Genomic DNA, 134,149 nt, shown 5'->3' on the forward strand with positions numbered 1-134,149 from the left:
AAATAAAGAAGTACCACTGCCTACCACTGTAGGTTGGCTTTTATTCAACTTTTAGATTTTTCTGTGTCAGGTCAAGGAATGAGTATTTTGAGTGTGATACTACATTGATACCACGTGTACTGTCATCTGTACATAACAGCATGTTTTTCAGGTGCAAGACATATTCAGATCTGTTTCTTCTGCCTGGTTTCAGTAAGGAAGTCTTTTATACTGAGTGCCAAATAGAGGGGTTTTGTGTCTCTTTTGCACAGAGTGTGATATATTTTTTCCCAAAAGGAAGGCCTACAGTATTTTGAGGGATTTAAACTGAAAACTATGGGTATAGGAAATCTGAAAAAAGCTCTATTACAGTACACGATACTAAAACTATTGTTGGTAAATGGCTGCTGGCTGCTTACCTGATACTTTAATGGGAGCTGGACTGGGAGTTTTGAAAAGACGGCATCTTCTTCTCCCTAAGCAGAGAGTAATCAATCTGTCTCCTTGCTCTGAAAAAAAGAGCTCGGTTTAAATGTTCAGAATTAACTAGTGACCTGTTTCTGCCTACACCACCTCAAAATTAATAAGAAGAAATACCTACCTTAATTTCTTTGAAATTCGATTAAAATAGTTCAGAAGCGTCCCCAAAGGTCAACAAGTTATTAAATCAGTGATGCCTTAGCATATATGGTTGAATAATCCTCATATCATAAGTTAAGTGGGTGTCTTTCCAGAAGTAAGTGGAAAATGTACTTGGCATTGAAATTGTTTTTATTATTTCTAATGTCCTACTTGCCATTGAACTTGGGTTACGTTTTTTTCTTTTTATTTCTAATGCATATGGAATTTAGACTTACAGCATAGTTGGGTAGCATGATGGGCTGTAAGGACAGAATTCAAAAGCAGTAATTGAGAGGAAGGTCAGAAAAAACAAATGTCTTAGACCAAAGCCACTGGAGCTGCAAAGAGATTGCTAAAGTCTGGTCTGCCTCTGGGACTCAGGAATCATTTGTGCTTACAGAGTGAAAGAACAGAAATGTGTTTTGGATGCTGTCTTAGGCCACAGTGGCATTTAACTCTCTCATTTCTTTGTGTACAGAAACGGCGGTGGCCGGAGCGGGATGTTCTGCGCCATCGGCATCGTGGTTGAGATGGTGAAAAGGCAGAATGTGGTGGATGTTTTCCACGCCGTGAAGACCTTGCGGAACAGTAAGCCCAACATGGTAGAAACTCCGGTAAGCACCACCCCTGCAGAGTTGCTGCAAACAGCCAGGGAGCCCGAGGCTGCCTCGTTGTGTGAGCTGTGTTTTCAATCCTGTGCCCACAAAAACAGGACGGGGCAAACCTACCATGGGGCAGAAGAAGAAAGGACAGCTATTGAGTGTAAATGCAAGTCATCATCATGTGAGGACAGGCTTAGCATTTTACACTACCTTTCTTGTAGTGGTTGCATGTTTTCCACAGAAAGCATTCTGAGTTAACAGAATGCACTTTAATCTCCCAAAATAACCCTGTCTGTTTGAAAGGAAGTTGCAGCAGGCTGCACTCACACAAGCTGTCTTGAAATTTTACAGAGCAAGGCATTTCTCCTTGGTAGGATTAAACTGTGAAGTACAGATTCCTAGCTGGATCTGTGAATATTTTGCTCCTTAGTAAAAACAGCAACTTTGGAAGTTGTACTGAATACTGACAATTTTTGTTACCCAGATTTGTAGTAGTCAAAATGATACCTCAGACCTTTAAAATCAAACATTTGGATCTAGTATTTTGCAAATGAATATAGAAAGTAATTTAGGTTGGAAGAGACTCTTAAGATCATTGAATCCAACAGTTAAATAATAAAAAATAAAAACAGTAAGCTAATACAAACAACATGAGCCTGAATTAGCAAAACTGCAAGACTAAATATCTGCATGTACATTGCCAGAACTCAAAATGACCTTAAATCTTTTGGTTAATCTTTATGCACGCAGTATGGGTGCCTATCCATTCAAACGTTTGCCTCTCCAGCAAAAACTGAACATAACAGACTGGAAGGTCCTTAAAAAATTCTTCCACATGGATGTTTTTCCTTTTTGTAGGTGAATGAAAGCAGGTTATATAGTCTTTGGGAGTTCCTGCCATTTGAGTCTCACACTGCCAGCTGCCAGTGTCACTTTTCAGCCAGATGGCTGCCTACAGCATAAAAATCAGGGATGCCATTTGAAATTAAAAACATGTCTTAGTTAACGCATAGTGGAAATTGCATAGTGGGAATTGCTTCTGACCCTGTGAACTTGCATATTGTGCAAAATGGCTGTATCTGCCTCTTCCCATATTCCCCTTTTTTCCAGGTGTCAGCGTTTGCTTAATATTAAATAGATTCTGTGTCATGATTCTCCTAATCACAGTGCATCACTTCCATCCCTTGCCACCACATAAATTAAGAAGACGGTTAATATGTTAACAAATAGAACATCCTGTGGCAGCAGCGACACTGGGCTAGGTATTGCTGCTTTTGCTGCAAATGCTTTGCATTCTCCTGTGCCGTAGACATCTAAGTCACAACATATTGAATTGCTGCCTGGGTTTCAGTTCACTGCTGTCAAGAAAACAGGTCAGATCACATGGAAAATTATTTGTGTCTCTGTAAAGGGAGGCCAAGGTAGACTGTGTTTGTTTCTGATAAATGCTCTGCAAACTTATAATGTAAAATAGTCCTGAATTCCACTGTAGCTTTACACTGAAGTTGTTATATTTTTTTAGTTATGGATTTTTATTCAGAACTCTTGAACAGCAGAAGCTGTTGAGTTTTTAGTTAGAAAACAAACCATGAAAGCCACTATATAGCAGTGTCATGTGCCCTACATTCAGCAACAGGATCAGATAACAACGAGCAGTGCAATAAAGCCTTTAAGATATCCCCACAACTTCCTGTTAATGCATCACGCTGTCTTCCCGTGCAAACAAAAATAAATCACAGGGGCAGATTTCATTTTTCAAGTCATAAGGACAATAGACATCAAATTAATTTCCTTGGTTTTATTTCTTCTTTCTTTTCCCCTCACCTCTCTCTGTCTTCCTCCCTGTCTTCCAGTATCAGCTCTCAACAGCAGCATTGTTGAGGATAAATAATAACCACAATGAAGTTTTGAACTTCTTTTTTAAATGTTCATCTGATCTTTTGGATGCCACATCAACGGGACTGTACCAATGGGCTCTGGACACAGAGCTGCTTGGGGTCCTGCACCAGTTACTACTCAATATCAGCTAACTCAAATAGAAGTGGTGTATTAGAGTCAAGGTGCTTTCACTGCAAGAATGCTCTGACTGAGAGGAGAGCTTTTCATGTTTGATAAACCAGTTCAGAAGCTGAAAAAATCAGAGAAGCACATCATTACTTTCCATGGTCAGGGTCATTTTCCCTTTTATTGGTTAGGGGGTGAGTGTTTAAATCAGAGCTGGTAATATACTTGTGTAATAGGGGGAAAAATAGAAAATCCAAGCCTATCTGGTTTACTAGTTAGCAAATAATGTTCTTGATTATAGATATTGCTGCTAAGATTTTAAATTTTAATATAACTTCTGTTTCTGTTCCCCCTTAAAGGAGCAATATCGTTTCTGCTACGATGTTGCACTGGAGTACCTGGAATCCTCTTAGTCGGAAAGGATGTGATGAAGTTCACCAAATATATGAATCTCAATAAGCTGTTTTGACAACAGTTCTTGATCCTGTGAAGAAAGATTTTAGGGGAACAGGGGGGTGGGAGGGATTTTAAATTTTAAATGCAAAGTATTTTTCTTATGAAGTTGTGTATCTTAATAAAAGAACTCAATCTGTTTCTATGCTTGTATACAGTATCAACATTTAGTGCCACATAAATACTATTTAATGAAAACCAGAAGAGATTTGCGCAGATTAGGACCTTCTCGTGTGTGTATATGCAGCCGTCTCTCAGATACAGTAGAGCGACCATCTGTTGCATGTATCAATATTTCCTATATGGTATTATTTTTTTTTTCTTTTTGATACATTGTTAAAGTACAATAACAGTGCAGATTGATAGTAAGGTTCATTCTTTATACGTTTCAAGTGTTGCATATATATATTATATATAGTAAAAGAAAAACTGGCTTATTTTGTTTTAATGTGCAATGATGGCTGGATCACATAAAGATCTTTATAAAGAAACTTAAACATAAGCCAAAGACTCAAGTGTAAATATGTCTATATGGAGAAAGCACATGTATTTATTGTTTACTTGCATTCCTTTTTTGATGGCTGAAAAAAAGAAGAATCATTTTTCTTGAAGAAAGCTTTTTTTGCTGAAATCAAGTGTAAACAATTTTTGTAGTTTATTTTTTGTATGTTTTAGTGTAAGTAGAAGACATACTTTTTATGCATAGACCAAGAAACATTGGTATAGTGGTTTTGTTGTGTACATGCTTGTGGTTCAAATTCATGTAAACAACTTGATTATAGAAGGTCTTTAAGTACAGGACCAAAATATAAACATTTTCCTGAAAATGTATAGTTTTTCACAGTTGCATTAGTTAAGTACTGATAAAAAAAATATGTAAGGAAGTGCACACTTTAAAATGGCCTTGCCTATGACTTGCACAATATTGGAAGAAATTTTTAAGATCCATTAAAAATTGTACAGGAACCAATTGTTTTAGAAATATTGAAGCACAGATCAACAGGAGAACTGTGACACAAATAGATGGGTCTGCATATGCCCTTCAGGGTAAAAAAGTATTTGTTTAGGAAATTGTAAAATTAAGCAATGTTTAATTTGATGTTTACGAACATGTAAGCTTTGCTTTCAAGAAAGCAAAATTTGAATAAACCAATGCCAGATTCTGATTATAGTTGTGGTGTACAAAATATTGCTTTGCTTTTACTTAGCTTGCATCCATTTCTTCACAAAGTTTCCTCTATGTTACCAGCTAAAATAATTTCAGTCTATTCTTGGTCATTTTTAGAACAGACAGTAAAATGCTATGGTGCTTTTAAATATTCTGTAAAGTAAGAGTGAACTAAATTTTTGTTTAAAGATTTTTTTTTCTACTTTGATACCTTCTCATTTACTGTCCTCTTTAAGGAGTCATTCTTGTCTGGAAGACCAATATATATGGATAAGAAAAATCTCAAAAGGAAATTGTATTATTTTTCACCCTAGTGCTTCAGGGAGTATGTCATAAGAATGGAATTATCCATTCAACACTATAAACATCAGAGAAATGCTCAGAGAAACACTACTTAGATTTTTTTTTTTTTCAGTGTCTCCATCTATACCACATAGCTCCACTTCTTTCAAATCTAAACCACTTTTTTTTTTGTTTTGGTTTGTTTTTTTTTGGGGGGGGGGTGTTTGTTTGTTTGGGGTTTTTTGGGGTTTTGTTTTGTTTTGGTTTTGTTTTTTTTTTGTTGTTGTTTTTTGTTGTTTTTTTTTTTTTTTTTTTTTGTGTCACCCACTGTTAATTCCTAGTTATTAACAGCAAGGTAAATAAATAGTTTGAAACATTTACTGGGTCTGGCTTCTTAATACTCAAATTACCCTATTTTTTCATCTGCCATACTGGAAAGTGGAGTATAAGTTACGTACTTCACAACATTCTTAGCTTTCCCTGTGAGGAAATGGCATTCAACTAACTTTGTCAGACAAAGTGCTGGGTCTGTTACCTAGAGCTGACTGTCTGGTCACCACATTTTGTGGAAACAACATGCCTCATGCATCCTGCCCATTAGACATCTGTCTGGCCCTAAATGATTTTGACTGTGGAAAAATCTTCCTCTGTTGTCTGAGAGAATGTTGAGAAGACTAGTCCAGAAGTCTAGATTAATTTTGTGACAGGAGAGATGAGTAGTTCTTAGGGTTGTGGAAGGCAAAAGTCACATTCTGTATTGCCCAGTATGATATTTATGTTTTGGGTGGAATTTTTCTCATGGAGCTGCTGTGTTTGGGACACTGGGGTCCATCCCCATCAGAATTTCATGATCCTGGTTAAGACCTTTGAGTCCAGTTTCCCCTGGACATTAAGCATGACTGGTGCAAGTGCCAGTATTAATCCTGGCATTGCAGTATACTAAGCCTGCAGAAGAGTCTTCCTTGGGAGCATCCCCCTTGGCTAGAAGAGATTATAGCTGCCACTGGTCATTCTGCAGGGGGTAACTCTGCTAGTGTTCAAGTAGTCTGAGAGTCTCATAATTTCTGTAACTGTTGCTGACTGTGGTGATCTAAAGAGTTTTGCAATAGCTCGTGATTGAAAAATTTCTGGGGAATTCTGCCTGGCAAATTCAGGGGAAAAGTATGAAGAGGGAATGTGGTATGTAAGAAGCAGATGACAAATATTCTCAAGTTAATGGTATCTTTTGAGGGTCTCGGGCAAAAGATAATACTAGAATGTGATTTTTAGTATAAAGTCAGAAGAGACACATTGTTTCATTGTGTAGCTGTTTCCCTTGTCTCACCCAGTGTAATCAAATGCCAGCTTTTCTGAGGGTACCAGCTCTGTTACCCCAGATAAATGCTGCTCCACTATCCTTTACTTACACCCATGCAAGACAGAAAAAAGGGGTATGAGGGGATTGAAACCTGACCCAGACAGAAAACAAGTACTTATCACAAAAAGTGTGCTGCGGAAGAATAGAAGTATTTCTGACCTTGGACACTTGAATAGGGAAATGTTTCACTCCCTGAGGTGGTGAAAAGCCACTGGCACCAGTACCACAATGTGCCAGCAGCTCCTAAACTGGAGTGGTCCGTAGGGTTCAAGACTCCTCAAAATCTTTCTGATTTGTATCATCCTTGCTGAAATAGTAGCACAGACTCAGTCAAGTGGCTAAAGCCTGCAGAGTGCATTGTCTCTGCTTTCCTCGGCAGCACGAAGCAAAGGCTGGACTTACACATGTGGTAAATACAGAAGGCAAAGCATCAAGGCAGAGTACAAAGAAAGAAAGCAACAAGGCAGAGTACAAAGAAGCACAAAAGGCTGCATCCATGGAGGTATATGTGAGATTATTCAAATTTTAAGTTAAAGAAGTTGAAACTGGTTTAATACCACATAGTGAAAGTAATCAAAGGAATGCACAAGCTTCCAAAAACAAGGTTGCTATGTGCAAGAGGTTTTTCTGCTCTAAAACTGAGAAGTGGTAACCCCAGTGTCCTGCTGTATGTAGTTGTTAATGGAAGGAATTCTGTGAGTCACTTGGATGACTTTGGTTCATTTTCTATAGGCCAGTAATCAAAGAGGGATTTGTTGAAATTATCTAAATTTTCCCGGAATAACCAGATCTTAGGATCCAACACTGAATAACCATAAAAGGCATCAAACACCTTGGAAGTGATTAAAGCAGTGTCTTTGAGATGGAATAACTACTAAATCTCAGCACCCTGTATAGTGAGAGGCTTTCTTCCTTTTTTTCTTTTAGCCTTCTGAATCTGCCTTCCTTGTTCAGAGTCACCTTACTCCAGCAGAAGGAAGTGTGAGGAAACTCAGATTTTGACCTTTTATCTGAGTTCTGAGAGATCAGACCCAGTTGGTCCATGAGATCCTAGTATTTACATTTTCTGCTTCCTGGATAAATGATGCCATTGGGAAACAACTTGGAAAGAGACTTTACCTTCCTGGAAAACAGTCACTGGCATAGGAGTTTGAAGCCTGAAGCTTAGTATCTTCATTGTATGCAAGCAGTTACTGGGACTTATTTGATTTGGGAAGTTGCTCAGTTAATATATTTACTTAGTTTGTGCTATGTCCTACATACTACATTAAGAAATAGAATATTCCTTCAAGAAACATGAAAGTGAGAGCTACTGATTAACAATTTGCAAAATCAAACTATTTCTAAATCAAAGGTTTAAAAAAGCAGACTGGTGAAGCAATGGTAGGCAAATACTTTGTCATTGAGTCTCGAGTGTGAATTGAAGTAGAAGTACAAGGAAGGGATAGCCTGAGAAAAAATGTTGCAGAATCATTGCATGGCCAGGCCACCTGGACTGACAAATGACTATATAAAGGGCCTCTTTTAAATTTCACTCTGCTGCAGTGTCAGGAGAAACCCTGAGATCTTGAAATAAATGTAAAAGCTGCTTTTATAATGCTCTGCTCTGTACTGAAAAGAAAAGTAACTCATTTTCTGCTGTACTTTCCTGTGTCACGTTGCGGTCTGAATTGAGTAAAGTGATCCTAATCTCACAAAAGAACCTTTGTGGTGATTTATTGCTAGTAGTCTTTGTTAAACAGTCAAAGATCTTGTAACCTCTGCAAATCCAGGATAGTCAAGGGTATCTGTGAATATTCACCTATGTCATTACTTTCTAGGGTTGAATAATCTGCTGGGATCAGATAGTGTGTACTGAGGAAGAGACTTTCAGAATATGCAGAGGTTTAGTCCCATAAATTTTCCTTCAACTTTATGCAGAAAAACCTTTGGTTGTTTTTTAACTGGGGGCTCTTTGAGCAAACATAGAGATACTGAGAATAGAGAAGTGTTTCTGAATTATTTTAAGCTTCCTGGATGATTTTCCTTTAAGTCTGACTAAAAGGATGATGTGAGATTGTGGTGGTGGTTGACAAGCATAAATGTTATTTTGGCCCACGCTTCTCAGAAATTAATTCTTTCCCTGCTGTTGGGTTTAGAGTCATAATTTATGCAGAGATTGACATGTATGATGACAGGCACAATAGGATGCTTACCTAATAATAATGTTTATTAGCTGTGTCTTGGCCAACAAAGAACAGATGTTTTTGTGCCTTGTTGAGATACAACAGCTTGATCTCAATAGTCTTTTGTAACGCCTTCTAGCTTCCATCTGGATCAGAAAATAGTCCCTTACTTCAAAAATTGCATCGAGATAAATTTGAAATCCATGTATGCTCCTCTAAGTAAGAGAAAAAAAAAAAAAGAAGTCTATGTTAAAAAAAAAAAAAAGCAAAAAAAGTCTGTCTACTGGACATGGAAGCAAAACCTGATCTTTCTTGCAAGATTTGGAGTATCCTGGAGCTCTTTCGTAATGAGCACGGAAATGGCATCTGGCAAAACACAGTACCTCCAAACTGTGATAATATCTCTGCATTTTCCTGCCAGGTGCAAACCAGTATGAGCTCTTTCCATTTCTCAGTGCAAAACTTTTGTCTTTCTTTTGTATATTTAATCTTCTAGAATAGTATCTGAAACTACACAGAATTTTGCAGTCCTGAAATGTTGAAGAAAGTGAATGTTTTGTATTCCAACAACAAACACCAAAGATTACAGTATCTTTGGGGTTTCTGTCTCAAGATAACCAGAGTGAGTTGTGTTTTTGTAGTAGCCGTAAAGTCAAACTGTAAGTTTCAGAAAAGTTTTGGAAGACATTTGTTTTGTTTAAGTCCCAGCAGCTGAATTCATTGTTTGTGATCAAGGATATTACAATATTACGGGCTATTACAATAAATAGCCCGTCTGGACCCATGGTCTGAACTATCTTCTGCACAGAACCTGGTCCTGTAGCCTCTTTCCTCACTTTCAGGGTGAAGTTGTTATGAAACTCACTGATAATCCAGATTAACATTGCAAAATTGCCTCTGTGTACTGAAAATGCTTGAAAACCCCTGCTCAAGGGGTGTATGTGTTCATTTTAAACTAGGTGGAAAATCATAGAAAGCTGTGATGCTGCTGCAACCTTTTCTGTTGCACAAAATCTGTCACTGAAGCTTCGGTTGGTGTGGTTTAAACTGTATAAATAGGTTGCTGCTGCTTGGTTTCATCTCCTGAAATGATCAAGGTTTCCAGCTTACCTTGCAGTTAGAAATACAGCAGCAATTCTCATAAGTCAGACTTCTTCAGGGGTGAGGATAAAATAAAATATAAAAGCACTAGGCACGTTATAGGTTCTTCTAATATTACTCCTCCAACCAGATGAGGTGGTTCAGCTAAGTGTGACAGTGAGCTGTAATTACATGTGTGAGAAAATAACTGTGTGGTTTTGTCTGTGGCAAAGGCTTTTAAAAATTTCTTTAAAAAACAGGGAAGAAGTGCAGGCTTTGTTTCTACTTCAATGTGCCTTCCTTTCAGGCACTTTGTTTACTTCAAATAATATCCTTGCTTTACACAGACCCCTTCTTAGATGATAGTCCTTTAAGTAGTCAGAATCACAGCTTGCAGCAGTGTCTGTCCCTAAATACAAGAAAGCTGTTGGTGTGTGGATTAAAGGTAGCAGGGACAGGTATGATGAGTCCTATAGAATATTCATAGGGGAACTACAATGGTCAGAGGCCTTTATCTTTTGCACTGAGGGATTTATAAACTTTGTGCAAGAGATAGAGAATAAAACAGTCAGTGAACTGACTGGGATTAGCACAAAGATAGGAATCTTGTTCACCTGTTATATGGCAACAGCATAGAAAGCACTGGCTTTGGATGTAAGAATAGGCGGGATCGGAAGTATAAAAATCTAGACAAGATTGAAACTTCCCAAAAAACCATGCGGTTATGAAATATATGGAATTTCACTGACTGAAACAGTCAGAAAAAGTTTCAAATATTGAGTAAATGTAATAAATGTGGTCAAGGAAGGTTGAACAATTAATTTAGGCTACTGAGGATAAAAGATGCTGAGTAAGGGACAGTGCCAAGGAGAAAGAAATGGGCAATTTAAGTGAGCAGATCCTTCAATCAAGGACACTTCAGCAGAGGTATTGTGAAATACTAAAAAAATAATAATGCCACTAAACCAGGTTTAGCACAGGCAAGAAACTTGAGGATCTGGTCACTTGCCTCATTGGATGACCTATGAACTCCAGGATGTTTCTGGAGTTGGCCTTGAAGGCCACAAAGTGCAATTTTTGTGATACCATATTGGTTGATGCTGATCAAAAAAAAGGGGAACAATGCTGCAACATTGAACATGGTCATTCATCTTGGTTCTGAGGAAAAGCAACAAATGAGAAGTAAAGCAAATGTGACAGGAAATTATAGCTCAGGTGAGATTTCACAGGGGTGGTCTTAGCCCCCACCTCACTAAGTGACAGCCAAATGCTACACTGTAGGCTTCTTTTTGATGCTTGCTTTTTAGCATAATTATATATCTTTATATATATATATATAAAATTTTCATTTCTTAGAAGATGAAGATTTTTACCGAGACAAGCAATATCAGAGATGGGATTTGAGAGGGGAGAGCATTTTTTGGGAAGTCACTCAGACAGGCAGGTACTTTACTATGTCCTCCAGGGAGCCACAGTAAAGGAAGATTTCAGAGAGTGAGAATAATTTTGAGTGTCCTGAAAACAGAAGCCAACTTGATAAATGAATAGCTTCAGAGTCCTACATGATTTGGCATTTGGGAAAAATTACAAAAATTGGACTGGGGAGGGGCACATGTCCTGCAAGTTGGTCTGAGTTTACAGTCCAGCATGGCAAAATAAAAATTGAATTATCAGATGATCCTGGGAAAAACAGAGACTAGAATGTGACCATTATTTTGTTGATGTACACATATAAGTCTGCATTTTCCTCACCTTCACTTTTAAGACTTTAAGTAACACACGTGCATGGTCATGCAAAGACCCTCACAGTGCCATGATGTCCTGATCTTGCTCATTACTTTGAGTTTGCCACGAGGTGCCTATTCTGAACTTGTCACAGCACACAAATGTTTAAGGAAGACAGATACTCATCTGTTTTGAAGCCCATGTGCTTTTCAGACAAGATTTTATACTGATACCTGATCATTTTTCCTCTTCTTCCAGTGGCCTTTGTAAATTGGCTGGGATCCAGAAAGAGGACATTGTATATGTTACTCAATTTTGTTGTTTTGGTTTGGTTTCTTTTAATTCTTGTCACTGATGCTTTTTCACTCAGCACAGCCTGAAGCAAACCAAGCATGAATGGAACATGGTATTATCTCTGTAACACATTTCAACTTTTCAGCAGAAACAATTTCAACAAGTAGTTCTAAATTTACACTAAATGGCTGAACCAACATCTCGCACCTTCATCTGAGGTCAGCCGGCACCTCTGAAATCAAGCCTCTTGCTGGTTGTCATTCAAAATCTGCTGAGTGTTTTAAGCAGGATGACAGTGACTTAATTCCAAAGTGAAACAACTGCAACTGATCTTTTGTTCCTTCTAGTGCTCCTCTCGGGTGGGGAGGAAGTGAAAAAGCCTGCTCCCTTCCAATTCTTTAAAGGTGTCTCCAAGTCTTTAAAGGTCACTGGGCTTTAAAACAACATGAAACAAAGCAGGAAGAACTTTGGTAAGTGATATATTTAAGTGTGTTTAATTTTAAAAAGATTCACCCAGCAACGTATGGGGGCAGGCTGGTTAATTCTGCAGAAGATCCACGATCTTAAGGGAAAGGAAATAGGAATATCTGGATGAACATACTCCAGCATGTATGTGTAACTTACTTTCTGTCATGGCAGTTCCTGAAATGTGCTACTGTGAAGTGATTTTTAAAGGAAACTTTAAAATTGACTAGTCAAAGGGGTATGGCAAATAAAACTTTCCCACACCCTCCTTCCAATAACAGTACTGTTGCCTGTGTCCACGTGGAAACTGGGACACATGCTCCTGCCTCTTTGCCATGGGCGCTGGGTTAGAATACGCAGTCTCGGGACAGAAAATAACATTTTATGTATTCAAATTTATTTTAGTATTCAGAAATACTAAAGCTCAATGTTCTGGGAAAACTATAACTGCACAAAACGGGTGATGCACCCCAAGTTACAAGCATCTTTGAGCTGATTGCTCTTTTTGCTCCTGTCCAAGCCAGGAGAGAGGACAGCCCCAGGGAATAGCTCATGACAAGTGCCTGCCATCCGGGCAGGCTCGGATGGGCAAGGGACTCTGGTTACCTGCTAGCTTTAGGAAGCATCCTCAGCTGTGTGTTAAAACCAAAATTGGTAAATTTTCTTTAGTGTTATTTTTTTCAAGCTTGGGGCTGGCTTGTTTTGGGCTTTGTTATTGTTTTTTGGTTTGATTTGGTTTGGTTTGGTTTGGTGGACTCTGCTTACTTTGATTTCATGTTATTTTCTCTTCTAGGAAGAGTTTAAGTTTTTGGATTGGATGTTTTTTCCTCTTTTTAAAGTACCTTCTTTCATATGCTATATTAAATCTTGCTTGGCAAGCTCATCTTCAGCCATATTGCATAGATGGATTTTGTAGGTGAGCAGAGAGCAGAATTCAGAAGAAATTAACAAAATACATTATTTGTAAAATGGACTTTAGTTGGATGGCTTTATAGATTTCATCCTCTAGCCTTGGCAAGCCTGAAGTAATTTGTTGACATAATTCTACAAGAACACTTACAGATACTTTGCTGAGAGAGATGTGGAGGGAGATGCTGACTTTAATTTTTCAAAAAGTATCTATCTATTCATGCTGGCTGTGTGTTAAATCTCACTTCAGCACCAAAATGTCCAGGATACTGTAGTGCTCCACAAACTCTCATCATCCCCTGGCTCAGGGGTCTCTAACAGTGTGGAGAAGGGAAGAAAGGAGGATATAAGAAGGGTCCAACTGCTGTTCTGTATGCTTCATCCAGGAGAACATGTGCTAGGAACACATTGAAGGAGATGCCCTGGGGTCAGAAATGCTCTTAGATGTCAAATAAATGTACATGCAACAAACTGAAATCAAGATGAAAGGCTGGCAGAAGGACTTATACTCCAAAATGAGAGCCCCAGGATGTTTCCTCACAGACCATTTGAAATCTTAGATAATTTACATGAAGTCTGTGGAGAAGGGCAAGGTGAAAGGGCCTTGGCTGCATCACAACGTATGTTTCATACTGCAAAGCAAAGCTGCCTACAAGAAATGGATGCAGTGTGTACTGCCCAGTAAGTTATCATTTTACATGAGAAGTAATGAGATTTATTTAGCTTGGTGATCCTTCACATGGAGAACCTTCTGGACTGAGTATTTTAATAGGATAGGGCTAAAATACACACAAAAGTTAAAATAAATGTCACCTATATGCTCTTCAAGAAAAAAAAGGCTTTTTATAAATTGTTTTGAAGAAGAGCCCTTGTACTCTTTCCTCCTCCCTAGGCAGCAAAGACAGGCTTATTGACCAATTTGATAAGGGAAGACATTTGTATTCCAGTTTTCCCAAAGGAGTCTCTCATGAAGGCTTAGCTTCTCACAGTGTGTATGACATGCTCGTCACAGGCTACTGTTGGAACTCTGATGGCTAAAAACTTCAATCTTTCTGAATTTAAGGGTGCCAACCCTCAAGTAAACACCTTGCTTGACCTGAGACCTTGGAAAAGGCTTCGAAAATTGAGTGATAGCACAGAAACCATGTGTGTGTAGTTTAGATAGTATTGTGTGATCTCACAGCGTGAAAAAAATTAGAATTGGGATTTTAGTATATAGTTTTAGTAGTACTCTGCATTGGTGGTATAGTGGTGAGCATAGCTGCCTTCCAAGCAGTTGACCCAGCTTCCTGAAAAAATTCACTTCCATGTCAAACCACGACAGGTGATATATGGGAGCCAATATGGAAATGAGGTAGATGTCTTTTTTGCACCTTTTTCCTTCTTCTTCACTAATCTAGGTAGTTTTTTTTCAATGGGTGAAAGATGTCCACATTGCTGGTTTTGGGTGGTCATAATTGGGTTAGAAGCATAAATAATATAGATGTCAACTGGTTATTAGATAATTGGGACTTAAATATCCTTGAACAGACACCATTTTAGCTCACTTTCTCGACTTGTTAAAAGAGAGCTCACATCTCATGAGTTTGTAATAGATAAGGATAATAAACTTCAGAGTGAGACTTCAAAAACAATGTCTCCTGAGATTTATTCACCCCGACCTTGGAGCAAGAAAGAGCCCGGTATTCCAACAGGCTACCACAAGAATGATGACTCTGTAGGACTGGAAAAGATAGTGGCCACCAGCCGCCCCTTGGGTGAGGTAGAGGATGGAACCTGTGCCACTACTGAGGCCATTAGAGTGGTTTTGGTGACAGCCGTATTTATGTTAATAATACCAGGAAGGGCAGAAAAAGCAGCATTCTGCTCTTGGAGAGGGAGAAACAGGACTGGAAGAGAAAAAGAAGGGGATGCTTATGTTTGTTATGAAATAAATGTACATTGCTTGTGGTGCTCTCAGATATTTTTTATGACCAAATGTACTGGATTCTGCATTAATTTAAAAACTAATCTCTGTTTAATTATACTGATACCCTCCCCTGAAACCAAAAAAATCTTTATGTCCGATAAGTAAACAAAAAACATATGATACAAACATGAATTAAAGAACTTGTATCTGTGCTTGTGATGAAATTAAAACAAACCTCATCTCAGCTGGACCAAATACATCCTTCAGTCCACCATCCCTAGGGATAAGGAGTCATGAGGGCAGACTGAGAACTCCCTGGGCACTCTCTTCTCCCACGGGCTGAAACTCTGGCAGGTGCCGGCCCAAGAGTCTGGCTGCCTCTTCAAATAAAAGGAACCTTTAAACTCTTTATGCCAGATCTTAGTTTTCCTACAGACTTCTTAGACTTTTCCAAATTCCTTCATCTATGTTCAATTAGCCTCTGTATTTAATTTAAAAAAAACCCAACACAATAACAAAAAAAACCAAAAACAAACAAAAAAAAAAAAAAAAAACCAAACCAAAAAAAACCAAACCAAAAAAAACCAAAAAGAAAACCCAAAAAAGCCTCCAAGAAAGAAGTCCACCAATCACTGATACCTTTATACTGCTTCTCCTTAAGAAAGAGCTAGGGGCATCTGGAACAAGAGCATAGGTGCAGAACACTGAGGCAGTAGATACATCTGAGCTTTCATATGGTAAATTATAATGACAAACAAAATGTCTTATTGTAGGGTAATATCAATGACTTGGAAAAGGTAGGAAATTATAACCAATTTCACTGATATGTCAACAAGTGTTTACTGCATTTTATATGAAGTCTTTATTCTTTAATGAACCACATTTTTCCTGCAGAAACAATTTGCTTTTAGATTCAACTTCATACACAGAATGGAAGAAACTACATTTAAATTTGTTCTTCAGCTTTCTAAAGCTGTTTCTAAAACTGGGCAAATAAAATTGCATGCTTGACAGACTATCTTTCTGTGGACCTTTTAGAAAGCCTCCCTCTAATGATGAAAAAAAAGGAAAAAAAAAAACAAAAAGGAGAAAAAGAAAAATGGCGGAAGGAAGTTGCGGAAGGAAGGAAGGAAGTTGCGGAAGGAAGGAAGTTGCGGAAGGAAGGAAGTTGCGGAAGGAAGGAAGGAAGTTGCGGAAGGAAGGAAGTTGCGGAAGGAAGTTGCGGAAGGAAGTTGCGGAAGTTGCGGAAGGAAGGGAGGAAGGGAGGGAGAGAGGGAGGGAGGGAGGAAGGGAGGAAGGGAGGGAGGGGGGGAGGGAGGGAGGGAGGGAGGGAGGATAAGAGCAAGCTTGGGTTTGTCTGCATTTTAAAATGACAACTACTGTTTCAGTTTCAAGAAAAATGAGCAAATGAGCAGTGCCTCCAATTCATCATTAATTTGAAAGTTAGACAAGTCTGTAATTTGACAAATATTAAGGTTGGAAAAACATTGAAGGTAACCATTATTAAATGAATTGTTTTGTTGATTTCTTTTACCAGCTGTTTAGGCTAAACTGTGGTTTTTAATGCTTCCATAAAAAGGAGTTATTATTGCTCTTTCTTCTGGTAGTATAGACATGGAGAAGTAAGGAGTGTGAGATGCCAGTTTTCATTATAGTTCTATTAAAGCTCTTTGCTGTCAGGAAAAGTCAAACTGTTTTGCTTCCCTTCTCTGGAAAATTGACAGCTTATAGGTAAAACTTCAGGAATAATTAATGAAAGTAGCTACGTAAATTCCATTGGGGGAATCAATCTTTCACAAATATATTTAAATTAATACAGTGTCCTTTTCTTTGAACAGTGACAGGGTGCAAAAAGATTATTTTGGATTCCTTTAACAGCATCTAGAAACCTATATTGCCTCTTTAAAAATAAATTGCAGCCCACCCTAGTCAAGAAATCACAAAGGGAGAGAGTGATATTTGAAATTAATTCAAAAATTTCTCCAGCATGTTTCTAGCTGTCAAAAATACATTGAAGATATGCCAAATACATTTCAAAACACTTTCTGTAATTTGAAGAGATCTCAAGTAATTTTTACGGCCAAAATCTTTACTCTGTCTTTTTCCTAAAGCTGTAGGATGTCTTTTTAATTAGGTCTCTCCCATAATTTTTCTTTCCCCACAAAAAAAAAAAAAGAAAAAAAAAAAAAAAAAAAAAACACAAAAAAAAAAAAAAAAAAAACCACAAAAAAACCCCAACAATCTATAGAACCAGACAGATAATGAAACAATGAAATTTGCACAGTTTGGGTGTTGAGTTGAGAGTTTGGGTTTGTCTTTTTTCTTTTCCTTTTTATTTTTTTACAGAAAGTAAAATGCTTTATCTTTTAAAAAGAGTAGAAATTCTTACTGTAGTTAGAGGATTTAGGCTGGGCTTTAGGGATCAAGATCTGCTCTGAGTCCATTCAAGCAACATAGTACCCCCAAACAGTATGGAAGATAGAACCCAAATATATATAATATCTGCTTGGCCATTGGAACACTAAGCCTGCCTGAACATATTTTGTAGTGTGATGCCATGCACAGATTGATAAATATTTCCACTGGAAAAGTGAGTTCATGCTCTGTGCTGTCAAATGAAAAGTGGTAACCCTGGCTGAGGATCATCTGGATGGCTCATTTTGGCAGGTGCTTTTTTGTACTGGGACTCCTACTGTACTAAACATGCATTCTGCTTTATCTTCAAAATGCTTTATAAACACTTCAGTATCAATCATCTCCATACATTTATAAAGATAAGTAGCATTAATACCTGTCAATAGATGGGAGAATTTTTAGCTTGAGACTCTATAGTCACAAGGCTATTTTTAGCTTTGAGTCTATACTAGCACAGAACTTAGAAATCTCAAATAGTGTCTTTTTTCTCTGTGGTTGAACAAAGCATTGGAGAAACTGCCTGCCTTCACAGCACTGGAACCTTTCAGGGGGTTGAGTGTTCAATACACACGTGGTGCTAACACTTCAAATGCATTCATTAAGATCATGATTCTTATCACACTTACCAACAGCTGGGAAGAGATTTACGGAGATATATTTTCTATAATTTACTGGTGTATACAGAGCTATTACTCTTTGTTGAAGAAACTTTGGAAAACTTCATGTCAATATTCTTTGCAGGACTGTAACTTGAAATGCTGTTTGTTATAAGCAAGGTGCTTCTATGTGAAGCCACAACCAGCTGAAAGCCATAACTCTTTCTTATTAAGAATCTACTCCAACTTCTATTAAAATCAATGAAAAGATCTTTCTGACTCTGGCAGGTACAGAATTGCTCAATAAAATGTTGAAAATACCCACAGGTTATTATTGTTCAGTCCATAAAAAGTCAGCCAAAAACTTACTATTTTTCACAATGCAATGTGTGTACATGTGCTTCAATTCTTTTGAAACCACTAGGGGATCCTGGTTCTTCAATAGACTGCTCAGTGGAGTCAAACATGGGCAAAAAACACAGTGGGCTCAAGAGCTTTTATTAACAACCTTTTGTTCATACCTGCTAAGCCACTTAAATTTCATATGAAGAGCATGTCTAAGCTCTCTCTGTTAAACTGTAAGGAAATGTCAAAGAACCAAAATGTAGCTCCTGAAAATGTAAAGGAAAGCTCAAAATAAAATCACAGGGCAGTAAAATGTTCTGAAATTTTAGAGCCAGGAGCCACCACAATTCACAAGGGTGACCACCTGCTTTGTGAAAGTGTTAGGATTTTCATCACAATCATTTTTATACCAAGTGCAAAATCTTGGAGCAGAGCAAGACTGTATTTTTAGAAAGGCAGATTTTATCTCTATCAGTGGACTTCAACTGATGGTAAAGCAGTATACTGATGGTAAAGCAGTATAAAATTCTGTGGGTAATGATCCTTGCTTTTTAATATGGCTCTTAATTTTAATTTCCAGCAAGATCTGCCTCTGTAGAGTTGAAAAGTCCTCTACCTGAATTGACTCATCTTAGGGGGAGTGTGAGCAGCAGCTGTCCATGGAAGAAAGAATGTTAAAAAAAAAAAAAGAAAAGAAACCAAAACAGCTTTTTGGGGTCAGTGAAATATTCTGAGCAATGAAAGCTTTATATTTTTAGGTAAAGTTAGAAGTAATTGTTGAAGGTGCTGGAGGATAAGTAACCTAAATGTTAGGCTAAAAAAGTTAGGTTTCTTTGGATTAAATTATTTCAGTGCTTATGAGCTGATCACCTTTGGCTTTATTGGGCAATAAACCCTATCCTCCTATACATACTCAAGTGGCAGAAAAAGCTTTTACACAAAGACCCACCTATCATATTGTAATTCATGTTACAACAGTTCATATTTCAGCCAATTTAGCTTCTGTCTCTCTGTGAATAATCCATTTGTGCCTTTGTAAGGATTAAATTTTTTTCTCACATTGGAGACAGTTTGTTCAAGCTGAGACCATAATTTTACATCACAAGGACCATTGGAAGGGCACGGTTGTTAGTTCAGTGTTGTGCTCCTTGGGCAGGTTGTATGAAACCTGATTGGTATTACCAGAACAACTGTGGGTTAGCAGAGGAAGACCACAACTCCTGAAAGTCTCTGTAGCTTCTTTTAATGCTCAGTTCACCTCTGGAACAGTTAAATCTAATACTGTTCACCTGACTTAGGTATTGAGACAGTAGATATATAATAAATAAAGGGTGACAATACAGCTAACCACCCATAGGAATAGATGACCACTCTCCCTTTCTTTATCAGAATTGTTCTTGGTGGTGTCATAGGGTCCTTTATTTATTCAAGGCTTAAACATTCCGGAAGTTCACTGTTCCCTTTGGAGATTATTTCACAGCTCAATGCACCTGTGTCAGGCAAGATTCCTTACAGCTTAGTCTGACTCTATTTTTAATAACAGAAGGAGTGTCCACCTTTTTCCTGATTTCAGCCAGGACAGGGTTCATTTTTTTAAAGCAGGCAATAAGGGCCATGGCTAGGACACTGAGGTTATTCTGTGTCACCTCACATCATTTCCAAGGCCGGGGAAAAGGGACCACTGCTTCCAAGGAGAAGCGGTTCCTTCTGGTAAAAAAAATCATGGCAGGGTGGCCATCTGCTATTTTTTATTGTCTCAGGCTCTGTGGTGAGCATTTTTGCATGTTAATCACTCTCTCTTTTGTTTACTTTTACTATTAATTTTGTTGTTGTTACTGTTCATTTTCTTATCTCACTGCTGTTTCCAGTATACTGTTCTTATCTCAGTCTGTGAACTTTGCCTTTTGTGCCTCTAACTGGAGAGCAGGGAGGGGAAGCATCAGGTGTTTTTTTTACTGGGACTACTAAATTGGAGAATATCATTCCTAAACCATGACGACCTTATCCTGGAAAAAAATATGCAAGCGTATTGAACTTCCTGCAGTATCTTGAATTTGATTCAAAAGATAGTGTAACCATTCCATATGAGCCTCACTCACACCTGTCTCCCAGGTCCTGACTGTTCTGAGTTTCCCTAAAACATTTTCTTCTTTGGAATTACTGTTCTTCCAGCTATATTAAATACATTTCCCTTATAAGTTCAATAAATGGTGCATATATTCCTGTAGACACAATGCTTAGTCTCATATTTACGGGATTGTTTTATAGTTTCAACCAGATCAACTAATGGCTGTATTTATCTAACAAATGGGCTGAGCTCAAAAAAAATTGCACACACTGATTAGAACTGATTTTCTTTGGAGACTTGGAACATTTTACTGACTTTTTGAAAAATAATAATTACACCCATCAGCAAGGTAGAAAAATATTCCTGGATATAGTTTTCACACTTCTGTGTTTTGCCGATGTGTCCATCCTTCTGAATTAGCTGACCACTATTTTTCAGTCACATTCCCTTACAGCTGGTCCTTGGCCATCCCCTTGGGGAATAAGCAGGGCTTTTCCATCTGGGGAGACATGGGTCCCTGTTTGTGTGCACCTTCCAGAGCAGCTGGAGCCGCTGACACGGTGGCTGCATGAGGACTCATGGTCACTTTGGCACTTGTGGGTTTGGCTGTGCAACTTGACCTTCACCCCATCACTGGCAATAGAGATGGAGTGGCCAAGCTGACTGTACCTGCAGGTTCCCACAGGGCAGAGGTAACACTGAGATCCTGGCAGGCTCTTGGTGAAGAATGCCGTAACTTAGAACTGAAGATGGAGTAAGGAGAGGCTTGTGATGTTTGTTCTTTCTGTATGGGAAGAACAGGGTCAGATATTGCCTCCTCTTGGTACAGTATAAATACATTTTGTTTCAGCAGCTTGTCCTAATCTTCAATATTGAAACTTGGACAAAACAAAAGGAATTTTTCTTAGTCAAGATCCTCCTAAGAATTTAGTCTGCAATATGAACATCTCCCCAAAGGATCCCTTGTTACCAACAGTCCATGATGACAATCTGATGATCTCTCACTCTGAGATCAAGGATGGTTTGGAGATGGCAAATTATTTTTCTCTGCACTTGGCCTTACACATCAAACTGGAAAATCTCCTGCAGAGCATTTGGAAGAACATGTCAGTGATTCTTATTTACCAGTCTCTGTGTTAGCAGAGGATCTGGGAATTCTTCTGATAACAAATGACCAGTGGGTAGCATTCCTGATTTAAATTGCAATTTCAGACAAGTGCATTTCTAGTTCCTTCCTTGCAGCTAAGATGGTTGATTTTGTTAGGTTATGTGATAAAAGGCTGGCTTCCGCACACACACACAGAAGAGTAACAATGGATAGAGGAACTCCAGAGGTATTTCCAGGGTACTCCCAGGCAAATTAGAGAGGCTCTGGGCCTCCAGAGCTGCTTGCACACCCCAGTGACAGCAGGATCAGAGGCCACTGGGTGGACTGTGCCTAAGTTCAGCTCTGGAGGGATCCCCATTACATAAATATGTATGTGTGTATTCCCCACTAATACCTCTATCAGCCAGAAAGGGGAACAGGATGAGGCCATTGGGGCTTGCTGGTGTTTCTGTATAAGTTGATTTGTGCGTCTGGCAGTGCATTTATGCGTATGGGTGCTGTATATATCTGTCTGTCTGTGCCTATTGGAAACGCGTGCTGCTTGTTGGCCATGGGAGTGCAGAGTTGCAGTTGCCTTCTCCATACTGTTGGGCTGCTGTGCCGCCGTGCCCACCTGAAGCCCCCTGGCTTCACCTGCCCAGCTGTGGTACAGACAGCTGCAGGGGACACTCCCCTGTTTCTCAAGGAGATTCAGGGAGCGGCTTAGGTTGAGCGCTTCGCTGTCAGCCTAGCATGGAGGAGAGGCAACGTCTGAGGAGGCAACAAAGGAGCCGACTCAAGGCTGGGGAAACAAGCTCAGGTTTAACCCAGGCTCCAAGCAGTTCCAAACACCAGAGGATCCAACAGCCGAGAGCAAGCTCTGGGCTCTTACAACAGTTTAAATACAGGGGTGGTAACAGTGGGAAGGGAATGCCCATTAACCAGTGAGGGGATTTGAGGGAGTGGGAGGTGAAGGGATAGACAGGTACAAAAACCAATAAGGGAAGTTTAAGGGAGGGGCCCCGGCCCTCGCCCAATCACTTGACGCCCAGGGTAGAAGATTCTGGAAGAGTGGGATGGGGAGCCGAGTGATGGACAAGGTACCAAGGTGGGGGAACTGGGGGATGACTAGGCATTTTTAGGGAGATTGACATTGAGGCAAAAGGCAGGAAAACTCAGGGTAGAACCATCGGGAGAAAATGGGGGGTAAAGGGACAAACCATTACAGAACAATTACAGGAATGTAAAAACAAAATACAACACTGCTGGATTCAGCAGTGTAAACTAGGTTTTGTTCTGAATTTTTCTTGTGTGAAATCCATGTCTGTTTGTGCATTTGCTTTGTTGGATTCAAGCAATTTCAAAAACACTTACTAATTTGTGTGCGTGTTTCCCATCCATGTTAAATGTTCTTTTGTGGTGTTGTTCCTGGCAGTCCTACCAAAGTGAAGAGCCAAATACAAGTGAATTGAGGAACTATAGAAATGGCCTTAGGGGCTCTTTATCCATTGATCAAAACAATGTGTACAGGTAAAGCCCAGCTGCTGGCATTGGCACAATACCTGACAGCCTTGGGAGCAGGTAGCAAGAAAGTTGGCTTTGAATTGCTAGAGTTACACACAAAATCTTAAAAAATACAAAGATGTCCCACCGAAATAACTGAAAACACTCACACGTTTCACTACTTTGTGTTTGTAAAAGCCAGCTTTTTACCATATGGATCTTTTGATTGCCACTGAATACACGTGATTTCTCCAGCTCTCTCTCAAATTACATTTGTGTAATTTCAAATACGTTTCCTTGGGAGGGGAGAATAAGTAATGTATTGCATTAAAATAGTTGATGATTGCTCAACATGGCTGTGCATGTTCTCTAGTTTGGCTTTTAGTAATAACTGTGACTCCTAGATTCAAAGCCCAGTTACTCCTCTTCCCTGCAGCACCTCTAGCATTAATGACTGGCAATAGTGAGTTCTGCACCTGGACACTCCCCACTTATAAAATATATTTCACATTCTCTGGAGAAATCTTTCTTAAGACCAAGTTAAGTTTCTTAAGACTAAGTTAATAAACTTTTCAGGCTCTATAGGTAGCCCAGCACCTCAAAGGCACTGGCCTTTAAGAATTTGAGACTTTTAATTGTAAAATTTTTAATATGTGAATAATATTGTCTCCTGCAAAATATTGCATGTAGAGGAAATGAAGCTAGCAAGCTTTTTGAAAATAAATGCTTGATTATCTTGCTCACTGTTTTGTCTCAATGACATGTTTCCTACTTTTCCTGACCCCTCAGGTAGACAGGAGAGCAGTGCAAAAAACCATGAAATCACAGTCACTTCAGTTTTCCTCATGATCTGAGTCTGCTGCTTATTTGCTATGGCCTTGTTCTTCAGAAGAGTCCTGCTGAAACAACAGAGCTTGATCAAGCTCAGAATGGCAGAGCTGGAATCAATGCTGGGGGTTGGTCACCAGTGCAGTCTGATTTTCGCCTGGTACTGTCTCTTAAAATTCCTTCCCAGCTGAAGCACCTCAAAATCCAATTCCCACAAATCGTTGGTGGCATAAGAAAATGTTGACTATTTTGCATAACAATATTGTGTTTAAATGTCCTTTTAGAGGATGAAATAATTTGTCTTCTATTTGTACATCTTAAATCCAGATAAAATATTTAAGACAGTAGAATGCTTCATCTCTTTTCTGCAAAGGCTATTTATGGTTTTGAAGTGAACAAACACCAAACTATTTTGCTGTGTTCCAAGAAGGAAAAAAAAAAAAACTCAACAAACCAGCAACACCCCATGCAGACATTGTGGGTTTTATCCCACTCTAGGCAGGGCTGATATTCACTATCTTCTTCTCACAGGGTTAATAACTATCACTAATGAAATGAAGTTTTGTAGCAGATCCCCCTTTCCCCTTTGGAGCCCAGTACTCACAGCTACCTCCCACATCTCCCAGCCTGGCACAGACCCTTGGTAGATGTGGGTGCCAGGAGCAGCTGATGGGGCCTCCAGCTGCCTCACCCACGGAAGGAAGCAGCCGCAGAGGGAAGGAAGCTGAAGTACCTCCCCATGCCACTCCCCCACCCATGCTCTGGAGCTCTCGAGCACAGCATGCACCAGGCTGAAAGTGTTGCTGCCTTCAGAGCTTTTCTCTGGACTTTTCGTGCCAAACCCACATGCTACAGTGCTGCGGACCATGGCCTCTACCCTGCAGAAGTTCATTCATTCTCTGGACCTCAGAGCCCTTCCCAGGGTCCTCCAAATCCAGTCAGGCATCTATTGTCAAGGTGAGCCTCGAATGTTTTCTGTCAGGGCTTTGCAAGCCTGTATTTGACGTCAGGGCCTCCTTCAGACTGAAATGTAGAAAGTGGGGGAGGCATAGGAAGGATGCTTATGGAGTTGTCTCCTAGCAGTTTCCCACCATCTGAAGAATAAGTGTTTTATCCATGGCTTTGGAAATGCCTTTGGTGCAGTATGCATTCACTCTTCTCACTGGCAGAAAAAAAGAAACCAGTTAGTCCCCATCATATCCTGGAAAGAGTACTGGAATAAGACATGAATTTGCTTTGCACTTACACAGATCCATCAATCCAGCAACTGCAAATCACCTCACAGAGGTTAATTTATTTAACTCATCTTGGAGTTCTGGGGCTGCCATGGAAAGTTCTCTTCTGTCTCAGAAATTAAGAACCAGGGAGTCTGGAAAGTGGCCATGAAGGATCATAACATTTTCCTGAAATTTTGTCCTGTATTTGGGGGTACTTCAAGTGTGCAACAATGCAAAGGGGTTGGTATGTGCTGGACAGGAGCAACAACAATATTTTACTGGGTTTTCCTGCTGCAGTCTATTTTTATGATGTTTTTAATGCTCTGCTTGTGCACAAAACACACTCGAAAGGTGGAAAAGAGGCTTGCATTAGAGGGAAAAATGTGCTCTTGGTTTGGGCATGGACTTTGTTCAGTGATAGTGAAGATATCATGTCAAGCCCATGTATTGGTCTAGAAAAAGAAAGTTACTTCCATGCCACTGAGAGGGAAAAACTTGGGTTCAACTAATAAAACAGAGAGGGCTTCATGAAATGAGCTGAAGTCTGCTTCAGCTTCAGCCTGACACCCACTTCAGGATTCACGTCTATCTTTACATCAATCTAAATATTTCCATGCTGCTCCATAGTAGGAGAGAGGAGGTGGCCAGAGTCTGATTGACAGTCAGTGGCTGTGGCCAGAGTGGGCGATTTTTCCCTTCATGACAACAGCCTCTTTGGGCAGAAAGGTGATGGGAAAGAGCATACTGAATCTGTGATGGTAGAGTACTGTCCATGTGCTCCTGATTGCCCATCCTGGCTGCCCTGGAAACTACCTATGAGTAATACTGATATATAGAAGAAATGTTCTGGGAAATAAACCTAGCTAAAATTACCAGATACTTTAAAAAATACTCTAATTTTGAACTTTGCTATGTGGCCTGTTCAAGTTTTGTCTTTTAAACTGGTCCTGCAGCTGTGACAAATAGGTTCTTGATAAGAAAATTACAGCCTAAGTGATGAAGAGTAGAATTAAAACTAAAAAAGGGAAGATCACCTCCTTAACCTGGAGTAGCAACTATATTCATCTCTTTTCACAGAGGTAGGAAGCAGAGGTGATATGAAAACAATTTTTATGCATTTTTACATGTACGTGTGCGTACATATATACGTGTATACATGTGTATACAAAATACTGTGAGATATATATATATATACATACATACAAAATGCTATGATAAAATGAAGGTAGCCCAGCTGTCTGCAGGTTTCTGAGTTCCTACAGTCTGCATTGTACTGCCCATGGATGGTAAAACTTATACCAGTACATTTTTGTAGCCAGAGTATTTCAGTTTGTGATTCTATTTGCTGTCTAAGCCCTTCCATTTTCCTGAGGAGAAAAACACTGGTGGGTTAGTCCACGGACCATTCTGCAGCAATTCCTCACATGTGAAAGAAAAAGGCTATTAGCTGTTGATTAGCCTTGGGAGGGGGTGGTATGTGCTCCAGAGACCTGAGAATATTAGCATTACAAAGTGACAGCCTGACAGACTGCTCCGATGCTTTTTTGGTTTTCAGCAGCACTACCTCTTCCTGTCCTCTGCTCCTGGCGTCTTCTCAGATGTTCTCATACATGTCCCACCAGCGCAGCAGCTGCAGCACTGACAGCCATGCACGAGTCTCTGGTTTATACAACAAGCAAGACTGATATATTCTGCTTGGCTCCTTGCCCTCGCAGCCATCATATCCCAAAAAATACTTGCAAGTACCTAGAAAAACCGATGTCCTGTAGGAGGCTTCTAGGCTTCTGTGGGTTCCTCTTCTTTCTTGCTTCAGAGGAAGAGTGAGATGCTCAAGTCACTCAGTGCCTGATAGGTTTGTAGGATCTAGGGCTACAAAAGGTCTTCTCAGGCCAGGCCCTCACTCCCTTTCTCTCCCTCCTTTCCTGAGCTCTCTGTCTGTGTCAGATCTTTCCTGAATATTTTCCTTCCTTCTGTACCTGGCAGCTGGGGTGAACACATTGTTCTGTGATTGCATTATGATTTATGTTACATTTTCTGTTGAAAGACTAGTGCTTCAAATAGAGTCTGGAGTAACTCCTGTTATATTGATAAACAGGAGAATGGGCCACTTTGAGCACTTCAGGTTTCCATTAGGACAACCACTCTTTAGTCCTTTCTCAGGCAGATCCCTCTGCCCCTGCACCAACCTTTTTGATCTCTCTTACCCCATGCAGTACACCAGCAATCACAGTGTGGCTAATGGCAGGTCTATTGGCAGGGAATATGGGTTTATTGCTCTGGCTGCTGGGACCAAATCTGAGCATTTGTGCACTGATTGTAATAGCTCCCAAATGGCTGCACAGTCAGCCCGGTCAGCTAAGTGGTTTTGTGGAATGGGATTTCATAGGAATCTGTAACTATTCTCAGCACAGCCTGCAGATAGTAAGGGAGAAGATCAGCTGTTAAAGCATTACATGTGATTGTTTGAAACTGATCAATCACCAGGGATACTTAATTTTCCTGCATAAGAATTTTAAATAGGAAGAGTTTTTATATAAGTAAATGTTAATGTATATTTCCCTCTTCACAATTCTCCCCAAAAAGGGCAAGGTTTCTTAACATAGCTTAGGCAGGTACATAGAATGGCTAATGGAGTAAATAATGGTCTATTACATCCATTAGAGCTGTCACCTCAAAGCTGTAGCAGCCAACCAAAGAAGGCTATGGCAAGATACATTATAATAAGACAACACAGTGTAATTGATTCACTGCTCTTCTCTGGTGCTCTGTGTGCTGTGGGGATTAAACTCTCCATTTACTCGATTGGAAGCAGCATTTTCCACACACTGCACTTAGGTCTAATGATTTTATAAATGTAGGCCTTGCAAACTAGCTTTACAGTTCCTGACAGATTTTCAGTACCTCTGGAAGCATAAGGAAAGTCTAACGCTTTGTGAGGATGGATGTTTTCCATGTGGTGAGGTATTTTTATTAGAAGCTGCAAAGTCAAGCCCCAGGGAGGGAGTGGGAATTTACTTGCCTTTGGCAAGGTAACATCCCTGAAAGAATCCATTCTGCTTCTTTATCCATGTTACACCAAATACAATCTAGGTCTCTCCTTTCAGACCCAAGCCTGCCTGCTACTGTTCCCAGTGGAGAGCAAGTAGAAAACATATGCTGTGTGCATTAATTCTACCATTAGTCTCTCTACTGGCCTATAAAAAAATTATATATCTGCTGATACTACTGGAATGTGATGTATTTAACTGTAGTTCCCCAAACTGCATATGGACACGACTTTATAGACCCTGCTTCCACCTGGAATACTTTCAGCTAGAAAAGCTCTGGGCAATTGAACTTTTGCTGTTAGTAGTGAATACCTTAAGCACCTTTCTCAGGAAGTTCTGTTGCTGTTTACTTCTCTGTTTCGGGCATAAAGAAGAGGAAAGCATTTTCCTCAAATGATATCGGTGATTTTCATGCTACACCTGGACTTTGGGGTTTGCCTCAAGGCAGAATAGTCAAGGCTGGGGGTGCCTGTTGACACTCCCATGTTGCTATTCCGCTTCAGCTCTAGCTGTGTGGGGTTGCATAGTCAGAGACCCAACCTGCAGCCATCACATACCTCTGTCCACCACTTTGCAGAGTCAGAAATGTGGGGTGTTAGTAAGAGCCCCGAGTTCTTCCAAAATGCTTTTCATCATCATATTCAAATGTCCATACAGAAGCAGAGAAATTATTGTCATCCCTGGTTTGAAAACAGAAACACAGATGAAAGGAGATGGTACTTCTACAAATGCCAGGGATGTCTCTCAGGGCAGTTGCTTTGGACTCTGCAGTTGTAATGTCCTTGCTACAGAAACTGGACTGTACTGTTGAATATCTGAAGGGAATAGGAACGATGATTATAAAATGAGAGCAAGTCTGCCAGATACAAATAACTTGGTAATCAGCACTGATTAGAAAGGAACTACAGTGCAGACTGAAGTACATGGTAATTTAATAGCTCATTAAAATATGTTATTAAAAAATTAAATTGCTGAAACTCCATTGGGAACTGATTTGATTGATCAAATATCTTTTTTTGAACATTTTAGTAAATATTGATACTTAGTGAGGTAGGTACTGTCTGACCACTGATTTTTACAGATAGCATGCAAGTGTAGGCTTTCATTTTTATGTTGCAAAAATTATGTCGGTTTTAATACTAATATAATTATTTTATGGGTAATTGAATTTAATATTTTGCAGGCTTAATTTAACCAGTGGCAAAACAGTAAAAAGTGCCAACTGTAATTGTGAAAAATGAAGAACCTCTCAAGGCACCTCTTCTGTTGGTGTTTGTTGTCATTAGCCTACCCACAGTCTTCCCATTCTTGCCTCACCTAAACACATGCATCAGTAATGGTATTCCCCCATTTCTTCAGGAGTTGGAGCTTGCCAGAGGTGGGGGGAATTTGTAGCTCTGCTCTGTGGTTCAGTTATTTGAAAACAGCGTGTGTGTTGTGTAAATTGCTGTTCCAGGACATACCCTCTTTTACAACAGGCCTGTGAAACACATCAAGAAACTCTGTGCTCCTTCTCTGAGGAGAAGGGAACTCTAAGCCAGCAGCCTCCACCTCTGCAGGCTGGGTATGCAGTGAAGCAGCGTGCTGTAGCTGTGGTACTCCAGTCTCTGGGGTTCAGGAAAGTGCCAGATCTGTGCAGGGAGAAAATATAGGGAAGAGGCAACTGTGGGGTCACATGTGCATCCTTAGTTAATGTCCTTCCAGACCTAAGGGATCTAAAGATTCTTAGAATTGACAGGTTGGGATTCCTCCTCTGGGCAGATGTTTGGGGCTCTCTGACAGTTGTATGAAAGGCAATGCCAAACAAAACCCTTTGGGTGAATTGAAAACTCATTTTGGTCAACTATAAACAGCATGACTCATGATTCCTCTTGCTGGCTGAGTATCCACATTCGCTCGCTGTCTCTGCAGTTTTGGTTTCACTCTCTCTGCTTCTGAGACTGGAAAATAACATCTTTCCAGCATGCATTTCAGAGAAGTGATGGGGTCTGCTGACAATCAACACAGATCAAAAGGTCTTGTTAACCCTGTTACTGTAGCTAGGCAAACTGAATACAAAAGGAATCCTTATCTATCCAAACTCATCTGCCCCAAGTCCTAATTTAGACAAGAAATATCTCTCAACACTAACAGTTCAAAAATGATCATGTAGGGTAGAACTTCTTGTACTGTTTCTAAGCCAACCTAGAGAGAACAAATCCTTCTCCCTTGTCAAGTATGAAAAGTCAATGAGTTGATGAAGGCTAGGATATGCAGTCTGTAATACATATGAATAAACCAGGCAAACTGCCTCTTCAGGAGTAATAAAACTATTTTTTCTTACAAAAATCAACAAATAATTCAAACAGAGGCTGAGACTAGGACAGCTTTGATGAAGATAATTAGGGCTGTATTTCTTAGAGGTGAAATGTCATTAAAAATTATTATCATTCTCTGCATTTACTGGGTAGATTCTCAGTGGAGTACATGCCAAGGGAGAACTGCACATGAAATTGGTGAAACTTGTGGTACACTGCTTTCACTTACTAATTTGTGTCTTTTTTTTTTTTTTTTTTAAAGATGGAGAAGATTTTTTTAAGATAGATAAACATATCAAAAAGTGGAAGGGTGGTTTCCTTTGATTGCAGTTGTTTCTGTTCCTCTTGATTGAGCTAATAGAAGCAAGAGCCTTAAGTACAGCCAGAACAACAAATAGTTTGGATTCTTTTTTGTGGTCACTAGTTGGAGCATATTGGTAAATTTTCTCTATTAATACAAACCACTGAAACTCTCCTGCCCTTGTTCAAGCTGCTTCAAATGCCTGTTTTATTCTAAACAAGAAAGAAAGTGTTCTTCAGTGGATGTGAGAACAAACTCTGAATTTTTGGGTCAAATATTGCTCATTCTATTCATACTGCTGCCCTCAATGAAATGACTCATCCAGACACAATGAGAAAAATCTGACCCTGGGTAGCTGGCACTCAGGGTGAAGCTGATTTGAGGATCTCCTTTGAGGGGATTTTCTTTCTCTGACATTCAGTTTTGGGCCTCCCTGTGGATGGCACAGAAGATAGGAAGAATACCCAAATTGCCTGGTTTGTCTCAATGCAGGGGTCCACTCCTTGTCTTGGCTTGCTGAAGTTCCCTCAATGTGCTGGTGTCCTGTAGCAGAGAGATCCCCAGCTGTTATTGCGTTTGGGCTCCAGGGATGTGAGGAGGAGGTCTGCAGCAGGAAGGGCCCTGTTTCCCTTCCCATGAACCTCTAAAAAGCCTATAAAAGTACCAAGATAATTTTCACAAACTCAGGCTCTGGAAAGATGAAGGGACAACTATGTTAAATTGCATGGGAGGGAAAATCCTGGGATAAACATCCCATGATACCCAAGCCCATGACCGCACACTGTTTCTGAGCAACAGGGCTTTTGTGACAAAACTTTTTCTTCAAGTACCTGGTGATGTGTTCATGAAGGAACATGGCATTTGTCCAGGTCCACTGTTTCTGGTTAGCTCCCTTGAACACACAGAAATGGCACAAGGGGCATCATGCTCTGATCTCAGTAGGGGAAGATGCTTAAACTTGTTTCCAGTTCTGGACTGCACCTGTGAAGTGCTCAACACTCTGATCTGATTCTGCAACTCAGTTTGAGCAGCCTTCCTAAATCTCATCCAACAAAATGTAGTTTTCTGTTGAACATATTAAATTTAAAGTAATTAATGTTGTAAAGAAAATGAATAAAATAAATAACTAAATAAATAACTAAAACTAAATAAATCATGAACAGCTATAACAGTGACTAATGCTGTTCAAAATCAGGTTTGGGCATTGTCTTCACTGCTGTAATAATTCTGACTCATTTGGGTAAACCCAAATAGAAGGTCAAAGCTGTTTCATTGGGAGCTGTGGTTTTACTTGCTCTTTCCATTGTAGTGGGTGCTGCATGCATAAAGCTCTGCTGCCACATGCAGTGTGTGAGGCTCTGGATAGATAAGAATCAGAAGAATGCATTTAAAAAAAAAAAAGGCCATAAATTTATCAGGAAAGTAATAAATCAGAAATCTCAGAAGTCATTTTTTTAAAGTCCATTATGATTGAAATGGCTTAAAGCACTTGACATTTAAAGTTTGACTTTATATGGCAAAAGATAAATCTTAATGGCTTTTGTTTTTTGATGGTTTCACGCTGGCAAAAATCAGACCCTTCACAGCCTAAGCAGGTATGATCTAGGTAAGATGCATCTTTGCATAGAGTCTTTTGGAAGGTTTGTGTCCCAAACTGATGAAACCTAAAGATTTTTGTTGCTTAGGACATGTTAAAAAGAGAAGATTTTCTTGAAAGCCCAATAATTTGCTCTGTCAGTTGACGAAGGATCTTCCACTCAAATTCACACTGCCTTCATGGCCACTGTATCCTTGGACATTTGGAGCACCATGTGGGCACTGGGGAGCTGGGCTCACCTGCTCTCAGTGGGGGCACCTTCTGGGGTTAGGAAGGGAGGGGTGGGTAAAAGCCATTCAGGAGTTTTATCCTATTTGCAGCCACTCTCACAGCCTGGGGTTAGAAAGAAGCTGGGGCATCCTTCCTTCTTTACCTGTCATTGTGCATGATTTCCAGCCTCTTCTCTACAAGGCATTAGATTATTTGAGTTTAGTGGGGGAAATCCAGCAGACTGCTGAGCATCTTTAGTGCTCAGGAGGTATTTGACTGGAAAAAAAAGCCACCTAATATCTCCCCATCAGAAATTGTTTGCTTTTCCTTCTGCTTAATCAGAGTATAAAATTATTTAAATGATTAAGCAAAACTCTCCTCCTTAAAACTTTAAAATAGATCTCTTTTCTTGCCAAAGAGCATAAACTCTGAACAATTGGCTAGCCCTCAAATAATGCCCATAAAGAATGATACCTTTTTTTATTGACACTAATTATAGATCCATTATGCCCTTCATATTACTTTGAGAGCCTGCAGCAGCCTTAATAAAACTGTGATTTCAGCTGAGCTGTGTTGTAAGGGAGAATGAGCTATTGTAATTCTGGCTGAATGGCTGCACCAGGGCATGGAGCCTTGATGTGAAAGCCCCTGAAACAGAGTCATCTCTGACAGTGAAGACAGCACCCATATGGGCAACTGATGACAACTTAATAGTGGAGAAAGGAGCACTGGGAAAAAGACACTGGGACAAAGTTCTACTCTTTCAGAAGATGTGGGGGGATCTTTCATCTCCCTGCTAAGTAGCCAGGTTCCTGGTTCTTTGGATCTCCTTTCAAAGACTGCTCAGCCTGCCAGCTGCAATGAATTCAGTGAGTGTTACTGAGACATGAAAGAGAAAATATTTTCCTTCAAAGATTCAAATTCATGGGACTAGGCAGTCAATGCCTAGTGTTTGGCCTCCAAAGTAATTTGGTTTTGTTAGGAAAAAAAGCTTGGTCTTTGTTTAAAAAAAAAAGAGAATAAAAAAAAAAAAAAAGGGATACTTGGAAGTGCTTAGCAGCACCCTGTATCAGACAGGCTGTGAGACTGGGAGTCAGCCAGCCTGGGCTTGAGCTTCACCCCTGCTAAATAATCCTCTGTGCTACCTTAGTCAAGTCTTTTGTCTCGTTTGCATCGCTTTCCCTGTCCCTTCATGCTAAATTGCCTGGAGGCATTTGGCAAAAAGGAGTTCCATCCCAGTGATGTATTACTGCTATTTACTGCCGGGCCTGGCTGTGAGCCGTTTCTATCAGCATCAGTGAGGCGTTCACTCCGAGAGCAGTCACCAATGGAGCTCCAAGCTGCTGGGAAGAAAAAGGGATGTATTACTGAGATATTTTATTGTTTCACCTTATATTATAAAATATTTATCTCAGTGGTACTGTCAGATGCCCCAACATTAAGAATTATATCCTCCATCTCAGGCATTCACTGTATTTATATTTTATATTGCTGTTTTTAATACAAAAATGCTCTTCTTGTGCCTATAATGAGAAATAAATCAAATAAAGGGCTTATGTTAGGGAGGATGGTAGAGTGGCTGCTTAACATTTTAGGAAAGATGGAGGGAAAAGATATTGAACCAATTGTGGTGCTCGCTTTGATCTGATCACGGTGGTTGATAACACAGATTGTCAAACTAGAGATGAGCTTATGAAAGGATATAAATGTGTTTTTTATTGAACAAAGTAACATTTCAGAAAAGGTTCTTTCAAAGGCAACAAGCTCTTTAATTACAGCCTTCGGGGGGGGGCATTGTTTGATCACTGTAAATAAGCTGCTTTATTTTGGTTCTGCTTAAATGTAGGTTTGTGTTTTTTTGGTTTTTTTTTTTTTTTTTTTTTTGGGTTTTTTTGCATTATATTGCATACATCTTTCTCAAATCAAAAGCTTCTGTTCTCAAGGTTACTTGATTTACATTTTCAAAGAGTTACATTTTCTTTGTGACTTGAGTGGGAAAAACAAAGTTATTGTTGTGCAACAACAAATAAATGTTAAAAAGTGCATTTTAATTAAAATTTTATTTTTCAATATATTGTGTGAGGCAGTCCACATTACACAGCTGAAGTAAAGTCTCTCAGGGTCACATTGTCACAAAGTGAGAATTTTCAAAATGTTTTAAGATTAATTATCATGGCTTCTAAAGGAAAAAGTACTTGTATTATCCTTTTTGAAAGCTATGCAGTTTCCCTGGCTCCCTTTTACCAGCAAAATATTTGCTGCAAGTGCCTAGGTAACATTTTTCTTTTCTGAATGTAATCTTCATTGTATTATTCCAGGCAAACTGCCAAGCAAGGGCTAAAATCAGGGCCAAAGCAATCTAGTTTCAGACAAATATGTAATTAAAATCAATACTGTATGTGCAATTCACCCCCACAATGTGGCTGCCAGATTTAAATTTTTAACTTTTTTTTCTAAATCCTAGTATTGATAAAAATGAGGCTTCTGCAATCATGGTCTGTTCATTAGAAATCATCCACCCCACCTCTCACCCTCATAATCTTTCAACCTCTTGGCCTATTTCAAATAAATCTGGTAATATATGTTTTACTATTGATAAGCTCTTGAAAGTTGGTCTCTGATGTCTTGGATGGAAAATGTGGTATAAGTAAGGGCTTGGAGCAATTGTGTGAAGGAAAATCTGTCTTCTCAGAGACGATAAAGTAAATGACAAAATTAACCCTGAGAACCTTTTGGGGAAGGGAAGAATGGAAATGAGAAGAAAGGTATTTTAAGTAGCTAAACAATATTAGTAGGATAGCAAATAAATACATTCACCAATGCATTGGGAGTGGAAATGAGAACAATGTTTCTCACCACAAGGGAAATGAAACTTTGAGATGAGATTTCAGAAAGGGCACGTCCACATTGCTTCAGGACAGATCTTGGTTAGTTCTTGGGGGGAAATGCACAGAAGAATGGAAGCTAGTATTAAAGTCAACATTTCTGATGTTCTGTGTTGAATGCCATTCTACCTACAAATGGAACACCATATGTTCACTGCATTGCCTTTACATATAGTTAATTGATCCCATGCACCAAAGCTTCTGTTAATCTCCTGCAGAGACCAGGAGTAATTTTCCTTCTTCTTAACTTGACTTTTGAGTTTTTTTGCTTTATTCTTCTCCCTGTGCATCTGCTTCTGAAACAGTAAAGGTTGACCACAACTAGAATGGTGAAGGGAGGACTGGATTTGGCAGGACAAGATACCATCCCAGGTTTTGCTGAGGAAGTGCTGAAACACTTGGCTGGATTGCTTTATTCCAATTCTCAAAGTTCTGAACATGACAGACAGACAAGGAATTTTTTGCTGCCAGATCTGAATCCATATGCTCATTTCAACATGGGGCATTTCAACATTGTCATTGTTAATTTGCCAGTCTTCCAATTTCTAGTACTTTCTTCAGTACTTATGTTACCACAAGAAGTTCAAATGCTGGTTGCACTTGGTTGTCTCTTGTCCTGTCCCTGGGTACCTTCAACAGTCTGTGGGTTTTTGTGTCCTGCTGTAGTGTGTTGTTTCCTATGGGATATGTTGTGCCCCGTGCTGTGCAGAGGCACCTTTAGTGCCTGAGCTCCACTGCCCGCCAGTTTCAGGAAACAGCTCCTGACAACCCAGGTAATCCTACCTCTACCTATTCTGCTGTTCTACCTCTACCTATTCTGGTCTAATAAATTGGAAATGTAGCTTCTTCAGACCTTGCTCTCCTTGCATGCATTTAACCCCACAGAGCTGATAGGTCACTGAAGTCACAAGGTGGTTTTTCTCATGACCCTGAGGACATAAGAGAAAATTAGGCTAATTATCACAAGATAAGTATGATTTCTTATGGTTTAAGTATTATTTTTGTTTTCACTCAAAGAGGTAAAGACACTTGACAAAGTGAGACAAAGATAAATAATGCTTTCCTTTTGTATTTCTTTTCAGACTCCGTCTATGAGATGTTTGGAAAAGAATTCTCCCTCTCAACAGAAGAAGTCATTAAAGTTATTGGCTTCAAAATTAATAAACTCACAGCAAGTATCTGTGAGAATAATGAAGTCGGCCAGTTTTCAGACAAAGTGGAATTACCGCTAAACTTTCCTGGTATAGTATTTCATGAATACATGTTTTTGAGAAATTATAGCCCTGAGTAATCACCTTTGTTCATTTTATTGATTTGCTGTCTTGATTGGTATTTGAGGTTACAACTCTGCTGTCAAGAATACAGTTTTATCACATGATACAAGACGCAGTCAACTAGTTTTCAATTTCAACTCTTACAGTCCTTTCTCAAATGTGGATAGAAAGGATTAGTATTAAAAAGTTTTGTGGTAATACTTTCTACACTTGGAGTCCCTTGGTGTAAGAATTACAACAAAAATCTTCTTTTTGTTTGCTTATGACTTTGCCAAACCTTGTCTGAGCTGAAATCTTCCTTGTTGTGTTCTCAGACTATAATGTCTTCACCATTACTATGTCTGTATTTTATTATTATCGGTACAAAATATTTTCAATGCTTTGTTTTCAATACTGCTTTTATTTTAATGATTTATTCTAATTATGGTGGCCAGAGTGGCTGCTCCATGCTTAGAAACAGGATTAGAGGGGAATGGATGTGTTTTTCTATTTAAAAAATCTCTATAACTGTTCTATGGAAAAATCCAAATATATTAATATTTTGGAGGATGGACTTGAAATTTGGCACGTGGTACTGATTTGTTACTTGAACCACATCTTCCTCTCTCCATGTGGCCTTGTAAAGGGAAGCTGGCCAAGTATTGAACCCAGTACTAGTTCATCATGTGTCATATTTATTATTTTTTGAATTTTGCTCTCATCTGAGTTCCTCTACTGTTAGGGCCCAGCAGCACTGAACAGGGAAGTGATTAAAGCACAGAGGGAGAAGTGTGTATCCCATGTGAGTATCCCAAGTGTGGGAAGTGGAGGACACAAACTATGTTAAGAAAATGGTAGAAAAAGTTTTGACCTCAGAGCAGGACAGAAGGATGAAGACTTTCCATACAAAGATCAGAGAAAGGTGCAGGTGGTTTCAGCAGCAGAGGAAGACCCCACTCACCCACAACTTTGCAAGTAGGACATTTTCTATGCCGGGAGTCTTGCAGGCAGCAGAGGTAATAAGAGCGCCTTGGTGAGAGGATGTAAGCAAGCTGGAAAACCACATGAGGATGGCAGTGGGAGTGGGAGGGAGTCTGGGAGAGAAGTTGTGGGACACCTGCATAAAGGAAACACTGGTACAGAGCACAGAACATACAGAACACAATAGACTTCAAGAATCTGAGCTCATGCCCAGGTCTCATTTTGGCCATCAGTCTAGCTAATGGACTGAATGAGGCTATAGTTTTGTACAAAAAAAAACCATCCTAAATATTTAATTAGCACAGTATTAGCGCTGAAAGCACATGGGAAATTAAATTGATGCTGCATGGGGAACATAATATGAGTGTTTTCTAGTGTTTGAGTGCTTGACTTAATAACCTCATTGATGCTATTCTAAAGTCTTGCTGAGTATGCCAGAGTGTGCACGTGCATGTATAGGGTTTATGTTATGCCAGTATCCAAGCTGGAACGTGCTTTTTTTGCAGACGGAGACAAGACACACTTATCAAAACAAATAAAATGTAAAAGTCTATGGGAATGAAATGTTTCATTTGAATTCTACAGAAAAATATCTTCTGCTATGCCTTTATTTGCCATCTCTAAAATACAGATTTCTCTCTGAAATAGTTGTGTATATATAACTTCCCCCACCCCCCCAAACAGATCCTCAATTTACATTTTTCTTATCCTGTGAATCAGAATGGTTTCTATGACCACTTATTAAAATACTTTTTTGGAATGCCATTTTCAAGCACTAGTAGGGCCCAGACGTAGAGATCAAAGACCTTTTAATTATCTGTGGCTATCTAGAGATATTGAAATATGACTCTCCTGTGAACTCTCAAGATACTTGGTTTTTTTCTTGTAATCCAAGTTTCTCTGATATTATTAAAATTTCTTCTATCTCTAAAATACATACACCAATAGAAATGTATTCTAAATTTTGACTGGCAGATGATGTTGAACATTTGAATCCTAAAATATCCTACACAGCAGAGTGATAAAAGTAATCCTAAATTTATTAATGTTGAAGGTCCTGATTGTTAGAACAGAAAGACTTGTGATTTCAAATGCTTGAACCTGGTGAATCAGGATTTATTTGCATTCAAGTGATCAGTTTTACAACTTGGCATTTGGATGCTGCTGCCCTGCTGAGCACATTTTCAAATTCGATCTAATCACTACAATTTTCATGCATAGTTATGAACTCTGCCAACCAGTGTTCTAGAAAACTGGGTTATTTCACTTGAAAAACAAATTCAGAGTTCATTTTGCGAAATTTATTATCCTCCACATGATGGGTATTACTGAGCAGCAGCACTGAAGAGGGGCATAATGACTCTTCTTATTAGCCCAACAGGGAGCACCTCTTTCCTGTTTTTCTCTGTATATGTACTCTTATGCATTCAAGAGCTATTTGGTAAGATGTAAATTTGTCATTTCTCTAGTTTAGTTCTTAGCTGATGAATGATTCTACTCTGCAGAGTCAATATTTCCCAGTCTCTTGCTCTTTCTTGACCTTTTTCCTTTTCACTTTTTTACATACACGTGCAAAGATCTAACTGAAGCATTATACATGAAACATGGCTTGCCCTCATCTCCTGAATGAAGCACAGAACTGAATTGCAGATGATCTTTTTCACACTGTCTGTGACTTAATTCAATAAAAATATCCACAGGTCTCCAGGAGGCTGACCCTGTATTTACACTGTATGTACAATGCTGTCTTGCCAGTGTTGATGCAGAGAAGTCTTTTGCTTTGATGCTCTTTTCCATTTTGTTTGCCATGAGCTCTTTTGCATGCCATGGGCTCATGTATCCTTTCACTGCATGCATACTGGCACAAATGAGCAAGGCTCCTATTTAGGTTACTCTGGGGATAGCAGCTCTGAGAGTGAAGAACTGGGCTCATTGGCCTTAAATGAGCCCTACTCTTTGTCTTTCTAAGTGTATTTGCAGTCTTCAGAACTCCTTTTTTTCTTCTCTGGCAAATCAGATCCTTGATAAAGGCCTAATCTGCCCTTTGCATTAGAGAAACCGCTGCAACCGCAAGTTCACTATCTGTGTTATTTCATTTTATCCTCATTCTAATTTGTTCTTTTTCATGCCTCAGAGGACCGGGCTATTCTTTCTGTGCTCATACACTGGGTAAAATAATAGAAGTCTGCTGTTACTCTAGACACTTCAATGACTACGTCTAACCACATTTTGAACTACAATTTTCACTACTAGCAAATTAGGAGACAGGTAATTTGCACAACAGCTGAATTGTTTGCCAGCACAAATGATTACATTTCATTCTGTTGTATTCCTTCTTCTGCAAAAAACGTTGCTTAGACTGCCCTATTCTCATGAGGTCCCTGGCTGTTGCTGCTGCTCATTCTTATTCGGCCTGACAGACACATAGCTGAGCATGGCTGCCCCTTTGAGTACTCATCTGCAAGTTGAAAGACAGGAGACTTGTCAGTGACCATGCAACACATCTGTGGAAGAGCAGGGGTTAGGCATTAAAAGGCTCATCTCAGTATTAGGTGAGGTGGAGCTGGCCTTTGGGACAGGATGAGGGGAGGAGGATGCTGATGCAGAAGAGGTAGAGAGTGGGTGTTGGAGGTGTGGGAAAAGAGGAATAGCAATTAAGTCATCTCCAGAGAAGGTAGAAACTCTGCTCTTCCCAGCCTTACTTGGGGAACAGAAACTGCTAGTCTGGGACAGATTATTTGTTCTGCTCTTCTTTTTTCTTGGAGACTGCTTGCTACTCTACTAGGCAAGCCTAACTGTTGGTTTTCTCAGCTTTCTGTAGGGGAAAGAGAGTAAAATACTCCCTTCCTTCAGGACTCTAATTAAGACTGAAAATAAGAAGTCCATAAAGCTCTAGGGTGGTACATTTTACACTACAGCCAGTAAAACTATTCTGTATACAGATACTATTCTGCATACTATTCTTTACGCATACACTATTCTGTAAAAAGGTGGTGAAAATATCCTTCTATCAAAACATGCTTTCTCATAGCACATTCAGTCTTGTGATCCTCTGGTTATGTTTTCTCTCCCATACCAGTGAAGTAATTTTCTCAGATTCTCACTTTCTGTGTCAACTTCTTGAAAAGATGGGCTGATGATATTTGGGGCTTACTAATCGTTGTATTATGTCTAGGCAGATGCTTCACCTAGTGAAATGTGAGTAGATACAGAGGCTCCATGGAGTGGAATGGTTGCATTTTCCTGTAGTATTATATATATGTAGAGTTCTTCTTCAATGACTGTTTTATTTTTTCTCAAACTATTGGACATCAGTACATCAGTTTGGTTATAGAGCAGATTGCATTTAGAAAGTCTATGTATAGTAGCAATAATGCCAGATCGTGATAAACCAGATGGACTTTATTCCAGATTTATTATTTCCATCTGTCTTTTCCCCTTACAGTCCACCAAGATCTCTTAGGAAAGTCTAAGTGAATTTGATTCAGTTTTATGGTTTATGAAAAAGTACAAAAATTTTTTTGTTTGACCTCAAAATGTCCAAATTTTAGCATCTCAAACTTACCATATGTCTCCTCCTCCTGGAGGTTTCCTTGTTATCTTAGATTTGGAAAACATTTGTTTTTGCAATTTGATTCACAGTGATTTTAATAAGGCTCTGAGTTGTTTCAGATAATATTGTTTGGTGGGTTTTGTGGTTTTATTTTGGTTTTTACATATATACAGTATGAAGAAGAGCATTTATGAGAGGATATCATGGCAGAATATGGCAGTGACTTCTACCCAACATACCAAAATAATATGTATATTTTAATTATATATATATATATATATATATATATATATATATATATATATTTTATATATTTACCTATGTTCTGTGTAGAGAGAGACATATGGAACTTTGCATGTTCATAGCCACTCAGAGGTGGCTGTTAGGTCAGGAGTCTTATCAATACAGAAGCTAAGTATGCAGGGCCACATGGCTCTTCTCTTGCCTAAGCAAGCATTCTGTCACCAAAATTAAGAAAACCACCAGAACATAAGGGAAACATTCTTCTGCTCCCATCCTTGACAAAGCCAGTCTGCCTGGGCCAAGGGGTTAATCAGGTGTCTAGTTTTGCATGAAATCTGATAATTATGCTTCCTTCCATATGACACCTGCTTTCCAGCCTGGGATGTTCATCGGTTTGTTGCTGAAATAGTTGCCTTCCAAATATCTTTGTAGGCCCAGTGAAATTAGTAGCCTGAGACTATTGTCAAACTCATAGAAGAGAATAATGTTCCTAATACCTGTACATTGCCAAATATTTTCAAATGTAAGTTTTTTGCACAGTTTATGGAGGCTTTTCAATGTAATTCGTGGGAATTTTGGGGGGGCATACACTTGCTCCTGTATCACAGATGGGTAAGCATAATTACTGCCTTTGGGACACATCATAAGTATTTGGAATATGCTTTTTAATGAAAAATGTTCCTATTTGTTTTCTCCCAGCACTGCTAGGAGGTGATATCCATCTTGTGCTTGCAAAGCATGACACTAGAACACTGTTTGTCTTTTCCGCAGTTTCAGTTTGTCACTGGTGCCTTGTCACAGTGATATTTTCTAAATGCTGGTGAACCTGTTTGTGTTAATCTGCACTGGTATGCTCTAGTGGTGATTAGGACTGCAGTAGATAACTTCCTTGCTAATAATTGGGTTAAAAATGGCAGTGAGAAACATTGCAAATATCAGTGGGAGAGAAAAGTGTGTTCAAGTTTACTTTGTACATTCATGCATGTGCCTTCCTTGCAGCCCAGGAAAAAGCCTGGAGGTTTTCCTGCAGGTTTTCCTACAGCGAGGACATAAATGTAGAGGATGCACTGACACAAGGGTACTGACTTCACACAGGAAAAGATGGCTGTCGTACAGACAATTGTGAAGGTAGAGCACAGAACTGCAGAAATAAGTGACATTGGCATAATTGGTGACTATTTCTGCAGCAGATCAAAGAGGCTATAACTGCTTAGGCTGCTGACAGGCCCTCAGAGATGTTAGTTCCCAGAGTAACTAGAGGCCACATGGGACACCCAGAACCAAACATGCCCAATCTGGTGATGAATTCAGTTAAAAGCTACTCAACAGACAGAATCTTAATTATGTCTCCTTTAACAAGAGTGATGCTAAAGTTACAAAGTGAAAGTACAGGGTTCTGCTACTGTAAAAAATCACAACAATCCTGTAGCCAGAACCATCACCCCCCAAAAAAAAAGATTTTAAAAAGGATGTTTTGGTAGAAGTAATTATTTGATACATCCTTTTAAAGAAATACAATCTTAGGGACACCCTGAAACCATGCAGGGCCCTCAGCTGTGTTGATTACAATCAGTAATGAAAGTCAGTAAGGGAAAAGGTTTGGAAGAAAATAAGCACATTGCTTATTTTTAAGAGAAGCAATATTCCCTGATCCAATTCATTAAACAATCCCACAACTGGGGAGATCTAGTGAAGGAAGTGAGTGTCTTCCCAAGATCCAACAGCAACTGTGTGTTCTGGCAGCATCCCACCTTACTGAAATCTAGGTATCTGCTGGAGCATCCTGCACTTGGCTGAGGACAGTTGGGTAGGATATTTAAAACCTTGCAGACCTGGCTTAAACTACTCATGGGATTTGAAGCTTCCATAAAAGTGTCTTTAGTGGTACCAACCAGGCTTCTTGATATCCCATCCCATGCCTCCTCTTTAACAGCCAAAATGGGAGTATACCTTTACCACAAAGTGACCTCTCTGTGGTCCAGAGGTGTCAATAGCATGGAGGTGCGAGGCCATATGATTTTTGCTGGTTGGCTTTGGCAGACAAAGGGAGAAAAGGCACAGTATCTCCCAGGGAGCTTGGCTTCTCTGTCACTGTAGCTGTTGCTATTGGTTTATTTGTGGCTAGCAAACTTGGCCTAGAAATAACCTCTATTCTCACTTATATTCACTTGAAAGCAAGTCTTTGTCAAAGTCTGTCTCAGGAAGCTGCACTAAAATTCTATGAGGCAGCATTCACAATGCTGCCACACCTTGTGAGGAAGACAGCTGAATCACACAGTTCAGCTAAGACCTGCTTTTTAGTCCTCTCAACCCTCCAGTTTATCTTCCTTTATGAAAACCCTCACGCAAATAGAGAAATGTACACATCTTTCTTGCAATGGAAACTCCTAATGAGACAGATCCAAAGGGCATGATTAACATGAAGTAATAGTGTCCCTAGGAGATAGGGAAGCTCAGATACAGCTTCTGCCTTGCAGAACTTCAGCATTTTAATTGCCTCATGATGGCTGGAGTGCTATAACACCCAGACTTTGAATTAATCCAGCTGGTGGACTGGGCTGTCAGATACACTAAAATCTATTTGCTCTTTCTTATCTGTAGGTGCTACTCTTTCATTTGGGGTGTATCTTTACACACACTTGGTCTAGGAATTCCCAGTGTGTGTGTGGAAGGTTATGTACTACTGATGTTTAGACAAGAAACTTATCCTGCATGAACTCATCACATTAGTGTTGTGTTTCCTCATACCACATCTGCATTTAGGTCTCAAAGGCTGGTTTTCTGAGAAGACAGATAGGAATTTAGGAAAATTGTTCTTTTTTCTGTGGCAAAGAAAAATTTTACTGTGGACTAAGAATGCTGGATGTCAGATACACAGCAGAAAGGGTTAATTCCAGCTGCCTATACATTGTACCATGCAGCTGATATTACCTCTATAGAGTCGTATTTCTGCAATTGAGCTATCATCTATGAATTATTTGATGTGCTTTGCTCCTCATTTTTATAACATTCACAGTCTAAAATTTGGCATTAGTTTCTTTGTGTATTTCCCTTTTAATAATGCAAGTTTTCTGTTCTTAGGTCTTTATAAGGTTGTGGCAGATAAGACTCCATATATCAGCATTGAAGAAATTGCAAGAAAAGTACCTATTGGGCCAACAAGGTTTGGCCATCCTTCTTTCTACAGCACCAAGGATATAAAATTGGCAAATTTCACTATCAAACATGATGAGCAGATCATCTTCAACTCTGTGGAAGAGGTCCATGGAATGATGGCTGTGAAGTGTGTCGTGGTCAGAAATAACCAGTCTCATTCCTTTACTTTGCCCCTCTCACAAGAAGGAGAATTCTATGAGTGTGAAGATGACCAGATATACACCCTAAAAGAGATTGCAGAATGGAAAATCCCTAGGTGTAGAAACCGGATTGTTAAACTTTCCAATACTTTATACATGTGGGACTCCTCTAATCCACTTCCTGAGAATTTTGATGGCTGTTTGATTCTCATGCCTGTCTATGAAGTGCAGGCAGTAATGAAATGTAAGTAAGAATTAAAATCAGTGTTCTATTAAACTTGGTGTAACAAAGTACAAAAGTACCCTTAAATACACAACATTTTCTTAAAATAGCCATGAAAGATTCAGTTTGTTAAAACTTCCTTATCCATATTTGCCACTAATGTTAGTTTCAAGAGGAAGAAAGGTAATTTTTTTTTTCCTTTAGTATTTCTTTATCATCTGTTAGTTGAGATTATTACCTTGCATTTCTTTCTGTTGCCATTTTGTTGATCACTACAATTAAATCCTCACTGAAAATATATTGCATAGTAAAAAGGTTGAGCTTAGGAATTCTGTTCAGTTCCCAGATTCTCTTTCTTTGTGTCTTAGACTTTGGCCATGGAGAAGCCACGTGATCATTTATGGTTATATCTAGGAGTTGGAAAAAGAAAAGAAAAAAAAACAATTCAACATGTTGCAATACACTTAATTACCATTCAATTTTCAGAATGAGCATGTCAGAGAAAGGAAAATAATATTATTTTATTCTGTTGCAGAAACAAATATCAATGGAATATAAACACAAAAAACTCATGGACAATTTCTGAAATCTGTAGGTTTGAGGAAACAGAAAGATTAGAAAACTAATATCTTTAAAAGCTTGTGCTCTGAGTTTTTATTTTAAAAAATTCCAAAATATTTATGACACTAGTTGTTCTAGTTGTTCCACCAAAACCTTGATGCTGGCCTCTGATTGCAGGATGTAGCTTACCTGTTGGGAAGGTTTTGCTGCTTGTTGCATTTACTACAAGTAAACCAATCAGCTCAGTAGAAATTGAATCCTAACAGAAATATGATGTTCATGGGGATATTAAGCAGGAAATCTTTTCACAATTGAGAATTTCTCTGTTGAATTATGTAAGCAAATATACAAAGAGAAAGAAATAAAAGTGGACAGAGTCTGTTAACACAATATACCATAGTCGTTATATGCTTAATGTAAGATATTCAGCTGTGCTTGCTATGTGATTCAATGTGTGAGTTTTGAAAACATAGCTTCACAAGATAAACTACTCCATTTGCTGTAACTCTAGCTAGATTCAGGGATCTAGCTCATCTCCTGAAGCTCAATTAACTCAGGTTTATTGCTATGTCCACTTAGATATATGTGCAGATTCAATAAGAATTTAATGCCCCTGAAAACCGTCAGAAGATTCAGAAATATTTGGTATTCCCTTGTCTTCCAATCAGTTATTCCAGTAAGGATTGTATTTGTTGTTTTTATTTTAAGTTTCATGATGTTCTCAACATGTAAGAAGCATTCCATATGTCCTAGATAACTATTTAATACAAACTTGAAAAGTAGGCTTCATGGTACATGAATAACTACTTTCTTGTGGACCATGAAGAATGAATTTTCACCATTTTAGGAGAACTATAAATAGATACAAGATAAAGTATGAGAATTACTATCCACTATAAAAAAAAGATTCCTGATAACTGGGATAACTGATTACATTTTCACAGGCTGTGAGCAGGAATCCTCTATACTTCTCATTATTAATAATGAACAAGTTATGTGTGTGGAACTCTCACAAACACTCATAGAAAGTTTCATTTTCACCAGTCATCTTCCTTTGTTTTCTTTCCCTTGTGGTGCTAAGGATGTTTATCACCTCAAAGTGTCAATGTGACAAAAGCAGAGTCAGAACAAACAGACCCTGAATCACTGTCATAGAACTCTGTCATATAAAATAAATCCGATACCAACTTTTCAGTATAAAATATTGATATGTCCTGCTACAAGGAAGTGTGAATCCAGAATATACTATCCCTTTGTGTAGGTCTATGCAGAATAAATCTTATTAAAGAGAGTCATTAAATATTATTTGCTTGTTAAATTTTACTGCCTTGGTCAGCAATCTGTGGTGTCACTGACTTGGAGCCAAATTCTTAAACAAGCCTTAATTACATAGTCGTCTTTATTCTTGGAAGATTTTCATTCAAAATTTTGCAAGTTCAGTTGTGGTAAAAGAGCTGTTGTTCCCTGTCAGGTTGTTAAATTCACTGGCTCAGTTCTGATAGTGAATAAAACCAGGTGATGCAGAAAAAATACAACAGTTCCAGAGAGGAACATAATATTAAAATGTCTTAATTCACAGAAATAACTTACTTTTAATTATACAAAGACTTTGCCATTTTGTTAAGTGATATTATTTCTTAATAATTACAGATGTTTTAATTATTCTTACAAATATCAGACTACCTTATTTCTCCCAGTCTGGCCATAGCAGCAACATGTTAATGGATCCAAATGCTATTTATCTACTAAAAATGTTTCCCCACTCATTTCTTTAGGGAAACCTAAACTGCTATAAAGTAAAAGAATAAAAATACAGCTTGTGCCCAAGAGTTTGAGAAGATAAGCAACTGATGGAAGTGCTGTGGGGAAAATAGTGAACTAGACTTTTCTTTTTCTTAAACTTTGTGCTCACTTGCACACCTTATTCTCTCCCTTAATTTGGGTGGTCTCATGCATATCTGGTAACCATATCTCTCAAATTACAACAATTAGACTTTGGCTGGCACAGTTAGTGGTGCACATTTACACATGGACATGTACACCTCAGGGGAGGTACTTTTAGTGTCTGGCCAATAGGACATGTATTTTATTTCAATGTCAGTTTGAAACAAAACAAAATATATTTCTTTTTCTTTTCAGTTCGAAAAGACATAGTTCATATCCTCTCAGATCTGGATGTGGAGGTCAAGGATGTAACAGACTATTATGATATTAGCTCTTTCCTTCAGCCACTTTCTTTGGAAGATTTATTTGAGAGAACAAGCAAAGAATTTCCTATGGTTGCTGAGATAATGGAAGGGCCTTCAGGAAACCAAAAACCTTATAACTTATTGTCTACAGGGAAAGAGATCATCATCTACAAAAAGTACCAGGCAGCAAGAGTCCTAGCCTCTGAGATGAGAAGTGATTCCTCTAAAAGACATTATTTAATCCCTATGAGCTACAAGGGAAAGTTCAAAAGAAGACCTCGAGAGTTCCCAACTGCCTATGACTTACAGATAGCGAGAAGTCAAAAAGAACATCTTCATGTTGTAGCGACTAAAGCCTTTACTTCCCCTCATAAAGAACTTTTTTCTGTTTCAGTTGGAGATCAATTTCTAGTTCAGCAATGCCAGACTAGTGAAGTTCTGTACGAGGGAAGAAAGAAACTCATAGATGTTTTAGCTTGTGAGCAAATACTAAGTGATTCATATAAAACAGTGCTCCTCCCTATGTACATGGAAGGTGGCTTTGTGGAAGTGATTCATGACAAGAAACAGTACCACCTCTCTGAGATTTGCAAAGAATTCCATTTGCCTTTTAACGTCAAAGTGTCCGTGAGGGACCTTTCCATGGAGAAAGATGTCTTGGCTGCTGCGCCTGGTCTGCAGTTTGAAGAAGAAATCACAGACTCTTACTTGCTGATCAGTAGTGCCAGCAGTCCAGTGGAGAGCTGGGAGATTCCCGTGTGTCGCTTAAACATGTTGGTTCATTTGCTCAGCAAAGATGTCCAGACAGTTGTACCGCCTATGACTAGGACAACAGTGGAAGAGGTCAGCGAAGAGGAATACTATATGTTGCGAAGATATGAAAACCTAACCCTCCATCCACCACCCAGGCCTCCCAAAAAGCCAACATCAGCACCACCACCTACTTTTGCAGTGCCTCAGCAAGGGGTGTCTGATGTACTACAGGCTCCAAAGGTAAGGTATCCCATCTTGTCTTTGAATGTCTTGCAACCACAGGTCATGTTCTATGGGTTTAAAGTCTTCATTTCACAGTTGTATCCTTATGCCATGTACACAGATGGCTCTCAGCTCCCTGTAATGGGCAAATTAGCCATTACAGACAGGAATGGCTAAAATCTCCAGTGCGTGTTAATTGATCCGTGAAAAACAACGGAACCATGCCGACTCACAGCAGAAATCTTGGCTGTATAATTTTGCATGGATAATCCTTTACTGCACCATTGTAAAAGTGAAGGGAGAGATTTGAAGTGCCTGTATTTAAATCTTTATTAAGGGGAAGCATATGTTTTCATGATGTAAAGATAATTTTGCTCAGCTGGAAGTTGCAGAATTAACTTCACAGAGAGACAGGATGTATTGAAATTTTTAAATTCATTATTTTGCACTCACCCAAGTGGGAAATAGGTTTGGAACTTTAAAAAAAAATAAATAAAGCAGTTCTTTTAAAATAGAAGTTGATCTTAAAAAAGAAGTGTCTCTTCCAGGACAATTTTCTTCGTTTAACTTACTAAGACAATGCCTTTGTTCATTAATGTTTGTGTTGGGTCTGGCTGAGGTGGAGTTGGTTTTCTTCACACCAGTCTCTAAAATATTTCTTTTGATTTTTTATTTAATCAGGGTTGACAGCACACCAATCTTTTGGCTATTTTACAGCCATGCACCCACAGTGTCAAAGCCTTCTTGATTTCCCAGGCTTCCCCAAGGAAGTTTGCTGGGGTTGGACAAGAAGTTGGGAGAGGACACAGATGGGGGAGCTGACCCCAGCTGACCAAAGGGGCATTCCATGACACATAATACCATGTTCAACAAAAAAAAATTGAGGGGGTGATTTGCCTAGGAAGGCAGCCATAACTCAAGAGACTGGTCAGGCAACAGTCTGCTTGTGGGAGGTGGTGAGTCACTTCCTTTTGCATCACTGTTTGGGGTTCTTTCCCCCTCTTTCCTTCATTTATTAAGCTGTCTTTATCTGAACCCACGAATTTTCCAGCTTTTGCTCTTACTTTCTCTCTCCTGATGAGAGAGAATCATCTCCATCATCATCCTGATGTCAGGGTGGACTGAGCACCCTGTGTTGTGATTACTATGCTTTAAATACAATGTAACTCATTATATTTTGGGGGATTCAGAGGAAGTTATTTTTTAGTGGTGGTATGAAACTGAATTGTAGCCACTCTGAGAGGGCAGCGTTTGTGAGTTCTGGAGGTGTTCTTTCTCTCATTCCCCAATTCCAAGACCACATGAACGTCCAAAGCTCCACATAGATCCTGGGAGATGGTTACAACAGTCTATAGGAGAATTGAATGGATAAGGTGGCTCCCTAAGATAAGGGTACTACCAAGAAAAGATGTGTCATTTTCTCCTGTCTTTACTACAGAAATGTCTTTTCTTCTAATTTTTACAATGAACATTGAACAGCTTAAATAAGACATCCTGTTGTGCAAGGAAGGATACATGAGAAACTTGTCCATGGAGCTAACAGGCAAACAATCACCCTGGTACTGGCCAGGGGTAAAGAACTGGGGGAAAAATCCCTAAAGCTGTGTTTCTGGTCAATCTGTACCCTTGTCAGGAGGATTCAAACTTCCTGCAGTTACTGGTGGCTGTGTGTGCAGAAAAGCAACTGGGTGCTGACTCCAGATCAGGCTCATGCAGAAGATAATATTTCCCTAAAGTGAGAAGAGAGCAGTAAAGGTAAAGGAGGGATGAGCTGAGGTTCTTTTTCACATTCATGAGTGAGAGCAACCTTAGACTGCAACTGTCCAGACAGAGGAGATAATTTAAGCACTGTTTCAGAAGATCCTTTTTAATTTTTTGGGGGGCAGGTGCCTCTTATAAATAAATAATAAACTGCAGTCAGAATGCTTGGAGTTATGCACATTGTAAATCTCCTCCCCTGGGAAGGTGAAACAAGTAGAGATCCTTCATTCACTAGATTCAACATCCTGAGCTGTAACATATTGTGTTTGAAGTCACACAGAATGCATCATCTTTTCTATACTGAACACGAGTCCTCTGAGAAGACGTGGGTGGTGGCACCTAGGCTCTGCCTTGGCCCCTCTGCAGCACTAGGGGAGATTGTGTTTTCTTTTTAAATGTATCAGGAATGTCTGAAGGTTCAGAAAGTCAGAAACTGTGCCAAACTGATAAATAGCCATCTTTGCATATTTTGTGGCTATGCATAGGCTTATTTGCATAAATAACAGATGAGCGTCCTAATGAGCTGAACTTAAGCCTGACAAGGTGGCAGCCTGGGATAAGCTTTAGTGCTGCTTGAGTTGCCACACCCCTCCTGCAGGCAGCTCCCTGCCTGGTGCTGGGGAGTTCTGGCTGCTTGCTGGAGAGCGGTGAATGGTTTCCTTACACATCAGTTAGGAAGCTCGGCTTGGTTTGGAGCTCCAGGATAAAATGCTGCTGCTGCATGGGTCCACAGAAGAAATTGGCCTGGTTTTTGCCAGTACGTGAGGATTATCTGCAAGCGTGGGTCACCTTTGGCTACAGCTTGTGCTTTGATTGCCCCAGCTTGCAGCAAAGCTGTGAGGGCAGAGAGGCTCCAGCTGTCTCTTCCTGCTGTTCTCTGACCTTGGTAAGGAAACTCTGGGCCCAAGAGCAGGGCTGCATGCTTCACTGCGTGCTTTTGGTTGTGTGAGTCACTGGATTGTATGAGATTTGCATCCAGCATGGACTGGAACCTCAGACAAGTATGAGAACTGCCTCTGCTTGTGTGCAAGGTGCAATGCTGCAGAGATATGGATGTCTGCGCACTTCAGCAAAGTCCAGAGACAGCAGATGGATTCTCAAACGTGATACAACTGCATTAACTAAGCACTCTGCCCAGTCTCTTCACAGGGCTAATTAAGTTGGCTCAGCTGCTGTTGATACAGCTTTCACTTCCAGAACCTGGGATCTCTCCTCTCCTCTCCCCACCACAGAACTGCATAGACTTTCCCTTTCCCTCTCATATTAACGTTTTGTTTGTGTAAGAAACATCCAGACCACATATGTATGCAATTTTGTATAGCTTATTAATTGAATTAAAAAAGACAAACCCCAAGAAAATGCATGTAAACTAAGCAAATGAAAAAAAAATAGCTTGTATTGAATGATGAAAATAATCTTATACTTCATACAGCAGATATCTACCTGATATTACTAGCCTATAGCAGGTATTTATCCAATAATTTATCCAATACCTCCACCCACAAGCACCCCCAGCTGACACAGGAATGACATAAGGAATGACATAACAACTTGTATCCTTTGTCTCATGGTAAAATGTATTATAAAATTCACCAGAAATCTACATTCTCTTTGCTAGAATCATTGGAATGAATTTCAGAGGGGGTTTTAACGGACATGTAGGATTAAATGGTCATTCAGTTCCTGGTTTGTGAGCTTATCTAGAAAGTGAGAATGAGCCAATAAAACCCTAGAAGTTAAAGCTACTGATTTGACAATGGAGCATCTCACCCATTTGCCAAGTGGCTCCTGGAAAGAAGTTCCTGTGGGAGTACTTAGTCAGGACCTTACTTTCTTGAAATGAAAATTCATATAAAGGGAACAACTCAGATGTGTCTGTTTTTTCCACACATTAGAAACATCACTGCAAATATGACAAACCAAGTTTTCACTTAGTAACTTCCTTGAAAATAGTTTCGTAAAATTTCCTTTTTCACCTGCTTGGAAACCTACTTTTTCCTCCCCTTCGAGAGGATTCAAGCAGCAAAAGTGTTCTAGCTTTCTTTTTGCCTATCAGTTCAAGCAGTAAATATCCTACACATCTAAGAAGGTGTTAATCTATGCTCCTCAATGTTTTTTGTATTAAATTGAAACAAAGGGTTCACACCAAATATTGCTAAATGCAATCTTAATGCATGGAAAGCCACAGTTTAGCCTTGTACTCCTAAGACCATAAGGGCACTGCTTAAAAGACAAAAAATACAGTATTTCACTTCTGATAAGGAGTATGAGAGGTTAGCTCCATCCAGTGCTATTATCAATGGTCTGTTTAGTCATGTATGTAACCTGAGCAACAGTAGAATCAGTAAAATATCCACCAGCTGGATTGCTGCAAAATAACTTTATGAACGTGGAACTGGAAAAGTCTGTCACAAGCAGTCATCTGCTCATCTCTGGCAAGAAAGCTGAGAGAATTACAGCCAAGGAAACTGGAATTTAATAAAATAGGAGCATCAGGGCATGATAGTTAATCGTCATTTTGTGCTAAGGTCCATTATCCTTTCAAAAGTCATTACAGTACTAAGATACCGAGAACTTTCTTGCTTTCTTGCTTTTTATTTCAAAGTTAAAATGAAAGAAAAATTATCACTTCCATCTGGCTTTGCAGTTCTACAAACTGAGCTATCAAAATCTGCCATTAACATATTTATCGCATCTGTCTTCCCAGCAAAATGAAGACTTATCTGGAATTAAGTTGATAAGACATAAGCTGCATTTCTCAGCAAATGAGTTTTCCTGTAGTGTCTCCTTTCCTTCCTCATAACTATTTCTTTTCTGCTTCCAGAGCATTTTTCACATTTTTGGCTCCTTTATAGAGTAGATTTAACACAAATATTTCTGCTGTGTAGCAAGAAACTAACCTTCCTAAATAAAAGCATATTAGAAAATACACACTGGACAGCCAGGAAAGAATAGGTATGAACAGACTTCAGGCATTAACAATTTTTTGGCTCTAGAAACAAAGAAGAAAAAAGAGGTTCGTTAGTGGATGTAGAAATGAGCATATGCAAACATAAGGAGGAGGGTTTCTCTCTGACAGGTGCATCATTGTGGTTGCTGATGCTGCACCTGTGCTTCCTCTTCCTCTCTTTTTTCCTGCCCCCACAGAAGGGGATGTTTCTCACTCCCTGGAATCTCACCTTCTACCCTCTCTTTCTTCCTCATCCTATCTATTGTTTCTCCCTGTCATTTTCCAGTAGCTTTGTAAATAACATGTGAAGGCTGGAAGTACAGCTCTACAAATTGAGGACCACCACATACTGTCATTGTGGCCAATTTCCTAAAGTGTCTCAAAATCCTATCCCCACCACAGCCTCACGTGGTGAATCAGGCCCCAGTTCCCTCCAAGTCCTTGTGCTGCAGATTCTCACTTCTCCAAGAACTACGTCCACACTGTGCCATGGATTCCTTTCCCTCCTAAAACCATCCTGTGACAGACATGTCTGATTTCCCACAGACCCATGTGTTTGGGTCCCCCCATGCTACACTTTTCATGTGCCCTTCACCCCACCCCTAACCTATATGATATTGGTTCCCCAGTCACCTGTACTGCTTTCAACAGGCTTGCCTTTTCCTGTTCCTCGCTTCTTCCCAACGTGTCTCCTCTTCTTGCTCTTCTCTCATGCAGTGAGCTGAAGCTGAGGTCACAGGCATAAAGGACTGGGAGCTACAGGGACATCCCAAAGTACACACAGTCTTTTGTTGCCTTCTCCAGCAGCATGAATTCCAAACCTCAGCACAGGATTGCCTCCTGCTAGGATCTTAGGGGAAAGCAGCGTGAAGCTGACAAGTGTCAAGTAGTTTGATTTTCTTGTTGGCTGGACAGTCCAAGCTGAAGGATTTTATATTGATGCTCTGTTGCAAAGATCCTTATAGCTGTGTTTGGATCTGGGGGCCTGTGACCATTTTCTGGAAAGCCACATCCTTATACTATGCTGGGCTGAAGTCTACACATGCGCCATCCCACTTCACATCCTGCGGTTTTCCACAGAAGAAACCAAACAATGCTGGCTGGAGACTGGGACTTCTGGACACCCTATGGACTCCGAATGAACCAGCTGGAAGGGGTTAGAGGAACTGGAAACCCTAAGGCCCAAACTAATGAAGGACTGGAGTTTTCCTGATGTTCTCAGTACTCTCTTTTCATTTTAAAAAATACTAAAAGCTTAAAATTTCCACAGAGAATCGTCAAGTCTGCAGTAGGCACTTACTGTGGTTTGATGTTAGTCTCAAAACCGAAATACAGTGGGGAAGATATCAGTGTGCCTGCCAGAAGGACAGGCAGTACAAAATTGCCTGAAGAAACAGCAGGGCAATCTGAGGTGTAAGACTCATTGCAGAAAGGCATTAGTAATACAGAAAATGCTGATATAGTACATGGAATTAAGGAAGGTACAGATGAACATTTGGATATGCTGACTGATGAAAATGCCAACTGTTTAAAAGCAAATTGCTTAATTTAGAGCTAAAAATGAATTACTTGGAGAACAAAGAGAAAAGAAATATAAAAATAAAGAGGATGCCCGGAAGAAATAAAAAATTGAACCACATGAAAATATGGAACCCTTGATAAGAAGGAAAATCCTGAACAGAGTGTGTGAGCCAAAAGCCATTGATGTCAGTAAGGAAAGAACTGGCTGGCACATTTTTTTCCTGTCTCACAGAAAGCACATAACATAATAAAACACACAGCCTAACAAAATCATACAATTATGTATAATTATGAAGCAGGACAAAAAAAGTAGAAGAATAAATCTAAAATTTAGGAACCAATGCAGCAAAATAACTCTCCAAAAATAGAATTCGGGGAGTAGGGGCACAGAAATGTCTTTTTTTTCAACTGGGGTTCCAAGAAGCCTGACTTCACACAAAGCTGATCTGCAGGCTGCATTTTACTGTTTGCCCTTCTCATAGCAAGAAAATTGGAAAATTAAGTTTGTAGATAGCTAGCTGTTGATGCACTAGCTGTTATGGACTGTGTTTTGGACTTCTGTTTGGAAATCTCTAAAGAGTTTTCCAGTTTAAAATGGCCAGAGATAATCTAAAGCCCAGCAAATTTCCAGCAGGAAGCCCAGCTCCCATACTCCTGCAGTGCCCATCTGCAGCAGTGGCAGTGACCAGCCAGGCAGCTCCCCAGGATGCCACAGAGCCAGCTGCCAGAGCTCTGGGCAGCTCCCAGGCTTTCTGACTCTATCCCTGCTCAAACACCTTCAGGAACTTTTCTGGGCTCTGAAGGCTGGCCTGAGGGGGCTGGTGTCCCTGCTAGTAACCCTCTGGACTCCTTATTTGTGGGAATTGGCCTTGGGGTGCTCTGACTACCAGATGAGGCCTGGGAAGTGTGTGGAAAGAGATAGTTGGCACAGGCTGAAATGAAGTCCAGTGATGTTTTCCAGGCACTGTGTAATCAGCTAGTGTTGATAAAACCACTGCTAAAAAATTATGAGAAAAAATAAAAAGAAGGAGCTTCACTGAAGTCACTTAAGTGTTGTATGTGGTCAGTGTAAGGGACAGAACTGACATTGCTCATTCACATTATGCATTCTTTCATGAAATTCAAAATTTGGCAGTACTGTCAGCTGAGCATTCTGGTAATGAAAGCATCCCAGAAGGTTGGGATTATGCTTTGAAATATATGCCCCATGACAAGAAATAAGAAAGTTGCTGTCAGTGTGACAGCAGGGTCACATCCTAAAACACCTGTAGCCATGGTTCACATTTTCCAGAGAATCCTTGCAGAGAGGAATTGAGTGATTATCAAGACACAGAGAGTGCTGTGGAGAGACTCATCAAATCCATTAAAATTTGTAATGACTGCCCACCCCTGGGCTTTCCTTCTTTACTTTTTGAATGTGTTAGTCCATAGACGCGGCATAAAAAAAGTATGATGAGGGAGTTTGAAGGGCTAAAAATTAATGTATGTATTGTCTCTACCATAAAAATTAATTTCTTTTCTTTATGTGTAGAGGTGCATAATTTACACTGAACTTTTTCAATGTATTTAACAACATTTTGGTCTTGTTTTGCCTCAGAACACAAAACAATTTTACTAGTAAATAGATGTCATGGCAGTGTGTTGTGACATAGTGGTTCAGACTTTCTTTTCTTTTTTCTATTTTTTTAATACAGAATAAGAAGATGAGTAAAAATGCACAGGGTATTCAAGTCTGTTGTGATTCATGTAGTGCCACTGAAAAACCAGAGCAGTGATCCCAGGCTTTCAATGACTGTAGGCAGTGGCTTGTATCAATGGTCCACCTGAACTAGTGTGATGGAGTCTAAGCAGAGGGTCACTTAATAGGAGTCACTGGGGAAAAAAAAAAAAAGAAAAAAAAAGGAAAATTAAGAAGCTCTTTGCTAGTTTGTGGCATGTCATGGACCACCCTGATGAAAAACACTGGTGATGACCTCTGCTTAGACCCTGCTTTAGTTTGGACTCTAAATTACCTAGAGTTGAAATTTGATTAATAAACGAGGATAAAGCTATTCCCAAAGCATCACTTTTAAACTTTAAATTTAAGAGTCTTTGAAAAAGTAAATAATATTTTATGTGTGAAATGAAGAAACCATATCTGGAAGCTACTTTTAGGGATCCATCTGTTTTGCATAAGTGGTAAATGCATGTTCCGCAATATTAATGAGGAAAAAGTGGTTGAGTTTGCTTGTGAATTATTGTCATTTGAAGGGAAATGTGCCAAGCAATTGAACAGTAGCTCTACAAGAAAATTCTGGCTCTGTGAGGAGAGGAGTTCACAGGATGTCAGTAGGTCTGGCTTACATAGCCATTTCTGTAAGTGCTGCTTCAGTGATCACAGGCAAATCACAAAAATACCATTGCCTCCATGTACATAAAGAAACTAGCAGGTGTGAAGAGGGGTTGTGGATTTACAGCTCATTAGTTACTTTATATGGATGCTTAATGCTCAGGTAAATGCAAGATACATTGCCTTACTTTCAGTAAGGGTCAGAGCTACCTTGCATTTACGCTGGAGCAGTAACCACACAGACAGTTGCCATGGAGTATTAAATGAGCTGTAAATCCATGCTCATTTACTAGGTGGCAACTTGTTCATATAGCTGTCTCCTCTGCCTGTGAAATGGGACACAATGCTTCATTTTCACATCTTGGATATTTGTATAGACAAGAATGATTTTTCTATGTATGCAGTATTTTATGCATTGGCTACTGCAATAGCAACAGCAGTATTATAAAAATAATAACAGTGGAATTGCTGGAGATTAGTACATTTTAGCCTTATTTAAAGTTTTTAGCTGGAAGTTAATCTACAAAAGAGGTGAAAAAAACAAGTGACAGCTGTCTAGGACAGATGGATTCTGAAGTGTGTATTTGAAAGAGGAAGAAACAAGAAAGAATAACTTATTTAAGAACTTATACCATAGCAAGGTGTTAACCCTGAGGCTCACTAACACCTTTGAGGGACGTGTCTTTTGTTAACCACTTCATAGTTTATTCTAATGTTAGACACAGGTCTTTGTGCTTGTCTTCTGCATCTGCTGTTGTATATCTGGTGTCTTTGGCCTTGTCTTCACCAGCTGGCTTACAGAAGGTAGCATCTAGTTCCCAGACAAAGAGAGTTATGGATGGAAAGTCAGATGTTTTTTATAATGTCTCCATAAATTTCCCCATCTTGTGGGACTTTGGCAGATGATAACATTAAACTAAGAGTTGCATGTTAAAGGTTAGTTTGTGCAAGTACGAAAGGTGTCAGCAAGGGAAGAAAATGAGGAAAGAGACAGCTACAGTACAGATTACATCTATCTATCTAGCTCTCTATCTCTCTATATATCTGTATCTTATATTGATAAATCATACGTGTATAAAAAGTAGTCAGACATAACTGATGATGTATAAATAAATGCTGGGCTAAAAGGTTATTTTTTGAAGTCAACCTGACACATCATTTATACTACTTGCCATGATGGAGCAGCACCTCCATTTGGGTGGAAGAGCAGATTAAGGAGCTAAGCTTTGAAGGTGAAATTGAGAACTAGTGAAACAGAAAAACAGAATATCCAGTTACATTCTATCAAACTGTGAAATGGGATGGGAAAGCACAATTTATGTAGGGTGGAGGGAATTGCATTTTTGTTACAAGAAGGCTGAGGGTGAGCACTTCTCTTTCTAAAAATATTCTTTTCCCCTTGTGAATATCTTCATTCATAACGATCCTGCCCTCATTGTCTCTCATATAAAAGTGAAAATCAGTGATATATTAAAAAAATCTGCTCTGGTTAAGACAGGTGAATGCATACATACATGATGGTTAACATGCAATATCTGCTCTTTATCTGTTCTTTGCACCTCGCTGAGCACACAGACCAGAGAGGTCTTGGTTTGTCTCCTACTTTTACTCCGTATCATCAACATTTGATGGTGTGAACACCCCTTCTACAGTATTCATATTCCCTCTCTGTTCTCATGGTTCAAGCAATAGGAATATGGATGGAAAAATATGGGAGCTAGAAGGAAAACAGAAAATCCTCGAACAGCAGGCTTAGATTTTGCATAAGGTTTTTCATCAGTTTGCATCTTCAGAAAAAAATAGAGATAAAGTCATCTCATGAAATATTGAAACCACTTCTGCCCATACAAATAGCTGAATGTGAAACATCTCGGTCTACCCTCTGAAACGGAAAATAAACCTTCTTATGAATGCTATGAGTTATTGAATAATAATATGGCAGTAGTCTAATGCTGCTATTGTTGAACCTAAATGAAAACCCTTATTAATCATGGATTTGACAGCTCATTCAGTTATAATAATGTTTCCTGTCAATCCAAGCTCTCATTATAATTGGATCTTACTTAGAAAGGAAGATGCTCTATTGACTGCTCAGATGGAGAAAAATACAGGTTTGAAAATGAAAATATCAGTCTGAATTCTGTTTCCAGGGAGCCTGCTTATGCATTTACAAGTTGGATAGCAGTTTAATCCTTGCTCTGTGTCACATTTAGATGTTGCTATAATAAGATTCTCTCACTGACTAGACACCAGCTCTACACTCATCACAGTGAAAGTGAAAGCGGGAAGAGCAAATGAAACTTCTTCTCAGGGATGCTGGTATATCATCACCATGACCTAGTTGCAAAGAAATAACTGAAATAGATTGCTTTTCTACAGAAAGTAGTGTGTTCAGCTGTGAATTTACAGCTAATTTGGTTTCCTGCATGTCTTCTTTTGTGGTTACTCAGTTTGCAGAAAATATTAGATATTTCATGTGGCATTGAGAGGAGATTAAATTGCCTCAAACCAAGGCAGTATGGTGTGCTGTAGGGGTATTTACAGAAGAGTTAGTGGCAAGGAGCTGTAAATTCATTCCCTAACTTACTGCACAATATCTTTATAAACAGGGCCAGAGACAGAACAAGCAAAAGCATCCGAGGTGGTTATCAAAGCAGAGGACTATTCAGGCTGAGACTGAAAGCACTTGGAAAAGCATTTTGGATAAATGTCATTTGGAAGACACTCTCTGGACTAAATCTGTAAATTGCATATTGGAGGCCCCAATTTTGTGGGTGTAACAGAGGGGAGTGGTGCATTCTGTGCAGGTCACAACTCGTTGAGGACAAAGAAAACACGGGATAAGTAAAACTTGCACTCAGATTTAAAAAAGAAAGGTTTTCTAGAAGTCCCTTTTCTAGGACAGCTGAAACAAGAACTCCCACAAGGTGTTCTTGTTCATTGGTAAACCGGTGTAGTTACAAGAAATGGGAATTTAGAGTAGTTTTCTAATGAGTAGTATAATACCAACCAGCACAGAGACACCAGCCTGTTTTCACTGCCTTCCAGGACACGGAGTAAAAAATTTTGATAACCTCAGGAATTCTTTGCATGAGTGTAAGGGCTCACTGGCTGTGTGCTTGATCCTACAGCAGACATGCACACTGAAAAGCAATTAAGTAATCTTTTCTCCCTCCGTGGCTCAACCACAAGAGGCACAGATGGGGGAATAGGCTGTAATCCACACCAGAATTTAGTAGCTGCATTGGGAAAATATACTTCTTCTATTAGTTGTCTTCAATCAATGCAGCTTAGCACTATCTTATTTGTTGCTTTGTGCCAAGTGAAGATAACTCAGGTCCTCACTGAGATTGCAGTGCTTGAGAGAAATAAGGGCAAGGCTAATAATGAAAGTGTAACAAATGTGAACAGGAATAAAAATCCAAGGGAAAATGGAAACTGCTTGTTTTGATTTTGTTGTCATGCATTCCTATTTTATTCACAATAGCTGACCGATTTCTCATCTCTGAATTAATAAATAGAAGTTAAGATTTGTTTCAGGTGAAGAGTTGATGCCAGAGAGGATTTCTTGTATTGTTACAGTGCAAAGATCACCACGTTATAGACAATCATATACCTCTACAACCACTCATGCAGTGTGAGTTCATGGGGGTTATGCAATGGTTTGTATGCCTGTTAGCATAAAATGCCTACAAAATTTATCGTGGAACTATGTAATTTGAATGGTGGAATAATAATTCAAAGAATACTTTTCAAAATATATAACTTGATCAGCAGCTGTTGAATCCATAAAATAATTATTTATATTCATGGAATAGCTCTGAAAAGGTCAAGTAGGAGACATTTTAATCCATGTTTTCAATTTGTTGCTATATGTTTAGAGTAATAAATCACAGCAGCTTTCAAAAATAACAAAGGCAACAGTAACATATGGCTCTCAAATATTTGTGGACTGTAGATTAAACTAATTTGTTTTTCCTGAGCACCGAAACACAATTTCATTATTTGTTGGTTGTGATCTCTTCTGTAATTAAAAAAAGAGATTTGATACCTAATGGCATAAACCATTATGCTAACAACCTCAAATTAATGGGCTCTTCCAGCTTATTTCAAAAGACACATTGCCAAGTGCTGCATCATATTTTTCATAACTTTATAAAATGTAAATACATTTTCAGATGTACAAATGTAATTTGTATTTGCAATTTTCAAATGCAAATGTAGCTTCTAACCCTGTTTGCAGGTACAGCACAATTGTAAAAACATGACAGTCTGAGACACTAATTTGTTGATTTAAAAATACTTTACAAATGTTTTATGTGCATATACATTATGTGCACTCCTAACCAAAATGTCATGCTTGGTTTTCTCTCAATACATTGTGTCATTCAGATGTAATTGCAAAACCTCCTCTCTGGTGTGAAGACTCCTGACAGAGCATTTGGCTTTTCTAGCTGACTTCAGTCCTTAGGCACTGCTAAGCAGTTTCCTTTCTGAAACCTGTGCAATAGGCACACTTTTGACTGCTCTGCTGTCTGCCCAGCTCTGTGTATACATTTTGATGCCTGTGTCCTGTCTTAAAGTATCTGGACTGGGATAGATGGACTTCATGGGACATGTGTGGGTGTGGTTTAAGGAAATACAGCTCCATTTGCTTTAATGGAATTGAAACTACTTCCAAGAAGTGTGAATTTGGAACATTTGTTTGGGAAGAGCAAAATGGCATGAGTATCTCTTCAAAGTTGGGCCAGCATGCTGCAGCAATGGATGGCCTGGTACAGCAGAGCCACAGAGAGAGGTGCCTTTGCTTAGGTAGCCACGTTACAGATGTGAGCTACACTTCTATGTGTACGTTTCCACTCTGGTCTCTACTCTCAGTGGTGCCTAGAGAGCCAAGTAGACATTTTGTGGTTAGCTAGATGCAGTTTTTAACTGCATTGTGGAGATTTCCCGACTATAATCAGCGCAAGGACATGTGAAACATGCAGATGGATACATGTAGTTATGTACATTTTTGTGCCTTGATCTGGAGCTGAACTCCACCAGTGGCATAGCAATTAACCCAAAGTGAATGATGGACCTGTCTTTCACAATAAGGCTGTGATTAGTGCATTGTGTAGGGAAAGGGTCACCACATTATGGCTGCCAGTACACACAACACCCATCAGCAACTCCAGTGAAACCCTGGGATCATGGATACGTTGGCTTGGACTCTGCAAAGTTGTGCAGGTGCAAGGTCTGAGGGATGAGGTGCAGCCCTGGTTCAAAAGGAAATGCTTAGGCAAGGAAGGCTGAGGCTTAGGTGTCATCCAGAAACCTACAGCCTAGAGGAAAACCAACATTCTCAGACAGCTGTTTTCATGGCTAGCCTACAAGCTGCTCTAGTGTTTGCCTTTTTGGGTTCCCCAGGTATGTAGCATGTTCCAGTCTCTCAGCCTTTTTCAGGAATCTCATGGGGTCTGGAAATTTGGCCATATGCATATCAAGGATGAAGTTCATTCCTTCATAGAAATGGGCATAAACACAGTTTAATTTACAAATCAATCCCCAAGATAAAGGTCTGGAGATCCATGCTTTTCTGTTGTGCACATTTCATTCCTACTGAAGTAGAAATGTGTTCAGGGAAAAATGTATAAATAAACATTTAATGGAATTACTTAGTATGGCTGGGGAAATTTTGTTTTCCTGCAATTTGTTTTTCTCAGTAAAACTAAATATTACCATGCAAATTCTTTCTGGACAAAGAGACAAAGTAAAAATTCATGTGTGAGTTAGTCCTCCTGTTTCCACAGCTCTTGCAATGCCAGTAATTGAAGGGCACACTGGATTCTGGGATCTCTAAGAGGGCCTTTTTTCATCCGCCACTTTGCTTTGTAGAATTGTTTGTAACAGGAACCACAGACACAGGTGAGAAGATCCATAAGTGGTTTCAGAGACATAAGAACCGCTGACCTGTAAAAGGCAACAATCACAGCTTTTTTCTTCAAACCTTTATTTAAAACAGGTTGTGGCTTGGTTAGAGGTCAATTCTTTGTTTGATGTCTTGAAATTGTGGAAGACTAACCTTTGCCCTCTGCAAACATACACACATGCAATAAGTCATGACGACAAAAATGGTTTATTTTGACAGTCTAATCCCAGAGCATGCCCCATGCCTTTCTTACAACAAGATGAAAAATGGGGATTTCTGAAGTCTTCATCTTTACTGCTGATGAAGATGTGAAGTATTGAATTTAAAAAAAAAAAAAAAACCAAAACAATTTCAGTAAGTCTTTTAATACCTTTGTTGAAAAAAAGAAAACTTTAGTTACATTTGCATGTGGAAAATCCATACACATTGGCAGAAAAGCATATGATTTGTACATCTGCCATAAATTTTGATTCCTATATACTGAAACACTGCACACATGAATGTGTCTGTTCAGCTTCCATTTCATGTAAAAGAACAGATACATATGTTGTGGCTTTCCTTTCCTTACTGGGACATAAACTGTAAAAATGTGCTAAAATCCTACCCCACACATACAAGATTGTTTCATCAAATAGATCCTCTCCTTCTTCCTCTCCATCTTCCTCTCCTTCTCCTTTTTCCTCTCCCCCCCGCACTGTATGTAGCATGACAGAAGCACACAATTTTTAACTTTCCTCCTCTTTTTGAATTTTACGAATCCATTTTTTTCACACTTATTAAACACTGTATCTCACTGTATTAAACTTCTGTCCTAGATAATTTTCAATGGCAGATAAATGAAATCATCCACAGAATAATTTTGTACTAAAATTCTTTTTATTTCATCTGTATTTAATAAATGTGTCCCCACTTACTGATCTCACAGGGTCCATATTTTCATTAATAGGTGCAATAAAGTAAATTTATTTCTCTTTAATTTTACTTTTTGATTTTTAGTTCACTAACATTTCTCTTTCATCAGGCAGATATATGTGAATAAATTGAATTTATAGAGAATTATGTTTTAAAATACATCATACCAATATCGGGAGCCCTTTCCCAAAACTTTATAAATGTTTTTCTTCTAATAATTTACCTGATGTAGTCATAGTTTAAAGACAGATAATCTTGGATAAAAAAAATTTGTTTGAAATCTGACTAAACTACTGATACAAACCATTAAGAGCATTTTTATGCATCTATTTTTATTACATTTAAAAGCTTGTTCAGTTGAGGAAAGAAGCCAACCCTACTCTTTCAAAGAAAGAAACCAAACCCATAAAAAGCACAGCTTTTCATATTAGAATTTTGTTTACTATTGTCTAGTCTAATAATAAATGCCATATTCATCTCATTCATCTGTAAAATATTTTTTAACCACTTAGGTTATATCCTACACTTCGTAATAAAAAGGGTGATATAAAATCCCCATTTCATAAATTCAACATTCTGGATGAACATTGCTGTCATTCTACTTGCAGAACATAACTGATGAGTACAATGTTCCTAGTAAAGCATATTCAGTAGAATTTCAGAGGACAAAACACTTGCTTTGCTTCTGTTCAGAGCCTAGCCTCCTACTATCACAAATCTTTTTTCTTCTTAAATAGTTTAATGTGTATTTTTAAAACCACCTTCTTGTTTGTTTTGTTTGTTTTTGGGGGGTCCATTTGGATATAGTCTTTGAGAAGAGAGAATGCATCAGCACTACTTTGAAATAAATGGAATTAAAGATGTGAAAATAGGAGCACAATTGTTGGTTTTCCAACATTCCCAAGGAACATTTCCCAACAGTCTTGATGCACACCAGCAGGTAAAAGTGTCATTACCTAATGTCTCCTGAGAAGAAAAGGAAAAAACCCCTAAGCCTACAAAACAATATTGTATCACCTTTGAAGCACCATCAGCGTACCACAGAAAGATGAATAGACCAGTGGTAGTCCCTCTGTTTGAAGGGATCACAGCCAGTTGCAATGAAGTACAAATGCTTTGGCTCCAAGGCAATGCTGAATGCAGTCATGTGATTCAGTCCAGTGATCTTGCTGTGTCGTGCCTTGGGTTCTTCTCTGAGAGTTCACAGGCACAATTCCTTCTACCTGTAACTTGCACCATTTTAATTTTTTTTTTTGACAAGGATTTAAATCTTCTTATAAAAAAAGTTGCACTTTTGCTACTGTATTGTGACTCATTCTTGCAGAGGATTACATCCCACATGTGGATACCAATGGCACATGCCAGTGGTGTGAGGAACCTGCTCCACTGCTTTCCCCTTCTCTTTAGAAAGATTTAAGCTCTCCACCAAAAAAAATAAAAATTACAAACTAAAAGTTCAGAAATACACTGGCTCTGACAATAATTTATCGTAAAGGATTTTTTTTCTCTAAATGTGAAATACCTATTTTTACAACCCTTTTCCCTGTTGGCAATTGTGTCCTTTAAAGCCAAAATTGCATGAGTTTTGCATAAGCTGCCTAGAAACCTTGGTTATAGATTTCCCTTGTCCTACATGGTTCAAGCCTGTGCTTCATCTTTTTGAGAGCTAAAAGGCTTGTCCTATCAATTAATGAATCTATATATATGCATTCTCTAGATCTACAAATGTTGTAAAATCTATTCACTGGAGATGCCCAGAGGATTAATAATTTAAACAAAAACAATCAGGACTGAGCTAGTGTTTTATAGTCAAAAAATGTCTTTTCCCTATACTATTTCCCCTTCTGGTGCATAAATAATTCCTCTAGCATTAGTGGAGCTATGCTAATTTATACCCACAGAGGACTTGGTCTCAAAAGCCTGATTTAGATTACAACACTGAAGTGCAAAGACTTGCCATTTTTATTTGTATGTAAAGTACCAGCACTCAAGTAGTTGCATGTCATTAAATTATTTCTAGAAAATAAATTGCCATTTGGAAGGTTTGCTCTTGGGTGAAATTATATCTTTTTGTCTGACTTTAGACAGATGCAATGAGTTAATTTCAACAGCTGCTCTTCAGTTCCCTAATTTTGTTCTCTCTTCTATCTCCCATCTCTCCTCTACTAAGCAGGCCTTCTTCACTACAACTGACTGAAATAAATACATCCTTGGATAGTAGCTCCTGTACTTCATTGCAATGTTTCCTCTGTTCTGAAGGGCCTTGGTAAAAAATGAGGTGGTAGGGCATAAAACAGTTCGATGCCAGCTATAGCTCCTGGGACAGCTAAAAGTTGGATGGTTTAAGCCATCAAAGCTCCTTATTCCTCAGCTGTAATTTTTTTTGTTGTTCAGCACAGAATTTCACCCTGGGGTTTTTGACTGAATAGTGATGGATTTCATAACAGTCTCACCTGCACACTGGACATGTAACCATTAATGGGGCACTTAATTTCAGATGAACCGTGAGATTAAGACAGCTCATGTACTCCTACTTTTCAAGCCTCCTGTTAGTACTTTCATAAAGTCGTGTTCTGTATTCAGCAGTCAATTTTCTCTGCATTAAGTGCTGGAATATTTCTCTTAGTGGTACCTGAGGCATGCTTCCATGTAGCTCTTCTCCAGCTCTGATGCCACACATTAGCCTTTCCTTGTGACAAAATTATTTTGAAGTCAGCAGGACAGCCATGAACATACATAAATGTTTCTAAACATGAGAGGGCTGCTTTGTTTGCAAGCAGTGAAGAAGAGAGGAACCTTGCTGAAAGAGCTTGCCATCTGGGGAGGAAAAAAATAGACCTGCAGAAATAGCCTATATCAAGGTTAAGGCTGGTGTTATAGTTGATGTAACTGAAACGGAGCACTTATGAGGCCTGAAAAGACATTATGGGTAGTAAGGCAAGCTATGAACTGATCCTATTGCTTACTAGCATTTGCTTCTTTGCCTGTCATTTAATCTCAATAGTCATCGATGCTTACCTGCCTTATGGCCCTGTGGAATACACTGTACTGCATTCTGCTTCCCATTGTCATGATCTGCTCATGCGAGGTGTCATGATGGTTCGTTAACCAATCCCAAAAGTGCAAAAAGGCAAACAGCAGGGGACCATCAGTTTAATCACAACAAATGCACCTTTATTTAGGTACCAACAGCAAATGTGATAGAGGGGAAAGAAAAAAGGAAATAAAGAATAGAGAGAAAAGAGGGGAAGGGGAATATAGCTAGCACCATTGAGATGAGATCCTCAATGGTCCAGCCACATAGATTCACTGTCGTCCATGGGGGTGCACCAAAGTCTTCCCAAAAGGTTACAGTTTATATAGTCTTTTTCCAAAGCAAGTGGCATCTGGCCAGAAGGTGGGAAAGATTGATGGGTCATTGTGAAGAGCCCCTTGGTCTGTGAAGCAGGTGCAGGCATGCAGGGACAAGCCACCGCTTGTCACAACCTGTTTGAATGCAGCGTTCTGTAGAAGCACAGCGAGTGCACCTGCTAACAGTCGCTTGGCAAGCGTCCGTGTCCACCTCAGCCAGGCCAGAACTCCTGTCAGGGGTCTTCAGGGTCCTTGTGACAGTCGTGAGGCAAATGAAGGAAACTTCAGACCGTCTCTCACACATATTTTGTGCAAGGCAGGTCCCCTTGGTGCCTCAGATAACATTGTGAGTGGCTTGGTAATTATTGTTGTGGTGATCCAAATACAGGGTGAACCTTCACAAAAGGCAGCTCTTTGTTTTGAGGAATCAGGTTTACATTTTTTCAGTGGGTTTAGGATATTAGGGTTCTGATGAGCATATATATGTAAGGTTGCCATTTTTTATGATAAACAAGTTGGTTGTTGGAGATGATTTTCTTTATCAGCTGACTATATGCAAATCAATTGAACTTCACACCCTTAATCATAACTTCGGGGAAGTTTTCTGACCTCAGACCTCTGCTTCATTTAGAATGGTTTCATTATGCTATGTTCAAAATATATTTTAAAAATATATCAATATTTTATATGTGTGCATGTGTATGTTTTGTCAAGACTAAGGCGAGCTTGTTTTTTTTCCACATTTTTCATGTTGCTATTGGCTGTACAAGGGAACTATATAAGGGTGATATGAAAAGAGATGGGAACAAAAGGCTGCTGCTAGCTATAAGAATCCTGGGGAGGCATTTAATACTTGAAGTTCTCCATAGCTTCAGTTTCTAGGCAGCTGGAGAGCTTCTCACACCTGGGGACTTGCCTTAGCTGATCACTGGAAAATAAGAGTAGGATATTTGGATGAGATAAAATTCCACTAAGAAACAGTGTGATGGTAAAAATCCACTTCACAGGTATTTATAGTCATTGCATCACCTACAGGGCCATGTGGAATGAGGGTCTGGAGGTCTCTGAGCCTTGCAGAAACATGCAGTGAGTGGCAAAACCAGCAGATATCCTTGTGTTCTAAATAGGTGGAGAATGCATGTCGGAGGGGATAGACAGCAGATGACTTGCCTGCAGTCACTCAGCAGGTTAGTGCTGAGGCTTCTTGGCTAGCAGACCTATTTTGTCCTGAACTGAATCTCTGGGCAGAACTTTTTCTCTGTAGTTTTTGACAAAAAAAAAAAAAAAAAAAAAAAAAAAAAAAAAAAAAAATAGAATGAGAGCCCAGATACAAAGATTGTCAAACAGTCATCCCACAAAATGAATTCACAGCAACCACAGTATTTTTTAAGGATGTAGCTGTCATGGTTTGTAATGTGTCCCTATATATCTCCATCAAGTCTTAGGAAGAAGTTCTGTGATAAAATAGCCTTGTGAAATAATGTTAGGTATGAGTTTTGCAAAATAACTCTGAAGTAGTTGGAGATCATCACCAGGTCACCCTTTCTTGAATGACACCCACCCACCCAGAATAAATTTGCCACCTTACTCTCCAGAAAGTCCCTTCTCTTCCTCCCTTTATAATTGAAAAATAAAATTTATGCAGGTAAGAAGAAATGCTATGGCATTTGACTGTCGCTATTGAGTCAGAAAGCGGCACGGACTCCAAGAAGGCTGGTTGGCACAACAACCATTTTAATGCGAGAAACTCTTCTCTTTATAGACTGTTCCTACACATTCCACCTGATTGGCTAGTTAACAAAAACACTTTTCTCACAAACAATCCTTGAGAAGAACAGAAAAACAAAGAGTAGAAAAACACCGCCTGCAGGTTGTTTATAATAACAAGCTATCATCTTTTCTCTACGACTCCCTAAAAGTCTCACAAGTCTGCCATGAGAAAACTTATCTTGTTTTCTCACTCTCTGACCAGGCTGTCACATCCACAGTTGACTACTGCAGTTAGCTCTCCTCTGGAACAAAATCCTTGACACTCTTTTGTGCCAAAACATGTTACTGTTTCCCTGGCCCAAAACATTGAATTCTATCATGACCATGAGAGAGCTAAAGTTAGAGGACAGCCTGAAGTGAAGAATTTTGGTCAGATGTGAAATAAATGTTTTTAAAGAAGTAATGTTGAAAGGAAAAAATTTGAGATGGGCAAAAGAAGCTGTTTTAACAAATAATAAAGCCTACTTTTCTGTACTACTGCTTTGAACCTTTGAATTACTTTGCAACCATTGATGAATTGATTTTCATTGATAAAGCCTCTTTCACAGCAGTGAAAAAGCGTGTGGCTCCATTCTTGCCTCTGTGCATTCATTAACTGCTAAAATCTGATCAATTGTTTAAGACTGGGATTTGATTTGGCCTCTTCCTTTTTTGCCTCTGTAAAGCTACCATGTTCAGTAAAGGAACACCTACCTACATTAGAAATCTGTTATGGACCTTTGGTTTAGCTTTTTCTTCCACTTAGGGCTGTGACCTAATAATTACCAAACAAAAGAAAGATATGTCTTGATTTTATTTAATGTCCCTGTGATATATTTCTAGCAAGTAATAAATAACTAAATAAACCTTTTGGTCCATAAGAGGAAAAGCAACATACACCCTGATGTATTTACTTGAACCTGGGCTGACTTCCCTACTTTTATCACAAGCAAGACAAAAGTAACCATTGGGAGTAAGAGATGTGCAAGACTGTAAGAAAACAGAGTATATTAATGAAAAGTACTCAGCAGAGAGCCTATTACAGTATCTGTCCTCTCTCCTGTGCCACTGCAGAGCTAAAAGTGATTGATAATAACCTTGTAGTTACTGTACAATTTTCCTACAATTTTATCCTTGCAGTCATGGCATTGATCTACAGTTAAATGAGATAATTCCTGTGTGCTATCTTGCCAGTCTGCCAGGAGCAATGTACCAATTGTACCTGTAAAGTCACAAAAAAAAAAAGAATACCTGCTTGAATCCAGGGCTTAATATAGAAGTTTTAGATAGCTACATTATGAAATTGCTATAAAGAATTTTTTTAAGTTTGTAAGAGAAATGTGATGAGGACTATTCAAACCTAGAAATTTCTATCAGCAATACTGCTTTTATCAGTAGAATATTTAATAGTGTCTGCTTTTCTCCTTTCACTATATGAATGTTGCAAAACCTTTTTTTTTTTGGTGGGGGGAAGTATGAAACTTGGTAACTGCAGTCTGACTTATATTAAGTTCTAAGATACGAGAAAATGTTTATGCTACAAAACTGCGAAAGTTAGACTATTAAAAAAACCAAAATAAGGTGGTTCAAAATACAAGATCTTTTATTTCTGCTTTATTTCTGATGGATTAAAATTTAAGCTCTTAGAAATTTTACTGGAAAATTCTAATGAAACCCTGATTTGGACTAGAAACCATGCAGTTCAGTGAAAACTTTATGAAGCTTTCAAAGATATGTATGAATCTTTCACCCAGTTTCTTTTCAAATGAAAAAGTTGGGTTCTTTCACCCAACCCCCTAAACTTAAAATGAAATTTTTGGGTCACAAAACTACACAGACCACCTCCTGCAAAGGTTTGCTAAAACCAGAACACAGTAAAATTCACTGACTTCAAAAAGCTCTGCACTGCAAGTGTGGTTTCCTACTCCTCCCTGGGTCTAGCTCTTGCTTGCATTAAAGCTTCTTTTCAGTTTTGCAGTGAAAAATGGGGCTTCAAAAGTTACTGTCATATGAGGTGTGTTTCCCTGTTGCTAACATGCTGGCTATAGAGGTGGCCAAGTGGGCTAGGAAGAGTCAGAAGTTGCTGACCCAATCAATTCTGTCTCAGAAGAATGCATTGGGGATGCCCTCAGGTTGCCTATGACACAGCTTTTTAATTCACAGTAAGATTGAATACTTTGGGAGTTTATGTCTTGGAAATTAGTAGTGCTGAAGGGAAGGCTTCTGCTGGCAAACAGGACTGTGCCATCCACAAACTGTTGCTGCCTCACAGATGCTCTTTGATGATCCATGTGAAATTAATGAGAAATTTCAGTCCAGCTCCAGGTAGATTTGAGAATTTTCTCCCTAGAGCCATTGTCACATGCAGTGACACCTGCTGTTGATCTTATTAGTTATCTAAGAAGCTGAAGTAAGTGTTGGAGTGTGAGACTAACCTGAGATCTGCATTACTTTTATAAGCTTTCAAATGTCACAGGAACCCAGAAAACATAGCTGGATTTGTTAGTTCTGAAGTTTTCTACACCTAAGTAAATAAAAGATTATTAAACCAGAGAATTAATGACAACAAACTGTGTATTCTTTTATTCTTGTCAGTCTTCTTATATATTCACAAAGAAGCAAATAAATAAATTATGTCAATTTATTTTCTCTGTTTTTTATTTGAATTTTGGTAGCACCCACAATATGTTAAGCACTGTCCTCCTCTGTGGAAACATACAGTTTGTTCCCTGAATATCTTTTGGTTTAAGACATACAAGATTTATATATCTGACAGATTATTCATCTTCCTTTGTGCCAGAAAACACACACTGCTGTAAAAAATATTGTTTCCAAGGTCCTGACTTTGCCAGCTGTTAGGCTTGTAAAAGATTATGGTGAGATTTTCCACTTACCAAAGGGGATTATTCAGCATGTTAAACTTCAGTGTGTGTGAATGTGTGGGTCTCTGAGGCTCTGCTCCTGTAAACAACGAAACCTGTGCATAGCTGCACTCACCCAAAGATGCACACTCATTTTAATAGACTGATTTCTTCAGCTGCTTATTGCATTAAACTGTTTCTCACTGGGTCAAGAAGACACCAACAGCCAAAACCAGCCAAATGAATTTGAAAATTTGTGTTGCTTTCACTAAACTCTCAACAAGCCATTTTTCAACCAGCTTGAAACAAGTACCAGCCACTTAATCTTTCTGCAGCTTGGCCAGGCTCATTACAGGTTTGCCATTTTGTTCCAGCTGAGACTACCGCACTTCTGCCACATACCTCTTTGCTTGCATGATCTACATCACTCCTGATATGCTCAAGGTGGCTGGCTGGAGGCACAGCTGGGAGGCAGCCTTGTTTTCCCAGAGCTGGAACATTTTGCATCTGCTCAATGCTGTGCCCCTATACAGCATTCTACTTCAACAAGCTGTGGTTTTGGTAAGATCACAGAAAAGAACAGCTCTGGAGAGAGAAATGTCTTCTCACATCCGGCTTGGTGAGTCTTTCTTCCCCAAGCCCTTTGGTTCTGGTTGGCAGTGCCAGGCAGTTTCCTGAGCAACGATCAACTCCTGCCATTGCAACCAAGAGCCCAGCCTCTTCCTCTCCTGCCTGCCCTCATTTTGCAAACCAGATGGAGGAAATTATAGAAGGTTGGGGTCAGCAGTCATTTCAGCTGAGGAACAAAGTCCTGCTGTTGCCAAAGCTGCCAGTTTGATTGGACAAGTTTGCCCTTTTTCTCCAGAGCCAAAGCATGAGAACCAAGTTGGTAGATCTGGGAGAGTAGCCTGCAACGTTGCTCACAAACTTTTCTGCAATATGAATCATAATCATTTATTGATAACCTGACATGTAACACATGTTGTTGAGAGGAGGCCTAGCCTACATATTTGAGCTATTTACTGTTAGGAAGAGTGAGCAAATTGTCTTTCCTGTGCAATTAATAGAACTACAAATATTACCTCTCAAAACTGGCATAAGATTGATGTAATTATAATCTCTTTTAAAACCTTCTGTGAACTCATTTAGAGTTATCCCAATTTCCAAGTCCTGAGAAGAAAATATTCACATCTGAAAAAAACACCCAGCTGACTATCTGAATGTTGAGCACAAAACATCAGGAGAAGACAGCATTATGTTTTTAAAGGTTGGCTGCTAAACTGAAAAGCAAGTGAACAGTTAAGTTTGGCTCAAAGACTGACTGAGAGGAAATTTTAGGTTGCAGAAATAAAATCTTTTCTAAATCCACCAGGTAATTCAGTGGACTGATGAAACCAAAGCAGTCTTATTGATGAAAATCATGGGAGTTACACAACTCTTTGCCCTGGGTCAGTAGTTTGAAGAGTTGTCCACCAAGCAAGTATTTATTTGCTCAAAGAATCTTCTGTCTGGTGTATATATTTGGTCATTGCGGAAAAGCCCTCTGAAAATGTTTGTGGATGCCCTAACAGATCAGAATTTAATAGCAGAACTCTCCATGCCAACCAACAGCTGTTTAATGCTTTAGTTAGCTGCAATGGTGCTTAAAACCCCACCAACCTGGATGTCTTCTTGGGTTCTGTAAATGTGTAAATGCCGTATGACAATTATTTCCTTCATTATTTTGGTTAGGAAATGCAGATACTTACAATTTAGAATGTCTTCTGCACATAGAATCTTTCTGCAAAGTTTTAAACAGGGGGTTTAAAAGGATTGGTTCAGTACATTAAACTACCTGCCAAGTTCAGACACTATTTCTTGAAGCTGAATGTATGCTGAACATGAATGAACATGAACTGGGGATGAGCAATCTCCACTTTCAGGGCTGTGCAATCCTTAGTGCCACCTACAGAATGGTGGAACTAACAACCAAGGTTTTGTCAGGGTATCTTTGGTATGAAGAAAAATTACTGAATATGAACCTTCTTCTGCTATTTGACATCTCTTAGCATATGAGCTAATGGGTTGAGATTTGCAGAGAGCCCCTCTTCTCAGGCTATTTCTGAATAGCCTTAAAAGGCCTTTTAAATGCCACTGAGGCATAGCTCTGAACACTGTTGGAGCGCCAGGCCTGTCCTACAAAGCCAGGTCTCAGGAGAGAACCTGGAAAGGGAGTGGATGCAACAAAAGTAATGGACAACAGTTATGAGTACAGAGGGATATTTAATTCTCATTCTCACAGCTTGGTATTGGGCTGATTGGGCAACAGCCTCTCTGGGAGAGTGCTCAGACCTCCCATGGAGTCAGTGCCTAGGAGGGAGGGTGGTTCAGGGCAGGGTGGGAACAGGAGGCAGAAGTGGGCACATGGTATCACACAGTTTCATTGTGATACCCAGTAATAAATTTTTGAAGGTTTTGAAAGCCTTTCTTTCCCTTAATTTTTGCTCCCTGTAATGAATTGAGAAAATTCAAAATCTAAAATGTCAACAGCCAGAAACAGACCAAAAAGTCTTCTTTTAATAGTTTTGGTAAGTATTTGTAATCAGAAGTGATTTTTTTTTTTTTTTTTCCTGGTAAGTGGGTACTTCCCAATTTGCCAAAAGTATCAGGATGTGTACATCCTTTCTGATGAGGAAAAATCCAGACCCTTTACAGAACATGATTCAGTGTTGCCAACAAACCAAAGACCCCTGTGACTTGGCTGGGTTTGCTAACCACTGGTGTGCAGTTCATCTGCAAGGGAATTAATTGTCAGGACTTTGAAATTATGTCAAAGAATAAAGAATAAAAAGGGAAGTGGAAAATGGGGCAGAATAGTTTATTTCTGACAAAACAGACTGGCTTCTAGTGGGCAAGTTGAAATATTTATATACTCATATCTCTGTGTACATTTATACGTGCGTATGTGTGTGTGAAGGCAAAATTCTTGAAGGAATTGAAACATTGCAGAAATACCTGTTAGAATAGCAATGCATTTTGCTAATAAAATAACCCATTTTCCTTTCTCTCCTGCTGTTACATTCCCTGCTGTGGTCTGGAAACCAGATGATTTTGAAAAACAAGAAACCTGATGCTGAATTCAGCCATGACTGAGCAAATCCAGAATAATGCTTTCAAATTACAGGGAGTGAGTGCAGATTTACACCCAGGGTCTGAGGACCGAATCCAGTCTGAAACATTTAATTCCTACCAACTCAGTGTCCTGCTGCTTTCCCCAGGCTGAGTCTGCTGCGCACAGCATTTTCTGTCAAGCAGGAAAAGGAAGTTGAGGGTGAGTTCTGCATCTGGACTTGCAGACTCATGCTAGGAAGGCCAGCACAGCAGTAAAAACTTGAAAGGAATTTATTTTAAAAATCTCACTCCCTCACTCTCCCCCACCCCACCTCACCCCCAGTCTCTGCAGGACCACAATTAGAGGAAATGGGGCAGGATACATTCAGACTAAGGAGAGTCAGAACACGGCTGGAAATGGATCAGGAGTTCAAGGGGAGGCTGGACAAATACTTGGAAGAGACACCCTTTGAGTGTTACTAACACACAAGCCATGTCAAACTCAGGAAATTCCTTGAGCTGAAAATAGTAAGAGGCTGAAAGTGTATTTGGGTGTAACAGATCCTGACTTGCTCTGTTCTTACTCTTCCTTGATGTCTGCTTAAGGCAATGGTGAAGCAAAACTGCTCTGTGAGATGTATTTTGACCTGAACCAGTGTGAATGTTGTTTAAATATTCAGGGGCAGAGAAGATCTCAAGACTGATGGAGAGACAGATGGAGCAGCAGTGCAGTGTGGGCTACCTCCTTTGGAGTCCTGTGTCAGGAGTTACAGGAAATTTCATTATTCTTTTCATTTAGTTTCAATTCAAATTTTCCACACACTAAATTGCACTTACATTCATATCAGCCTCTAGCCTTCAGATTTCAGTCTGTTGAGTATATTCCATCTGCAGTTTGGCAAACCTGCAGGTAATTATCTCTCCCTTGTAATTATATTTTCAGTTAATGTTCCATTAAAGACAAATTAAAAGAATCCACATCTTCTGCTTAAGTGGTGATAGCACAAAATACAACGTTTCATAGTCTTTGAACAAACAAGCGGTTCCATTTGCTAAGGTGGGGTGCATTTGTAATACAGAAGTAGACCTCATTAATTTAGATCTTCAGGTGTATACTTTTTTCCTTCCAAGAACTTCACTGTTTGGTGGGTGGCTAGCCCAGGAGAAAAGCAAAGCCAGCCTTGGGGTAAAGCATTAGACTCACTATGAAACTATGGAATCCTTTTCTTGCTTCCTTTCAGGACTGTTGTGAGTGCCATGGAAACCAGGATTTCCAAAGGCTGGTACTGAGTTTCATTGCCCACTCTGAAACAGCCCAAGCCTGATTTTTTTAGCTGAGAGCTCACAAGTGTGGCTGCAGTTTCTGTGCCTGATGGCAGAGAAAGCAGGCTGGTGAAGAGCTCAGGGTGTGTAGAAAGGTGACAGCTGGTGGCATCTCACCGGTTCCTACCCACTTTTTTAAGCTATGTAGAAAAGAGTACATTTTGATTTGCCAGCATGTAAAATGCAGAAAACAATACTTTTCTTTCACTACATGGTGTGTTGAAGAGACAAAGTGCTGTTTAAGACTAAGTACTCAGAAAAAGAAAAAAGCCAAACCTTAACATAAAGACATCACTGCAAAAATAAATGTAATATTATCATCCACATTATAGTAAAGATGAAAAAACTACTCTCTGCTCTGAGGCACTGGGGATCAAGCACTCCCCCCTTTATGTATTTAGCAGGGAGAGAAGAGGGAAGAGATGGAGCTGGGAGGGAATTGTGCAGCTCTGTATTTTGCATTTGAGCTATTGCTAGAAGATTTTTAAATAGCCTTTTTGATTTGCAACATTAAGCTGTAGGTATAAGGCTGGTGATTTTGTGCTGGCTAATACAGCATTGTTTCATCCCAGGCTACTCAAAGGTGCCCAACATAATGTTCTCTTCTCTTGCTTGTACACACACAAAGCAGGAAAAATATCTGGGAAAAAGGGGCTGGCAGCTTCAGTTACCCAGAGATATAAAAGATCTTTGGTAGCAAAACTTAATTCTAAAGTCTCTTGAGACAAAATTGGTACTATTCTGTGAAAATCTGGGGGGGGGGGGGGGGGGGGAGAAAAAGATCTCATTCAACAAATGATTAAACAAATACTATGAGCAGTGAATGAGTGCATGAAAGTCATTGGATTAAGAACTAAAGCCTTGGGACTCTGAATTTCCAGAGCAAGCAAAGAATTTCTGTAGAATGCAATAGAAATATACTCTTGTGTGGTTTTTTATTGATTGCATAATGCAACTTATTTTGTTTCCATTAGCTGCAGAAAATTTACCTGAACTGTGGGAACTGTCAGTGAAGAGTGTCAGTATTTCCTTACCTCCTTAAAGCCCTTGCAAAATTTCCTAAGAAAGCATGTTCTGTTCATGTACAACATCCCTTTTTAAAGGTCATCCTATCAGCTGGAACCCTTTTCCCCCCTCTATTTGTTATTCCCCGCCACCCCCACCACAATTATTGAACCACAGTCTGTTAAATTACAAGATCTTAACGTTTCACTACATTGCATCCCAAAAAATCATCAAATCTGAACAAGCCTTGTTTTCTCTCTCCGTAGTCCCAGACATAACCACAAAATTTATTGTGCGTCGTTTCAAACTGGGGGAGTGAGATGGTCCAGAAGGAGAAGTCTTTGTCGAAGGAGAGTTGGGCTGCCAGGCTTTTCCTGTTTCACGGCTGAGCCGCGGTCTCGGCAGCGCGTTCCGCGGGGAGCGCTCGGCCGAGCGCCGGGATGCGCCGGGATGCGGAGCCCCCTAGCGGTGCCCGCCGCCTGCTTCCCCGCTTACTCCTTTTGGTCGGGATGTCACTGCCTGTCCCAGCTCGCAGACAAATCGCGTGTCGGGCACGGCGCCGTGCCGCTGGTTTCTCCAAGACCAATCGGCTTGGTACATGATTTTATTTTATTTTAGTTGGAATGGATCTGGCTGGAACACGGCTTTCTCCTCTGGTTTGTTTTGGTTTTAAGTCCAAGTATTCTTATTCAAACTCTAAACAAGGATTAACTAATCCTGTCCCTACTATTAGGAAAACGTAAGAGTTTAAATACAGTATTTGAACCCTTAGAATGCGCCTACAGTAGCATTAGCCTACAATTAAGAAGGATTTTATTTATATTTCCCCCTTTTTAACCTTTGGGAAAAGAACCAGGAGCAACCTGGTCCAGTGGAAGGTGTCCCAGCCCATGGCAGTGCAGGTGGAACTAGATGGACTTTAAGGTCTTTTCCAGCCCAAACCATTCTATGATTCTATGATAAAACCCAGACTACTGACAATGAAAGTCAAATTAATTGTGATATTGTTGGTATGTAGGGAAAGCACCTTGTGAGGAAGAAATTTATTAAGTACCTGAATCTGGATCACAAAACTTAATTTGATCATGTGGTTTTTGCCTCTTTTAGGCAGACAATAATTCACAGATTAATGCAATTTTGCTTCTGTCTTTGAAACGATATAACCTTGACCCCTTCTTTGTCAAAACTGTTAATCTGCAGTTTATAGTACTTTATGAGTCCTGCAGGCAAATAATAATTCTCCAAAGTGCTCTCATCCTGTATATTAATAAGGCTAAATGAGGACCCTCTTTATTGCCCATGGCCTTTCTGAAGTATCTTCTAACTAGCTCTTCTCCTTTTCCACACTCCAGTGGACTGTGGAAAATGAAGACTTGATACCATGTACTGGAATCAGTGCAATGGGAAAGACTGTTAAAATTCTTTGCTACAAATTCACAGACCCTTATCAGTACCCTTTGCTATGGGTACACTGTGCCCTTGCAAAAATTACCTTGATGTGCAAGGTAAGTTGGCTTGCCAATAGATCATAGAAGAAGGCTACCTTGGGATACAAGTGAATAATAATCCAAAGGTAATTGTTTCTTTTCAAGTGGAATAAATCAGTCTTAATTGTGTGCCATTATAATACAGATTTTGAGACATGTCAGCAGTTCCCATGTGTGTGTTCCCATTATTCAAATTTGTGTTTCCCATCTGTTAGGTAAAAGCATCCATTCAGATTTTTAGTCAGACAGTAGGTGAAATATATTTTCATAGAGTCATAGAATGGTTTGGATTGGAAGGGGCCTTGAAGGTCCATCTAGTTCCAACCCCCTGCCATGGGCTGGGACACCTTCCCTTGGACCAGGTTTCTCAAAGCCCCATCCAATCTGGCCTTGAACACTTCCAGGGATGGGGCACCCACAATTTCCCTGGGAAACCTGTGCAGTGCCTCACACCCTCACAGAAAATAATTTCTTCCTAAAATCTAATCTAAACCTACTGACTTTCAGCTTAAAACTGCTCCCCTTGTCCTATCACAATGCTACCTGATAAAGAGCCTCTCATCTTCTTTACTGTAAGCTCCCTTTAGGCACTGGAAAGCTGCCAGAAGGTCTCCCCAGAGCCTTTTTCTTCTTCATGCTGAACAACTCTTCTCAGCCTATTTTCATAGGAAATGTGCTCCAGATCATGTTTGTGGCCCTCTTCTGGACCTACTCCAGCAGATCAATGTTCTTCTTATGTTGGGTGGCCCAAAGTTAGATGCAGTACTCTGGGTGGGGTTCTGCCAGAGTGGAATAGAGGGGGGATCATCTGATGATGAGCATTGGTGTAAATCTGACCAATGTAGTTACTCCAGAATGTACTCCAACGTATGCTCTTCCAACCCAAAAGTAATTCAGATCTGTAATTCAGGATGGTCTAAGGCTCTGAATGTGATAGCATTTACTCTGGCTGATACTACTTGGGAAACAAAATCTGTGATTATTTTCAGACTCACTGTAGTTCCAAACTGTCCCTGCAGAAAGTCATGCAGATGTAATGACTGTGGGAGCAAAATTATATAGGTAGGTTGTCATTCTGTAGGTTCTGAAACTCATGAAATCTTCTTTATGAATCAGCAACTATGAATACTGATATGTCTCTCTCTACCACCCTTTCTCACAATTTCCTTGAAATACTCTGCAAAATATTTAAAAGTAAAACTTCATCCAGCCTGGTTTGGGCTTCCTGGTGAATACAGTGCTGTGTGATTCCCTTACGGAACTGTCGTATGCAGCTTGTGGGGATAAATTATCTTTTTTGTCTGTGTTTGGACAGTGAAATCATTCATCACTCTTTCATTCTATGAATGCATCGTTTTCTTCTGGTGGAAAGGTGCACGCAGCAATTAAGCATTTTAGAGATAAATATATCCATGCAGTATATGCCAAAGCAATAAATATGTTTCTGGAGCTTTGGCTTGGGTTTCTGATGGCTGTAAATACTGCCACTCCAAGCTCTTTTTAAAGATTGCAGTAAAAGGTTTATGTTCTATATCTACTAGGATGGGTGACTTGTAATAATGTACTCCAAAGGTGTAGTGCCATGTCCAGCAGTGATTGCTCCAGCAAATGAGTACTCCTCTTCACTAGAGTCATTTGTAATCACGTAACAGCTTGACTTTCAGTCTGGAAAAGCATAGTTTTGTCAGATTGGTTTATGGCACTATGTCTCTCACTACATTTTCAGAGATTATGACAGCTCTTGGTTTCATATTTACTTCCAAATTTTTCTGTACTTTAAACAAATGTTTCTTCTTTACTTTGAATGTTCTAGATGCTGTTGAGGTGCTCTTTCCTTTAAAAAAAGCAACAAAACAATAATGTGTATTATGAACATGAATTATTTTCTTTTTTCATAACCAGATTTAAAAGACCTTTTTCTTACTTGGTCTGAGAGCTTCTTCTTCTTCTGTTTCATCTCAGTGGTTACAGTAATTTTGCTGGACACCTCCAGAGTTGGAGGAGGGTTGTTGGTTGTTTCGTGGTTTTGTTATTGTTGATTTTTGTGGGGTTTTTGGTGGTGTTTTTTGTTTTTTTGGTTTTTTTTTTTTGGTTGGTTGGTTGGTTGGGGTTTTGGGGTGTTTTTGGTAAGAACTTCTGTGCTATTTTATGGGCTGATTGAGTATTTATGACCAAATACTGCTGTCTGAAGCATATGCAGGATAGGGATTGCCTTCAGTATTTTTTGGTTGCATCTTGCAAAGGAGCAGGAATTTCCAGAATCAGTGCATCATAAGTTATAGTTTGACTCCTGGAAGGGGAAAGATTAAAGACCAGAAACTCTTCTACCTAAAGAAGAGGTGACTCAAGAAAAAGAGTAAAAATCTGAATGATGGGAGAAAGTTAATGAAATTAAGAGTTAGGACAGTAAAAAGAAACCTTGTAACCCAAAGTAAATTTCAGTGCAGAAATAAACTCTGGAACTCATTGCTGCATGATCCTGATAACAGAAATGTAAATAAGTTTAAAAAGCAATTCAACACAGTAATGAAAAAAATATTCACATAGATACAATTGTTGATAGCCCAAATTTTTTAAGTTGGAGGAGAACACAGCTTGGAGCTGTGAGAGGAGGATGAGAGCAGACATTTATGTTGCAGGGGATATCAGGATTCTGGGGACAGGTTTTGTGCAACTGTGGCTGTAGACAGGGAAAACATTACTATTTGCCTAGTGCCACTGATAAGAGCTATTAGTGTCAGATTTCACAGCTTCTGGAGCAGACAAGCAGAGGGAAGCCTTGCTTGCAGAAGAGAGCTCATGTACACACACACACCCACACACACACAGATGCAGTGCATTAAACTCTTCAGGTGATCAAGGGAAAAAGGGAAACTAATTCAAACCCCTCACTCTGAAACTCAGTTTGCCTCTGCAGTGTTTTCAGTTTGTGCACCTTTGATAAACACTGCAGTCATTTACAGCTTCTGCTGAATTCTGACACTTCTGTTCTTACTAAAGTGATGCATCTCCAGCCCTTTAGTTCTCACCTTAGCTCTCACACTTTTTTGTGTTTATCCTGTTTGATGTAACACCTCTTGTTTCCTGAGAAGGACTGTGAGTATTTAGACTCATTTACCTTTATGGCTTTATGCTTTGACTCCTGAGTTGTTCCTGGACCACAAGCAAACCTGAAGATGTAATGGAAAATTCTTAATCATTGCTGTAAATTTTTTAGTTCACGCACCTATAGATGTTGGTTTTATTTTCCAAATGCTGAGATTTGGGGTTTCCTTATGAGTAGTCTTTTATAACAAATGACTTCAGCTCAGATTATGAGTTTTTAATTGAATTAGTATTTTTTCTGGCAGTACCTATTGAAAATCGTGGCTGATATCCTGACTTCTTTAAATTAGTGGAACAATGACTCTGCCTAGATAGAAATTCCGTACTGTTAAGTTTGCCAAGTATTTGAAAGACAACTGTAAGACTTCTCTGTTACATAGTTTTAAAAAAACAACTTATCTTTTTTGGTCTCTAGTATAATTACTATCTGTAGTGCTATTAAGGATGTTAAAATGCTATCAGATTTTAGCATAAAGTGATGTGACAGTTCATTTTCAGTAATCCTATTTGTTTTTAAATGCTTGAGTTTTGCATATTTTAATTTGTTTACAAGGTGCCCCAGGTAACTATTTTGTCACAGCGTGTGGTTTTGCTGATGAATTATAAGATTAGCACAAATTCCAGATACATTTTTCTTAATGAGGGTATCTTTCTATTTTGATACCAAGACCTGTTTTTAATTAGTTAAGACAATGCAAAATAAATAAACTCAACATTCTCATACATCACATTGATTGCTAGTATTAATAGGGTAAATAAGGAGTTGACTAGAAAATAAGAGAATTCATGCTTTAAAAAAAAAAACACTTCTTTTTTTTTTTTTTTAATGTCTACAGTTTAAATTAAGGTTCCATCCTTCCCTGAAAGCTGACCATTAAGTGAAAGCTTTCTGTCTGCTATGTATGCCAAACAACTGGAACACAGGAATAATCTGCCTATCAATAATAGCTACCCTACCCTTCCCAAGATCTTTAATTTGTGATAAAGAGGTATGACTGATACCAAGGATGGGACTAGTTTAGTGGCAGCTCTGAAACATGGTTATTTAGGCATTTATTTTCCCCAAGCAGAAGGTGGACATTTCTCAAAAACTAGTTATAAAATGGGTGTTCATATAATTGGGACAGTCTGGCAACAAACAGGTGGGGTGTACAGGCATGTTTGGTGCTGAAGATCAAGAAAAGAAGATGAAAGAAGGGCCAAGCCCTCCTGGTGAAAGAAAGTTAAAGACCCTGTAGCCTCAGTGAACCTATTCCACAACACACTGGGCACAGTCCTAGTTTGAGCAGTGCCTTTTCCGTTGGGTTATTTTAACTCTCTGCTGTGAAGAATTTCTTCTGACATTTCTATACTCTTTGAAAAGTATTTCTTAGCTGAATTTCTTTTTTACGAGTCTCTGAGTTTTTTGTGAATTACATCACTGCTTGCAGCTTTGCTGGGCCTCAGAGGTTCCTTTGCGACCAAGGCGAGCACTCCTCAGCGTTGTACAACCTGTAGAGTACAAACATGCATTGAATACTGCAACTCAATGACCCCTGTGGATCGATCCTGTGGGGTTTTGTTCAAGAAAAAGGAGAAAAGTACCAGAGATTCCTCTAATTGAAAAATAAGGGTCTTCCACTTATGCAGTGTTGTGACCCATCCATTGGGAAAAATCATCCCTTTGTTTTATAGATTTCATCCTCTGTTTTTCTTAATATACTCTTCCAAATTTTCTATTTTGATTACCAGTGACTTTTTTTTGTTGCTAGCTGCTATCTTTTTTCAGAAAGACCTGCCGGTTGTTGTAAAACGTGGGCTTTTGTTGCGCCTTCGCAAACTGTGGGTTGATTCTGAGAAGATCAGATCCTACTACTGTGTAGCTACTGTCAGATTTACCAACTTGACCTTATCTCTCTGAATAGGATGGGCTTTGTCATTGCTAAGGAAAAAATCTGCATTTGATTTTGAATGGAAAATCCATAGTGATAATTTCCTAAAATATATACTCTGGTATAATGATTGCAATTGGTCTGTACCTACACTGTAGCTACTGTAGAACTTCACCAAAGATATATTTTTGACACTTTTAATTGACTGTTACTTACACAGCTAAAAATATGTATTTGACTGAAAGTATTTATGACACAAATACCTCAAAATTAAAAATAACATAATTATGGAAAGGTGTGTATGAAGTTTGAATTTCAAGGGATGCAAATGTTGCAGCCATCTAACTTACTTTTTCCAATGTAATAAAACTATAATTAATAACGCCATAATTTTATGTTCCCTCATCTAACTATACTATGCTGTGAATGCTACTGGGTAAATGTAATTGAAATGTCAGACTTTATATGAGTTTGTGATGTAATATGTAACAGAACACATTAAATGAACAATCGATACAATAAAAATAGTTAATCAGAAAGTAATCTGAATCAACCAAAAGGGATACATAAATCTCCTTTTGCTTGTGTGACACCATACACCCAAAAATAAAAAGAAAGACTGGAGATGTGTCTTAGAGGTAATCTCCTCACCTTGAGTGCCTCCTGATCATGTTATTTTGTGATGTACATGCCTGAAAGACAAGCTCTGTGGTAAATGTCATCAATAACTTTGACAAACAGAAAGATCTGTAGTTAAAACTCACAGAAAGAACCCAAAGAATATTGCTCTTGCATGTCACATCAGTTTGGAATAACAATTTACATGGAAAGTTAATGTGCTATTCTATCTAATTTCAGAATTTCTACATAGACACCACCAAGAAATTGTGCTCAGATCAAGACACTGCTGTTTTGGAATTGCAAGTTAATTGTCAAAATGATTTGGTGCATTGTGAGAATAAGGACATGACTGGGAAAGCTACACTAGTGGAAACCACTGTGACTAAAGGTCAGTTAAGCTTTATGGTTTGAGCTGTTAATATAACAAATCTTAACCCCAGCCCTAATGAAAATTTGTCATATAGGAGTATCTTGTGTGATTTCACTTGGAATCTGCGGCTTAGTCAAAGAGGGATGAAAAGAGAAAACCTTTCTGTTCTTCCTCCATAAATGCCATAAGGCAAATTCATCCAAGCTCTCAGCAGCAGCAGCGTGGTATTAAACTCTGTTTGACACTGCAGCATGAATATTCAGTGCTTTTAGGAACAGACGATTGGAAAACATGTGCTGTCCTTTTGCTTTAGAGTGATGCTTACACATAATCTGTTATTAAAAAAATACCTATCCCAAAATGTTTTAAGATGCGAAAGCCATTTACATTAATGATATGGAGATGCCTTCAACTCATATTTTTTTATTTTGAAGAACAAAATAATACTGAGCAAATTATTTGACCGATAATTATTTTTAAATTTTTTCTCTATTTGTTTGTATTTCCCATAATTTTGATAGAATGGTTAGTTTTTCTACTTTCAAGTTTTTCCTTTTTCAGAAATGTACCATACTGAAGTTAAAAAGCTAGATCATAAGAGGACAAATCCAAATTTATTTTATATATCTCAACTCTGAAGTTAATATAAAAAAATTATTTCATTAATCTCTCAGTCACAGGTTATATTTGAAATATGAAAAAAACCACATTAATTACAACACTAGAACATTTTGAAGACTAAAGCACAAATATTCGTCCTCACAGCATTTGTTAACTGATAGTTGATATCAATAGAAAAACTTCTTATAAAGTTTCTCTTTTTTTCCTTGTCATTCAGTGTGTAATACTCTTAAAAAGAATTGTCTATTTGAAACTATGTAAATTGAAACTTCTAAAAGCTACATAAACCACTTTTCTGGAGAAGAATTACAGTGTAATATTGAATATTCACCAATCCTTATTGCTGTGGAAATTGATTATTTGGGGACTGACTATTGAAAGTGATGTGGTTTTACCCGTCAGCAACCAAACCTCACACAGCTGCTTGCTCACTCCCCCACCAGCAGGATAGGGGTGAGAATTGCTAGGGAAAAAGCCAGAAAAGTTGTGGGTTGAGATAAAGACAGGGAAAGCAAAAAACACTCGCACAAAGAAAAACAACAAATTAATTCACGGCTTCCCATGGGCAGGTAGGTGTTCAGCCATCTCCAGAACAGCAGGGCTTCATCTCGTGTGACAGTGATTTGGGAAGAAAAACTCGATCACTTCAAATGTCCCCTCCTTCCTCCTTCTATCCCTTTGGTCATTTTGGGTCACCTGTCTGGACTGTGTCTCCTCCCAAACTCCAGTGCACCCCCAACTTCCCTTGCCAGCCATGGCAGTATGAGAAGCAGAAAAGCCCTTGGCTCTGTGCAAGCCCTGCTCACAAAAAAGCCCTTGCACATTAAAAAAATCTCCATATTATCAACCCTGTGTTCAGCACAAATCCAAAACAGCCCTGTACTAGTCACTGTGAATGCAATTAATTCTGCCCCAGCCAAAACCAGCATGATATTTTGGTATCTGGCAGCTTTGAAATAAAATTCCAGATTTGTTATTTTGTGGCTTTGAAAAATCTCTTTTCAAGCTCTGTTTTGTCACTGTTTAATGATTTGATTAGATTTTATAGGGGTAAATGGTGAAGCTTACATGTCAGAAGGTACAAGGACAGTGTCCTCAGTTTAAATCCCACAAAATAAAAAGAATACCAACATAGGTTAACATGGTACTCATTTTTTGTTAAGGGCACTTCCTGTAAATCACTGAGACATGACTTTGAAAACCGTTGTCCATGCTACAGGGATTAATTGGATCACCTGCCTGGGTTACTCTCTGGGGGGTGAGGCAGACATGGGAAGCAGGGGTAACACAACTGAAGAAAATGTGCCCAATGCCTGTTTGAGGAAGAAGGCAGACATAACACTTATGCTGAGGACTATCTTATTCACAAGCACAAAAGTCAGTGTTTGAGTAGGTGCTTAACTCTATTGGCCTAGACTCCTCACAGACAGGAAACATCACACAGGCTAAAGTGTCAAAATGCCTTTCTGGTGAAGAGTCTTCAAATATTTTTCTGAACGCAGCTTCTCAGTTTGTGCAAAAAGTGAAGTCATAGAGTCACTTCCTCTGCCTGTTACAGGAACTGTACAGCAGTTTCTAAACTGAGTTCCATTGGCTGAGAAAAGCAGTATGGAGCCAAGCTTCAGCTCAATAACAGGACTGGGAGGTCACTTGGTCTTTCCATTTTTCTGCTGTGAAGGTATTTGTTACTGCTTGTGTTTCTTTTGTAACTGGGCACCACTGAGAAGTGTCTATCTTCATCTTCTTCCTATCTTCCCATCAGGTACTGATGCCCAGTGATAATATCTTCCCAGAGCCTTCCCTTCACCAGGCTGAGCAGTCTCAGCCCTCTCTGTCTCCCCTTCTATTTCAGATGCTTCAGGCACTTGATCGCCTTCTTGAGCCTCTGCTGGACTTGCTCCGGAGCATCCATGTCCCTCTTGTACTAGGAGCCCAGATCTGGACCCAACACTCCAGGAGTGCTCTCACCAGTGTTGATCAGGGGGACAGGGATCTCTGCTGGTACCACTTTGCCTAATGCAGCCCAGGAGGTGCTGGGCAACTTTGCCACAAGGACACATTGCTGGAGTGTGGTCAGCTTGTCTTCCAGGACCCCAGTGTTTTCCTTGGCAAAGCTGCTTTCCAGTCATTCCTCCCCAGGCCTTGCATTTTCCTTCATGGAACTTCATGAAAGTCCTCTCTGCCTAGTACTCCAGCCTGTTCAGGTCCCTTTGGATGGCAGCACAACTATCTCAGCTGCTTCTCCCATTGCAAACTTACTAAGGAAAGCTCATTCCCGTCGACTGCTCTATTAGTGAATCACTGTGTCTGTAGCAGGCACCCACAGCATCACTCATATTGGTGTCTCCATTAAATCCTAACCCAGAAACTGTCAGGGGGCTCTTCACCTGTCCCTAGGCACAGACCTGCCTCTGTTACCCATGGTACCAGCATGATTTCTTCCTTCTCCTGCATGCTTCTTGTTAGCTCATGCTGTTCATGGTTCTGGACACCAGAAAACAGACTTGGACATTTTGCAACAGTTCCAGGTTTGAACCTTCTATTAAACATGTTTCAGCACCATGGTGAAATGCTGAAATATCTTGACTGTCCCATCTGCCCTGCTTGAAGTCTGTCCGCCTTCTCTGTCTTTATTCATCCAGAGATAGTAGCATTAGTCTTTTGTCCACCCCATTAAACCTTATATATATATATCATTGATAACCCTTTTTCAGAATCTCAAAAACCACTTGATTTTTATTGTGGTTTTTCAGTTTCTAGCACAAGTCTGCTTTTCTTAGACATTTCTTCATTTGCTTTTAATGTTGAAACAATCTAATTGAGAAGAATGCTTTTTCTAGGGCCTTTTTCGGGTTTGAAAATATCTTTTCTTGATTGTTCTTGATCTATTTCCTTTGGCCCTCATTCCATCAAGATCCTAATCTTTGCTGTGATGTCCCTTCTGAGAAAGCAGAATTTATTTTTCTTCTGGTTGAGACCCATATATCAGTAGTCAGGATAGACTGATGACAACTCCTCCTGCTTCTAGTAGACATTTTTTTTAAACTTTAGCTATCAGTCAGGCTTATTTTTTCCTATGTATTTCCATGAGTTTATGACTAGAGACCTGTGCTTTGCAGGTAGCTTTGGGTGTATGACCAAGAGTATTAAGAGAAAAAAAATGGTGTTAGGACTGCTGAAGGCTTGCATGACTCTGGTACTGCAAGCATTTACATCACTAACTCTTCCCATGCATCTGAGTTCTTAGCCATGTATCTGATTCAAAAGCTCATCAGTCACAGGTCTTCTGCCTCATTTCTCATGAAAATGGCAATTAGTTAATTTGAAGTTCTTCCTATTCACTTTTTTGGCTTTGGCTATTCACAGAACACCAGGTAAAGGATAGCTTTTGTTACTGAGGATTCCAAACAAACTCCCAGTACCTCTCCTACTATGCACACAGAAAATTGTGAAGTAGCATCATAATGATACTTCTTTTGCAAGACTAGGAAATTGCTTCTTATTTAATTGCCTTGGAGTATATTCCTTTACCAACTCTGTCCAAATTGGAGTATAATGTGAGTTTGAGCTAGGCAGATGTAACCCAGTCCAAAGAACAGTGATGGATTGCACACTGACATACCCAAATCAAAGGTAAAGTTTTATCTGAAAGTTGTATGTTAGTATAGTCCAAAATTATTTGGCTTGATTGAAAAATAATTGCAGAATTATACAGGAGAGTGGATTAGATTATGGAACAGTTCTTCCTGGCCAGCCAAGGAATCCCCATGAGTCCACTGCTGCGTGCAGCAAGCTTGCCTGTTCCAGAGAGCGTACTCTGCTCTGCTAATTCAAAAGATAATGGATTAGAAAATATGTCAAGACTAATAACACAGACACACTCCTGTAGGTTTTGAGTGGGAGGAAATGCACCATTCACTGACTAATCTTTAAACTTCTACTGATGAATGTTAAGCCACCCTTCAAAGCACCAACCTGTTTCAAATTCCTAATAAGGATGTTGAATCTGTAGTCCCCAAAATCCCCCTAGTTACAGAAACAATTTCTACTTCTTACCAAAGGCCAGATAGTTTGGAAAAGAAAAACATGTTTTTTCCTCCATTTTAAAGCCTCTGTTGTCTTTCTTTACAGAGTTCATGTTAATAAAGGTAGGATTTATCCTTGAAATTTATTCTGAGTGGAGTTCCTATAACATTACATAATCTTCTTGTTCATGGTGTAGGTTTCTGGAATAGTTACAGTCTGCAACAAAACAGTGTTTATGCTGATTTAGTTCATTGATGTCAGGATATTTTAGAGAAGGTATTTCTATATTCTGTCTTTGGGCACTTGATTTAGGAGGCTAGTGGGCTGGAGAAAGAAAAAGAGGGTTGGGCCTTCCATTTGTGCTTTAGGATGCACATATGTCTACTAAAATTTCAAAGATGGTTTAAGAAACTTCTGCCCCTGTAGCTTGCTGTCCCATTAGTGAAGACAATACACTTGACTATGGCACTGTGCTCTAAAAGAAATATTGAAATGAATTAAATATAATAACCCCAAAAACTTAAAGCAAAATGTAGAATTCTGAATTATTTTGAAAAAGAAAAAAAAGAAAAGCTGCTCTTTTTTTGATGACGCCTCAGGGATTTTGTATTAGTGTTCTGAACTAATATGGGAATAAGCATGGGAATAAGCAATATGAATTAGGAATCCTTTCCTGTATGTGTGTGTGACAACTCCTTCCAGCTTCCCCACTCAGCTCAGTCTTTGATTAGGGAAAAACTGGTATTAGATTCTTTGGCTCCCATGGTCTTGTAATTTTCTTTAAAAAAAAAAAAACAACCAAAAAACTTCTTGTGTTTTCATCTGTAAACTGACACATCTTCTGAGGTAAGTTTAAAAAAAGGCACGAAAATTACTTAAAAATATGGAGATCATACCATTTTATAGGATGTGAGTATACTTTAGTAAATAATATTGAAATGTTTTCAATCAGCTTTGCTCTCAACCAAACTCTAACTTGTTTTACAGCAGGGGGAAGAAAGCACAGGCTCTGAATCCTTCTGATTTCACTGGTTTATTAGATATGACTTATTTTAATTGTGGTGATATTCAGAGATTTCAGACAGGAGCTTAGGTGGTAGCAAGGAGGAGGTATGACAGCATTATATGTAGATAAACCAAAGGGTATTTCATGTCAGTGCCCTTTCCCACTCTCTGGCAGTGCTGCCTGGCTCTGCTCCCCCAGTCCTGTGCAGAGCAGCACTTGAATGTCTCTGATGGTGCCCTGAGCCCTGCTCTGCATCCTCTTGCAGGAACTTATGAGGCAAGAAATATGAGATTGTTTAAAACTTGTGGCAACCATTTCTCATCTGCAAGAGCTGTTGTTACACTAGGGATTTATTTTATATGAGGCAGTAGTGAAACAGTAGAAAGTAGGTCTCAAAAAGTTCAATAAAACCAGCAAAACAGACCAGAAAAAAAAAAAAAAAACTGATAAAGGAAAAAATTTTAAAGTAAAAGGACAGTGAAAGACACCAACAGTTGTCTATTTCAGAAAATTTAAGATTCTTTTAAAGAAATTCAGACTAATCTTTTCCAAACATTAGTTTAAGAGATTCCAGAGGAAGATAAATATTATCCATACATTGAATGCAACCCTACAGTTTATATGAAATATTTTGATCGTGGCACATAACAGTTTTTAAAGATATGCTACATCATCACATGAAGTAATGGTTGATGGATATCAGCTCAAGGAACAGTCCATTAGTTTTATGGGCTCTATTTCTTCTATCACTGATCAGCTTTCAGCAGCACTCCCTAGGGAATTAGTTCTCATTAGCACTGAGGAGCATCAGAACCAGGCTCACAGTAAATAAAATGCTACTGCTCATAAAAAAATGCTTGGTTTATGCATATACCTTTGGTTCTGTGCACTTTCACTTAAGTGATGTGTAGAAATAAAGATGTGGTTCTACCATGTTGAGTTCATAACATTATTATGCAGAATATTTCACAACTACTTTTTTTCAAGTTAGGCATAAATAAATAATAAATGCTGTGTGATTGAGTGTTAATTCATGCAGAGTTAGAACTGATCTGAAATATTTACCATAGCTATAAAACTATGTTATGGTCACACAGCTAGAGGCGTTTAGGTGTGCAGAGTTGTACATGCATATGAGCTGGGGCCTCTAGCTCTTGTTTCTTTCAAGCAAGGGTCTTGGTGAGTTGCGTCAACTTCTGATGCGTACCTTTTGAAGAAGGGCAAAATGAAGACTTATGACAAACATTTCTGACCTTGAAATTTGTGAAAAACAGCAAGTATATTCCGAGAAAAAGCCAATATATCCTACTCACTCAAAGATACAAGTGAAATTAATGGAAATTTTTAGTCTGCAGAGCACTAGCCTTCCACTATAAAGGCAAATATAATTACACAAATTGTTCCAGGAAGAGTAGAATTAATGAAATTTGATTTAATAAGTATTCAGGACTGTTGTCCCCTACTGCTCCTCTCTGTCTTTCCTGATAATAACCAAAACTCTCCTTGCAGTGTTCCTATCAAAAGAAAAAGAGCAGGTCTGGAGCTATGTGTGTGTTGAGTGGCCAACCAATATGCACACACTGGTTTATCCTGCTGTCTGCTGCCAAATGGAGTGGATAACAGCTGTGTTCTGCATGCTTCTCTTTCAATAGAGGAACTAATTCAACTCAAGCTTTAGTAACCACTGTGAGACTTCTGTGCCCATTTCAAATCTGACTGAAATTGTCAGAAATAAACTTGTAAAAGTACTGAAGAAATTGATGGATGGATGGAGATGACATAAGGCATGTGATGACATAAGCCTTGTTTTCTTGGCAGGCTGAGATGGCCTATCTGATTCAGTAATTCAGTGTTGAGGCTAATAGATTTATTTTTCAAACAGAAGAAAATTGCATTGATTTCAGTGTTCAGAATCCCCCTTGGACTGTTCAGCTTGTCTCATTCATTGCTTAATGCTTTATTGAAGTGTAAATATATACATTTCAAAAGGAACTCTGAACAGGTTTGGGACTGGGGACAGCTGTAATTTAGTCTGGCCTGATGACACTAACGTTCTTTCTCCTTGAGCTGTCTTGCTTAGAAGTGCATCAATTTGTTTACATGTGTTTGGGAAAGAAGAAAGCCTGGCTATGCCATCCATGATCAATCTGTACCTTATATCCGTATTAGCAAGTCTAAGTGCACAAACAATATTTCCCTTGCTGAGTCACGGGGATTAGCTTATTCTTTCAGTGCCTGTTTTATTCATTAGTTTGCTTTTACTGATACCAAGCACAGCCAAATTGCAAATGAACTACAAACCAGGAAATGTTTATTAACAAGACAGTGACCACATGTGAGATATTCCATGCATTTCTAATCATATGTTTGGGATTTTGTTTTGGGATTCATTTTTCTTTTCATGCCTAGATCTGGAAACACTTTGCTAATTCAGTAGTGGGGAATTTGTGACTATATAGGTCTGTGATAAACTCTGCTCTGGTGTAGCCAGACAGATACTTGATTAACCTTGTATTTATTTCCAGCCATAGAAAACCTATGAAGGAAAGGATCACACCTTCAGAAAGAAATTACTATTACCCAGTTCTCAGGGAGAGACCCCTCAGTCATGGAGAGGAACCTCAGAGGGAACTTCAGGTTCCCTCAGAGGAACACAAGTGGGATTTGGAGACTGCTAAGAAATCAGAGAGTTATTCTCTTGTTGAAGGTGGTTGAAAGTGTAAGACTGGGAGGATTCTTATTTGAGAAGTTTGGTTTCATAAAGAAGAACCTGTTTGACAAACATGGCTTGCTGGGAGGTCAGATAGTACACTGTGATAGGCTGTTTCAGTTGTGCCCTAGAAAATTAATCAGCCAGGAGCAGCTGTACCCACAACAGTGTTGCACACTGGTTTGCAATTTCAAGTGAAAGTTTAGGCTTTAAAAACACAGTATCCTCTTAGCTCTGTGACTTATGAGACTTCCTGATAAACCGTGAGGATGATTTGCCTTGGCAGGGGATCTGTGATGTTATCACCACCATGATCTCAGTTCTAGCTGGTCCTGTTGCCACCTGGCTCTTGCCCACCACAGGCTGGGCTAAGGGATGGGGTGGCTCTGAGGGGTGAAATGGGGCATCCATGGACCGATCCTTATGGAGTTTAGTTCCATGAGTTCAGTGGTCCCACACATCTTGCAGAGCTTCCTCTAGCCTCGGGGAAGTGGTGGATAACCCAAGCAGGGGATGAGACCCTGGGGCCTTCTGGCAGCAGCCAGAGCCACTGTGACCTGTAAAGTGAAGTTGTTACACTACCCAGATGCAGAGTAGAGCCCGCCACAGTGCTGGAGCCACTAAGAGGCCTCCAGTGAGGATCTCTGCTCTTGTGGGGAAACATTGCTTCTTTCTGAAAAGTTTGTCCTCAGTGCTGCTTCAGGCCAGTCTAAGTGGATGTAAAGAAATGCACTTCAAAACCTTTCATTTTAACCTCATGCCATTCTCAACCCTGTGTCTCTGTTATATCACCTTCTAAGTAAGAAGCAATGGGGGGGGGGGGGGGAGTTCTGGCTCTAGGAAATCCCAAGGTAACACCGTGGTTCCCTAGCTGCAGGGCTCCTCTTGTCACAAAAGCATGGGAGCACCTCTGTGGTAAGGATGGTACATGCAACTTATGGCAGAAGGACTGCTCTTCTCTTTATATGGTCAGATAATTTTATCTGCCTGCTTTTATGCTGTTAGTGATTACACCAGCTAAACTTTTCAGTAAACTTTAAAGTTATTCATGCATAGATAGCAGGGAGTGGTCGACTTAGAGGTATAAGCCTATGAAAACCTGAAATAGGAATTCTTGAGGGAAGACACTCTTGTAAAGTGCTCAGCTAATTTTCATTCTTGTTCTGTCACAGATACTGTTCAGGAAATTGAGCAAGTCATTTAGGATCTCTGAAAAATATGAAAGTGAAGAGAACACTGTTTTCGTTGCTTTTATGGTTGTCTTTTTGAATTGTACAATTTTTCTTCTCTAGGCCAAGGGCTGAGCCTTCCATTTCCTTAGAGTTATTTTTTTGCTGATTTTTCAGGCCTAGCAAGAAACTATGAGGAAGAAGAGGAAGAGGAAGAAGAGCATGACTACAGCTATATTGATGAAAACATAATTGAAAACATAAGAAAAGTATTTCATGGCACCAGCATTAGAAATGAGCATACATTCTCCAAAGGAAGAAGGTAAGCTGAGATCACTTGTGGATGCAAACAAGTGAAGGCAGAGTGATTTTTCAGACTGGCTGGTAACCTTCACTTCCCAAAATAAGAGAGGTTTTCCTCTGGGAACTTCCACTGTTGCTGCAAATGTCCTGTGAGTAAGGCAGAAAAGGCTCCTCTGAGCTGCCACCTGTGACCTCTTAGCCATGTCACCTTTATTAAAGGAGTACTATCATTGTTCTGGGGATAGAAGGCCTTTTTTCTGGTTTGTGCCAATTTGCTCCGAAATTATAGTGCTCTGAATGCAGCCCTTTCCCTGTTTCTGGAAGTGGATGCCTTCCTGTGCATGACTGTTTTGATGCTTTAATAGCTTTCATTAAATCTGCAATGTTCTGCTCTGGCAGTCTGTAGTGACTTTAAGTGCCAGTGAAGAGGGCCTTTATTTCTAAAAATCTCTAGGTGTCATTTCCAGCTAAACACAGATGAGAATTTTCCTTGATATGAGTGAGACTGTGGTCGCAGTTCTTTTCACTCATAGCTGAACCTTCTATGAATTTCACTTGGTTTGGCTGAATTGTTTCTTTTGTGATGATAAACCCTTGAAAACACAGGAAAAATTTGAAATATTGTGTTTCAGAGATTTAATATGAAGTATTTAACTTCCAAATGTACTTTGTATTTATTTTTAAATTATGCGCAACATTCATACTGTGTTTAAGTTAAGCAACATAGTGAATATGAAGTAGGCTGGGTTTTTTTCTGCAATGCTCAAAACCCTCAGAGACATGACATCCAGGGCAGTGTGTGGCCATGTCTCCCCCTGCTCACAGACACAGAGACTCCAAAGTTACAGAAAAGACTAAGAATGAAACGAAGTAGGACGTTTCAAATAACACATTTCTTCCTCAGTCCACATGCTATTGAGGTTCTATCATGTAAAGAAGTTGAGAAAGAGAGAATTAAGCTCTCTTCTGACTAACATATCCTTTCTGACCATAGGCATTAAGGGGAAGGCATACTTTCAAGAGGCAACACCAGCCTAAAGGATCGACATCTGTTCATAGAACTTGCTGTTGTGGCATCAGTTCTTCAAAGTCTTTATCCACCTGCCCTTTAAATTCCCTGTTAATGGAAGCAAAGTTTCAGTTTATTTGTTGTCTTCTTTAAGATTACTAGCAAAACTTGAAAGAAAAGGACCTTTGCTGCCTTGAGGGAGACCACTCTCTTTGGATAATCTTTGGTTTATAAAGCAATCCCAAAAATTTTTGTCCTTAATGGCTGACAGATATATCCACCCTTTGAAATCATTAGCTAGCCAAGGAGCATGTGGCTCCTCCAGCCTGCTGGTCTACCCCAGCCATCAGAAATCTGTGCTATGGCTTTTTTCTAGCACATTAAGTTCCTATCAAGATTCCACACTTGCACTTGTGAGCATTTTGGGAAATAAGGATTTGACGTGGGCATATGCAATTAATCCCTAATACAAGCAAAAGTCTTTAAAAATATGTCGATAAAATAACCAGTATATATTATTTGCAGAATTTCACCAGCGTCCCTCTCAAAATCTTTCCATGATCAGGGCTGAAGCATGCCAGGGTGATACTAGTAAAAAGTCAGTCCCTAAGTCTCCCTCCATCCTAAGCAGGAGGGAGAAATAAAGAACAGAGACTTGCCTCAGGTCATTGCTATGTTAATTTTGATAGAATAAATGTGCCCAGAGGGTCAATGATGTTAACATGACCTCATCACTCCAGAACAACAAGCAATTAAGTAAGAGACTTCACTACAGATGCCTGAGCTTGCTATAGCAACAACCATCATTAACATATTTTAACCTTTCATTAAATATTCAAGGGAAAATAAGAAAAAAAAAACCCACACCACCCTGGAAGCATTTAAAATGTGTGGCTTTCTTTTCAGCATGACAAGTTTCTCTCCTTTTACAACTCAGCCATGAGTTGTTTCTTCTTTTTTAAGGAGGAAAGCCCTCAGCTTGACAGCCTTTTGGACCGTATTACAAATATCAACAGTGGCTTTTCTGGTGTGAGAAAATGGGAAGATAGAAGGTCCATTGCAACCATTGAATTGGAATAACTCTGGTGCTGCTGTAATGTCTTGTTCTATGTCCCTGACACCAAAAATGAGATGGAGGCATGCAGGAACAGGAACAGTAACAACCACAAAAATTTCAGCAGCAAAACCAGTAAAAGGCAGAGTCTGTCTCCAGTGTTGATAGCTGCATGGCTGGAAAAGGACAGAAACAATGTGGTCCAGACACCTGGAGAGCTGAAAATGAGTACTGCTGTCAGGCTGTTTCAGGAGGTTGCTTTCTGGACTTGAACTGCACACAAGTGCCAGAAAAAGAAAGGTCTCAGCTGACTAAGCTTCTGTGCTTATTAAATAGGACACAAAAAAAGGAAAAGTAGAAAAGAGTGGGAAATGCAGTAAGGAATGAAAAAGCTACACAGCTGTGTTTTCCTGTTCCCATGAACTCAACTCAGCTGAGGTGGTTTTGTTTGGACAAAATAGTTTTCTTTATTTTCAATTTGTACCAATTTTTTAAAACTGATTGTATGAAACCGATTAAGGTGCAATTTTTTCTTTATTTTTTACCTTGGTTGTGCTGAGATTCATATTTGAAAACTAAAGACAGTGCTACAAATGAAAATCACCCTTTCTGACCCCAGTACATCTTGATTAATCCTTTTTTAATGTTTTCCTAGGACATTTCTCTGTAGCTATCATACCACTGACCCTCTGAGCGAGCTGTTTCTGTCATAGAAAAGCCTCTGCATGAAGGGTTGAAGCAGATTTTGTAGCCTTGGGTATACTGGAGTGAAGAACCCAAATCTATGGCTGTAGTTGTGTGTTCTCAGCAGTTTTGAAATCCCCTTCCTAAGTAACTTTCAATGCAGATTTGTGGGCATCATCTACCTTGCTAATTTTCATGGCTAGATAATTTTTCAGCTGCCTGCTGTTTTCACTTTTCTCTAATATGAGAAGTGAAGCTTTTTTCCAAGTTGCAATCAATGGTGATTACAGAGAGAAGAAAGAGTCAAGAGAGGGCAAATAAGGAGTGTGTTGCTCTAAGAGCTGCAGATCTTAGGTTTGACTCAGGCAGGACTTCAAAGGACCTGTCTCAAAGCAGCTGAAGGTTCAGAGATCCTTAGGGCAGGGAAGACTGCCATGATTATCTAGATGTTCTAGATGTTCTTCCTTCTCAAACAAGCCCTACCATTCCCCCACAGGGTATATTCAACCACGTTTTTGTAGTTGGCACAGCTATGAATACAGCCCACTGGTGAAATCTGGCACACTGGCATATTGCCATTAAATATTAATTAAATTATGAATTAACTTCTCTCCAGGCCTGTAGCTCTGTTGCATCAGTCACAGGGCACATCCTTTGGAAAGCCTCTCCCCAAGCCTCTTCTACTATGTCTGCCAGACCGGAATATGACACAGGGGACACCATGGTTGTAATCACACTGGAGATACACTAGAAAAACGTTTTGATGGAGTCACAGTTTATACTGACTAAATGAGCTCTTTTGCTCGGTGAAGGTTAAATATTTCCCTAAACTGCACAAGCTATACCAGTAAAAGAAAAATTTACTGGTAAGAGTTTCACATACTTAAGCAAATTTGCTGGCATAGCTGTGTTGGAGTCATATATTAGCTTTATTTTTGTTGTAGTCTTTGGATTGCTGTGTAATTGTACTGACAAACCATTTCATGGTACAGACAAGCCCTAACTCATAGCCATTAATTTGTCTCAAGAACTCATTCACCTGTACTCCCTGTGCAATTTTTAAATCCAAATACAAAATTTCCTGTTTCACCCTGTCATTATGTTTTGTTTGTTTTCAGAGACATCTGAAGGAAAATAATTCTGAAATTAGCTGGAAACAAGTAGGAAGCTGTGTCCTTCACACATCAAGATTGACCACAACTGTAAGAAAAAGCTGCTCATGAAAGTGTCCTTCTTGACTCATGGAGAGCATACAAGGCTGTAATTTAGCTATAATAATCCCCTGCGAAACTAAACTGCTTACTTGTCCTAAATAAGAAGTCAAACCAGCTAATGTCTCATGACCCTTTGAAGGGACAAAGCTCTTCTGCACGTATTTATTAGTGAATTCAGAGAACGATGCCAAGTCCAATCCTTCATTCTTACTGCACCTGAAATTCCAGTTATTTCCTGAACTTCTGTAGGGCATATGCAAAAGGAACATCCCTTACTGACACAGCTGCATGGTTGCTTCCTTAGGGTTTTGATTTTTGGTTGTTTTTTTTTTTTTTTGAGAAGGAAAGGGTAACAAAGGATTATTAAGGTGGACATTAATTTCTTTAGCCAATCTTACGTGCTTCAGGTTTAGGCTCAAACTGGAAATGACCAGATTCTGTCAGTTTTTCACATGATGAACAAAGCACAAGTAGTACCATTGCACAACATGTAATTTCCCCTGGAAAGCAAAGCTACTCCTCTCACAAGGCCTAGGAGTGCCTAAATTATGTAGCATTGCCATCTTTATAACCCTTTGTACTGCTAATATCCAGAATCACACTAAAGCTATTATATTCAGCAATTTGCTGAAAATGCAGCCACAAATGGTAGACAGAAGCCGGATCTGAAGAATTTGTGTCCATACCATCCCTATCCACCTAGGATAGGTGCATAACCCTCTGGCAGTAATTTTACTTTCAGGGAAAAATATCAAGAACTGATATCTAAACACATATTTGGTGTGCCAGGGATTTCCAGTCAACAGCAGCTTGATCAGAGTGGCATATCCAGAAATCAGCAGGGTGGAGAAAGGGAATGTGTTTAGAAAGCCTGGACATACCCTATTTCTGGTTCTATGGAAGAGTTAAAAAGCAAAAACTCCAAAAATGCCTTAGTATACTTTAAAGCAAAAGTCTTTTCAAGCAGACAGTAAAGTGTCTTCAGACTTGTCTATTAAAATTCTACTGAATGATTCATTTTCACTAATGCAAATTAATTTAGGATTTCTTAATATTGTCTCACATTAATTTATTCAAGATAAATGTTCATCCTCGTTAAAATCAGTTACAATTAAGTATTAAGAATATTGCTTAGAGTACTTTGATTCCATGCATATGTAGCATACAATGTTTTGCATATCTGGTTAATACGGCTTGCAGGTGTGTACAAAAGTGGCTGTCACATCACTTGTGGGTATTTTAAATACATATCAAGCATTTAAAAAAAATCTGCATGTGTCTTTTGGCAGCTCAAAACAGTCCCATTTGTTTCAGCAGCCTGGTATTTGAATAAAATGAGGGTTTTTTTGTATTCTACTGATTTTTTTCTCTTTTTTTTACTTTACTACTGAACGTGATGTTGTCATCTGCTGGATTTCTGAAAGGTATGATATGTTACTACCATGACTTCCTTCAGTAAAGTACCAGGTTTCTATAGAAGAAAGGAGGAGAGGAAAGACAGCAGCCTTCTGGGCTGCAGTGGCAGGATGTGCCAGCAGGTAGAGGGAGGTCATTCTTCTCTCTGCTCAGCACTGGTGAGGCCACATCTGGACTACTGTGTCAGTTCTGGGCTCCCTGATGCAAGAAAGGTGCAGACATATTGCAGTGAGTCCTACAAAAGCCCATGTGGATGGGCTTGAGGACATGGAGACTCTGACATACAAGGAGAGGCTGAGATAGCCTAGAAAAAACAAGGTGTCCTCTAGTTGCTATAAGTGTTAGGATGTGTGTGAACAAACTGGGTGCAGTAACTTTCCCAACAAACCTAAGATTCTTCCGGATATTCTACATCGGCATTTGGGATCTAGTGAAAAAAAACAAAGGCTTATCAGCCCTTTCTGGAAATTCTTCCCTTTAAAATGCTTCCAAAGAAACAATTTCTCTGCTTTGTATAGATCTTCTCATATAAGGAGCCTGGTTCTGTCACCCTTGTCATGTGATGCAATTCTGTCTTGTATATTCAGCCTCACTGAGTTGAATGAGTTTCATTCTTCTGAGTAAAGGTGGCAGTTTAATGAACTCTGTAAATATATAAGCAGCAGAGATGTCTCCCACATATCTTTTCTTCAGGCATGTGAGCCAACATCATGTCCTATGACAGAAATGGGAACTATCCTGGCTGTTCAGTTTACATGACACAGTGGGACAATGCCATTTGCACTCAGTTCTGGATGGAAGAGAGTACATGGTGCTCTCTTTTGCTGTGAAGAAAGGACATCCAGTCTTGCTGGGGAAAGCAGAGGGGAAGAAGGAGGCATGAAGTAAGATCCTAATAAAAGGTTTGTGTTCAATATTAAAGACTTAATAAGTATTGTGGCTCCCTTACAGCATACAGATGACCACAGTGATTTCATACTGTTTGCTGATACGTGTTTGACAAAGCTATAATGTTATGGCAATCCTTGAGGGACATGGTTATCACTCTCAGACATTAATGCTCAAGAAGACTTCATTCAGGAAGGGAAAGCCATATTTAGCTGAACACAAACCACAATTGCTATGCCTGAAGAGAATACAAGTGTATTTAAATAATAAGATATTTGCTTTGCAAAAGATTGGCATAAGCTTTTGCACAGACTTGTTAGCTTAAAGGCTTATCTCTTTTAATACTAAGAAGTATTTCCAGTGAGTTCTCACTGAGGACCTGATCAGAAGCAGCTGTTTCCACAGCACTCCATGTGTGCATAAGCCCTTAGTGAGACAGAATTTTCTGTTTGGATGATCAACATGCACATTTTTGTATATATCCAGCCTTTGTGCCTGGGAAGATAAGAAGAATCTTCTCCCTGCATTCTTCTTTAAACTCCAAAACTCTTTTCTTTAAATGACACATGTCGCAGGAGCAGTTATCTACCACAATGCTCCCAATATGAAGCCACTGTTTATTCACTTAACACATATGATATCTTTCCTACCCCTTCTAAGACTGTCCAGGTGTTTTCCTTACAATTTTAGACTTTGATGCACCTTTACCATGTAAATTTTCAACTTCCTGACACCATGTTAAAACTGATAGTCTCTGAAGAGAATGTTCTCTTGCTTCTACTTCATGTATTAGTGGCAGGTTTTGCTGTTTGTTTCTTTTTTAATTTTCCTCCCTTGTTCTCTTAATGTATCTGCACTGGGAGTATTCTTGTGCTTCGCAATAATAAATCTCTTTGATAAACTTACTCTGTATCTTTTCTTGGGTTTTTGTATTTTCTAAGATAACCTTTCACAACTCTTTTCTCTGGGACTGATAAACCATGTGAGCTTGATGTAAGTGCAGACTGCCAGCTGCTGGCAGGCTGAGTATAAGGAGAGATTACCCTGCCTTTGCCCTGCATTTGCTGCTCTTAACCCCAGTCTACTGCTGCCAGCTCTGTGCAGAGCAGGGGTACCAGGGTGGATAGCTCAGTCTGACCATTTTAATTTTCTCATGTAACTTTAAATCCCTTATATTTGTTAACATTTGGCTGCATGTGGAAACAGTTGCATGGTGTGTCAAGGAGATGATTCCACCAGGATCTAAGAAATGCCTGTACATCCATGTGCCTTATCCCCATGTCTCTGTGACATTGTCCCTGAGGCTCTAGATGCAGCAGTGCTGGCAAAAAGAGACTCAGGCCAGCCTCAGAAAGCAGTACCTCTTCCCAGGGCAGCCTCAGATCTTATGATCTTCCTTTCTTGCAAATATACCACCCTTCTGTAATTCCTCTGGTCCTCAGGGTGCAGAGGAAGGATCTGAGCAGGGCTCAGGATTGCCCCACACTGCAGCTACTTTGTCAGCAGAAAGACTATTTTCCTTTTCCCTCTTATTTCAGTTGTTTGCTCTCTTAGGTTCAGTGATCACATCTGTTAGTATTTTGGGACCTAATGTCACACAAAAGGAGAGATAGAAAGAGCTTTTCTTTCTGAAATGACTTTACTAGTCCAGAAGCTTAGTTTATACTGCCACTATCTGTCCACCTTACCTGCTGCAGTCCTTTGCTGCAAACACACACAAACAGTTCATGCAAATTTTCCCACAGCTACAAACAGGTTGCAGAAGGAAGTGAGAGATATTAAGGATTTTATTTTATTGCTCTTTCTGTCCTGGAGAGTTTGATTAGGCATTCATCAGTTAAAAAACATTTTTAAATTATTGTGTTTTTTCTAGCCATGTTTTGAGTAGGTATAAATGTCTTCTAACAAATCTTTACATGATTCTGCCTCCATTCCTCATCCTCTAAAACCAATTTTGAGCCACTGTCAATGCTTCCCAACCAAGCAGCCCTTTCCATCTGGTGCAGTTAGGCAGGTCTGCAGCCCCAGGCTCCCCTACATCCTCCTAGGGATCCTTGACAGCCTCTGCCTGTGGCAGTTTGTGCCATGCACATTGTTCTCCAAACACCTCATGGCCATTATGTCTCATTGTAAAAAAGATAATTAAATCCAAAATGAGCTTAGACTCAAATCTACAAGCATATTCATATTTTTAAATTATATCAAAACCAGAGAGGCAACGTGTTCCTCCTGAGGTTACTGAGGTTAGGGTGACTGAAGTGTTATAATAGGTCTCCATCATCTTGAATCTCACTGCCTCTGGTAGCAGGAACTGAAAGTCCACAGCCTCCAACACCCTGCTGAGAGGGGCAGATAAAATGCCTTGGTCAGAGAAAATAACTGAACAATTTGGGTTTGAGAAATGCAGAGGGTTTTTAATGTTGTGCACAACATTTAAAATACTTATATTAGGTTAGTTTTGTGTCTATCTGTCAAAGTCCAAATCTACATCTTCTGCTTCCCTGCAAAACCTCCTCTCTGCCATATTAGAGGCTGCCTTGGGCAAGAATGCTCTTCTCTCCACACTTGCCAGGTGTGCTTTTTCCCACCAGAAAAAAAAAGTGCTTTACTATTCATTAGAGAGCGTAGGCTGGAAAGGAACGCCCAATTCTCCACAGATTAGGATCACAGGGGAGGGAAAACCTAGAAGTCCAATTCCTACTTGAAAGAAAAAAAGAGTTTTTTGGCATCTTTGCTAATGACTACCCTGGGTGTTTGCCCTGTAAGCTCCATGTCTTGATGCCTAAGAAAGCTAAATTGCCTGCTGACATCTGTCTGCTGTTCTGCGAAGACACAGGTACCTTTCCTAGAGAAGGACAAGGTTGCTATTCCCCTTGTGGAAGAATAGGTGGAGAGGTCAGCCCTTACATATTTCTGTGATGTAAGTTTGGGATAGTATTTAGTAAGGCACAGCAGCTGTATGCCCAGTTGCTATTATGTGGACAAGAACCTCACCTCTGACCATTCCTCAGAAATGTGATCACTCTTGTAGCAAAGGCACTGAAAACTGCACAGTGCTCAGAAATAAGGAGCTGACCTGCCTAAAATGAGCTGTGGAGAAGGGACTGCACGTATTCAGCACTATTGCCCAAGTTTTAAGGATAGACAGGTTCTTTTCTGCTGTGTTTTTATTTTCCCAAGTTCTTCCTTTACCATATTTAATTTCTAAATTTCCCTTCTTCACCCCCAAATGTCATTTGTTCCAATCCCCTTAGGCTTGCTATTTGCAAGTGCGTACAGAAGTTTAACCCCCTGTTTTTCTGAAGCCAGTTGTGGCTTTGCTTTTTTTAAACACCACCTCTGTCAAATAGGAAGTAGCCCTGCTTAATGCCAGGCATTCCTCAGTAGAGAGACCACGTGAGTAAAAGGCATGAGAGCAGAGCAGCAAACCCCAGACTAATGCTGAGCCGGAAAAACCCTTATGCTTTGTGAGTCCTTCTCACTGGGAGTGCTGCTTAGCTTTTGTTAGCTCTTACTATCAAGCAGTCTCCTTGATAATATTGCTCTCCCATTCCTCTCCAAAGCCATCCTACCACATTTCTAAAGCTTTCTCCTGATGCCTTTCTCTCTTTTTGCCTAAACTTTTATACATTCCTCAGCTTCCAAAGAACAATCACTGGCCAATTTCTAAAGTCTTTATCTGACTGGTTGTCTTGTTGGATTAGGACAAAGTGTATGAAATACATAAATGCTTGATGCTGTATTAAAAAAGATCACTCTTTTTCAAAATTCTGAACTATTTCCTAATGTTTCATAAATTCAGGTAAGGACTAATTTGCTTTTAAAAAATGTGTTTTATAAATACTCCCTCAAGTGCAGCAGTGTGCAATTTAAAAGTTTGTACTAATGGCTCTTTTTGTTTTCTCAAAGCATATCTTAAGTTAAATCTAAGTTAACCACAGAAAAGGTCAAAAAATTTCTAACTTTTCTGGAGCACAACTAACTTAATATTTTAGCAGCTGGCAGCTGTGGTGATTACTTTTGGATTATATCTAAAGTCTGCTCGAATCTAATTACTGTGATCTATGAACCAGGTAATTAAGGTAAAAACTCCCACATTTTCTTACACCTCATTAATGTATTTCCTTTGAAAATTGTTAGCTAATGATGGTACATTAAGAGTTTATCCATTACATGACAATGAATAATTAACACCTTTGTCCTGGGACATTAAAGGACAGAATGGTGTTTAACTGCTCAATGTGATGATAATTATTTCTTAATTTACAGTGTAAATATCATGCAAATTTGGGAAGAAAGGACAAATCAAACCGGGAAAATGGAATGAAAATAAATTATTTATTTTCATAGAATTGCAGAAGGGTTTGGATTGGAAGGGACCTTAAAGATCATCTAGATCCAAGCCCAGTGCTGTAGGCAAAGACATTTTTCATTCATTTCCTTCTTTCCCAAGAAACTTCAAGCCCTGTCTGCATGCAGGGCCGCTGACTCACCTTCCCATAACTCTGTTTTCAAGTTATAACTGATTCCAAATATGTGTTATCACCCCAAAGACTAGGAACAACACTTTGCAAATATATATAACATTGCAAATACAGCTCTTCCTCAGTAAACAAATCCAACGTATGGCACACTGCAACAAGTGGATTAGATATGGGGAAATGGAAAAGCAACCTGTGGTTATACAGGTTATGTATTATATACATAATCACATAAATTGATATATAGATCAAAGTTTTCTTGAAGCAAATGAAATGAATCAAATACAAGATATCTCTGTTGTCTTGTAAAGGCTGATACAGAGTTAATTTTCTTCGGGACTGCTCTGGACTAGCTCTGCTCTACCACGTGAGGCATGTACTTGCTGCAAAACAGCATAGCAAGGGAATCTATCTGTACTCAAGTACCTAATCTGAAAAGCCTGGAAGCTTCCAGTTTGATTGTGGCTGCTCTGCAAAAAAACAGCTTTGGTGGTGTTATGTGTAATAAGCATAATTCGTGCCTATAAAGTAATATATAGATAGGAGTTTTTTTATGACAAAAAATATAAACTCAAAGCAAGCGAGCCAGAGCAGAAAGAGGAGGAAGGCTGTCTCATGTATGTCGAAAGCATTGCCGATAAGGCTTCATTTACAAGTTAATACATGTAGCAAGCTCGGAGATGGGTCGTTTCTTGAGATGATCTAGGAACTCCCAAGCGACGATCCTCCTGACAACTACCCGAGATTAAGATCACTGGAACCGCCAAAAGATACATCTTAATGCCGGGTTCCCATAACTCCATCATCAATGTACATCGCTTCCTGGACCTCAGATTGTTCAACCCGAGGCATAGAAAAGAGACTTTATGAATATGTGGGACTTTGAATAGAAAGAAAAGGCTGATCACCAACATCCCGGCCTCGAGCAAAATAAACTGCATAAAAACTGCTCGCGCAGTACTGGTGGTGTGAAGCATAGGAGACCCTCTGCTAGAGCGGTTGAAGCTGTGTCTCACCCAGCGCCGATCCCGGGCTCGGCTCTGTCCTTTTCTTTGTGGCTGGCTCAGATAGATTTTGACCCTTATATAAAATTTATTGGTTTTTTTCTTTTAATTTGGCTGAATCAGTTTTTACCTATAACAGTGGGAAACAGTCAAGGCATTGCATTTGGATCAGAACTTCGAAAAAACGTTTCTCATGATAATCTGTTAGACCATCAAGTAATTACATATCTAGGGGAATCCCTGCCTACAAGGGAAAAAAAGTGGTCTGAAACAGAATATATTTTGTCTGCTTTTAATTTTGTCTCCAATACATAATTTATAAAGCCACAAAAACTAGTAAAGTAAGACTTTCCTATGAGGCTTTTCATTTATAAGAAATTGAGTTTAAAAAATGAGATAATTAGGAAAATTAAGGTTAAAAATATTGATTCCATATAAGAGAGAGACACACATATCTACTCAGGAAATCCTGCTGTAAGAAATTACCAAAGCCAGATTACCAGACACATCTGCAAAAAGATTAAATCAATCCACCTTGGAACCACTCTTTCTCAAGGAGCTGGGAACTTTCAAATAATGTCCTTCCAAATAATTCTAAATTCCTACTAGGTCAAGTAGTTCAAGTTTCTGGCTCGAAGTCAAGCTTTCAATCAGTTCTCGGCCCTTTTTTCTTCCTGCTTCGGTGGACATAGCCTTCTGCCAGAGCTTCAGCAGCAATCCTCCTTGGAAAGAAACACATGACATTGTCAAATTAGCATGGAGCGCATGCAGCTCACAGCGTACCAGGGACCAAGTGCCTGTCTGGCAACGAGCACTCGACACTCTCCTGGGGACAGAGAGATGTAGACAAAGCTGGAGCTTGCTGATGGGGTGATAATTGCCTACAAATGTGCAGGGAGACGCAGACCATTCATTCAGCTCAGGATCCTTTGTATTGACAGACAATGGGGCTTGTTCCCTTGTCACCAGTGCTGCAGGTCGAAATGATTGAAGACTTATGGGAAGGTCTTTGTCTGCTCTGGCACACAGCTCTGTGGTTTATGGAGCAGTAGCCTGGGAGTTATAATCAGGCCTGTCTTCGTTTTCATTCTAAAACAAAGAGTGTTCACTTTCTGCCAGCTAAGACCTCAAGCTAAAAAAGCAAATGATCCTAATACTTTTGTCCAGGTGCTAAGCAGTGGCTCTCTAGGACATGCGGCTTGGCCAACCCAGCCTAGCATTAGCACTGGTTTGCAGGATAGTCACTACTTACTCCTCATCCCACTCAGTGCTCATCTTTAGAGTCGATAGAGGGGAAATCGGAGTCTAAAAAAGTCTAGTGGAAAACTAAGAAGACTTTATTCTCTTCCTGTTCTGCCTTTGGGTAAAAAGTTGATCTGACAGTCCTTGAGTAGGGAAGCTTTAGAAGCAGCACAACACTCTCAATACAGTTCCTGCTGGACTATCAAGGCAACTAATACGAAAATAAAGAGTAATCAAAGTCTGAATCAAGAAATCAAGTCTCACTATGGGTTGGACAGGGTCCCATCCTAGGAGGTAGTAAGACCTTCTATCTGCTGTTGAAGTTTGCAGTACCAGTAGAGAACCCTGTTCTAAATACAGGATGTATTTAAAAGCATCTACAAAACCAGTATATTTTGTCACCTGTGTTTTGTAACATTAGGATAGGGTCTTTCAAGACCCCACTGAGGCTGTGGATTTAGATGAAGTCAAATTTATTTTAAAGCTTCTTTTTCTGATCTGCAAATCAGTTACCAGGCTGAATTAGCTGGCATTTAATTCTCAGCTGAATTCAAAGCTCATTCCTTAGAGCAAAGTCAGGGAAACCTCTCCCCTGTAAAGCAAGGGATTTCAGCTATGGAATTCATTATGGCTGCATCTGCATGAAACTTATCTCTCTCTTTCCTTCAATTTACAGTGTTCAACATCCATACATCCTTCCCTCTCTCCCTGCAGTGCTGTCCTCACCTGATGTGCTACCCTGGTGCTCTCATCCCTCCTTCCTGTCCTTCTGGTCATGCTTTTCCTTGCTGTGCTCCTCTCCCGTCCTGGAGGTATGTCAAGAAACCCTGAACTGTGTCATAGGCTGCCAAGCAGGCAATAGATCTGTTTAGACCCTTATTCAGATTCCAAAAAATAATGCAATGTGAAAAAAGTGAGAGAAGCACTCTGTGATGGGAGGATGCTCTTTGGTAGCACTGAATAGCTTTATTTCACATCTTTTTCAGCTCTAAATACAACTGGTGAGAGAATTTTCAGTGAAATGTACAGATAGAAGAGGATCATAGATGCCATGCTAATTTTTCAGTGTATTTTTTACATTCTATTTTAATTTAAAGATTAAAAATAACTTTGCTTCATAAAGGTCAAACAAAAATAGCCAACCCAGAAGTATCTAGGAAAGAACTGAATCCTCAGGAGAGTGTAATTCTGAGATGCACCACTGGATGGTGATGCACGACTTATTTTGCTGAATACGATGAAGTCAGCATTGACTACGGATAGTTTTGCTGGGACAGATCTCTGCTAAATCAAAGACCAAGAGAAAACCAAAAACTGAAACCAGAACACTTGTGGACACAAAAACTGTTGCTCATGATAATTTACTTTTTGTTTGCTTGGTTGGTTGGTTTTGTTCAACTGGTATAATAATTTCATTTACAGTTTTAATAGTTTCAGAGTCAACTAGTGAAACAAAAAAAAGTCTCTGTCTTTAAAGTTCCTATGAAAACTGGGAAAAGAAAGACTAAGATCATCTGCTCCCAAAATGTTGTTTTTGGTTTTTTTTTGTTTTTTGGTGGTTTTTTTTTTTGTTTTGTTTTTTTTTTGTTTTGTTTTTTTTTCCCCTCACTGAAATCTCTCATATTGTCAGTGTTATCCCACCAGCATATCCCACCCACAAATGGTGTGTTGTTTGCTTATGGTTGTATTTTTAATTATTTTACTGTTACTCTTTAAGATGTGTTTATAATACTTTATATCAAACATTCACTATATTCATATGGAGAAAGGTATGTAGAGAGAACAAGATATAAAATATTATGCACAACAGACATCTGTTGTTATATAGATATGACATACATATCTAGGTCAGGTTCATACCTGTTAATTTATTTACTTTGTGAAGAACTCTCAGTGACACCAGGACCTTATTTTGCTCTGGACTGAAGTCACTAATGGATGGGGGAACATCCCCTTCAACAAGCATCTTCTGGGGCAGGAAGACCTGGAAGTGGTTTGTGGTCTGTAAGTCTGTACTGAAGTGTGTGGCGGCAATGAAATCTACAGCATTAGCCCAGTCTTCACCAAAATTTGCTTCTGGATCAGAGAGATATTTTAAGCTGAAAGAGAAGAAAATAAAAAATGCGGCAGATAACTGAACTCTTCTGTAGAATACACTAGTTGATAATTTATCCCAAAGGTTTTTGTTCAGTATAAAATCCTGAGTGGCCTCAGTGCCGCAGTGACTTGAAGCCTCCCTTAAGTGCTTTATTCCTAATTTCTCTTGGCAAGCCTGCCTCTGCCCAGATTAAGCACAGCTCCTGAATCAGGCCTTGGCTCCCAGAAGGGAACCAGCATCTCGTTGTAAGCCCAGAGCCTGACTGGTCATCACAGTTTGGGCAGGCATCTCTCACTGGTCATCCCACACTCTGTGAGAGAGGGAGGAAGAGCAGAGCCTAAAGAGTAGATGCCTAAGGTACAAAGCCTCATGCAGACTTTGTTAGGATACCATCCTTCCAAAGAGGCGTGGAGGTGGAAAGATCCTCCATGGACACCGCTCTATTCCCCTTACCTGTCCTGGAATTTGGGGAGTGCGTAAGCAATGGAGGAGGTGTGTGCCTTCCACATGAGGCCAAGGGCATCATCCAGTTTGAAGGAGGAGAGGCTGGCAGAACTCACAGCTTTGTGTTCTGTAGATAACAGATACTGCAGCAACAGGGAGCAAAAAGGGCAGAGAATGAGAGGGGTGGTTTAAACCCAATTATTATTTTTTTTATATAAGCACATACCTTGCAAAATAATAAGCTAAAGGAAATTGCATTTGAATAGTTAGTGGTAGTTGCTGTTCTTTGACTTCAACATTGCAAGGGTTTTATCCACATAATTTTGGTATTTAGTTACAAAAATTCAGTGGACTTTTGTATCTGAGTGCAATGGAAGATTCAGTACTGAAATAGGGGACTGCTTGAAAACTTGTCTATACTCTTTTGACCACAACTTTCTGAAGATTTTCAGAAAAATAAGAAAATTATCTTTGTTATCATTATGGTTATTTGAGGAGTAGATATTTTACAATAGCTTCTGAAACATGATGCATGGGAAAAATTATCTTATGAAGACAAATCCAGTCTTACTCTTATAACATCTACTTTCAGACACAAGGGGACTTACAGTTTAACATTCCTGCATTTGACTATCAATAAAAAATGTTGACTGCAGTAGTCTAGCTATAAAAAATATCTATTAAATCTACAAAGTAAGAAATATTGTTATTTTTGGGATTAGAGAACAGCTGAGTGAGGAGGTAAGAGAATATCTACTTGCATGAATGGGTATACTTCTGAATGATGTTTCAGCATTTTCAAGTTTTTAGATGTTTAAAGAAATAAATGAATCCTAAAAAACCAACCAAAGGCCACTTCTTAAGGGTAATTTTGCACAGGCTTATTTTGCATTGTTAACATAGGCAGTATTGGAAGAATTCAAATAAAATTGAATGCAAAACAGTGTCTTGGAACAGAGGCCAAAATATTGAACTGTCTCAAAGAAAGAAAAAATTTCCATAACTTTTAAAAATCCTGTCCTACTTATCTCTAACTCACTGTGTGTTATGCTTTCCATTTTTTCCTGCTTATTGTTTTTATATGAAGCTGCTCTTGAAAGCAAACTAAGCTCTCTGAATTTTAAAAATTACAGTAATAATAGTTTTTAAAGCTAATATTTTGGTATAATTTCTAAAAATATTTTAAGAAAATATTTACTTCAAAGAAGGCCTTCCAGTCATCCATGAGCTTGGGCATGCGAGACCAGCAGTCTTTAACGCTGTAACAGAAATCATCTTTTTGCTCCTCTGGTGGCAATATTTCTATCTCATATGGCAGCTGCCCAAAGAGACCAGCCTCCACTGCCCCCAGAAAGGGTATAATGGACAGATAGTAATTCATACCTGTAACAACAATTAAAAGGCAGCAGGTGTTAATCACAAGCAAATGAAAAATTCCCACATAAGACAATGAACTCTCTCCCACACCAAATGCAACTGTTTCAAATTGCCACAAATACAACTGTGTTCAGCAGTGGAATATATGTATTGAAATGTAATAAAGATGACACTTGTATTGATTTAGATATGATTTGTAGTGTTCATTTATGCATTCATTGTCATTTAGGAGCCTTGTATGAGCTTCCACTGTGTTTTACTTTGCAGGAAAGGAAAAAAGCTAATGGAAAAAAGTTAGACTTTTGTAGGCTGTCATGGACAGGACAAGAAAAGTCTCTCAAATATTAATTGCAAACTAAGTATAGAAAGACTAAGGGGTATTCCCACAAGTATTGTTGCTATTAAAAATCCCTCTTCTATGTACCCTAGACCTATGAGAAAGGAAAATGTGATATTTTACTGGAAAATAATAATTTTGCTTCTAAAAAATATTTCACTCACTGAAAATTGCTTGGATATTACCTCAGTTTATCCATTTAGATTTATTTTATTATGATGGCTTTCTTTGGTCTGATCCGTATGTTGGAGCAGTCAGACCCAGAATGTAGGAAACGCAGGCTCAGTTCTCACTGGTGTCAAATCTTGTCCCCAGTGAGAGAGCCCACAGGGCTATTTGATATCCCTCTCTTGAAAGGAGGATCTGAAGTTCTCCTCTTAATTGTGTTCCCTTTGCAGAAATGAAGTTTAATAGTCTTGAGTTAAGAAAAGCCTGGGAATCTGTTGTTCTCCCTCTTGGGTGGGCACCTCTGAGCTGTTCAAAGGAAGACATTTGCTCATACTTGGTCTCAGGGCCAGGGACTGCACTGATATTTTGTACAAAATCCCAGCAGTGAGGACCAAAGTCATCAAAACCTGAACACCTACCATTTATCCATGTTCTCCTAATGAGAAGCCATTGCTCCACCTTAGGGGAGAAGATCACAAAACAAAGTTCACGAAGAAGGAGTGTGTGTGTTGGCTGTAGTTCAGCAGGAACTGGGTCTGCACACCTTAGAAGCAGGAATACTGAAGGAACTCAGTGTTTTGCTCTAAGCATGAGATGATAAAAAAAGGATGGAGCAGAATGGAGCAGCTGTGGTCATGGTCTGTCGAAATCAATGCAGATATGAAACAAAGGATGGAGCAACACAGCGATCTTGTGGCTATGCTCCACTGAAAACGTGCAGCTAGCAGGAACTAAGCCCAAGGAATGAACCAGACAGTAAGCAGAAGCTGGCTTTTGCTTCATTAGCTTGAAAATACATCTTGCTTTTCACACTCTACGTATACTAATGACTCAAGCACCACATCAACATGAAATGTCACCAACTGTAACTTAACCTTTGTTCTTCCCTCAAAGGAAGCAATATAAATCTGGCTAAAGTGGAGAGGGAGGTCAGAGAGGATTCCATCATAACTTCTGGGATCAGTCAACAGGCTGAACTTGTCTTCTTCCCCCAAAGGGATGCCTATTGGGCAAGAATCTCATTCTGTGCAAGCTAAATTATTATCTCTAGCTAGCTTTAATTGGTGATTAGAATTGGTCAATATATTGATTCAAATTCATTTTTGCAATCTGTTACTATCAACAGCAATCTCTGAACCTTAACCTGTCACAGTGTTCAACTATCAGTGTGTTTGTTAATAAACTTATTCAGTACACTGTTTAGTGTGAGTCCTTCAAGGGCACTAAGGGAGGAGTGGCCAGAAGCAGATAACATACTTTACAAAACTGGAAATATCTACCAACTCCAAGTGGGAACATGGTTGATGTGTGACCCTAAACAGGTTGGTCAAACCATGCTCCGATAGAGTGGACTGTTTGGTGGGGTCCCCATAATGGGGCACTGACAGGCTGGTCAGGAATAAGGGTTTCAGCTTCCCTAGGGGTGCTGATTGAACAAAAATAAAGGGTTATATATAAAGAGAAACCCCTTGTCTCATGTGACACACCTCCTAAATGTGAACCTGGTTGGATTCAGGAGGAAATGTATGGCCAGTCAGAAGAGCAAAGGAAAACTCTCAAGTGATGAGAAGACAGTGTTTCACTGAGACTCATTGCTGAACTGGCTCTTGCTTCTTGTTCACTGCTTTCATGAGAAGCATTGAAACCTTGATCTCACATCACAAAATGTTTATATTATTTTAAGTGTTCTTGCCTATATTATATATTTGCACCTGCTTGGGTGACTTAGAAGGCATAAAACAATGCAGGACAGGGTACACTGAATATTATTCTAGGCAAAGAGACAGATGTTCTTAAGCAGGTAGTAACCCATACATATGAAGTATATTAAATGTGAGTTTCTGGTTTAAACTCATTCCTGGTTTCATGTGACTACTTGTGCAAGAGAGGGCTGCTCTGAAGGTCAGCTGAAAGCATTCATATCCTCAGAACACTAAGAGATGTTTCCATTCAGTCTCAAAGACTCTTTGCATGTTCTTGCTTCAATAGGGTAAATCAAAGCTGAGTTTATATATTTTCTGAAGGCAACAAAATGGATATCAAGCAAACATGCAATATTTAGAAGTAAATGAAGAGCAGGAATTCAAACACTGAGAAAGTAAAAGTGGTAGATTCTATTCCAGGGAGGTCCTCTGCTTGCAAAGGGCTATGCAGTGACTCTTGTTACTTGACACTGTGTGGGACACCATCCCACAGAGCACTAGTGCTATCTAAACACAGAGAGGGAAAACCAAAGCTGAAGTGAGTATCACAGTCAGTTTTACCCTAGATTTACATTTTAATTTTTATCTATGCTTATGTCTTTGTTCACTTGAAGATATATACATTTAACTGCTGATTCACAGCCAGAAGCTTAATCCAAATGGCCACTGAATGAAAAACATTCCTCTGACAGGGAAGAGAGAGAGCTGCTTGCTCAAACCTACTGACAGGTCTGTGGAAAAGGGGAACTTACAACAGGACATCCAGGAAGCTGAGGGAGCAAGGGACAGAAGTGATGGAGGGAAAATATGCTATGGGAGAAAGAACCAAGGATGGTATAAGAACCACAAAGATTCCTGCTTGACATTTTCTCACAAAATTTTAGTTTGAAGTACAAGCATCTAAACTGAAGAAATCTGCTCTGGACTAATTGTAAACTACAAATATCTACAAACATCTATACCTATCATAGTGTTTCCCACACATTTTCACATGAATATTTGCAGTAGAAATATTTTTAAGGCTGCAAACTTGGGTTTTTTTTTTTTCTTCTTCCTCAAGTAAGTATTCAAAATCAATTAACTTTCATTTACCTACTCACACTTAGGTCTTGCTGCAAGTTTGTGAGGGAGAATTACATAGCACTGAAATGATAATGTAATAGAGAAGTCTAAGGGGAAAAAATATTTTCAGATGGCCCTCTAGGACACTAATTTATTTTGGAGAAGAACAGTGTGACACCATATACTTACAGGACCACCAGCTTCTTACAGATTGGCACAGGAGCTCTCCATTTTCATAGCCACAGGAAGTCACACCAGAAGGATCTGCTAACCTACCTGAATGAAGCAAATGAAATAATACAACAAATACTTCTCAAACTTCTCACACAAGAAATCCCACTGAGATGAAAAAAAATATAAAGGAATAAAGTATGCAGACTTTTGGTTAGAGAAGCAAAACAATTACTGTTGCTTTGCTTCATAAACTAATGTCCTAGAGTAGTTGAGTTTCTCAGTGCATAATAATTTGATTATGTTTTACATTTTGAGCTATCCCTCACTGTAAATGTATTCTGTGAATTTACTGAACTGTTTCAAATCAGGACATCACAGTGTTTTTAGTGAGATATAAAAATACAGTCATACAGACATGAACACATGCACAGCTGAAGCATCATTTCTAACAGATGTAGGGCTGCTAGTTCAGCAGAGCTGCTTAAGAAGCAAAATAGCAGAAACTAAATGTACTAGTAATTGTCTCACCTAATTGGGTTGTGTGATACAGAATCACTTCCAGCTTAATCATGGAGACAAACGTGGCCTTACTGTGAAGCTAAGCATGCAAACATTGTTGTAACTAATTAGCAAAGTTTGCAAGCATCTGTGCTGTAGAAAACATGCAAGACATTTCACAATTATTCATGACAGAATATTTTACTTTAAGCATGCAGCATGAAGAAATAGCCTAAGTCCTAAAAGAATACCATATGTGTACATGAAGTGTTGTCATGCAGAGTGTCAGGAAGCCTGCTTTAAGTGCATGACTTGCAATTACCATGGCCTTGTGCAATGACTTGAGCTATTCCAGAAGCTCCCAAACTCTGCCCTGCAGAGCACTTGCTCTCTGACGAGTCAGCTGAATAATGGCAGTGTCATTTCTGTCAGATTAGAACTAAACCTCATTAGCAAACCAAATTTTCTGATACTTCCACTCAAGAAGAAGAGATGATCACGAACAATGTGCATACAAATTATCCTAATTATTCTCCCTAGCTGACTGGGTAGAGCTTGTGCTTTGGGGCATGCTAGCTACTCAAACCTGTATCCTTCAGTAGCCAAGCACTGAGAACATGAACTTGCAATAATGAGGGTTGCAGTTCAACCCATTTTTTAAAAAATTAAGATTATATTTTTTAATATTTAAAGAAAGATTAATTTTTTCAAGATTTTACTTCAACAGACTGTCAAAAAACAGGCAGCAATAGATCACTGGTGTGCAAAGAGGATAAATGGGAAGGATAAAGGCTAAGAAGAAAAAGACAAAATGTTGCAAAAGAATTGTACATGAGGTTTACCAAATATTGTTAGCCTTGATGTTTCAGGAAAATGAAGATTTCCCAGTCAGTATCAGTATAATTATAAGATATGTAGAAATTGGAGCTGGAAGCATTAACTGCACTTACAGGTCTCCACACCATTTTTGTTGTCTCTGCTTCCTCCTATTCCTTGTGCTTAACACAGTTGTTATTTCAGTCTTCAGGTCTACCCAAGCTAGTCTGTATTGACAGTGCCTTCCAGCTGTGCTATTGATAATTATGTGCAACCTCATCAGCAAGATTTCTCCACTTGTTTTTGTGGAAATGTTGTTACTGAAAGTGCTAAATGTAGTTATTCTCAACTTGCTGATGAAGAATTCCTAGCACATCCTCCACTTAGCCTAGACTTCTTTTAGCAACAATTATCACTAAATTCTCCTTCAGGTGTTCATTTACCAGATTTGCAGTTCCCATATCTTGTAAAGTACAATTTAAAAACTCTTATTCTAAGCTTTGCTTTTATAAAGGGAGTAAATGCATTTCTGAACTTTGAAAAAAAAAAAAAAAACCCCAACATTTGTATGATGAAAGATATCAGATTAGCCTGACACAATTTACCTTTGATTCACATAACCTGTGCTTTATCCTTTTTTCTATCTGGCTGCATGTCATTAAATAGTCTTTCCTCTATACTTATTCTAATGTCTTGTTTACTGCTGATATAAGACAAATAAATATATAAGACAAATAAATATATCTCCTTTTTTCTTCTTAAGTACAGGCACAACCTTTCCTGCTCTTCAGACATACAATAACATGTGAATCTTTCTTAAAGTTCTTGATCCTGGATTTTTTACTTCTGTATGTGAAGTGGGCATAGAGCCTATCCTGTTTCCTCAGTTTCTGTAGGTAGGATTCTCAGTCTAGCTTCACCTCCCAAGTGACAATTTCTGCTTCCATAATCTCATTCCTAGCAGCTATGCTGTCTCAAGATCCTTGTCTCTGATGTAAATTTAGGCAAATTACTGATTTCATTTTATGTCCCTGAGTGGATTATCACAAATCTTTGTACCACTCTTGTTAAGTAACAGCTTCGCTTGTTCTTCATGGTTTATACAGAACCATATTTTTACATATCCATAAAAATATTCTCTCAGAAACATAACTTTCAGGACCAGACAGAACAGTTAATTCAACAAATTTTGTAATATTTTCAAAGTTCTGTTGTCTTGCACCATGAATTCAAATCCTGCTTTTGTTTGCCCAAGCTTATTATGTTGATATACAAATGCTTCAGTCATTCCTCACTAATCTATCCCACCACCTATCTGGATTAGGTTTAGCCCTTGCTAACCTCACTATGGCGTGCACCAGAACTATGTTATTCTTTGTCCCTTATCCATTTGTCCTTCAAATGCTCACTTTTTTTTACTGTAAAACTACTTCCAGCTATGTGATATTTCTCCTTTTACTATTTTCTTAACCTTCTGGTCATGTAAATTTAAAAATATATCTCCTTTGTCTGTCAGTCCTATGACACTTTAGCAGGTGACAGGACATCTTTACCTGTCTATGCAACAGGGGCAAATCTTCCCCTCACAAACTATGTCCCTTGTCTCTACTTGGAAACTGTCACTGCAACAAGGTACATCCTCGCTTTGTGGAGGATGTGTGTACTCCACAACTCCTCCTTTCCAGTAGGTCACCACTCAACTGTAGCTGCTGCATCCAGTCATCCTTGCCTCTGCTGCACATTGGGTCAATTCTCCTGCTGTACCAGCCATCCGTTTTATCTGTTCTTCTTTTTTGCATACATAAAGAAGGGAAAGAGGAAAAAGCTTGCCTAAACGCCAACCAAATTCTTTTTGTTGCTATCTGTTTGCCAGCTAGTTTCCTGCTTGGATTTTGCTTACTAACTTGTTTTTCTCATTTTGACTTAGGAGTAAATTTTCCATTAGGTGTGACTAAATGCTGGCAGCCTTCCTCCACCACCAGGTGCAGGACCTCTGTCTTCTCTCAAACCTATAGTGTCACCCAAACCACTGCCACATGCAACTACAGGTTGCATCCAATAAAGAAAACAATAGGCAGACAGATGCATTTGTTTACCCCTGATAAGATATTGCAGCCTTAGCCTTAAGGAACCTTTCACATGTGTTTCTTTGTCTGCTCCCCTGGCAGGAACAACAAGCAAACCAGAATGACTGCCCTAGACAATAACCAGCTTTTAGGGGATAAATCCTTAAAATCTGGACATAATTTAAAACAAAACAAAACAAAATAACTAAAAAAACCCCACAAACAACCAAACAAAAAAAAAAAACCCAACAGAAAAAACTTTGATTTTTTGTAAAAAGCATATTTAGAAAATAAGGAGGCTTCTAAACTGATCATGAAGAATAAATGGAAATAAGTTCTTAGAGGGAGACGTAGACTTTTAAATATATGTCCTACAAATTAAACTCAAACCACCTCTAGAAGCTCTAGAACATCAACAAAAATAAAAGCCTTTTAGTTAACAATTTAAGAGCATCATTGTAGAATGCATGCCCTGAAATCTGTCTACATAAACTGAAGCAACTGGGAATGCCTTTCTAAAGATTTTTAGTTAGCTGAAATATTGCCCATCTATACCACAAATCTGGATTCTAACTTCTTCCTATAAGGAATTTTAATAGCTATTTCTCAGCAAGGTAAGGGTGTTCACTCAGCATTTCTTTTTCAAATTGGCAGCTCTGTCAAAGTTTACACTGTCTGAGGCTATACTGTGCTTGTGAGGCAGAAACTTTGGAAAGGAAGCCTCTAAGCAGGTCTGGTAAGCACTTTGCTAAGCCAGTACCTTATGGAAATAATTCATACCTGTACGAAATTGCCACCCATGCTGCACTGGTAATCCCCAGAGAATATTGCCACTGTTTTGGGATCCAAAGGCATCAAAATATTTGGCCGAAGCACTTAGCAAGCTCTTATACACTCCCAGTCGATCTTGATAGTTCCAAGCACTGATGACAATTTTGTTGTCCTTTACTGGGAAATCCAGCAGGTTTTCAGGGGCCAGGTGCCACAGAGGGGGATAGACATCTTCTCCAGTGACATCGTTTTCACTCTGCGCTGCAGCAGTCACAGGACTCAGGGTAAGAGTCACTACAAGAAGAGCATGTATGCCAAAGTGGAGCCACATGGTGAAGGCTTGTGACCCAGGTGATTGTGGCTGCAGGGTTTTTATCGGTAAAGGTGAGGGCTGGACCAAAAGGCTGACTCAGACACACAAGTCTTTGTCTCCCTTCCCTTTCCTAGCCATGATCCTGACGTGGAGCTGGCAGACTAGCAGCTGTGAGTAATGCTCTGTCCTCTCTGTGGGATCTAGGGAGCACCAACAGATGTTTAAGAGGAATCAATCTAATCAGAAAACGTCCAATGTCCGTGACATATGTACACACTTCCAAATGGTTGAGGTGCTACAATATTGATTGTACAGTTGCACTGTAAAATTTTCTCTGTGTGTGTGTTCCTTACTAGCTGTCAGCTTCCCTTCCCCAGCCCAATTCCTTTGGGTAAAGAAGGGACAGCCAATGGCAGAGATTTCACCTCAACACATGCACAGGCTATAGGTGAGGTATTCTGAGGAGGATTCCAGGCACTAACAAAAGAGCAGCAGTGACATGCTGCTGGTGCTGCCATTGTCAGCTTTGTATTTTGGCCTTGGGACAACTGTATGCAGCCTTTAGGTCATAAGAGTGTTGGAAGTAGCCAGATAGGCCTGTCTTCAGGCCACATAGCACCTGGTGAGCTATACTTTTAGTACTGGCTTGTCTTGTGTAGAAATGGTCATCATTCTACAGTTCTAAAGTCTCCTATTAAAACTCCATGATCCTGTAGACTCCAAAGGGAACACAAAGGCCATGCCTCCAGTGATAAAACTGGTGTTTAAGTTATAGTCCAACAAAAGTAAAACTGTGCAGCTGCCTTCATCTCACCTATTGTTAGGAATTCTAGGAATTTATAATCTTCAGCTGCTTTTTCTCAGATAAGCAATGGTTGCAAAAGAACACTCAGCAAACAAACGTGGTTTGCTATCTCTGTAGTCTTTTATTTGCATGAGAAAAATTGCAAATGCTGCTTTTCTTTGAAGTAATTCTGTGAGTTTCGGTTGGGCTTTGTGCGCTTAAAGTACCTTTAACCTGGCTGCAAACTTCTGATAGTAAATTCAAAAGAAATTTATCACTTCAAAATGTTTCCATTTACTCTATTTATTAAGAACACTTTCTAGTAAATAGCAGAATTTTTCAATGATCACTTATATTTTTTTTGTCTGCTTGTCCCCGGGTGACTGAGAGAGAAACCCAAATGATTTTGAAATACAGTGTTCAACAAAGATTAACACAGATCTGATCATTCTGCCTTGAAGAAGTTTTGAAAAATCAAATTGTTCTTTCATTAACTTCTATGGATGGGATTTATCTAACCCAAATGTGGGCATTTTAACATTAACCTAGCTATGTAGATTCCCTTGATAATCAAATCAGAGAATCAGGCATATCCAGAATGTAACTCATTTAAAGCACACCACTGAGAGATGCATTGCTCCTGACTGACTGTAGAGGGAGTAGAAATTACAAGTTTACCTTTAGACATAGAAAAAATATTTTCAGAATATATAAAATCGACACTCTTTCTACTACTTTTCTGAAATAATTTCTGATCTATATTCTGAAATCATTATTTCAGAAATGTTTTGAAAGATACTTTTTTTCTTGTAATAAGGCATTGTATTAAATAATCCTGAGGACAAATGCCAAGAACTGTGCTGATTTCATATATATATATATATATATATATATATATATATATATATATATATATATATATATATATATACACTAGGCTCAAATTGAGCCAATGGGCAGCATAAGGCTCAGCTAAAAAGGAAGGAAAAAAGGAAGGATGATGAAAGGCATCAGCTAAGGCACAAGATATATAGAGGCAACCTATAAATAAAAGGCACAAAGCTCATAATTGCACTAAAGCAGAAAATTTATTTAGGAACATGAAGGACTGAGTAAGAGTGGTTGTTTTTTTTTTTTTTACCATCACTGAAAGTGTCCAAACTGGGATGCTAAGCTACTTCTGTTTTTCTTTAGTCAAAGGGGAGAGTTTGAATTCTTCTAATGAAAGACACCAGACATTTGTATTACATGAGTGATTTTGCTTAAGGTACATAAGATAAAGAGAGATGAATAAACACCTTCACTTTTTTTTTTTTTTTTTTTTTTTTTTTTTTTTTTTTTTTGTAGAGATACCATATATTTACATCCTCATGGCAGATTACCTGCCACAAACATGGTTCCATGTTTGTGTGGAACTTTCTGTGCATGAAAACTGTTCTCCTGCTCTGCCATCTAGAAAGGCAGCCCCTACTAACACTAACCTGGCCAGGCACGAAAATATTAATCACTAGTGTAAATGCAAAATCACACTTTCTCAAAAGTCTTGTAATATAGAATTGAGATAAATTAATGGCATAATCTTTGCCTTATATAATTTTTGAGCTGTTTGATAGTAAAAAAATTGTGTTATATACTAAATGAGAAATAATGAACAAGAATACATCTACTTGGACAGACTGCTGAGTCCCTTCACATTTAGAAGTTCCAGCCTCTTACCTTATTATGGTAATAGAAGGACTTCAATAACCCAGTTAATCTGTAAAGAGTCAACAATAATTTTTTTATTAATATAATAAAAAACTCTTCCTGAAAAATATTATAATTCAGTTTATAGACCTTACTTCATTTTTGCACTTATCTGTGTGCGCAAACAAGTTGCTGAAGTTTCTGAAAGACTTTAAGGACAACAGTTTTCCTTTGAGAAATATCTGAGCTGGTGTTTCCAGTTTGGAATCCAGTCCAGTTGGTTTGGCTGTCCTGAGGGGGGAGAGGGGAGGGTACATGTGATCTCAATTGGATTTGAGTGGTGTTGGTGTTGGGTGTTGAGCCATAGCACCCGTCCAGGGATGCCAGCATTTTAAGCAAGGGGGAGATTAAAGAATTCTATCAGCAATGTCAACACCATTATTCACCACTCTGTTAGTAAGTTCCCTACCAGTTACTCAGTAAGGATGCGTTCCCAGAGACATTGCTGCAGAATCACATGCTGGAAAAGACTGTAGGATATGATAGGTGGAAATTTCAGGTCTGATATGTAATTATCAAGTTTCAGGAGAGAATGCTGCAGTTTTCAGGTGGGCTTCAGATTTTACTTCAAGATAACTGCAGAGAAGCATCAATTAGATTAGTTGAGGTGACCACAAGAAGAAATGGCAGGTCTAAGCCCCCAGACTATCAGAATATAAGGTTTGTTAGTCCTGACTGGATACACTAAGGAGCTGGAAAGTCAGTAAGGAAGGGACATCATTACTCCCAGTGGAATGAATTCAGAACTGACACAGAGTTTTGCAGGTAAGAAACCTTTAGGTAAACTGGGGATTTCATTAACCTTCAGCCACATAAAATAGCACTGAAAGGAAGGGTTCATCCACTGCATTTTAGGGTAACAGTCCTAAGAGGAAGAATAATAAGTTTTCATTTTGATGGGATATTGGTATGAACCTCCCTATCACATGGCACCTTTTTTCATGCCGACACTTCCACCAGTAATTGTAGGTGCCCCTTGACTGTGATCTGTTTCAGGGAAAAACAACTACACTGTAGCTAAAAGTATTCTTCCTTTATTTCACTGAATAAGCTAAAATCAGTGGATATATTTATATCGGTGGATACATTTATATTTATATACTAACCTCTGTTGTTATTGTCTGCAGCTATTGTCTTGAACAAGCTTTCTATTTCTTTTTGTCACAGGCCTTTAGTATTTGGCAGGGAGGAACTCTCTGACTGCAGTATCCTCCAGCAAAACCTCTTAACAGGGCTATAAAAGGGTTTATAAATTGCTATTGGTGCTGTTGTGAGTAAAGGTCATCAGCCAAACCCTTTGGTCACATGAGTGGACCCAACCACTAACGCAGTAAGACAAGTTGTGGTAGGAGCACCAGGCATCTGAAGGCAGATTATAATGTGTGTGTAGTGGATCTAGCAGGAGGTGCTGTATCATCATATCCTGGCTCCTTCCTACATCCTTGAAGCTAACATTTTTCCTTCTTTGGAAAACATCATTCTCGTGTTGTCTAGAATCCCATTCTCCCCTCTGCAAAAACCTTCCTGTGCTCCCAGCTGATCTTGCCTCACCAAAAAGAGTAACCTGCACTGAAGATCCTGACAATTCAGACTATAAATTGTGATTAATCAGCCCACAGAGAAATGCCAGATTAATATCTGTGGTGGGATTTTACCAAATGCAGTTTTTCTTTCCCAGGTGAAGCAGTATTCTTTCCATGAGGCTGGGTGGGTGGATGTCTGGCTGGACAAATGGCTACGATAGGTGCAAATCCAATATTTCCAGAGCTCCAGTTCATAATAGTAAAAGAAGATTAATTACCACCAAGGTAAAAATATGGGTTGAGGAGCACGCTACCCACAAGATGTGTAATGGGTACCTGGTGGTATCCTAGGTGTACTTCCCAGATCACAGTGCTCCAGATGAGTCAAGACCATACTCAACTTTCCTGAATAGGCTTGCTTGCAGGACCAATGTTAAGATGTGCATATATATATATATATATATATATATATATATATATATATATATATGAAAAAAACAGCCAATTAAAAAAATATTTATCAGACCCAAACCATGAAAATTTGAATTAACCTATAATTTTCATTTTTATAATGGTATTATGGAGGTATATTTAGCTTAGAGGTTAGTTCAGATTATACCATAGTCTTCACTGCTTTTTTTTATCTTCAGCTGAAGGTGAAGCTGATCATGGAGTCAGGTATCTGTAGAATTTAGCGCCTACAGTGTGGTCTTCGGCATCACCTCTTCAACACCTGCCATAAAATACTTCAGCCTTATCTTCACAGTGTGATGGAATTCATTCCATTGAGTCAGACTATACAAAAATTCCACTCACTGAAACGTGTACTTAAAAGTTGATATAACCAAAATAGAGAGCTATATTCCTAAGAGTATCTGAGTTGTAAACACCTGTTTAATGGAGGAAGATGATAGTAAATTTTTAATATAATATGTCTGTTTTTTCTTTGAAATTGTTGTCAAATACAGCCCTAAAACTACTTATGAAGCTAAGGAAATCTTTTGGCTGTTTATTTGTATATCACCAGGAAAAGAGTAAACTGCAGCAAAAATTGCTAGAATCACATTGTGAGTTGGGTTTATTTTTCAATCTGTCATTAATTATGGATTAATTTATAAGACAAATAAACTGAATTTTCATTTATAATTTTGGCATGACACTTTAGGTAGATGAAAATGAGAATAACTAATTAGAAAAAAATGGAAAAGATTCATCAAAAGAAAGATACAAGTATCCAAAGCAGTAAATCTGTGGCTAGATGCTAGTGCCCAGATTTACTGATGTGAAGTATGCAAAACGACTGCATCAGTTAGAAACTTGGACAAAAACCACCTTTTTTTTTTTGCCATTTGGAAGGAGTAAACAATTATTTCAGGAATTAAAATCAGCTCTTGAAACTCAGAGACTACAGAGAAAATTTTAAGGAGACTGTCAACCATCTTCTTCCAGCTGCAACCATTTTCCTTAGACTGAAAAATAAAAGTGGGGGAGGGGAGAAGTTTTCTTGCAAGAAAGGAAAGGAGAGCTCGCAAAAAAATTCTCAAATAAATAGATTAGTCTTCATTGTGTAAACAAGAAAAATAAATTTTAGTACAAGACAACTGGAAAGAAATGTTGTAAAATAAAACATGAGGTATAAATTAGCCTAACATTTATTACCTAATTTTGCTTCTGTCATGGGAAAGAATAACACTCTTGTTGTTTCTAATTGATATTCTGTGTTGGTATACAAGACACTATTTTGGTTCTGCTGTTCATTTGCAATGAGAGAGAAAATAAGGGTGATTTTCAAGAAAAACAGGTTTCAGTCTCATTTAGAGAAGTCTAAATAACTCACAGAAAACAAATTCCAAACCTGTTTAATTAAACTAAAATGTATATTCAACATATAAACCAAATCAGTCATTTTTCAAACATAATTAAGGAACTATAAACCCAGAAAAGATGTACTAAGGAACAGATATGCATGGATAAGTGTTAAAAGACAGAAATTACTGGGTATTCACAGATGCTTGCACAACAAAGCTAACATTGAAATGAGACCTAATGATAATATATGGAGAGAAGTCACATCACCAAGTTGAGAGATGACAGAAAACAATTTTTTCAAACAGTATACTTTTTTCTGGAAAACATGATAAATATTTCCATTGCCCAATTTTTCATGCTTTTCTTTCCCTTAACTTTTATTTCTTTTTAAAGCACACCCCAAAATCCAGTCCCTGGGTGCTCCTGAGAACTCTGCTTCTGAGATTTCTCACATGACATGATTTCGTACATATCAACATCAATTCCATAATGCAAGTGTCCAGTGCATAAAGACTCATGTGAAATTAATTTCCTGTATCTGACAGCCACCTGCTGATATATAGCAAACATAAATATGACTAAGCTCCACAAAGGCCACAAAGTATGGGACCAAAAAAAAATCCCCAGGGCACACAGCTGGGCAGCTATTGCAGGACAGGAATTTCTAGTCTGTTGTCCCAAGTCATCAAAAAAATAGGCCTTGGATTTTCAAAAGGATGCAAGTGAAACACTTGTTTAGTTTTAAATAAGTTTGAAAGGAATTCATTTAGCCCCCAGGTGTTCCTATAAAACAAGAACCTCTGAGGACTCCCTGATTTCACTAGAAAAAATGTCCAGCTTCCCAGATATTCCTGGCCTGTTCTGAAGTGCATTTTCCTCAACTGTGTGTCACATGATCTTATTCATATTGAGTTATACTTAATCGTCCCATTAAATTCTGATCAAGAAGAATAACTTTTTTGATGATAAGGTATGCCTCCCTCAGCCTCCCATCTGGCTGGCTGTCCTGCTGCTACATTGTTTTCCAGTGTAACCTGTCTTTGTCTCCTCCCTGCCCGCACCAGCACCTGGGTCATGCTCTGTGGTCTTTGCAGGGAGCCACAATATGATGCTTACTTACTGGGGATGGCATACCATGGGAAACAATCCTGCAGAAGAGCCTGGGGAGACCTGACCTGCATTTTTTTCTGCTGTTTGGGTGGTGAAGGAAGCTGCTGTGCTCCCTAGAAACAGAGGTTGCCTTTTCCAGAGTGATGAGACCTGTTGGAGGTGCTTAGGAGTGTCATTGACACAGATACAAGAAAGTCTTACACTGTAGCCTAGATTTAAATGAAAGGCCAGGGGTACTGATGCCTTGTGAAGGCTGACCTAGAACAGAGGCTAGATGGAGCTAAAGAATAAAGTAGGTATTTATTACACCTCAATGGATACACCTTGGGCAGTGCAAGACCCCAGCCAGGGCTAGACAAAGATGAACCAAAATGGTCACAAAATGGACGACAGTCACAAAATGGACGATGGTCTCTCACTTTTATAAGTTCTGGTTCATTAGCATATTGGAGTTAATTGTCCAGTTATAGCTTTAGCCCATGAAGACCCATCCTTCTTGTTTTTCTCCCTTCATTCCGCCATTGTTTATGCTCTTGGGCCTCAGATTCGGATCAGTTGTCCTTGGTCCCAAGCTAGAGAAGGAGTTGTTTTGTCTACATATTCTGTGAAGAGAGCTTACTATCCCTTGATATGAGGCTCAGAACTACACACTAAAGCAGTACAGAATCTGAAAAATATAAAAGCTAAAACCTGAGGCATCAGTACTTTTTCCCCTTCTTTTTTTTTTCTCTCTTTTTTTTTTTTCCACTAGCACAGATAAAACCACAGCACACAGTTAAGAAAAACCTATCTTAAAATTTTGAAATATTAAGCCTTTAAGAAGGAGAAGACACCCCCCTCTCCAGAAAAGCAAACATAAGTAGACATGCTTTCTAGAAGGCAGGTTTCTGAACTCTCTAATGTCCTCCTGGATTTCTATTGCATTTCCTTCAAAGTAATTTAATTTAAAATGCTTAGCCTTGGAGACAGACTATTTAAATTCCTTTTCTGATTCTTTTTTTTCAAACAAGTGCTTAAAAAATAAAAGCATTCTAATTTATTTTGTCAAATCAGAGTGGGTACAGCAGGCTCTGATCCTGGGCTTCTACCAACCTTATACTAAAATCACACACCAAAATTCTTTGGCTTAGCCTTATCTGCAAAAATACTTGCAAGAAAATACTTATTATTCTTGTCCCACTCCTGTGAATGCTAACAGTATGGGTATAGCACAGCTCTTTTTTTTTCTTTTTTTCTTTCCTTAGATTCCACAGGCCAACAGCTGAAAATAAGGAATTTATCTCACATTATCCTTTGGAGTTAACACTTGTGCCAGTTAATCTGAATAACTGAGGGTGGTGAAACTGCAGGCTCCTGTAAATTTGTATATGAACACTAGATGATGCTATATAACTTTTGAATCTCCCTATCACTTTCACATGTAACTGAAATAAAAATTATATAGAATCAGAAGACTGGACTAGAAGATGTTTTTAATATGCTGGCAAGTATACACATACATCAAATCATATCACTGAATTAAAAAAAAATCTACATTTCTCTCCGTCTCAATTGACAGGTGCAAAGAGAGGGTATTATCTAACTTTAGGGCTACTTGTGCCAGACATTGTGGCAATGTGCTACAGAAGGATTTTAAACAAGTGCTTAATAGCAACAATGCTTTCCAAATGCTTTGCCAAAAAAAATGGCAAAAAAAACACCCTTTTCACAGCAGTTTTTATACTAGACCAGGTAGTATACTAGACTCTTTTGCTGCAGTCAGGATAATTCCTTAAACTGGCATAAACATCACATGCTGTACTTGGACTAAGTTAGCTTGGTTTTGGTCCAGATGAAACTTGTGCTACCAGGTAATTTGGTAGTGTACAAAAAAGGGCTTTGGCTCAGAGGAAAGGCTTTGAAGCCATTGTGGCTTCTGTCTTTCCCATAAGAAACAGTTCCTCTGATCCCTATGACCCTTGTATGTATGATGTCCTTACGACACAGTTCAAACACTAACCAAGTGGTGAATCCATGTCTCAGGGTGGATATAGTCCAGACATGGTGAGTCTTTCATAATTTGCAGAAATATTGAATGGGAGAATCTCAAATGTTACTGTCTGGGAAGTGGACTAGCAGCTGCTCTTGCCCCAGAGAGGTTTTGATCTATGTAGTTTCCAGAATTCCTTGGTCAGGGGGCACTGCCCATGCACTAATGTGCTCACCAGGCAGCCACAGAAATAGCTCTGTGTCATGCTCATTTCACATCAGTGGTGCAGGTCACCATTATCTCAATGGCTTGAATCAGGCTATTTGAAAGGGTAGTTGATGAGAGCACATGGGCTTGAGTTGCACTTTAAAACTGCTTTTGCCAAAGCTTTGATAGTAATTATAAGATGCACACAGACACCCAATGGCTCACTGAACATCCTGCAATGAGAGTGTCACCACAACAGTCATTGAAGAAGACATTTATTCTTTAAAGAGGGCTCAAGGAAAGTTTTCTGATGTGTCTTTTTGTGGGTTTTAATGGTAGCGAAATCTACAGAACTAGAGTTTCTGGTATTCAAGCTATTAAAAGTATGGTAAACAAAATGAAAGCTGAATTTTTGCTTCAACTCAGTTAAGCGTCTTTAAAATTATGATGGATTAATGGAAAGTACATGCAAATGAAAAGTGGCTAAAAACTTTTTAGGATTTTTTTCCTTCAAAGAAATGAACCCATTCATCTTTGAGAAAAAAGACATAACTTTTCTGAGTTAGTCTGTTACTCATGTCTCATTCCAGAGCTAGATCTGAAGGGTAGGCAAGGAAGACATGGCAGCAAATATTATCATGACTTTGGAGGACTGTATCTGGAAGTCATAAGGTACATGGCCAGCATCAAACAGGAGATGGGATGCACTGCTTGGCTCTGTGCCTGAGCATCAGCAGCTCCAGCTCAGAAGAGAGAGCCTTCCTTTCCAGTAACTATAGATTTCCTTTTGAAAGAAAAAAATCATTATAAAACTGGGAACATTTACTTTACTGCATTAAATTACTTTTATTTTCCTTATATTTTTTAAGTCATACAAAAATTTTGTAAATGCAAAGACAATTGATGTTTTAATAAAATCCATTACTACAATTCATTATTATTATTCACAGAAGTTCTCAGGTTATATTCAGGTTATATGAAGTATTTCAAGTGAACAGAACATTGTTTTTTTCTAGTCATGGCAGAAACAATCGGTGATTTGAAAATATATGTTTACTTTTTAGCAGTCGGTTTAGTAAGGCTTCTAAATTAAATCTGTCAGTACTCAAATCAGCATGAAGAATCCTGTGCCAGCTTGGAGGAGACAATGAGCAAAATGTCCAAGAAATCCTAACACTAGGGATGGTCATTTTGACAAGAGTGTGAGATTAGCTATTGACCTTAATGGAGCCAAGATTTAGCCCCAGAAGATTTAAAGGAATATCTCTGTATAATGAAGATTTGTTGCTTCCTACACATGCCTCTTCTACAATTACAAGACAACTTGGATTGTGGGAAAGGTGGGTGGGTTTGAAAAGAGTGGATCACAGCTCTTTTGAGCAACTATGACTACATGGCAGGGTAAGTTTATGTGAAGTTTATGTGCCTTCCTTGGACTTCCTTCCTCAATAGTGAATGAAACCTGGAGGGCATCCTCTCCTGTATATATATATCTCATTAATAACTGATTAACTCAGCCAAAGAGAAACACTTGGATTTATTGCTGACTTTGTTGGGATAGATACCAAGGCAACCTCACATTCAGACTCAGAACAGGGGGAGCAGAAAGACTCATCCTGCAGCACCCTTTTCAACGTAAAGGCATTACCTTAAACATAAGGTCAATTATGCTTCAATTATGGTCTCTTGCACCTCAGATCAGTAAAGGATTATCTCAGATCTGTCCTACAACATCCTGATTCTCTGTGAGCAGCAGCATCAGCTCTCCAGGGTTTACATATTGCTATGGCAATGTGACCCAGAGCCTTGTTGCAGGATTGCAGTATCACTGGGACTGTCCTTACTCCACAAAGCTTGATTGTTGCTTTGCTCGTAATAGAATTACACCAGAGTAGATGTGTTGTGCTGAAAAACATTTCTCTACAGGGACTCCAAACAAGATCAGGCCATCACTTCTTTGTCTCTGCCATGCTTTCTGTGAGATGCGAGGAGTGCAGGAGGGGGTTAGGGTGGAGGAGCCCAGCATGTTCCTGGAACTTGCCCTGCAGGGACTGCCTCTGCCCATTCCCTGACACTCTGACACTCCAACACACCAACACTGATTTCCCAGGCTCCTCCTTGGAAATACTCCATCCTTGCCTCCCCCTCCTCTCCCTCCCCTGCACCAGTTCCACGGAATGGAAGAGGGGCTGCTTGCCGGGGTGACGGCAGGTAAAGTCGCCATAGAAACAGGGACTCTGGCCTCATTCGCACAGCGAGAGAGAGAGCGGCTCCCCCGCAGCCCGGAGAGAGCACAGAAGCTGTTGTGGGTACAGACACAACTGATCCACTGTCTGCCATTTAAAACCATCTAAAGCAATATCAGCGTACACAAGATAGCAGATTTGAGAAAATAATTTTCTCACTTGCTCTTTAAATCAGAATCAAAATTCCGTCCCTGAGTCAAAGGCCTTGCAACAAATCTGTCATGTGTACTTCTCAATACACCTACAGAGCTTTTTCTGTGCACATGCACCAGCTGGAAAACCTGATATCCTGATTTTATTGTTTTGATGCATGCCAGAGTCCTCTAATTTCTCTGAAAGTACTAGGAAGAAGCTTGTAAGAAGCTTGGATATGATCCAGGATGTAGATAACAGCATAGCAGGCCTGATAAAAAGCCCAGCAAATTGTTGAACAAAGGATCTCATTCACTGTTGATTTATTAATCAGCAGCTTGCCTAAATACAGTGATTTTTTATAGGATTTGTAAGTGTGAATTAACAGCTAAAATGTCCAGTCATCATACACAAAATCCAGTAAGACGTAGAAATGAAAAAAACTTATTTTCGGGATTACTTACATTGAGGTCTCACAGGTGCTTAGGACAAAAAAGGAACAGAGATAAATTTGACAGCATTTGCAAAAGTTTCTAGTCCAAGAGTTACCTCTGAAAATTGCATTAAGCTTAGAAATTATATGTACAAAAATCTGCTGATCCACTGATCCTAAAATGTAGGTTATAGTGAAAAAATAACAGAGAAACAAAATACAAAATAAAGAGAGGTTATCTATAAGAAAAAGACAAAAAGCAGAGAATAATTCAGGAGGTATCACAGGTGGAAAAGAAACTAATTATCTAACATAAGGTATTGGAAAATCTAGGTGGAATTTTCATCTGGAAGCTTATGTATATGGTAATGTGATGCCACCTGGAAGTCAGAGTAGGAAGATACAGCCCCAGCCTAAACAATTATACACATCCATAAGTTATCAAAACAAGCATAACAAATTAACAGGGAGGAAGTAAAATTTTAATTAACATTAAATGAGGAATAAATAAAAACATAAAACATTCTCGAGCCTCTCAGCTAACAAAATGCAGACTGTTTATTCACCTGTTTCCTCATGTCTTCCCTGCTTTTCCAAGATAAGGACCTAAGTCCCCTAGCATTCAAAGGGAATTGGGCATTCTAGTGCCTACAAATAAATGAAGAAAAATCACCTTCTCTGGAGATCCCTGAAAAGTACTGCGTTCTGTTGGTCACCAGGTGTATGAGACTACGATGGCCCTGCTTCTCCCAAACTCTCTTTAGGCATAGAGGAAGGAGTCTGCAACCCCCCTAGGATGTTAGAACCACTGTTTTCACTTGCTGTAAGCTGTGGTGGAACACCATGGGGTAAGAAGCTCTGCTCTTGTGCTCAGGAAAGTCACAATGAGGACTTTAAAGATTAAGACAGACAATCAGACCACAATATTGGTTGTGGGCCGCCTCTCGGTGCAATGCACGGTTTGTGGCACAGCCTCCCTGTCAGAAGGAAACAGGCAGACCCCAGAATACAGACTGCTCATGACTAATTTCTTTTAAGACCTCACATTTTAAGTCTGAGATCACCTGCAATTGATCATCTGCAACAAAAATACTTTCTATTTGAAATCTCTTCCTGGAAAAGCTGTTTGAACATACTGGTACTGTGTTAGCATCCAAATGAATATTGTTTACCTTCAGCAGCCAGTGAGCATGATCTACAAAATGCAATGAGACAAGGTATGAGACTGATTAATTTAGTCTCATATTTAAAATATTTAGCCATATTTTGGCTTTTATTCCCACTGTCATAGATATAAGATTTTCTCTACTGTTGCTCTACCATTAGCCTCATTAAATAATCAATGAGGTTTAGATACTAATGCAATATATAGACTATTCAGATATATGCATGCATGATAGCATTTATGCAAGTCTGCTGTAATCTTATCCTCTGAAAAGAGTATGAGAAAGTAGAATGGCAGCAAACATGGCAATACAGAGACATTTCTCAATGTCTTAAATTCAAAATTGATACTTCTTTTAATCATTCTAGTAACATAAGGTATAGCAATTCCAGAAGAAACAGAGAGAGACTGATAGAATTTTTTTTTTATCATTAGAAAGGGTTGAGTGGAACTGGCCTGTTTCAGGGCATGTTCAGTTCTGTTATTATCTCTGAACAATAAGTACAGTTGATTGTTGTAGGAGTAAAAACCAGGATTATGAAACTTCCTGAAGCCTTTGGAAAGGCTGAATGAAATGTGTGATAGCAAAATTAGAACTAAGCCTTTCTTTTAAAAGAATTTAGCTATTGAAAGCAACAGACCTAATTTCACCTAGACTTATTCTCCATTGGTGGAACAAAAGATGCCTCTAATTTTCATTACAATTTAAATTTTTTGTGCCTTCTCACAATCTTGCGAGTCTGAGAATCCAGTGAGGTGCTTGACTGCAAGGGTTAAACCACGAGAGGTATGACAGAGTGCCTGAGATCCAGACTTCCTGAAGTGGGATATAGGTGATCCCTTATGGGCATGGTGGCTGAAGCTTCTTCCTTTACACAGCAGTAAAAGGCAACATGACCTACTTCTCCCATTGGAATGACTTGCCAGGGAGGGTGCAGATGGCATTGCTGTACCTTTGGTGGGGCATCCTGTCCCCTTGGTAGGTAGGGTCTGCTGATGAACAGAAGGTGCAGCCTCAGTGTGCCACGCTATAGCTGTCTCTGGCTGAGAAGCAGCTGTTAAGGAGGAGGAGGAGGAAAAAGGAGGGAGAAATGGCAATCAGATCGCCATGATTTTATATAATGATCGGGCTAAACAGGTATGCCAAACTATGTGTCTTTTAACAAATTATTTGTTGCTGTTATTTTGGTTCTACTGAGTTGTATGAACTTAAAATATTTGGGGTTTGTTTTTTAGCCAAGTATTATTCCTACCTAACATGAAGGTTTCTTCTTTTTGAAGTGTGTTAATTTGGTGCAGTACCTCTGGAAAGCTTTTCCATTTACAAGTAAATAAGAAAATAGAAATGTTGTAATGTATTCATTGTTTATTTTCAAATTACCTCTTGAGGTGCTTAGACAACATATTAAAATTAGGTGAATTAAAGTCTCAAACTTATATATATATATATTTATTTTTTTTTTTTATGGAC

At 39.1% G+C, this 134,149-nt stretch overlaps 3 protein-coding genes across 7 annotated transcripts in view; 2 read left to right on the forward strand and 1 right to left on the reverse strand.

Annotated features, from left to right (window-relative positions):
* Positions 1–4,830, forward strand: part of PTPRK (protein tyrosine phosphatase receptor type K) — a 382,123-nt gene extending 377,293 nt beyond the window's left edge. For all 5 annotated transcript variants that reach the window (XM_053973378.1, XM_053973379.1, XM_053973381.1 and 2 more), the window contains 2 exons: positions 1,079–1,214; positions 3,566–4,830. In XM_053973378.1, the coding sequence (XP_053829353.1) occupies positions 1,079–1,214; positions 3,566–3,619 (190 nt within the window). In that variant the 3' untranslated portion in view covers positions 3,620–4,830. The remainder of the gene's footprint in view (positions 1–1,078; positions 1,215–3,565) is intronic.
* A 19,891-nt stretch (positions 4,831–24,721) lies between these two features.
* THEMIS (thymocyte selection associated) lies at positions 24,722–94,758 on the forward strand. Its single transcript, XM_053974182.1, has 6 exons — positions 24,722–24,812; positions 36,492–36,650; positions 44,521–44,979; positions 47,659–48,701; positions 84,768–84,918; positions 94,610–94,758. Exons 1-6 carry the CDS (start codon positions 24,722–24,724, stop codon positions 94,756–94,758), a joined length of 2,052 nt encoding a protein of 683 aa, XP_053830157.1.
* Positions 94,759–107,079: 12,321 nt separating this feature from the next.
* On the reverse strand, positions 107,080–119,572 carry C3H6orf58 (chromosome 3 C6orf58 homolog). Its single transcript, XM_053974487.1, has 6 exons — positions 119,251–119,572; positions 115,106–115,192; positions 111,468–111,652; positions 110,279–110,412; positions 109,588–109,826; positions 107,080–107,207 (listed from the first exon to the last, which is right to left on the reverse strand). Exons 1-6 carry the CDS (start codon positions 119,570–119,572, stop codon positions 107,080–107,082), a joined length of 1,095 nt encoding a protein of 364 aa, XP_053830462.1.
* Positions 119,573–134,149: the final 14,577 nt, after the last annotated feature.

The sequence above is a fragment of the Vidua macroura genome, chromosome 3 (genome assembly GCF_024509145.1).
Source record: "Vidua macroura isolate BioBank_ID:100142 chromosome 3, ASM2450914v1, whole genome shotgun sequence".
NCBI classification, from domain to species: domain Eukaryota; kingdom Metazoa; phylum Chordata; class Aves; order Passeriformes; family Viduidae; genus Vidua; species Vidua macroura.

What these genes read in the sequence shown, in the direction of transcription:
- THEMIS (XM_053974182.1), top strand. Translation starts at nt 24,722, where the DNA reads ATGGCCTCTACCCTGCAGAAGTTCATTCATTCTCTGGACCTCAGAGCC. An exon ending in ATGTACTACAGGCTCCAAAG is followed by an intron (nt 48,702 to 84,767) that starts GTAAGGTATCCC and finishes ATCTAATTTCAG; the next exon opens with AATTTCTACATAGACACCAC. An exon ending in GGAAACCACTGTGACTAAAG is followed by an intron (nt 84,919 to 94,609) that starts GTCAGTTAAGCT and finishes CTGATTTTTCAG; the next exon opens with GCCTAGCAAGAAACTATGAG.
- C3H6orf58 (XM_053974487.1), bottom strand. Translation starts at nt 119,572, where the DNA reads ATGTGGCTCCACTTTGGCATACATGCTCTTCTTGTAGTGACTCTTACC. An exon ending in TGGGTGGCAATTTCGTACAG is followed by an intron (nt 115,193 to 119,250) that starts GTATGAATTATT and finishes TGCTTCATTCAG; the next exon opens with GTAGGTTAGCAGATCCTTCT. An exon ending in CTCCCCAAATTCCAGGACAG is followed by an intron (nt 109,827 to 110,278) that starts GTAAGGGGAATA and finishes CTTCTCTTTCAG; the next exon opens with CTTAAAATATCTCTCTGATC.